Source organism: Cheilinus undulatus, linkage group 2, assembly GCF_018320785.1.
Source record: "Cheilinus undulatus linkage group 2, ASM1832078v1, whole genome shotgun sequence".
NCBI classification, from domain to species: Eukaryota; Metazoa; Chordata; class Actinopteri; order Labriformes; family Labridae; genus Cheilinus; species Cheilinus undulatus.
In genome coordinates, this window is record NC_054866.1 from 17,870,374 (window position 1) to 17,991,706 (window position 121,333).

The 121,333-nt window shown below is 38.3% G+C and overlaps 2 protein-coding genes across 2 annotated transcripts in view; one reads left to right on the forward strand and one right to left on the reverse strand.

The window, feature by feature from the left end:
* Positions 1–765: 765 nt before the first annotated feature.
* On the reverse strand, positions 766–60,008 carry LOC121522442 (alpha-2-macroglobulin-P-like). Its single transcript, XM_041806847.1, has 32 exons — positions 59,967–60,008; positions 57,904–57,924; positions 55,655–55,823; positions 55,482–55,566; positions 53,264–53,384; positions 53,048–53,162; positions 52,856–52,965; positions 49,791–50,018; positions 47,124–47,187; positions 46,526–46,671; positions 46,206–46,358; positions 40,887–41,081; positions 39,018–39,105; positions 33,975–34,110; positions 31,113–31,341; positions 29,924–30,050; positions 28,307–28,428; positions 25,990–26,041; positions 25,785–25,868; positions 25,503–25,679; positions 25,013–25,094; positions 22,591–22,747; positions 21,795–21,869; positions 21,461–21,626; positions 17,237–17,433; positions 16,529–16,744; positions 16,176–16,294; positions 11,785–11,875; positions 11,602–11,670; positions 7,582–7,687; positions 2,301–2,345; positions 766–1,346 (listed from the first exon to the last, which is right to left on the reverse strand). Exons 1-32 carry the CDS (start codon positions 60,006–60,008, stop codon positions 766–768), a joined length of 4,368 nt encoding a protein of 1,455 aa, XP_041662781.1.
* A 58,983-nt stretch (positions 60,009–118,991) lies between these two features.
* atf5b (activating transcription factor 5b) overlaps positions 118,992–121,333 on the forward strand; it is a 4,548-nt gene continuing 2,206 nt past the window's right edge. Inside the window, exons 1-3 of the mRNA XM_041809219.1 lie at positions 118,992–119,215; positions 119,908–120,117; positions 120,469–121,333. The exon at positions 120,469–121,333 is cut by the window's right edge and continues 324 nt beyond it. Of these exons, the coding sequence (XP_041665153.1) occupies positions 119,979–120,117; positions 120,469–121,333 (1,004 nt within the window). The 5' untranslated portion in view covers positions 118,992–119,215; positions 119,908–119,978. The remainder of the gene's footprint in view (positions 119,216–119,907; positions 120,118–120,468) is intronic.

Below are 121,333 nucleotides of genomic sequence, written 5' to 3' on the forward strand. Positions count from 1 at the left end.
TAAAATTGATAAAAAGTAGTTCATAATTTACCCATGAAGTAATGGTCAACACTAAGTTAGGCTCTTTCAAACAATTATGCCATTTTTTGTGTACCTTATTCTAAAGTGAACCCTCTAACATTTTTTTGTCTGGAAAGAAAAAAAACTTTCACTTTTTTTTTAAACCATTTTGTAAGTTTTTATTGTCAGCCAGTTACAAATTGTACAGAAGTCCTGTACCAAGTCACATCATTTTACTGGTACAGCAGAGCACACATTTACACACAGAATATTTCACACAGCACTCAACAAACTTAAGTTTTTTTCTAGAGAAAGACGCAAACACATTCACATCAATACCGGGACCATACTGTGTTATTGGTATCCTGTGTGTCTCATGTGTTACACAAATGAATGACTTAGATATTGTTGAATCTAGTAAAAATCAACTGTAACAAGATGTTGGCTGCTTTTTTCAATCTGCAGATTTTAGTTTGAAAGATCCAGAGTTAAGAAGAGAGACAGCAGTAATTCCTGAATGTTGACTGATTATTGGATGGATTAAAACAAGAACAATTAACAGCTGAAACCCCGTCCCAAAAGAAATTGTCATGTTAACGACCGGAGAGATGTCTTTAAGAAATAGCCATAAACCAAGTTTGACTGAGGAAAAATGATATAAGAGACAAATAATCATCTAGAAGTTTCTCTCTGTGACACAGTGGCTCTTCCAACTTAGGACTTCCTGTCAGGCAATTCTGCAGGATGTCCAGGTGTTGGTTGTTTTTACCCTCTCTTGCCACCATCTCCATAGCTGCGACCTCCATTACGTTTACTTTCATCTCTATTGCCACCACTTTTACTGCTGCTGTCCCCTTGTTTGCCCCCATTTTTACTGCCTTTGTTGCCCTCAACTTTACTCTTGCCACTATCCTTGGAGCGGCCATCCCCTTTACTGCTGTCTTCTTCACTGCTGCTTTCTTTACGGTCGCCAACTTCTTTATCGCTGCCCTCCTTATCTTTAGAGCTGGGACCTTTCTTTTCCTCATTTTTACTGCCTTTGTTGCCCTTATCTTTACTCTTGCCACTATCCTTGGAGCGGCCATCCCCTTTACTGCTGTCTTCTTCACTGCTGCTTTCTTTACGGTCGCCAACTTCTTTATCGCTGCCCTTCTTATCTTTGGGGCTGGGACTGTCCTTTTCTTTATTTTCTTTATCTTTTTTAGGATTGCGATTTCCTGGACCACCGTTAGGTGGGCGAACTTTCGTAGTGCGTTTTTTTTTAGTTGGAAGAACTCGAGTAGTGAGTTCTCTTGGAGAAGTGCGAACTCCTGGAGTAGGGCGAACAGTTGGAGTTGGACGAACACCTGCAGAGCAAACAATCAATTAATAACCTTTCATCAACCAACACACATTAGCTTTAACATACACTGTTTGAAGACATACTTCTGCCCTTAAGAGAAGAACAAAGAAGAAGAAGAGAAGAACAAAGGACACCACTGAGTTGTTTTCATTTCAAAACAACAAAAGTCATGTACTGACATGTCTACAGTTGCCATGGTTCGCATTATGCAGTTCCTCGGTAGCGGCTATATCACGTGTTTTGTTGCTCTAATTTGCCTATAAAGAAGTGACGGACAGAACGTTCTTCAAATCACCCTCCGAGTTTTTTTATATATTTATTTTTTAAAGCGCTGCCCTTTAACACTGTCTATGGGAGGTTTTCCAGATGGATGTGTGAAACACATCCATCTAGTGTGTCAGGTTAATATCCAAGCTAATCACAGCACTGAAGGCAGCCATTGCAAATGGCGTCCAGTATTAACTAAACCCATAACTACCGCCTTGCTCTCCTCAAATGATTCTGATTGGTCCAAACAGTGATCAGTTCAGCACTAACGGTGTGGATTGGAGCTTGTCAAGATGCCTGATAACAAACATGGAGTCTGGCAAATCCTTCTGCTTTGCAAGGTTACATTTTTTTTAACACTGGATCAACAGTTTCTCTAGCATTGTGACCTGGGAGCAAAGAAGTTAAAAGTGGCACCAAACTCTGCTGATCTGGTCTGTCTCGTTTTGTGTTTTAGCAAGTTCTGTGTAGTGAAGTGGCCATTTACAATTAAAAAAAAAAAAGGGGGGGGGGGTCTGAACCACATCAGGTCTTTGCAGTGTTTGATAGTAGCAGCTGCACACACTTACAGTAATGTTATCTCATGTCACAGCAACTTATGTAGCCTATACACCATGTTTTATAGTATTGCATGCTTCTGTTGCATTTTATGCAAAAGACTATAAATGCAGAATACAGAAATGTAACTTACCCTCCTTGCACTCCTTAGAGTTGTACTCAGTGGATGCCCTGTCAGCTGAAAACAAAATAACACATTTGTTACAGAAGAGACACGTCGGTGTTTGTCACTAAAGGGCCAACCACAATTTTAACAGACTGATAGCTAAAGAAAAGCACAGTGGCAAAAGTAACAATGTACAGAAGGCAATATTGTGTATTAGGTCAAACTAAGGTGGTTGGCATTAATGCATTAATAATGATTTATCAAGGTCCACAAATTGTGCATTTTTTTCACGTTTCATCTCCATTTTTACTGCACTTTGGATAAGTGACTGCAACTTCTCCCTTTAGGCACAGTCATATAAAATAAGTCCACCAATGCTTATTACTGTTTCATTTTACTAAAAAAAAACAAAACAAAACAAAAAACAAACAAACAAAAAAAAAAAACACATCCAGCAGCTCAGTGGACAGTCAAAATTCACCTTCATCTTTTGTTATTAAACATTTTCCTTTTTCAAACTGTTTCTTTCTATCGCTTTGGATCCATACCAAGTTCCTTTTCCTATGGTTAAGTTCATGTCATAATTTATATCAAAATATCCTTATTTTCTTTCAAAATAAAAGCCTGTTTGTATCCAAAAAGGAAGTGACTTTACCTGTTGTTCAAGACAGTGAAAAGAGGAGATTAATTATGATAAACAACCAGAATAAGTAGTTTAATCACAATTTAAAAATGTAAAGTTTGACAGCCCTAAACCAAAGAGCATATAACATATGGACAACACCGCCTTATAGGTGAAGCAATAACATTTAGAGCTGACTGGCTGCAGAATGGATCATAAAGCATGTCACCTTATGTCATAACATTAGACAATAGTTTCAATGAAAAATGAAACTAAACTTTAAAAAACCATTACTCAAAGATGACGTCTGTTGCTGGAGTACATTCTATGCCAGTGTGTTTAATTTACAGACTTTGTCAACTAAAACGCAGCAACTTCACCAGTCAATTACTGCTACACTGGCTACGCTATTGTGCGTAGAGAGGAAATGGAGATACAATCATCGGACTATTTATTAGGTACACCTGTTCAATTGCTTATTAATACAAATAGCTAATCAGCCAATCACATGGCAACAACTCAATGCCTTTGGGCATGTAGACATGGCCAAGACAACTTGCTGAAGTTCAAACATGGGAGCATGGGAAAGGAGGGGATTTAAGAGACTGAACGTGGCATGGTCATTGGTGCCAGATGGGCTGTTCTGAGTATTTCAGAAACAGCTGATCTACTGGGATTTTCATGCACAACCATCTCTAGGGTTCACAGAGAATGTTCAGAATAAGGGGAAAATATCCAGTGAGTAGTAGTTGTGTGGACAAAAAGGCTTTGTTGATGTCAAAGGAGAATGGGCAGAATAGTGTGAGGTGAAAGAAAGGCAACAGTAATGGGGCTACACCCATAGAAGACCACACCAGGTGCTACTTCTATCAGCTAAGAACAGCATACTAAGGCTACAGTTCACACAGGCTCACCAAAATTGGACAAAAGAGGATTGGAAAAATGTTTCCTGGTCTGCTGAGTCTTGAATGGTGTAAGGGGTAGTTTCTCTGCACACTTTGGGCCTCTTAATACCAATTGAGCATCAGTTGAATGCCTCAGCTGCTGACCATGTCAAACCCTTTTTGACCACAGTGTACCCATCTTCTGAAGGCTACTTCCAGCAGGATACTGCACCATATCACAAAGCTCAAACTGGTTTCTTGAATATGACAATGAGTTTACTGTACTCCAGTGGCCTCCACAGTCACCAGATCTCAATCCAGTAGAGCACCTTAAGAATGTGGTGGAACAGGAGATTCACATCATGGATGTGCAGCTGACAAATCTGCAGCAACTACATGATGCTATCATGCCAATATAGACCAAAATTTCTGAGGAATGGTTCCAACGCCTTGTTGAAACTATGCCACAAAGGATTAAGGCAGTTGGTGGATGGTATTTGTCAAGCAGAGACAACAGGCTTCTAAAAGTTATCCCAGAAGGATACCACTAAATCACAAGCAATAAATGGGTAAAGGGGAAAAACAAAAGCTCAAGAAAACTAGTCCACAACCAAGAACTCCCGTTTTTGACAATACTGAGAAAAGGGGAACCTAAACCACTGCTGCCATGCAGCTGAAATGAACACAAACTTCTAGGGAGACTGAGAAATTTATTTTCAGATTAAAAAAAACAAAGATCACCAGACTGGTGTGAAAAGAAGAACCAAAACACTGGTTAATGCTTCACAGCATAAATAATCTTTAATCCTAGGCAACTAGTTATTCTCATAAAATGTAATCGAGAAATATATTAGACAATGCTTATGTGACCTTTAACTCTCACACTCACAAGAAGAAACACAGAGAGATGCTCTCAATACCTCTGATGGTGAGATACAGAGTCAGCACAGAGTGCTGCAGCCCAGGAGTATATATATGAGTTTGCCACACCTGGCCCCAATCAATGGCAAACAGCCACACACACCTGGTGGTGCAGTGACTGACCCACACCTGGCACTGCACTGATCGACTCACACTCAGTGAGTTACCAGGCTGATCTTCCTTACAGGTATTGGTGAATACTGGATTCTGATAGGCTCTGAAATTCCTCTGGTGTCCATTAACTTCTGATATATGGACACCATTCGAACTTCACAAGTATTTCAGGTAAAAAAATTATTACACTGTTCCAAATTAATGCGCAGCAGCCGTTAGGTGGTAGGAGAAACTATAGCAACCTGAGACAGTAATATTTTCTGATAAGGGAGTACAGCGTCGCCAGCCTAAGGACCGGCATTAACCATCTCTTAACTCAGTGGTTCTCAAACTGGGGTCCACGAGCCACAGCTTCGGGGTCCGCAAAATAATTCAAAATAAATTATTAAAGCAATGCCATGTCATTAAAATGCAAATTAATACATATAGGGGCCACAGTGCCATAGAACAACCATACTAAACCAGTGACTCCCGCATAAGTCATAGCACCAATGAATAAATATTTAAGCATGTCCACTTCATCAAGTGATGCTAGGCCCAAACCAGCTAAACTGAGAAAATATGATGACAGCTATCTCAAGTCTGGTTTTATTGAGAGCAGTGATGGAAGACCAAAATGTGTTTTTTCTTGATGTATTTGCAAATGAAGCTATGAAGCCCACCAAGCTAAAGCGTCATCTGATAACTAAGCATGCAGGCTTTAAGGACAAAGCAAAAGATTTTTACCAATGAAAGGGCAAGGAATACATCTGCCAGAAAATATGACAGGTGAACCTGACCACAACCTCAGAAAAAGAGGTTTTCTTATTTGGCTGATCAAAGGATCACAAAAGTAAGACGCCATGCTCAATTGGACAAGAGCTTGAATTTAGATTTAAGTGTTTAAAATACAGCATCTAGGAGTACAAAAAGCAGTTAACATATGTTAAATCAGCATGAAGGTTATGTGGGGGTCCTTGGAAAATGTTCTGCCCTGTAAGGGGTCCCTCACCCAGAAAAATTTGAGAACCCCTGTCTTAACTGACATAAATATAATGACAGAGTCCAGATTTAACCCCTCAAAGCCTGTTGTATGTTGTATTTGTTACATACTTTTATGATACCTCTATCTAATCCAAATGATCATAAATGACTAAAAAACCCTTCTGAATACAATCTGAAAAATGATAAAAAAGCGTTCAAGTGAATTATTAGTTACCAAAAACACCTAATGTACGCAAAACTCACTTCCCTCCTGTTCTAATGTCTATAAAGGGTTGTCATAAGATTTGAATAACATAAACAAAAGAAAAAAAGACATTTTTTTCTTTGTAGAGCAAAAGGAAACGCTTCCGATAAACCAGTTTGAAAATATCTGATAAATATTGATGTGTCTTAATGGAGAATCAGCACCTGCAGGACGTGGACAGCTACATTTCACCTCTGTTACCTCATATTGCAGAAGGGGGCATTATTCTGTTTATTCAAACAGCTGGTCTTCTAAGGCCCCGTCCACATGGAGACAAAAACGATATGTTGCCATTTTGTTTTGAGAAAGTTTTCCATAAAGATGGTATCGTTTCAGGAAATATCCGTGTAAGCACAGAACCACTGAAAACGCTGTAGTGCATATGCTAAGCCTGTATGTGGCGCTGCAACGCTGCCACGAAATGCACCTAAAGAAAGAAGATCACAGAAAACTGACACAAGATTTTCACTAGTTGCCCTTCTGCTTGTTCTCTGTGTTGCAATTAAGAACATTTAAGGTGTGTGCATTTCGCGGTGGTGGTAAAGGAGCATCAGATTTTGCTGTAAAAGCCATAACAAGCTCAGTAGCTTCTGCAGCATGAACACAACCCTGTAATCCACCATTGTTGTTTTGGCTGGACCCGTACAGGTGTCTTAAGAGAGCTATGCTATGTGTGGTGTAGTCATTTCAAGAAAGATGCAGTTGGTGGTCCACACGGAGATGAAACAATAGTCATTTACGGATTTGTGAACTCTGAGACCCAGTTTCAAAAAGTATCATTTACAGTCACCCAAATGGCTGTTTCCGTTTTGATGAAACGCCAATATGACAAAAAACATTCGCCTATACTCCTGAATTCGTCCTGAATGTGGACGGGGCCTAAAACGAAGCTTTTTATAAGATGACTGTTCATGTTAACTTACAGATTTATAGTCTGATCACAGATGATTCTCCATTTCCCTCGTCTTTGTACTTCTTTTTTTATTGATAAACCCATTAAGAAAGTGTGCTGAGCGGACTACTTTTTTTATTCCGTTGTGACTTCGTATCTATGGCCCGTCCTATTTACTGGAGTACTGAATAACATTTACATTCCCTAAGAAATGTTATGGGATTAGAAAGTTTATTCCAGTTGATTAGTCAAGCCCTTAGCTGTTGCTCGGGAAAAGGAAATGTTGCTTTTTAGTGAAACTTTCTATTTTGATCACAAAAAACATATAAAATTATTACTTAGCGGTTTCATGTATTCTTTTCGTTGGCAAGTGACCATGGTATATTTGGGTTAATGCCTGACGAGGTGTCCAATTATCAGGGATTAACGGACTTTGCAGAGGCAACCGTCTGACGCTGCTCAGGCCTCCACGTTGTCCATTAATCCCTGATAATTGGACACCTCGTCAGGCATTAACCCTTACACATATTAGTATTATTTAACCATACCCCAGGTCACTGTTACAAATGCTTTCCATTTACCTGACATCAAATAAAGGCAGCTTAACATAAAACAAGACAAACAGCATCACAGGGACTGTCTCTTACCTGTGTCGTAATAATCGTAGGACTCAACCACAGCTGCTTTCCGGTCCTTAACATGCTCGTCTTCAAGCATTGTCATGCTGTAGCGCTGAACTTCACCCTTCTTCATCTATGATATGAAACCAAAGAGATTACTTCTTATTTACCCACACAGAAACAGAGGAAATACACAAAGGTCACAAAAATAATTATTTGTCTCACACATTACTACTTTTTTTGTGATACTGGAACAAGTCTGGAGTACTTTTCATCGCTGACCCAAACACTGCTATAGTTTGATTGATCTCAATCACGGACCAATATATTACACTGTTGCATTATCACATCTGTGTTCACATGGGGCAATTTCAAGTGGACCAAAATATGTGATGTGTGGAGAAGAATGCTCACAGATTGGTCATATTTTTATGCAGATCCTGAGTACATTTCAAAGTATTCAGGTGCTGAAATAAATAATTTTATGTCACAAATAAGTCTTAAATAAATAAATAAAATCATGAAGACAAACTTTATGTGTATTATGTCACATTTCAACACAATATGGATCAAAATAATGTAATATTACCATCATTCATGTACAATCAGCATAATCGCAAATAATCAAGATTAGCAAATTATGACAAAAATCTCATATCATAATTAAATGTTGTTTTAATGCCTTATGGCTTTTTTGATTTCGAACTTTGAAAAAGCATTTTAAAAATCGCCATATTAAAAATGCCCAGTATCGTTGTTGCATCTGTTTAATGTTGTGCTGCAAATAAGAACTGACCCCAAAACAATATCTTTCCTTAGCTGGAATGCTTACAGCATGATGCATGTTATTTCTGATGAAAGCTCTGTCTGAACCAGTGATTTTATCAGATTAATGTCTGTAGCATTTATTTAATATAGGAGTGCATGGTATCTGCATAGTAATATCAGTATCAGCACATATGAACATTTTACATATTGGCTATAATATTTTCTCTCATTAGTCTGTACTCAGTACCCCATAATGAGAGAGTGAAAACAGAATTTTAGATTTTTTTGCACATTTATCAAAACTCAAAAACTCAAATATCACATTGGCAAAAGTATTCAGACCCTTTGCAACAACAACTGCACCTTGAGTGGTAAATTTAACTGACTGGACATGATTTGGTAAGGCACACACCTTTCTATAGAAGGCCACACAGCTGACAGTTCACGTCAGAGCAAAAACCAAGCCATGAGGTCAAAGGAACTGCCTGCAGAGCTCAGAGACAAAATTATTGCAAGGCACAGATCTTGGGGAGGCTACAGAAATTCTGCTGCATTGAAGGTTCATGAGAGCACAGTGGGCTCCATAATTCTCAAATGGATAAAGTTTGGGACAACCAGGACTCATCAGAGAGCTGGTTACTTGGCCAAACTGAATAATTAGGGTGAATGACCTTAGTAAGAGAGGAGACTGAGAACCTGATGGTTATGCTGACTGAGCTCCAGAGATCCTGTGTGGAGACTGAGCAGTTCCAGAAGGACAACCATTACTGCAGCCCTTCACTGATCTGGGATTTATGGAAGAATGGCTAGATGGAAGCCTTAGCTCAGTGCAAAACGCATGAAAGCACAAATGGACTTTGCTAAAAAGCACCTGAAGGATTCTCAGACTGACAGAAACAAGATTCTTTGGTCTGATGAAACCAAGATGAAACTGTTTGGCCTCAATTCTAAATGTTATGTCTGGAGCAAACCAGGCATCGCTAAGTGCCTGCCCAATACCATCACAACAACAAAGCATGGGGGTGGCAGCATCATGCTGTGGGGGTGTTTTTCAGCAGCAGAGACTGGTCTGGGTTGAGAGAAAGCTGAATGAAACGAGATATCCTCAATGTAAATCTGTTCTGCAGAGCTGTTCTCTGTTCTCAGGATGTGGTAGGATATGAGATTTGTAAAAAGTGGAAGGAACCTTAGGGAAGGACAGCTATCACAACATTTTGCAATGCCATGCCATACCCTGTGGAAAGCACTTTCTTGGGGGCCAATTTCATCCTACAACAGGATAATGACCCAAAACACACCTCCTAACTGTCTACAAATATTTAAAGAATAAGCAGTCAGCCACAATTCTGACTGTAATGGAGTGGGCAGCACAGTCCTCAGATCTGAACCCTATTGAGCTGTTGTGGGAGCAGCTTAACCGTATGGTACGAAGGAAGCCACCATCAAGTTAATCCATCTTGCAGGAGATAGGCCAGGAGGCATGGGGATAAAATCTCAACAAATTACCTTGAAAAACTGAGAGCTAGAATGCCTAGGGTCTGTACGGCTGTAATTGCTGCAAAAAGTGTTTTTTTCCAATGAAGGCAAAGTTTAAAGAACATTTTTCATTAAAATCATTATTTCTAACTCTGACAATGTAAGCATGTCCGGTTCATTTGCTGTATTTACTATTCAGACTAATTTCACAAGTTTTTTCATGAAAAACAAGAAAATATCCAAGTGAATCAAACTTTTGAGCAGTAGCGTATAGCCAAGGTTTTTACCGTAGTGGAGCCAGCCATTACCGTGTGCTTTCAGAACAACTAAACTCTGCCCATAGTGAAAACCTGCATTTATGGCTCTGACAGTATAGTTAGTCAGTCATGTACAGATACATGTAGGGCTGACTTCAGCGGTCAGCCAAAAAGAGAAGGGGGTCTAGATACTTTTTGAATGCACTTTACGACTACATTTGTGAAGTTTTTGGCCAAGACCTACAGGCCTACGTCGGTTGAAGTCCTTTCCTTGCTTGTCCTCAACTTTGGTGTGGGCTCTAAGGAATGAAGTTTGTTTCTCTTTTCATTCTTAAGCTTCAAAGTATGTTTTAAGGGCTCAACGTTTAGATGTGAATTACATTTTTAAGTATTGGTATCGATGTCAGTGTTGGCTAAAATAAATCTCTTAATTTTGACTTCTGGATATTGTCAAAAATCCAGTATTGTGCATACCGAATTTAATATCCACAACTCATGCTAGAAATATAATTCACTCATCCTGTTTTGGTGTAATTAGGAGAAGGACTACACTCACTTCCAGTTCACTTGAAGTATTTTGTTTTCAGGTTTATTTTAAATTTGACATCACTGACATCTTGCTTCTAGCCTTCTCAGTCCTTTGTGCTTCCTGTGTTTGCACACAGCTCTGCAGTCCAATGCCCTGTTTTATGCCATATAAGGATATGGGCATAAGAAAGGATGTTTCTCTACACTAATTAGGAAAATGCTTGGTTAATCTTGTTTAGGTCACTGGCCTTGTAGTCTGAGCAGATAGCTGTTCACCAGTCAGCCAGGTATATATCAATGAAGAAAAGATTGATTGATGATATAAACATAGCACAAAAAGTAAAAAATAATGGTAGATTATTTCTTTGTTGTAACAATGCCTCTTTGCAATAAATTTTATACCTTCAGAAAGCCTGTTTATTTCCATTTAAATTGTGCCACATTTGTAAGGAACATGGATTTGTGGCAGTGTTAATTTTGACAACGATTTTTACATTTTAGTCTCATTTTTAGTCCTTTGAATAGATGCCATTTAGTTTTATACACATTTAGTCATTTCTACTCTATAGTTTTATTCTACTTCTTGATGACGAAAACTCAAAGACATTTTAGTCTAGTTTTAGTCTATAAAATGTCCTCACATTGGCAGAGAAGATTTGACCATTTTTTGTGTGCACAACCCACTCACTCAGCTCTGCTTCTCATCCCACAAATGCTTGTTCCTTACAAATGCAGCACCATTTAAAAGGGAAATAAACAGGCTTTGCAACGGTAAAACATTTACTTCCAAAATGCATTATAACAACAAAGATATAATCTACCACACACAATTTTTTTCTTACTTATTGTGCTAGGTTTACATTTTTAGAAAGACAATTGTTGCAAGTTTTTTGGGTGAAATAAGTTTAAGGTGACTTATGGCTTCACTATTAAACAATATTACTGTAAGTTCAGTATTGGAAATAAAGATTTAATGCATAACTAACACAATTTCTTAGTCATCAAAAACGCTTCCTACCCCATCCAAGTAGATGAAGATATGTCCATTCGTCAACTCCACATTCTTCACTAATGGCATTCTCTGAAGCTGCAAAAGCACAATCTTTAGTTAATAAACTGAAACAGGAGTAATCTTATGAGCTATATAAGACTAAAATTATCATCAGAAGATGTGAAAATATTGAAGTTCTGTGCAACTGACCTGCTGCAGAGAGTCCTCTTTCACTCTGAAACCTGACAGCACTTTGATGTTCAAGATAATCATGTTAGTTTCTTCTCTCTTGCCCTGGAACCTGCATAAACACACAATTACATCCAAACATCCTTTAAGTTGGACTGATTTTTATCTGATGTGATCAATGGCACAGGTCAAGTGGTGCAAATGAATGACATCTTCCTTTTTGCTAAATTTACAAAGTCTAAAAGCTTTAAGAACAGAAAATGTGGAAATTCCGGAAATGGATGCAGGTACTACTAAAAATTTTGCATCATTTGCTCCATCATCTCAGACTCAAATTGACGAAGCATATTGAAACCCACATTGTTGTTCAGGGCCATAAAATCTGCCCTTATTCTAAGACTGAATTGTATCAAGAAGGCAAGTTGAAACAGTAATAACTACCAGGGCAGGAGCCAATTGGTTGTATTCTTTTTTTATAAAGACAGTTACCTGGCACAATGACATCTCCTAAAGGCCCGTTTTTACCTCTACCCTCCTCTCTGTTCCAGTGTAGATGTATAGGTATGTGAATAATCATAAGATTAAAAAAAAAAATGCAGTCATTATGCCTGCTGTTCCTACAACAGTCAGTCTTATGCTGCATGCAGCTTAATGTTGAAGAGGAGGAAAGATGATGCAGAATAGAAGAGGCAGGTGTGTTACAGAAAAGCAGGGGTAGGTCACATCTTGAGCGTGAGGAGACAGAGTAGGTAAGCTCTGTTAAATATTGTAAATAATGTTTATAAACACAATTAGGTCCTCTCACTACACGGTGAAAGTTATCAAGTTCAGGTAAAGGTCCTGAATTATGACTTTTGCCAGTTTTTTCATGAATAGCTAACACCTTTAAGGTCATCACTGTGATTCATAATAATCAAACCAACACAAATGGGTGACATTTGGCTTGCTATCTAGCTTCTCTTTAGTGTCAGAGAGAAACATGCAGTTGGCTAAGCTGCTATCTGTCACACATCACTTTGTTATGCTAACAGCAGTATTTTTATGCCCTTGGTGTGCACAACAACACAACACAAGCATTTAAACTGGTCATTACTGTTGCAAAAATCCATACAATGAAAGAAATTTTACCAGTGATAGTGTTTAACCCAATTTATAGTCATTCTCTAAATTTACTGTAGTGCATTTACCACATATTCTGGTTGGTTATTTTTTTCCGCAACTGCACATGGCTGTTAGACACACTGAATTATTCCCATGTAGTGTGTGCATTTTTCTTCAGGGGGTCTACAACAAAATCCCAATTTGATGTTATGTACTGTATGTAAGGTATATCAAAAGATGTTACTAAACCGTAAGTTAGGTCATATTGATATGCCTTTTTACATCTGCATTTGTTTGGATGGTGAACAAATAGTATATATAATAATATAATGTTATATATAATATATAATTTAATATATAAGATGACTATAATAAGGGTCATCAGCAGCCACAAGCAACTAACTCTTGTCACAGTCAGCTTAAATTTTAAACTTATCACACATGATCACAAATCAACTCAATACATGACATGTTAAAGTGCTAATTGAATATTTATTGTAAATATGGACATTTACAAAAGACATAAGGTGCAAGTAGTCACTGCTTCAATAGTGACTGGTTGAGTAAAAAAAAAAAAAAATAAATGCCAGATCTGAATGCAGCAAAATGTTTAAACACACAAAACTATTATTTATTGATTTACTTACTTATTTTTTATTATTGGTCTAATGTGCAATCAGTGTACTCTCTCCCTCTGTCACAGCTTTGTTGCTTCATCCTGATATCTGGCGGGTCAGGTCCAAGCTCTTAAACTGTAAGTTTCTCCTCCAATGTCCTCCTCTCAAAAGACCTTATTCTTAAACACTCCACTGAGTTTCCTTATAGCATTTTGCTAACTGTCTTTCTAACATCTCTCCATGACATAGACAACGAACGCAGGTGCAGTTTCTGGCAGAAAGTATGACTTTCTCTGTGTCTCAAATAACAGAGCGTATTACTCTGCTGACACCTGTTGGCATCTGGCAAGTGGTTAGTGGTATTCCCTTCGGGCTCATGTTCTGGGGCGCTGTCGTGTTGCGCCCACAGAGCTCATATCTCTTGTACTGAAGAGGAGCGAATGCGCATGCATAGCTAATAAGCGTAGTCAATGGAAGGCTGTAGGCGCAGGAGATCAGCGCCCCAGGGAGGAAATGAGTGAACAGAAAGTAAAGCAAACGCTTAGAATGTGTGTGATCTACTGATTTATGGCACATTGCACATTTCAATCTCTTAATAAATCATATTTATACAGTGCGGAGTAGAGAGAGTTTATCTATAGTCGTATACATTTACTTATATTTAAAGCAAATGTTTAAAAAAATCTATTCAATGATCTTAAGATCTGTCCTCTCTTGGTGGAGAGAGTGATGGGGGGGTGGCGCCCTAGTGCCCCCTATTGACCAGCCGCCACTGTTCCCATGTGCATGCAAGGTGATGCAACTAGCACCAGCACTCAGAGATCATTACTGCGCTGCAGTGTTTAGAAGCAGAAGAACATGTTTTGTTAACTAGAGTGTGCCTTTTGTTTATCAATTCATAAAAGTGTAGGGCGTGCTAAAACTGCCCAATCCTTTGAGATTTAGGTCCAAACAGTGGTAAAATGAACATTCAAAGTCATGCATTTTTACAGCACCTATTAAAAGTATTCACCCCCTTGGATGTTTCACCCCTTTATTGATGTTATAAATCAATCTTTGTCATTATAATTTGGTAGTGTTGTACAAAAATGATCAAAACAACCACTGTAATGTCAAAGTGTGAACAGATTTCTACAAACTTGTGTCAATTGAACAAAATTATGTAAAGTAAAATAAGTGATTGCAAAAACATTCAGCCATTTAAAGCCACTGATCCAACTCAACAGAGGTCCAGCCATTAGGTGCTAATAGTCTCACAGTTAGTGAAATAGGGATCACCTAAGTGCAGTGAATGTGTCTCAAGTGATTGTAGTATAAAGACATCTGTGTCTGGAAGGTCCGGTCACTGGTTAATCAGTTTTCCTGGCTACTATCAAACCGTGAAGACAAAAGAACACTCCAAACAACTCAGAGAAAAGGTTATTTAGAAGTATAAGTCGGTGGATGGATACAAAAAAAAAATCCTAGACTCTGAACATCCCCGGGAGTTCGGTCAAATTCATCATCAAGAAATTGGAGGAGTATGGCACATGTGTAAATCTGCCTAGAGGCCAGGAAAGAACATTCTCAGTTTTACTCAGCAACTTCTCCTATTTTAGTATGGGCTGTCAGTGCCACAAGGGTCAGTTCTCGGTCCACTGTTATTCAGCCTTTAAATGCTCCCACCTGGTTTAGTCGTTCAGAAACACATCTCCTACCATTCATATGCCGATGATACACAGCTTTATGTTTCACATTCTCCTGGTAATCTTAAGCCCATAAATCACTTGGTCAAATGCACTGATGAAATAAACCACTGGATGTCCCAGAATTTCCTCTGCTTAACACAGATAAGAGGCCAGTCAGATTTCAGGGGGCCCTTGTTGGCCTTGGCAACCACTGGAACCGGTCCTGGAATGCTATTGGTGCTGCTATTTGCTTAATCAAGCAGGCCATTATAAATCAAGATATCGTTATAATTTTGGTTGCCAATTTGTTTACCATTTACAGTATAATCTTAGTTAAGTCACAAATTTAAACAAGCAGATCATTAAATTCTTCTTGTCAAAATGTTTGTTTACAGAATTAGCATGCTAGCAACTCGTGCTACCTAGTACCACCTTGTGCTGAAACTATGTACAGTGAGCAAGTTAGAAATCATGCATTTATTATCATTACATACTTAAACTTTCAACATCATATAACCATCATTACCAAAACAGCCTTCTACCACTTAAAAAAAACCTTTCCAAACTTAGATCCTTCATGTCTAGATCTGATTCAGAAAAACTGGTCCATGCATTCACATCCAACAGATTAGATTACTGTAACTTTCCCTATGCTGGATTTACAAAAAAGACAATAAATCCCTTTCAACTCATCCAAAACGCATCACACCCATTCTGAAAAATCTTCACTGGCTCCCTGTGAAATACAGAATTGATTTTAAAGTACTACTTCTTGTTTATAAATCGCTGAATGGTATGGCATCCCAATACATTTCTGACCTACTCACTCACTATCATCCAACCTTAAAGACAAAGTGAAGCTGTAGTAACTTTAAGTTTTGGGTTGTGATATCAATGCTAGCTGACTCAAACTGAAGTGCTTTCAGGACAGTGGGGGTTTCCAATTAAGTTCACTTGTTAATAACAAATAATATAAACTTGATTCATTTGTGTTTGACACGCACACACAAATAACCACAAAGAGTACCTGATTTGTACAAAGATGGTCAGCTCAGGCGGGTTCATTCTACAGTTGGTCTGGGCTCTGGTGGAGAGGTCAAAAGAGGAACGGTCGGGATCGGGGGGTGTGTTGAAAAATATTGAAATCTGAGGAGATGGAGAAAAATACAACTCAAACTCACAACAAAGCAATCTTGAATCATCAGATGCTCTACTGGAGCCTGAAAAGCTCAAATTGGACGTTTCTATCACCAAAGCACAAAGGATAACATTTTGTTTACTTCATTAAGTTCATTCACAAAAAAACACTCTTAGTGAAACCTTTTTTTGTTACACTTCCATCACACCTGTCCATGTTTCTTTTTAAGGTCTTTTTTTTACCTGTACCAGCACACAGCCCTTTCCCTCTGCCTTCACTGTGAACTTTCCAGGCACATCCCTCAGTGCTTTGTCCTGGTAGAGCAGCCTGTTGGTCTCATCCACTGTGAACTTGTTCTTGTTCCCTTTTGCGGATGTCACTGTCACTAAGACTGTGCCTTTCCCACTGTAGGTGGCAGAGCCATACTTAGCCAATGCCTGGAGGGCCACCACAGTGTCCTGAAGAGCAGAGAGGGGAAAAGTGTTACTAACAGTGTTAGCTTATGTCACATTTAGAAAAAAAACCTGTAAGATTCAGCAACTTAAAAACTAGCTTCCCTATCTATACGCCGTCTTTCTGTCTGAATCTCTTTCTACTGTTTTCCTGCATCTCCCTCCTTTGTCTGGATCTCCTCTCTTTCTTTTATCTGCACCACATTGTGATTTAAATTTCCAAAATCTGTCAGCCATGGTGGCCTATGGATAGATGAAAGTATCATTATACACAAAATTGTACCAGAAAACAGTAAATTTAACACATAAGCCTGTCATACAACAAACCTACAGATATCTTTTTATCAGTTTACAGGGACTTGAAAGAACTGATGTGTTTCAGCAAAAAATATTGCTAGCACATGTCATTAAAACATCTTTTGTCTTGCTTACTGAGACCCCACACCCACCAACACACTGATTAGCCAACTTTATATTGGTTCTCTGTGTCTGCTCTACCTGTGTGGAGGAGAAGCCGCCCCTTGGGTTCTGCTGCTTAACAAGCCAGCGAATGATTAAAGAGGCATAGCCAAGATTGAATTTTCCCTCAGGGGGACCAGTGAGCACAGCCATCAGAAAGTAAGAAGTCATCTCAACCTCCAAAGCATCTGGACGCTTGTGGGAAGCCCCATCTCTATGTAAGTGAATGGAGCCAGCTGAAGGACAGAACAAAAGTCCTATGAGTTTGGCAGAAACTAACTCTGAATACTTCAGTTAGAAGTAAAGTTAAAAGAGGAAGAGGACACAATGATGCATGTACATTGCTGACTATTATGCATATTAAAGCTCTGTATGTAAGACAACACCAGTCTGTCATTAGGCACAACAGGGGTCTTTACACTCTTATACAGGTAAGCAAATCATTTTGGGGCTGATACAGAATGACTGAATATCTTTGCCTACTTCTGGCTGAAAACCAAAACATCTCAATGTGCCAAACAAGCATTGTGCCTGCTCTACATAATGATGGAGTTGCTACACTGTGCAGGAGGCATAACTGATTTATAGACAAAAAATTGCATTATTTAATATTTCCATCATGCAGTGGTTCAGTGTTTGACAGAGAGAGGAGCTGATAACTTGATAGGTAGCTTAAACCTGTGGCTCTTCTCAGTGGCAAGCCTTATAAGAAATTAAACTAAACTGCAGTTGGCCTACCCTGGAATTGTTGAAAATCTCCATCAGCTGCTGAGTAGCTTAGCCTCGTCATGTTAGCTGCTGTTGCTGCTGTACACTAATCCTCCTCAGTCTTGGACAGAGTGGTAAAAACGCTTAAACCTTGTAGTGAGTCCCGTTAGTTAAAAATATTAATCCAATGTTAACATCAGTGAGGTAATGCTGGTTATGACTTTATGTTTTAACCATTTTTCAGAAATCCATCTGTCAGCCATTATTAGCAAACATGATGCATGTTAAACATTTATTTATCAGTCCATTTATGACAAAAACTGTTGGTTTCTATGTCAACTCTTGGCTTCAGGTGTTTTGGGAATGCAGTTCTCTTGCTTGGGTTTATCACATGCCACTACACGGCATATTAGCATCAAACCAAGTGATGGACAACATGACAGCCACTGAAGTATTCCGCTAAAATATCTCAATCCCCCTTGTGGCTTGCTGTGATATAGGGAATGATGTCACTGTTAGAGCCTAAAACTTACATAAATTCAAAGAAAATAAAAACTACTTCAACAAAGATATATTAATTACACCAATTAAAAAGTTCCTTTATTTTTATCAATAGTTCAGCCCCCAAAGTGCCAGTATAGGGAAAAACTGGCCCTTGGTCAAATGTAGTTGATGACCCCTGCTTTAGAGCATTCAAGGGGGATGGGGGATGGTTCAGACCTTTTTATGATCTGTTCAAATTTCACACAAAGAAAATTTGGATTTTCTGAATTTGAATAAATCTGTCCTTTTAAAGGAGAAATATCTACTTAATTAGCAGTCAAAGATAGATTTAAAACACGGGTTCAATTAAAAACATGTCGTCTCATTATTCTACCCTAAATACATGAATAACCTGGTAAATATAACTAATATTACTGATGAAGAGTGTGATTATTAAGGAGTATTAATAGCAGTATCAATATAAAAAAAAAAATCAATGACCCTTATCTGAAAAGTCTGTTATCCAATGAGGTTTGGTAACTCGACTACAACTCTGTCAGGGGGTAATTCACAAGTCATCAGTGTTTCACATATCCATTGCATGGGATATGTCTCACAACCATCAAGGAAACCGAGAATAAGTCTGTGTTTGAGTAGGGCAGAACCTTGGAAAAAATCTGGGAGGGTGAGCATTCTGTCTGTCACAGACTTTGCAATCAGAGCATCAAAACATATGACGTAGTGAGCACGAGCACGTCCACAGTGAACTGGCATCAGTAGCTGCTATTGTTGCTAACAATAACTAGTTGCTAACTAGTGGAGTCAGTTGGTAAAAAAAACTCATACTGAAACTTGCCAGGGTAAGTTCAAAAGAGTTAGTAAGCTTACAGTGTAATTCTTTGCTCTTCTTTTTAGTAGCTACACACATGGACTAAAATGTTGGTACGCTCCCATTAAATAAAGAAAAACCCACAATGGTCACTGAAATAACTTGAAACTGACAAAAATAATAATAAATGAAAATTTACAGAAAATTAACCAATGAAAATCAGACCTTGCTTTTGAATTGTAGTTCAGCAGAATTGTTTTATAAAACAAACCAATGAAACTGGCCTGGACAAAAAAGATGGTACTCTTAACTTAATATTTTGTTGAATAACATTTTGAGGCCATGACTGCAATTAACTCTCAATGAGGCTTCTGCTCCTGCCCCAAAGTATTTTGTCCCACTTCTTGTAAACAAACTGCTCCAGCTGTGTCAGGTTTAAAGGGTGCCATTCGGGTTCGATAGGATTTAGATCAGGGCTCATACAGTAGAAGGCCACTTCAGAACAGTCCAATGTTTTAATGTTTTGTTCTGAGCCATTCTTGGATGTTTTTACCTGGGTGTTTTGGGTCATTACCCTGTTGAAGGATCCATGACCTGCAACTGAGACCATCTTTCTGACACTGGGTAGCTCATTTCTCTCCAGAATACCTTGACAGTCTTGAGATTTCATTGTACCCTGCACAGATTCAAGACACCTTGTGCAAGGTGTAGCAAAGCAGCCCCAGAACATAACCAAGCCGCCTCCATGTTTCACAGCAGGTACATTGTTCATTTCTTTTTATGCTTCATTTTTGTGTCTGTGAACATACATTAGAGCTGATGTGACTTGCCATAAAGCTCCAGTTTTGTCTCATCTGTCCAAAGCACATTCTCCCAGAAGCTTTGTGGCTTGTCAATATGCATTCTTGCAAACTCCAGTCTGGCTTTTTTAGGATTTGCTTTCAAAAGTGGAGCCTTCCTCGGTAGTCTTCCATCAAGTCCACTTTGGCCTGAACAGGGACGAATAGTACGTTCTGACACTGATGCACCTTGACCTTGCAGTTCACCTCTAATCTCTTCGAAAATTGTTCTGGGCTCTTTGGCTACCATTCGTATCATCTAGCTCTTCAATTCTTCATCAATTTTCCTGTTGCAGTTGTTTACAGTCCCTAGGACAGCTGTCTCCTTAGCTTTCTGTGGTCCATGTTCAGTGTGGTACACACCATGATACCAAACAGCACAGTGAATACTTTTCACCCTTTGAATAGGCAGACTGACTGATTACAACTTTGAAGACACCTGTGATGCTACTTGCAGAATGCAGCTTAGTTTAACCTGTCTCTAAGGTCAAATTATTTTCAATCTTTTCAAGGAGTAACACCAATTTTGTCCAGGCCTATTCCAATTGTTTGTATTATAAAATGAGTCTGTTGAACCACAATTCAAAAGCAATGCCTAATTTTCATTGGTTAATTTTAGTATTTTTTAAATTTATTACTACTTTTGACTGTTTCAAATGTATTTTAGTGACCATTGCGGGTTTTTCTTTTTTTAATGAAGGGGTACCATCAATTTTGACCACATCCGTACATCTGAGCTTATTACCCCAGTGGCACCCATTGTATACCTGCTTGTAGTTCAACTAAATCATGCTGGTAACTATCGCAAATTCACGCTCAGGGCCAGTTGGGAGAAGATCAACAACATTTCTTGATTCTTTGCACTTCTTTAGTCCAGTTCTGACACAATCTGCCACCACAGCTAAATCCAATATGGTCACTACACTGGTTGCCATTATATACAGTTCTGTAGTACAACTAAACCCGAGCTTTGGGTACTGCCTTGTTCTACCCAAGTGATGCTAACTGGTCCACTTGTTTACAAGCAGGCACAGTTTTTGCAAGATGAATGTGCCTGATGACATACTTAGAATCTGGCCTGTCCATCTACTTTCCAATTTTATCAGAGGGCCAACAGGTTATACTAATCCCTTGCAAGAAACGCTTTTAACAGACACTTCAGCTTCATTATATATCATACCTAAATTGTTTTGTTACTTCTTTGTAGATATACACTAATACAAACCATTCATCCCCAACATATATTTCTGAAATGCCCATGCATGTCACTAAACAGAATATTTTCAGAAGACAGATTTTTTTTAACAAATCCTATTTTTAGTTTTCTTTTTTAATTCATGAAGCTTGGTTAAAGCAGAGATTTGTTTGGGTAAGAGGAGATTGTGCAGATAATTTCAGTCTAACCGTCTTTATCTGCTTTTTTGTCCAGTTCTTCCAGGAGTTTCTTCCTCATTGTTTTATCTTTAGCCAACGAGAAGGCGTAGGCAAGCAGGGCAATGGTATACTGGTTGTTGACTTTGCCTTTCAGCGCATCTTTCAGACAGCGGAGACCATTACGCACAACTGGGTCCTAAAACAACACAGACAGAAATTGAAATAAGAGAATACACAGGGAAATGTGCAGACATCTCTCCCTGCTGGCCATCTAAGAGCAACAACAAATCACTTTTAGCAGGCTTCATTTGAAAGAGTTTGTTCCGTATAGAGAGACTGGAGTCTGGGGTGACATCCCACTCACCGTGGCATCATCATTCATCTCTAGCATAGCAGCAACAATGTAAGCTGTCAAGGTCACTTCGTCTTTGACTCCACCCTGGTGGGAAAGGACATCTGTTACACTTAGTAATGACATCAGTGCTTGGTTTATATAGGCGTAAGTATCTGTAAAATTTTGTGTTTGCTGTTTCCATTTATTTAACAGTTTATCAAGCACAAAAGTCTTCATGGTGCTGCAACATGTTAAATATTCACACTTGACTTGAATTTGAAACACGAACCACTTTTAAACAGCTTCTCGCTCTATGCCATAATCATGCCTGCAGCAATACTCTATTTGCCAAGTGATAAGTAGATTTGCTCCTTGGCATCAGAAGGAGCCACTTTAGATGGTTTGGACATGTGATCCCTTTGGAAATTTTCTGGGCATGTCCAAGTGGGAGGAGACTTCACAGTAAATCCAGAGCTCACTGAAGGGTTTATGTACTCCATCTAGACCTGAAAATTCCCCAGGCAAAGCTGGAAAATGTTGCTCGCAGGAGGGGTATTCTGACCCCAAAGATTTGGAATAAGACTGATAGATGAATGGATGAACTAGTGAAAGCATTTTGCATAAATCTCATCTCTAAAGCACAGATCTGAACACTGTTAATAGCCATTGCTGTTCAGACTGACTTTTGTTACTAAGGAAAATGGGATGATTCCTTACTTCATATTCCTTAAAATTTTGTAGCCCTTTTAATGAGTCACAAAAAGCTGAAACTTGAAAATAATTATCATGTCTTCCAGAAAGTCCACATTTGAAGTGGTGTCATTACCTTCATGCCATTATGGAAGAGTTTCCCCACAGATTTGAAACAACCATCAGAACCCTGTAGTCCAGAAAGCCACTTCCTTGCTTGGTCAATGACCTTTGGGCTCACAAAGATGTGCTCTTTTGCCTCGACAAAAGACTTAAGAACAAATGCAGTCAGCCTAAAAGGTTAAACACAAAAGATACAAGACAATTTTAGCCATGGGCGCTCATGTTTATGACACTCAAACATCCCTAACTCTGTCCACAACAAAACAATCACCCAAACATCCCATGAACGGGTAATGCATTCTCCTAACTCTGATGTAAGGCGACTGAGAGATACAGGCATGTTATCTTCCATTACAAATGCTGCTACACTTAAATTAATATTGACCCTTCTGAGTAAATTTAAAGCTACAGTATATTTGTTCATAATTGTTGTATCTACTTGTAACTTTCAGTTGTATTTCAATTGCTTTAGACAATCGAATGTCTGAAATTTGAACACTTGAGAGTCCGGATTCCTCCTCCACACACACTCCCACACACACTCACCACCTGCCAAACTGCCCAGCACCCTTTTAAACAGGAAATCCCCCGAGGCTCTAAGCTTTAAGCCCATTAAATGCAAATATAAATATTTTTTTCTGGCAGGTTTTTTCCACAAAGTAAATTATTAGGATGCTGGCTGGTGCCAAACACCTCCCACTGTGTCTGTGTGTCAGTTTTAATTCTCTCATTGAATCAAATTTGAGATTTTAGCTGGAAATGTTTACAAAAAGATTTAGACAAATGTTTGAAATGTTTCCTGAATGCTGATGCAACTTAATTAATCCATGAGCTCTATAACTATGAACATTTATATTACCAATACTGTTTTGACACTGTTATACAAAACTTTAACCTTAACTTCTAGTGATAGCTGTGTAAATTGAGTGTGCAGACTGTGGGTGGTTGTTTTGTCAACATCTTAAGCTTTCTTGGCTTTTTAAGCTCCACAAACAATGTTAAACAGTTTCATAAAAAGTTGGTTTTACTTTAAACCTATGTAAATAGTGTTAAAAATATAAGGGAAGCAAGATATTATCAGCATGATATCGGCGGATATAAACCTATCTGCTGGTATTTACAAACAATATTTTGGCTATAAAAATATGGCTATATCAGTCGTAAATATTGGCCATACAAACTGATAAGTTTTAGTCAGGACCAACATGCCTTTTTTTATTCATCATCCTTCTTTACATATACATTACAGCTTAAAAAGTTGGGATCACTTGGACATTTTCTTGGATTGCATGGAAACACTCATGAAATAAGTCTAAATAGAAAATACAGCAAATGAACTGGACAGGCTGACATTGTCAGAGTTAGAAATAATGATTTTCATGAAAATGATGAACTTTGCCTTCATACAAAAACACCCTTTTCAGTAGTTACAGCCGTGCAGACCGTAACATTCCAGCTGTCAGTTTTTCAAGGTAATCTGATGAGATTTCACCCCCATGCTGCCTGGAGAATTTCCCACAGGTTGAAATAGCTTGATGAAGTCTTCCTTTGTACCATGCGGTTAAGTTGCTCCCAAACAGCTCAAAAGGGTTTAGATCTGAAGACTGTGCTGGCCACTCCATTACAGTCAAAATTCTGGTTGACTGCTTATTCTTTTAATATTTTGTAGACATTTTGAGGATGTGTTTTGGGTCATTGTCCTGTTAAGGATGAAATTCTCGCCAAGCAAGTTCTGTCTACAGGGTATGGCATGACATTACATAATTTTGTAAAAGCTTTCCTTCCTCAAGGTCCCTTCTACTCTTTACAAATCTCCTATTCTACCACCTCCAAAGCACTCCAGACCTTTACTTTGCCTCCACTTTGCTTGACTTATGATTTTAAACACTGTTCTTGCACCCTTTCATTTGTTCTGCATCTCAATATTCTTCTGTTTGATCCAAAGACCTCAAACTTGGACTCATCCATGCACAACACCTTCTTCCAGTCTTCAAGTGCCCAGTGTTTTTGCTCCCTTATTAGTAAGATGTTTTTTAGCTGTGCAACATGATTAACTTGGATTAGCAGGAGATTGATGCAGACGACTGACAGTTGCTGATAACTGTTTGTGAATTGCATAAAAATGTTTTTCTTTGGACAGCAATGAAAATTGCAAGGGATCCCAAACTTTTAAATGGTACTGCATATATATTCACCTTACACCGGGAATCTCCTCTGCTGGCATTTTTCTTCCATTGCTTCCACTGTTTTTTAGCAATCACTTTGCATGCATAACTGACAGAACGTACCTACTGCATATTGGTCCAAACCCTTTTCCATGTGAGTTCATTTGTGTGTGTGTGTGTGTGTGTGAGTGTGTGTAATTATTCATGTCATCATCAAAAGTTAGCGTCCACATATTACAGTCAGTACATCAAAGAGTAAAAAGTACTGACCAGGTGTTTCCTGACTTATCTCTTTTTCCAAAGGCACTGAAGGAACCATCTTTATGCTTGTAATTAAGCTGCCTCCCATATCCTGAAACAAGAACATCAGCTATAGATAACTCGACATCTCTGCAGACAAACAGGTTACAGCTCTACTTCTTAACAGTTCAAGAGGTGTTGTCATTTCAGATCTCAGTGACATGTTCAAAAAACAGAAATACATTTCCCTCAAAACTTTTATCCCCATGTGAAATTAAACTTGAGAGGGCTATTGTTTATGTCTCTATGGCAATATATTATTATGTGTGATGAATTTTAATTGTGTTTGATATTAAAGCAACACATGATTTTTATCTGTGACAGTTGAATAAGCATTTTGAGGTTAAAAGTAAACTGCAGACTGTTTTCTCACTCCAAACAGTTTTTTTTTAATTCAAGAAGCTTTACTTATGACACATCAAAACCTATTTATTATCACAGAGGGAGCAGAACAACTCACCTGCCCTCAAGAAACGCAACCCTGTGGCCTTAATGGCTTCAGTCAGTTGATTTGTGCTCTTCAGGTAATTGAGAATGTAGATGTTGGGAGCCAACACTATCATATTTTGCTCCCCACAGCCATACGGCATCCTCAGAAGGTCACCCAAATTCTTCATGGCAGAACCCATCAAGTCACCTATAGGAGACACAGGGAAGACTCTAAATGCAGTCACTGCTAAAGGGTTCCCTGCTTCACTGAATGTGTTTTCCAAATCTCTACTGTTAAGACTATGTCTCTTACCTACAACAGAGACAACACCCCTGACTGATCCCTGCACAAAATCCTTTGGCAACACAGCGGACAATTCCTCCTGCATAGGATTGCCTGGAAATACAGACAGTAGAGAAACATTAATGACAATGTCAGCCAGTGCTCCAGCTAAAGTTAGGACACTGTGTAAAATGTGAATAAAATACAACAACAGATGCTGAGTTTAAATGCTCACCTGAAGGACAGAGGAGGGTGTTGGAACTGGCCATCTGTGGCATTCCCTCAGCCTGATGAAGAGAGAAAGAGAGAGTTGTATCAACTAGGACCACAGGATAAAGCCTAAAATGTATAGCATGATAATTCTTTTGTCCTTTGTGGTAATAGTATTATACTGCAGTATTACAAAACTGAAAGCAATAATGCATATGTAGGTGTTTCAACCACCCTTCTCTCTCTAAAACTAGCCTATAAAGGCATACTTAACTCATGTTAACTCATCTCATAAGTCTCTCTGTGTTCACTTCCTTGTAGCTTCACCTGAAATTTTAAGTTACATGTCTCTCCTGCTGAGGTGTGTCAAGCTTCTACTATCAGCATTGCATTTCCTGATGTGGACATTCACAATAAAAGCTATTAAAGAAAATAAAAGCTGTCAAGAAATAGGAATGGATAGGACAGAATGCAACACTTCATTGACCCCTTGAGGAAATTTGTCTTGAACGCCACGTGCTGCACACATTCAGCTCCCCTCACAATAATAATGTAGTAAATGCACATGAGCTTGTATAGCGCTTCTCTAGTGGTCTGACTACTCAAAGTGCTTTACACTGCAGGTAACACCTACCTTTCACACCCATTCACTCCACATTCATACACTGACAGCAGAGGCTGCTATGGAGAATTGGCCATCAGTATTAGATAACCCCGTTCAAATAGGTCCATACATGCTTATACACAGCTAATGCAGCATTGGGAGCCAGTTGGGGTCATGGGTCTTTCCCAAGGACACATTAACATGTGAGTGTAGGAGTTAAACATTACTTAAGTAAAAGTACTGGTCTATAGATCTGCTCAAGTAAAAGTAAAAAGTATTCATACTTTAACCCTTCAAGCCCTAAGCTACACCTAACCATCTTGTCTCATCTGGACTTATTTTCTTGTATTTCAAAAAAGTTATGGGACTATAAAGACAAAAGAAAAAACAAACTGAAATAAAACTCAAAGATTTTTCTGTGTGACACACGGTAAACATTAAGACTTTTTTTTGCACAAACCAATGCTAAGTGTAAGCACATGCATTGTTTGTCACAGCCTATGTGATGTCTATTTTGAGAACTGGATATGATGGCTAATCCTAAGTTAGCGGGAGAAACAAGTGAAAAAATGGATTAAAAAAGAAATTCAATATTAGAGTTACAGGTGTGGATGTAAACTTTTAATGCAACGGAAAGTTGTCCAAGTTCCAGGCTACCAAGGTGTAGATAGCATCATTAGAATGGCAAAACAGAGGGCTTTCAAAGAAAAAAGTAAGCTGCTATTATTTATGGTTCAAACGTTACTTAACTTTTTCTAACCTGTGACTCTTTTTGTCATATACAATGTTGGTCTAAAAGGGTTAAGTACTGAGTACGGACTGAGGAGTTGTACAGTAAAATATGATCTATCCTTATGGCAAGAATAAGAGAAAAGATCTCAAAACCAGGTTGTTCCAGCATAGTCACATCGCAATAATACAATAAAAATACATACATAAAAATAACCAAACCCACAGCTAAATTAACAGTAAATTTGACTTTTAAAGTGTTTATATTTGTCCCTGCTACATATCGTTAAACTGCACTTTTTAAAAGTGTTAAACATTTTACAATATAACAGAGGTGCAGTAACTCTGGAAAAATCTGTGGTAAGGTGGATTCCTCTGGCAAGAAAAAGAGCAGAGAGTCAACATCAGAACAAGGCAATGCAAAGTGATGGAGAACATGCACTATGCACCCATCTGGACCAACTTAAGGCACAGGTGCAAGCTCTAACTCAGCGGAGGAATTCCCTCATGGTACAAATTCGTCTCACATCAAAAACAACAACAAAAAAACTCTGACATACCTTGAATGAAGGTCTTAAAAGACATACACATAAAAGTCAACACATAAACTTTTATGTGTACTGAAGTACTTTCCCAGCACGCATGGGATCATGAATTTCTAGTGATATTGATACCCTTATTGACACTCCTTAACAATCTGAGACTTTCTTGATGAAATGAATACCTTTGTGTTATTTGGTAAAAATGAGACAACAATCAGACTTTACCTGTTTAATTTTGCTGTGAAAATAATTGCAACTTTTCTCTAAACAACAGGATTTATTCGAGTTTCTTGCCAAAACATAAAAGAGTAACTAAACCCCAGAATTTCAACTGAGGTGCATCTTCTCTGTAATTTGAAAATATTTTGAAATTTCTTTTTTTTTTTAAATCATGTTCACACAATGATCTTTGGTCACACTGTACTCGTCTGCTCTGAAGTAGTGTTTTGTGTCTGGCCATCACTGACCTCTACGAGCAGCCCCCTGATCACCGTGTCGATTCGGCCCTTGTCTGGGACAGTGGTCAGTTTGTTCCCACACAGCTTTCCGCTCGTCAGGGCCTCTGCACTGACTCTGAATTTCACTTGACCTGTGAAAACATACATGTCCTTATTTTAGTGCAGAGCTGTGTATTGATCACCTCTACCTGTGACAGTTTGTATACCAAGGCCTCAACTCATTATCCTCCCCGCCCTCTTTCCTCCCTCTTGTTTCCGATCATATTCGTCCTCATTAATCCCGACGTGTTGCCCTGTTATCCCTCATTCTGCTCCATTTCCACCCCTCCTCTTCCTCCCTTCACAGCCCACAATCCTTCACTCTGAGGACAAGTACAGATCACCCCCCAAGGGAGAGCTTTCTGAGTGTTTCGTCAGAGATACTACCTGACTTGTTAGTACAAGTGATTGTCAGCATTCCTCTAAGGGGGAGTTAGATGAGCGTGATTTGACATTCATCAGAGCGTTGTCTCTATCCCTGCTGATGGAGGCTGATAGAAATCCTCTGCTTTCAGAGCCAGGCAGCAGTACAAACACAGCCTGCTGTCTTTGCTTCCAGCGGTGAAAACACAACAGCTGTCAGTGCCTTTAATGCAGATTAATTAGCTGCTTTTGTCTCATTTTTGTCACTGAGACTGTTTGTTTGTAATTGAACAGAACAAACGAATACAACATCAGGAATTAATTATGAAGATGTGAGGATTGCAATAGATCATTAGTGACAGTAATAACAGGCAGGCAGAGCAGACCTGTGACTGGTTAGTATTGTTTTAGAAAGTGGAACAGCAATTTTGTACAATACTGATCCTGTTTTCATACTGTGTACTATTGCAGTCTGCTGTACAATACCCAGCACATGTAGAACAACTGCTAGTTAATACAATTAAAATTCTGGACCATATGAGAAAAATATTCCTAAATAATCATCTTTTTCAAACATTTTATGGTGATAGCAAAAAATTATGTCACTGTAACTACAGAGCATTAGTTATTATCTTACTTTTCCTTCTATGATTAAAGCACAGAGCAAGTATGAAGATCTCAGATTGAACTTGCTTCAGTGGGTTACCAACTAGCAGTTAGGTCCCCATTTGTTTCCCAATAATTCAACAAAAAATGTCACTATTTTATTTGTAATTTTCCCCATCATTAATATCTTTCTTAAAAAAAAATCTTAAGTTTCTAAGTGATTCACAGCATGTTCTTAAACTCCTAAATTGGCCTCCGCTGTGTTCTTAATTTAATGAATGCTAGGTGCTTGTAAGCTTTAGAGCTCACAAAATTTTTTTCTACTGAGCTAAAAGAAATGCCCCTTCATGCCCATTTATAGGGATGTAACACTGCAGGGCTGTGTGCAAACACAGAAGGCACAGGGGAAGGAGGAAAGAAATAGCAAGACGTCAGTAATGCTCAAATTAAAATGAATGATTAAAATTGTACACTCGACTCAAGCTTAAGAAATGTTGCGATACCTTTTATGTAGAGGTAATGCTTTAAGCTCATATTATGTGTGTTGAAGGTGAAAGTTCATTGTGTAACTAAAAGAGATATGGTCAGTAACATTTCTTTTTAGTTGTGTATTGATACCTAAGACACTTGGAGTTACGATCCATTTGAAGGTCATGCTCTCTCCACTGCAAAGACATACGCTGTATTTACAGCCGACACAATTCTTGTAGGTGAACTGGTTTGAGTTACTCAGGGTGATTTTCATCTGCACACAGAAACACATAGAGAGTCTGGTCAATATAATTCGGCTCATTCAACAAAAAAACTAGCAAAAACAGCTCTTTAATGTCAAAGTGAAAACTGATTTTTACAAAAAAAGTTAACCAAATAAAATATGTAATGCAAGGTGAAAGATGTGACTGCATAAATATTCACCCCATTCATGTCAGTGTTTAGAGGATGCACTTTTGGCTGTAATCACAGCACTGAGTCTGTGCGGATTGGTCTAAATTAGACTTACACATCTGAACACTGCGATTTTACTCCATTCTTCTTTGCAAAACTCCTCAAGTTCTGTCAGGTTGCACTGCAATCAGGCATGAACAGTGCTTTTCAAGTCCAGCCACAAATTCTCTATTGTACTGAGGTCAGGGCTTTAACTCTGTCCCTCCAGAACAATCACCTAGTTGTCTTTACACCCTTTCTGTGTAGCTTGTGCTGTATGCTTCAGGTCATTGCCTTGCTTGAAGATAAATCTTCTCCCAGGCTATAATTCTCTTGCAGACTGATTAAGCTTGTCCTCCTGGATTTTCCTATGTTTTGCGGCATTTATATCATCTACTGCCTTTACAAGCCTTCCAGAGCATCTGCCGAGAAGCATTCCCACAACATAATGCTGCCACCACCATGTTTCACAGTGGGGATGGTGTGTTTGTGGTGATGTGCAGTGTTTGGTGTCTGCCAAAAATAGTGTCTTGTCTGATGGCCAAAATGGACCATTTTGGTCTCATTAGACTGAAAATACCTTCACCACTTTACCACAGAGTCTCCTACATGCTTTTTGGCAAACTCTTCAAGGCTTCATCTGGGTTATCTTCACCATTTTGGTCTCATCAGGCTCAAGAACTTTTTGTATTTTTTTTTTTTTTTGTCAAAACAGCCAAATTATAATGACCAAGATTGATTGAGAAAATGATAAACCATCCAAGGGGGGCAAATACTTTAAAAGGCACTGTTTACCCATGAAAACAGTAAACATATGACAAAATTACTGTTCATTATCATTCTGTTGAATCTGTTTCAATCAAATTCATTTGTGAATATTTACCCTGATGCATTTAGACTCATAGCTGAAGACCGTGGCTTTGAGTGTAAACGATTCCCCTCGGATGACGGAGTAAGGCAGCGTGAGACTAACGAAAAATGGCTTGAAGGTGGTCAGTCCAATGTTAGGTGACACGCCGAAGCCCACAGCCCGAGAGACACAGAAAGCTCCAGCCACCCATTTAGTGATGGTGTCAGGGACGGTCTTCTCCATAGTTAACATATCATCGCCTCTGTGCAAACATAAAAGCACGTCAAGATGTCAGTCAGCAAGGAAAGGTACAGTTTGGTTTTCAAAGCACTCAGAAAACCATAAAACCACTGAAACTATGCTGTATGTTGCAAAGTGCTGAGTTCAAGGTTGATAAATATGAGATCCATATAAATGAAACAACATGAATACAGTCTAGACCAAATCCAACGGGCCATATAGTTTCATATATCCTTTACATGGGTTGTGTCTCACATCTAGCAGGGCAACTGTTTATTGAAAGTGTTCGTGTGGAGCAGAGCCTTTCAAAATAAATCTCGGGAAGTGACTGTCTCGTTCACAACCAGTGTTGGGCAAATTACTGAAAAATAGTAACTAGAGGTACTAGTTACTGCTAACAAAAAGTAACTGAGTTAGTAACTGAGTTTCTGCATTGTAAAAGTAACTAGTTACTTTGACAAGTAAGTCAGGGGTTACTTTTCTTTTTTGCTTCAATCCTCATTATCATACACATCACATTAATTTGTGTTGCTGTGGCATTGTGAGAGGAAATAACTGTCATAAAACATTGTAGCGATTATCATTATTTTGGAAAGTGGTGAAACAATAGAACACAGTAGAAATGTTTGTCTATCTGCATGACAGTCCTCTCTCTCAACTTGTCCGTTTTTTCCCATTATTTATCTGAAGGCAGCGGACTCTACAGCTTGTATCAAGAGTGTGTCTGTAACATCATACCTTGCTTTTAGTCTGTTTAGTGCTTCCTTGGTGACACACTGCAGCTGGTGGTAATTTAAAATCCAGCCTTGATTGGTTGGATGGAGTGGCTCCTCCTTGGTCTGCTGTGCTAACATGAGCTGCCCCTGGGTTACCGGTGTTTGTAGCATCCAACTTTCTGGGAACTAGTTTAGCTTAAGCGTGTTGATTAACTCGATACTTTGTGAAGTTAAAATTACTGTTCTTGGCAGTGTAAATGCCTCCCTTCATGTTCTTTTTCGTCCTTAATGCTCGTATTTCCAAGGCAGAGAAATCACGCTCAAGTGCTCAGCCATGGTGTGTATGTGTGTGCGTTTCACTGGAGTGAAACTCCGCAGTGAACTCGCTACAGTGGGTTGCTAACACTTAGTGAAGCCAGTTGGTGAAACATCCTCATGCAGAAACCAGTCAAGAAAAGAACAAAAGCGTCTTGTCCCCCAAGAAAGGTTTTCAGTGTGATTCTTTGCTTTTCTTTTAAAAAGATACATTGCCACTGTAGCTACATCCACGCTGTTTGCTCCACTTTCAGCAAACAGTACAACTAAACCCTGCCCATAACTGTCACAAACTCATGCTGAAGCCATCTGGGAGAAGTGCAAAAACATCTTTTCAGCCAAAAAAGGCTTCAGTGCAGATCTTTTCTTGTAATAAAGAAATGTGGTCCAGTTCTAATAGGGCCATTATTCTATAGTTACATCTGAGCTTATAACTTCACTGACAGCAGCCATTGTTTACCGGCCAACAGTAAGGCCTTGTTCTTCTCAAATGGCACTGATTGGTCAGATCTGTTCTAAGACCAGGAACAATGGTTTCAGATTGAGCTTTGCATGATGGATCTACCTGATGACAGACACGGAATCTGGCCAATCCATTGGGTTGTATTGTGATAACTTGGGTTATTCATTGGCTTTAAGGCCCTGTAAAGCGAAATCCATGACTTGTGGCGTAACACTCTAGATATATATGGTTGCTGTAAACATGTGAAAACACTGAGATCTACATGTGACTGAATTCTGGATTTAGACTGTGGCAACATTTTTCACCTTTTTCCTGGCTTGGTTTAATCTGGGCAGGGCCAATATGTGGACTCATGATGTCACAAGCCCACAGTGGAGAATGACCCTGCCCCTCTAACACTACAATGTAAGTTACAGAGCAGTTCATCTCAGTACAGTCTGTTGTTAGCTGATGCCACTGCCTTTATTGAAAGTTAACAGTCCGTTAAATGCTGTTTTTCTGTTCATTGTGAGGTAAATTTACCAAATCTATCAGCCAGAGGGTCTATGGATCATTTAAAGCATCATAACAGAGATCTGAGCCAGAAAACGGACTATGTCTCTTCTTCCAAGGTCAACAAAAGGTCAAGGGAATGAGTGTAGCCTGAGTGCTTTCTTTAATTCAGATTGTAAAATTTTTTAAGTTTGATGGAGAGGATGAGAGGATGGTAGAAGATGGTATTTCTCCTGAGTGGGTGTGGCTTCAGCTCATTCAACAGACACACCCACACCATCCTGGAGCAGATTTTACTGCCTAATTTTTCATGATTTTAAAGCTTAATTTCATTAACTTCGAGATGTTTTACCTGACAGAAATTTGATTTAGGGGTTCACAACATAATGACTTTTCATATGACAAACCTAAATACAGATTTATTTTCACTTTACAGGGTCTTTACTTAAATCGATCAGTCAATCAATCAATCAATCAATCAAACATTTTTTATATAGCACTTTTCATACTAACTGACTGATTGATTTTTTTTAAACTGTAAGTTAAAACTGTTAAAAATCTATTGAAAACCCAATGTAACACAATTTTTAACAGTTCGGAATAGATGAAATATTATAAATCAATAATGAATCTTACAGTGATATTTAATAGTGAAGCTATAATTATTACCCCATTTCAACAAGGTCCCAGATCCAGGTCTCAACGAAGTTACTCCTGACATCTTCCTTAGACTTCTCCTTTGCACCTTTTGCCCGATTTTCCAGTGGCACGGCAGGGGCTATTTCAGGTTGAGCTTCTTGAACTTCTACAACAACACAAGGAAGAATCCAGTTTTAAGATTTATATTCAAATGAAATATACCAACTCCTAGGTCTGAGTCTTGGAACAGTTAAGGGGATAAAGTTTATGTTGTCTGCATTGTCCCTGTGAGAGGAATTAGCAGTAACATACATCCATCAGCTAACAATGAACACCATATTGTACTCAGATTACTTTCTGTTGTAATGACAACCAAACTATGTCAGATCTACAAGTCTACTAATTCGTTTTACAGTTACTTTTCCGTTAAAGTAGTAACCCTCAAGTATCTGCACTGTTTCTTTTTCTCTTCAACTCCTGTGCAGATGGCTGTCTACACACAGGTGTGTCTGTGGATCCAGCCTTTGAGATGAGAGTAGGACAGCATTGACTTTGTGGAAATATCTCCATTATATTCAAAAGGGAAAAGAACATCATCATGAAATGAAGTTTAATAGTATGTGTTGTATTGTTTTTATTAAAAAACACATTAGTGTCTGATACCATATGTCTCAGCAAGGTCTGTTTTCACACTGTAACCATATAAAGGGCTAGAAGGGTTATATCGCATCTGTTATTCCTGTTATTGGACTGCAGAGTAAGAATAAGTGGGCAGTTGATAAGAATCTGAAAAGACATAGGGCAGATCCACTGGAGGATACCATGGCTTTTTGCACAGCTTTAACTGTAAAAAGGGCACAAATATAGCATCTTATCCACAGAGCATGTGCAGAGGGGAAATTCAAATTAAGCGCACACATAAAGCACACAAATTGCTCAGTTAAGCAAACAGTGCCCTGTCTCATTTACATGTATGTAAACAAGGAGTAGGAGGGGGAGTATTCAACATTAGCGCAAAATTGGTCCAACGGCATGCAAATCTACCTCATTAGGGATAACACCTAATCCACAAAGGCCAATGCTAACTGCAACAGGAAGAAGAAGTAGTGCTATTTAACACCAAATTAAAGCAGGTATTTAAATCAGTGCTATTTCACTCTCACCATCTTGCTTTTCCTTTCTCCTCTCCCCACCTCAGTCAATCCTTACTGTGTATCCCAAAATAAACTTTTTGTAAGCAACAATGCAAGTAGAACTGGCAGGAACTCGGCATGAGCCACTTGAGAATAAAACATCTGCTCTGCTGTCTTGGAGCAGTTTGAGTCGATGCCTTTATCCACTCTCAAAAAAACCTGCCGGTTGTCCCACTGACGTTATCCCTCCTTGTTTTTTCAGAGGTGTGGGAAACCATGGTGTTACTGTGCTTGATTGGCCAGCAAACTGGCCTGACCTGAACCCCACAGAGAATCTATGGGGTATTGTGAAGAGGAAGATGAGAGACATCAGACACAAAAATGCAGGTGACCTGAAGGCAGCTATCAAAGCAACCTGGGCTTCTATTACACCTGATCAGTGCCACAGGCTGATCGCCTCCATGCCACACCGCATTGATGCAGTAATTAATGCAAAAGGAGGCTCAACCAAGTACTGAAGGCATAGAAATGAACTTACTTTCCAGAAGCCTGACATTTCTGTTGAAAATATCCTTTTTTAAATTGATCTTATGTAATATTCTAATTTTTTGAGACACTGAATTTTGGGTTTTCTTATCTGTAAGCCATAATCATCAACATTTCAAGAAATAAAGGCTTGAAATACTTCACTCTGTGTGTAATGAGTGTATATAATATATGGGTTTCACTTTCAGAAACAAGTGACAAAAAATATTGAACTTTTTCATGATATTCTAATTTTTTGAGATACACTAGTAAAAGACACAGTTCTTGGTTATTAAAATTATCATTTATTTTAATGATCATATTCCTTGTTGGATGATAAGGATATTTTAATTTCCTTCTGTTTAAAAAAAGTGGTCACAATGGGTAATTATTTTTATCATAACATTAATCCCACTTTATTAGCTATCTGTTTTATTGGGGTCTTCTCCCCAAAATAAAAATAATATAAAGCAGCTGATCTTGCCCCACACACACCCCTGCACATCTCCCCTTACCTCACACACAGCAGATCATCTGTTTTGCTTCTTTCTCTTCCTCTCTATGTTTCTGCTTCAGTGTTATCATCTTTTGTTAAATCCCCTGTCTTTACTTATTTTCACCTGCAATCTGGTTTTTAAAACTGCTGATCTGTGCGAGGAAGTTTGACAACGTCAATTAATATCTGATCAGAACCAGCGCGGGAACTTCATGGAGTCTTATCATAAATTCACAAACTAAACAATGGTAGAAGTTGACGTTTGACAAGAGAGGTTGCAGAATAACGGGTGAATTTATGGGACTGATGTGATGAAAGCTTCTGTGCAGCTAGTATCAGGAGAGAAAGAGAGAGGGAGAGCGGGCAGACACTGCGCACACTTTATTGATCATGGATGGCAATGATCTCCAAAAACATATGACTAATGTGTGACGTCCAGATAAATTTCATGTTTGGTCAACGCAGTATGTACATTACCAGGATTATATTTAACATACGATCACCGGACTGATGTGCAGAGAAAGACAGCAATGGACAATATGCTGCGTTATGTTCTCCAAAAGGAGGACAAATGAGCATCCGGCTTGAGGCTGCGTCGGACACCCGACAAGGCATTGAAATTCTGGACTGTCTGGCCTAAAGCCAGACATATGGCCACCCTAGTTGTAACTCGTAGACTTGTCCGCGACAGCATAGTTACCGGCTTATGATCGTTTAAAAAAAAAAAAAAAGTAAATGTTTCACTACAAAAAGGCAAATAATCCACAAAATAACATTAAACTAGGATGTTGGAGTGGTTTTTGGAATTTTTAGATCTCTATTATAAGAAATTTACATTTGGAACTCGATTTCTTCCCCACCGTCTTTCTTTGAGTGATAACCCTCAATACCAAGGGAGGTCCAGGAACATCTCAAAATTGAGGGAGATAACGCCCTCTATCTCACCCCTCAACTCTGGAGAATTAGGACAGCCCTCGCACTTCACACATTTTGAGACTGAGAGTTAAGATTGAGGGTTAAGGGGAGAAATGGGATTCAGTCTACACACAACACTGGTCCCAAAATACTTTTGTAGCAGAGAGGATCTGGGTTCAGAGGAAAGCTGTGCAGCCCCTCCAAAAGTAGGTCAACTCCTCCCTTTACCAACCCCCCTAAATTGGCAGAGCCTATTTAAGGCACCTGTGGCATGACCGCTGCCTTTCCCTTTGTCTGTGCCTGGTGACTGCCACATGGTCTGAACTCTGAGTCTCTTGCCTGTTTTTGCACTTGATTACCGTTGCCTTGGTGTTCGTTGATTGAGTGGTGTAATGTATGACCGAGGACATCTGGGTAAATGTGCCTGTGCAGACACAATCAGCTGCTGTTTTGTTCTGTTTTGGCCTTGTTAGCTTTGTTTCGCTTTGATAAGTTTAGCCCTTATCTGTTTAAGCTATGTCATCGTTTTATTGAGTTATTGTAATTCAAATGGTCCTTTTTTTAGCTCAAACCAACTGGTTTTATACAGTTTTAATCATTTCTTTTGTGTAACTGTCTTTTTGTCCCCCACAGTGCAGTAGTTGCTGGCTAGCGGTGGAGGCTAGGCACTCTGGGTGGTTTCCTGCACCTTTTTGCTGTAGTGGTAGGCGCACTGGGACACAGTAGTCTGCACCTGTTTGCCGTATTTGCAGTGAGTTCACGAGTGGTGGGTAAGTGCACTCCTGGGAAACTTCCTTTTGGTAGACTGCCTCCTCCTTGCTAGCTTCCACTCGCTCCCCCCATCCCTTTTGGTTAGTTTTAGTCATTTCACCTGGAAGTGTTTTATTAATAACAGACTAATTGTGAAAATGAATAAATTGTAATAAAATGTTGATACATTCTTTCCATAACCCTGACTTGAAATTCATTGCCAATCACTAATTCCTCTTTCTCGCCGTAGACACTTTCAGTTATATAAATATATTTTGCATATACAATTATAAATAAGAATTTTTGATTTGCTTTGAACCACGTCCATGTCTTATCTGTAGCATTTTGGACCTGTGTTTGTCTTTTATGTTTAGAACTTGGTAAAATTCCTTGAATGAAAGTCTCTAGGTGGCGTTGTTTGGCTTACATTAATGCAAACCTGTTATAGCCCCTTAGCCTACTTTGCCACACTTTGATTTACCTGTGAAAGAGCTTCAAGAAGACTGTGGTGTCAAATAACACTGGTTTAGTCTCATATCAACTGCTACGAAGTGTAGCGGTCAGTAATATCTGTCAGTGTCCTTAGCTTGCTTCTCTGTTAATTCAAATTAAAGACCATGTCTGTGTAGACATGCGGTGTGAAGTTTGTAGTTTGTTTCAGTTTGGGCTGCTGTTAGTTCTCACAGTAGATAAAAAGTCCTAAACATTCAAAAGAATTGATAAAATATTGATTCATGCAACAAGAAGTTCAACGCGATCAGAATGACTTCTCTCAGCTATAACTGACCATCGACTGATTTCCAAACCTACTAGTTTGTCTGATAACAATGTATGTAATGTGATTTAATAACAGCAGAGGTACAAGTGTAGGAGATATAAGCAAACAGCCACTGATGTGCCACTCGGCCTGTGGGAAAACTTGTGCAAAGTGTGCTGGGCTGGCCAAATTTGTGGGAAGTTTTACGAGTGCAATTCTCATGCTAAAGTCTGGCTATTTGCACAGCACAGAAAAAGTTAGTGGATCTACTTTGCACCAACTTTTTCTCATATCTTTGGGGCCAAAAAGTTAAAAAAAAAAAAAAAAAAAGTTAAGGGTTAAGTGGGATCTTATACTCAAACCACTACCTACAGAGAATCTTATTGCACTAAAAGCACAGTTTAATCTTCTCCTTATTTGAAAATCATTATGGACATTTTCTTGCTTCTTCTTGCATTGCAAAGGTCAACACAGTACGCAAAAACCATCAAACATACCGGGAACTTTCGGTAGAGGCACAGGGATGGGCTCGGTATCGCAAGGTTTTGTTAAAAGCAAGTTGCTCAGAGGTTTGACTCCAATGTCCTAGAAGAGGGAGAGAGAGAACTCGTGAAGAAAGACATTAAGATTTTCTCATCACAGATGCATACACAGTATGGATGGTATTAGGACAACAGCCTAAGTATATATGCGCCTACAACACCAAATGAGTCAAACTGGCACCCACTGCTGTTAATTTTCCTGTCCCTGTGTTCATTATCTGTCCCTCCTTTTGTTCTTTCATTCACACTGAATGTACTCAATGTATGCCTGCCACAATGTGGTTTGATGTGCAGCATAGGTGTCTTTCCTATTTTCCACCTCACGTAGCTGTCATGCTTTCGCTGTACACTCACGCCATTAAAGTAATAAAATTAACTTGTGCTCCCATAAGTGCTCATAGGCTTGTTTGTCTTAAAACGAGGAGTGGTTAGGTGCAAAGCTGGCTGGTTCCTATCTGAAAGCCTGTTACTGACTGGGAGCGTGTTTTGCTGCTTGCATGTGTGTGCGTGTCTGCTCCAGCTCCTGCCGGCTTTCACACAGGGTGCGATTTTGCTGCGTGTCAGCCGCCTCTTTCCGCTCTCAAAGACCTGTCCTTCAAACGTTTTACCTCAATAAACCCCCCTACAAGCTACTTGATTCAGTGTGTAGTGGACTTGTGTCGGGAACTATTCAAAACAAAAGCATTTTGTACAAGTAAAATGAGTTTCTCCACAGAAATACTAAACTGGGCTTTTAATTTGAAAAGCATAAACCAGAAAAGCACTTACTGTGTTTAACTTTCTGGTGACATATTCTACCAGTGTGAAGACAGAAAGCTTCACTAAGAGTAGATCTTTAGAGAACAACTTTTAACTTAAGCGCGTTTAAGCTTGTGGCCTTCCTCGGGGTTATCAAGAAACACAATTTAAACATACTCTATGTGCATATGTGCTACAACAAGGTAAATATGGCTCTCCATTTATCATTTTCCTGTCTAATATGGTCCACAGCTACGCGGGGCACGGAAAAATAGGTGAGACTTCGAATCTCTAAACTCTCCGTGCTCGAGCCACACATATCAGGCATGTGAGGTGTGACGCACATGCAGGTAGACTGAAAGCCCTGACTTGTTAACATGCAATCAAACTGAAAATGCAGGTGTGTCGCAGTCGAGACGCGTGTGCCACACTCCCAGTCTGAAATGGGCTTTAGGATACACAAAATGGCTGTCACCTATAGCCACCTATAACCTGGTCTAAAATCTGAAGCCTGTGGAGCAGTGAGTTTTTCAGTATTTAGAGGATGCATTGAAAGATGGGCATACATCCTATGGGTTAAAATATAGTGGTTTAGGCTGAGAAATTTGTGGAGCGAAAGAGGTACAGAAAGAGGTAACATATTTAGATAAAGATTAAAGGTCACTTATTATGCAAAATACACTTTTTCAGGCTTTCCTTACAAAAATATGTGCACCTGGCCTGCCCACAATGCCCCTCCTCTCAGCTGACAGCTGGGAGTAGGATCAGTAGAGCCACATCCATTTCCTGAGAGTCAGGGTGGAGTCAGACAGCTCATTAACATTTAATGCTACAGAGAAACAGCTTGTTCTGAGCAGGGCTGAAACAGAGGGATCTTTAGACATGCAAAAAGAGAGAGTTCTTTTCTGCAACAAACTTCACAGGCATGTTTTGGGGACCTCTGATACCAATATAAACTTGTCTTAAGAGGATAAAACATGTGACCTTTAATCTTTTTCTGATTAATTTACCTGATTGAATCTTATGCATAGCCTATATACCATGAAGGCTATTGAGAAATTGTCAGTAAAAGAAGACATTTCATACTTCAAAGCTGCCATGAGAGTCTGCCCGAATAGGGTAAATCCAGGGTGGTAAAATTGAAAGAGGTCGAGGCTCAGGTCTAGGCAGAGGTACAGGCACAGGCCCAGGCCCAGGCAAAGGGTTACAGGGATGCGACTCAGGGTCCACAACCTCAAACCTGTATCCCATTAGCTTCTGCAGCTTCAGCAAGCCAAAGATCTGCACACAAAAAACAAACAAACAAAAAAAACAAACAATTAATTTAGGTAAAAAAATGAGTATAGACAGGCACAGGTACAATTCTGTCTACCAACAACATTTTGGTAGACAGACGTTAGATTGAAAATACATCAGAGCCATTTTAGTCTTTCTAAGCCTTAAAATCAAAACAAGTGCTGTCGATTGATTACAAAATAATTTCATTAGTACAGGTTTTTTAATCAATTAATCCCAGTTAATAACATATATACCAGTTATGTGAGAAGAATAACATTACAGGTAGATTTACTATAAAATGTGATAAGCAGCACTTTAGGGGCATTTTAATGCCTATTTTTTTCAACAAAAAGTGGCTGTGGCTTATAAACCAGGGCAGCTTACATACACATAAATACTCATAAGTCACATAATGTCACTTTTGGGCAGCTGTTACTGTCACACTCTGTAAATGACCCCATGCGGCCGAAAATCTTCCCCATTTTATAAGGCGTATAATGAGTGGCTGCTTCACTGCTCAGAACATGCTGATCATGGTCCAGGCCGACAGGGTTTGGGTACTGTACAAGATAACCCAAAGAATGTTACCCAAAGTGGTATGGTTAACAGTGAGTACTGGTTTAACTGGAAACCTCCTCATTGAGGACAATTGACAAATGGAGATGGGCAGAGGGACTCGTGGGCTGTGAGTCTGTCTCAGAACAATCACTGGAGGCTGGGAGCTCAACTACTATTTTGTAGCTAGTAGATGTATAAACTTCATAAAGCAAAAAAAGGAAAAAAAAATAATAGTAAAGGATAAACTCAGCTATACAGACACTGCACATTGTGGACTTTGCTGCTTATATTCCAGACTTTGCAGTAATTATAATAGTAATGAAATAAACAGAAATAATGTGCATCTGACTGATGCTAGAAGGAAGGAATGAGGTACAGTGGTTATTTTCCAGGATTTTAAATTTGGATCATTTTTGGGGTCTAATTGACTTTAGCCTTTTCTACTGTGTGGAAGATGACCTCAGCCAACAGTGATACATTTAGCTGTAGTAGCTGCAGCATCTTTTAGGTTCCCATAAGTATGCCCAACTGATGATTTTGTTTTGCCACTAACAAGTGTCGATTATCATCAAAACTTTTGTGAAAAAATGACAGGCATAAAGCCTACAGACACAGACAGAAAAACCATTGAAACAAGAAACACATCAGTTTATTTAGAGAATTCTCACTTATATAGATTTTGGCCTCTTATTAACAACGTGTACCAATTTTGATCATTTTCTTTATTTGGAAAACATATGGATACAACCACATGCTTTCCATGATCTTGACTTTTTACAATTTGTTGCTCAGAGCAAGGTTATTTTAGTTAACTAAAACTAATTTAATAACTAAAACTAAAATTCCGAAATCATTTTAGCTAACTGAAACGAAATAAAAACTAAACTAAAACAAAGCATTTTGCAAAATAAAAACTAAACTAACAAACCAGCAGTCAAAACTAATAAAAACCAAACTGATTGGAACACAGAAAGTGAAATTGAAATAAAAATAAAAACTGAAAATGAAAAATCCCAAGCTATTATAACCTTGGCTCAGAGTCCCTGTAAAATGATATTTAAAATTGAGATGTATTTGTTGTTAAGTTGCTGCTGAAAACTCTCTTTTTTCTGAAGTTGCTTTTCGAAATTAAAGTCTCCAATGATGCTCAGCACTGGAGGCTCTTGTTTTGACAGACTTGGCAGGAATAGACCGTGTCTGTTATCATCAGATCAAACTGTTTTTACTTGTAGAGAGGCAGTCACTCTCTGCTTCTTTATTATCATGCAGGAATAAAGACAATGTATGTATTAAAACACACATTCAGCAGATAAGATGTTACAAAAGTAGACAAGCACTCAAGCAATAAGCCCAGCCCCTTACCTCATGGTGAATTCTGGCTAGAGCACAGCTGCCTGGCTTTGTATCAGAGCAGAGATTTACTGTTTAGTGGCCCATATGTCTCTGTCATGATACTTTAAATGATCCGTACTCCACTGCGGCTGAAAGATTTGGTAAATTTACCTCACAATGAATAAAAACACAGCATGTAGCTGGCTGTTATTTTTTAGTGAAAGCAGTGACATCAGCTGATAACAGACTGCCTAGAGTTGAACTGCTTGCTGATTTTATGTAGTGTTAGGAGGGTGGTGTAATTCCCCATGAGGTCTGGTGACATTCGGGTCCCTACATTTGCCCTTCCCAAATTAAACCAAGTTAGGGAAAAGGTTAATACTTTCTTAATGGCCTAAATCAGTCACATAAAGATCTCAGTGTTTCACATGATTAAAGCAACCTTATTTCTACATGTCTAGGGTGTTTTCACTTTACATGAGGGGACTTTAAATCAGTGCTGCACTGCTTCACCAGTGTGGTCTTAAACCATATCAAAACGCAGAAGACAGCTTAAAGTGAAAATCAAAATTTGTGTCTTAACACACTAGATATGTTGGAATATGGTTGCTGTAAATATGTGAAAACACTGAGATCTATGTGTGGCTGAATTTTGGATTTAGACCGTTACAAAGTTTTTCACCTCTTTCCTGGCTGGGTTTAATTTGGGCGGAGCAAAAATGTGGGCTGGTGATGTCACGAGCCCACAGTGGGGAATGACCCCGCCCCTCTAACTCTCAATATAAAATCACAGAGCAGTTCATCTCAGTACAGTCTGTTGTTAGCTGATGTCACTGCCTTTATTGAGGGCTAACAGTTAAATGCTGCTGTTGTATTCATTGTGAGGTAAATTTGCCAAATTTATCAGCCATGGTTGCCTATGGCTGTGTCCGAAAACACTCCCTATTCACTATATAGTGCACTATATAGTGAATACGCCATATTGTAGTGGTGTTTGAATTCTGAGTATTGTTATTCACTAGTGCACTCATTCTATCCCACAGTGCATTTTGAATAGTAGTAAACAGCCAATGGTCACCAGCCCAGCAATATTTGCCATCATGCATCGCAGTTGCTACTCTCAAACAGGACAGACGAACGAGAGGAGCCACATATAAAAACATTTTTTCATATACTATTTTGCTTGTTGGTTTTAACCAAAGCATATATTCTGTAACAAAATGTTAAGGATTCAAAACAGAGTAATTTTTTCCCCCTATGAGGGTAACAAGACACGAGACCACCATCTTTTTGCAAAAATAAGTTGTAATACACAGGGACTACAGATGGAAATTAGCTGGCAAGCTAAATCTGGTACAAAGCATCTTTTCTCTTTTGAGACTAATGTAATTTTGTACATTGTCCCTGACACAAATAAACTAAATAAATGAAACTAAACTACACATAAAATGTATATTATTTTGCCACTAAATACACAAACATATCTACAACTATTAGTATTTTTTAATTTTTTGGTGAAAATATTTTGTATCAGTTTTCAGTGAAATTCTACTGGTTACGTCGATCCCCAGCCTTTGTTATTGAAATCTACAAGCTGTTGTTGCTAAATGTTTTGTGAGACGGCGATGACGTCATTGCCTGTGTCCGGAGTAGTGTCCGAAACCATTTTGTGTATTTACAGTGAATCCACTATATAGACCACTATATGTGGCTCACTATATAGCAGACAGGGAGTGAGTGAGTGGTTTCGGACGCAGCCAGTGTAGCATTTTTTAAATCTGAGAGGATCACATTTCTTATGAGCCGACATGGCTTCATTTAACAGACACAACACAACATCCTCAAGCAGATTTTACTGCTTATTTCACATGAATTTGAACTAGGGGTTCATAACACAGTGACCTGTCATACAAACTTACATACAGATTTGTTTTCACTCTACAAGGTCTTTAAACTGTTTGCATTTGGAGCGCACAGATAGCATAGCGGTCTAAGGCATTACCCATGTGCGCGGGTGGCCCGGGTTTGAGTTTGGCCTGTGGCCATTTGCCGCATGTCTCTCCCTGCTCTCTCTCCTGTTTCCGACTCTATCCATTGCCCTCCTCTATATAATAAAGGCATGAAAAGCCCAAATATATATATAAACTAGAAAAGCACTCAGAGAGCGCAGACCTCCGCCATTAGCCCTATCTCCCAATAGTGAAGGATCCTTTAAAAACATTCCTAGATCCAGATGGTGATCCAGATCACTCCCAAAATCTAATTCGTGAATTACTCCCTCCCCGGTGGGGTGGAGACATGGTGAGGCAAAGCATTGGCTTCGCTATGTGTGGAAGTCATGGCAGAGGGTGAATATTCCTCTATTCCTCCCAGCATTGTGAGTATTCTCGTTACAATTTGCTGTCTTTCTCTCTGTTACGCTCCGACTTGTCTCTTCAACCGGGCGTGCGTCTTTCAAACTCTATAAACTCCAAAACTTTGAATAAGTTACTCATGTCCACCATCTCCTGGTGTCAAGTGGTAACAGCGCAGACCTCTGCCATTAGACCTATCTCCCAATAGTAAAAAATCCTTTAAAAAATTCCTGGATCCAGACGGTGATCTGGATCACTCCCAAAATCTAATCAGTTCTTCCTTATGGCATTTCTGACATTTCCTAAAAATTTCATCAAAATCCGTCCATGACTTTTTGAGTTATGTTGCTAACACATGAACAAACAAACAAACAAACAAACAAACCCACCCGATCACATAACCTCCTTGGCGTAGCTAAAAAAAGAAAAAACTTTTTGCACTTGTTGTGCTCCTTTCTATGGGTCCATAACCCAGTTAAGGTTAACCCTCCAGTGGAATTATATATATAAAAAAGTATAAATAGTAAAATACATGTGATTTGAGCCAGTTTTATAAAAGTATAACAGTTTAATTAAACCTAAATTGGATAAATCACATCTTACTTTTATTGTGAGCCTCACCGCTGCAAAAATGACCTTAGTTATTTAATATTTGTGATTATTGTAGGTGCCATGTCTGAATTATTGATCGTTACACCCCAAGTTCAAACCATCATAAAGTCACACACTAATGCTGACATTAATCTATTGCCATGTAAATGTACATAAGCATAGACATGTGCAAGCTTTTTGGTCTTGCAATTTCAAACAGTTTTTTGTTCAAATAGCCCAGTGTTTCCAAAATACTCAAAAAACAAAGCAGCACAGAAGATTGGAGTCTTACATATTGTGCATCAAGTTCTTGCTCTTCCTGCAGCAGGAGGAGGCTCTGATCGATGGCTCTAATGGAGCACAAAGAGTCTGACTCAGCCTTGAGATGGAGCGTTGTATTGTCTCCTGGAAGAACAGTCTTGATGGAGGGGAACTTCAGGGACACCTGGACAGTGGACATCCAAGTCATTACAGGCTGATGAGAGGACGGTGGATCAAAAATACCCCCCCTCTATTTCACCCAAAATTCACACCTTTTTATATGTTACAGAATATAAGATTAAAAATATGTACATAAGGTTTTCTCTTTTTCGTATGGCATCAATTCAGTACCTTATTATTGAAGCAGAGTTGAGTGGGGAAGGTCCTGCTATCGGCCACAACCTCACCGACAGGCATCACAGTGTAAACTACCACCTGAGCATATGGGGCCAGGTCTGTGACCTCAGTGAGTTTTATGGCAAACTTTCCTTTGTTGACTGAGAACACAAAACACAATGGAGACAAATGTGTAACATGAAGGAGCAAATTGAGCAAAAAAACACCAAATTAGGTTTGGGTAGTTTGTTTAAAAAGTCAATACATCTGAACACATGCAAATAAAAATCTGCTCAGTTAGTCTGAATCAAATTCAGTCATTTATGTTTTTCCTGAAAAGCAATGTTGTCTTGCATTTGTGTTTCTCTACTTGTTTGTGTGTTTATTTATTACATCCTATTGCTAACTGCGGTCCATGTTTGTAAGCCAAACAGCCACCTCAAACAGGTGGATTTTCATGTATTTTTGGTGGTCTTATCATGAAATTTGATGCCGCAGAGTAGTGCATCTAGGATGAAAAATATTACTAATGATTATAGCTTTAAATGAATTTTAAAAAAGTGATTCTAATGCATGTTAATCATTGCTACAATGACTTTTGGACATGTCTTACCTCTTGTACTGTCAACATCCACATAAGAATAGTCATGCTGCTTGAGTTCACCTTTAGAAAATACCTAAAAGCAACACAACACAGAGATATTCTGAGTGTCTTTTCCCATGCGGATGACTAAAGCTGCCTGGATTCCTGTCTACAGTGTAATTGTACACTTGTATATATTTATACAGCTCATTCTCTAGCTTTGTTCCATCCTCCTCTAGTGATCAAATTGATGAAAGGTACCAATCAGATCTAGACACAACCTCTGTAAACCAATCATCTTTCTGCAGCCAAATTGTCTCCCGTCTCTGCTTCAGTCAGCTTGTCTTCAGAGTGAATCTATGTGACTCCATCCTGGTCACCTACTGTCCAGATTACCAAAAAACTTTTCTTATTTTCTAAAATTGTACAATTACTAACAATTTACTAAAAATGTCTCTCCTGATCAAAAAGTACAATCCAACCTATTTTGAAACTCGATGGAACAGCTTCTAAAGTGTCTTCATGATGCCACTTTCATATAAGTTAACTAACAAATACAAACAAAAGGCATTTTGAGCAACACATCAGCATCTTAAAGGTCACATATTATACAAAATAAATTTTTCGGGTGTTTCTAGCAAAATATATGTGCCCCTGGCCTCTCCACAATCCTCCCCAAGAATCAAAAAATCCATTCTCCCCTCTCTATCTCCACCTTTCAGAAAATGTGTGCTGAAGCAATCCATTCTCAGATTTTCCCCTTGTGATGTCATGTGGGGAGTTAGCACCCCCCCAAGTTCGGTTGGCCCTCCCCGCTTGAAAGAAAGTTTTACATCTATTAAGCCAAATCCATTTCCTGAGAGGGGTGTAGTCAGACAGCTCATTAACATTTAAATCTACATAGAAATGCCTCGTTCTGAGCAGGGCTGAACCAGAGGGGTTTTTAGACATGCAAAAAATCCAATATTGGAGTGTTTTTTTCACCAACAAACTTCATAAGCATGTTTTGGGGACCTCTGAGACCAATATAAACCTGTCTTTAAGGGGTAAAAAATGTGACCTTTAAATACACCGCGTTCCACATTATTATGCAAATGACATTTTTCTCTTATTTCCCTAAATATTATTGCAAATGACAGTCAGAATATTTTTCAAGTCATCAGCAGTTAGAGCATAATTCTAATGTTTTGAACAAACTTCATAATGATAACATTTATTTTTAATATAAAAACCTCAAAATGCACTGTTCCACACTATTGAGCAGGCCACAGGTTTCAAGCAATATAGGAAAGAAAAAGGATCTCTCTGCTGCTGATAAGTGTCAAATAGTGCAATGCCTTGGACAAGTAATGAAAACATTCGATATTTCATGAAAAATTAATCGTGATCAACGTACTGTGAAGATTGTTTGATTCAGAGCACAGACAGGTTCATGCAGATGAAGGTATAATGAGGAAGGTTTCTGAAGAACAAATTTATCAGATTGAGAGAGCAGCTGCTCAAATGTCATTACAAAGCAGCAAACAGATATTTGAAGCTGCTGGCGCCTCTGGAGTCCCATGAACCTCAAGGTGTAGGATCCTCCAGAGACTTGCAGTCTTGCATAAACCTACTATTCGGCCACATCTAATCAATGCTCACAAGCAGAAACGGTTGCAGTGGGCCCAGAAATACATGAAGACTCATTTTCAAACAGTCTTGTTGACTGATGAGTGCAGTGCAACCCTGGATGGTCTAGATGGAGGAGTAGTGGATGGTTGGTGAATGGCCACAATGTCCCAACAAGGCTGTGACTTCAGCAAGGAAGTGCCGGAGTCATGTTCTTGGCCGGATTCGTGAGGAGAGCGCTGGTAGGCCCCTTAGAGTCCCTGAAGGTGTGAAAATGACCTCGGCAAAGTATACAGAGTTTCTGACTGACCACTTTCTTCCATGGTGCAAAAAGAAGAGCAGTGCCTTCTACAGCAAAATTTTCTTCATGCATGACCATGCTCCATCTCATGCTGCAAAGAACAGCTCTGTGTCATTGGCTGCTATGGGCATAAAAGGAGAGAAACTCATGGTGTGGCCCCCATCCTCCCCTGACCCTTACCCTATTGAGAACCTTTGGAGCATCCTCAAGCTAAAGATCTATGAGGGTGGGAGGCAGTTCACATCAAAACAGCAGCTCTGGGAGGATATTCTGACATCCTGCAAAAAAATTCAAGCAGAAACTCGCCCAAAACTCACAGTTTCAACGGATGCAAGAATTGTGAGGGTGATATCAAAGAAGGGCTCCTATGTTAACATGTAACTTGGCCTGATAAGATGTTTTTGATTGAAATAGCTTTTGATTTCAGTAAATATGACCTCCTAATGCTGCAAATTCAACAAATGACAATTTTTAATTCTTTACAACCAATAAAATGTTTTAAAACTGTCATGCATAATAATGTGGAACAGTGCCTTTTAAGGTGTTTATATTAAAAAAAAAAAAAATAACGGTTATCATTATGACGTTTGTTCAAAAACATTTGAATTATGCTCTAAGGGCGGATGACTTGAAAAATATTCTGACTATCATTTGCATTAATATTTAGGAAAATAAGATAAAAATGTCATTTGCTTAATAATGTGGATTGTGGTGTAGTAGATGTTCAAATATCTTCTAAAGCAGTAGCATAGTGACCCATTTTCTCACATGATTTTTATGAATCATACCATGTAGTAAAAGGTGAGTTTTTTTTGTTCCTGCTTTAATTCCCTTCCCTGGATGATGTATTGAACATCCACTGTCGCGTCTGTCCCACAGGGGATCCTCCCATTGATATGCATGATCCTCGCGTAGCTGTTGGTCTTGGAGTAAAATCTTAAGACTCTAAGGTAGCCTGAATGGTAGAGTACTCTGTAGAGGGGATTTGGGTGAACCTGTTCATTCTCCAGTTGAGCCTGTGGATATAAGAAATCAATTTTACTCAACAACCTAACCCTATCTTAAGATTTGATTCTTAATCGCATAACAATGCAAAACCGCTTTATAGTGATAGACTATAAATGTAAGTCAATGTTGTTCACACATCAAAAGGGAGAAATGTTTCTTTTATTTAATATCGATTGAACGATTCCAAAAACCAAACTGATAACTTATTTAAAAGCACAGCAAATGAGGGTTATCGAACAAACAAAGAGGGTTCTAACAAGATGAAACAAACCGTTAAAGTCACATCACCCTTCCAGAAGTCTGTAAGCAAGGAAATCGAAGCCTTGCCCCCCCGGTCTGTTTGAAGCTTTTCCTTTTTCAAGGGAGTTTTCAGGATTACATCAGCATTAGGGACAGGATTCCCATCCGAACCAGTTACTTGAATCTGCAAACAATTCAAGAAACAGAAGATGACCCAGAGCAAACTTTAAAGATGTATAAAGACTAAAAAGTTCAACAGCACATAAATAAAAGCTACCCAGATCATGTTACTCATACTGACATATGGATCTCATACCCCACGTTTCTGCCTGTCATGTTTTTTTTTTTTTTCTTGGCACAGCCAGCTTTAATCCTGCACACAATCTATGCCTATAAAACTATTCCTTCCTTTTGGTGGTTTACCCTTTATTGATTTTAGAAATCAATAATGATCAATATAATTTGGCTAAAAAACCTTTATGTCAAAGTGAAGACACATTTATACAAAGTAATGTCACTTAAACAAAAATATGTAAGGTAAAACAACTGACTGCTTAAATATTCATCCACTTTAAAGTGACTTACCTAACTCAAAAGAGGTCTAGGCAACATTATTAATCTCACAATTAGTGAAATGGGGTTCAGCTGAGTGCACTGAATGTTTCTCAAATGATTCTAGTATAAAGCAGAAGTCAGGGGATGGATACAAAATTAAATTTCAAGGCACTTAACATCCACCAGAGTTCAGTTAAATCTATCATAAAGAAATGGAAGGAATGTGGCATGTGTAAATCTGTCTTGATCAGGCCGTTCTTGCAAAGAGGAGAGACAATGCAAGAAGGCGAATAGTGAGAGAGGCCACCAAGACACTTATGACTACTCTGAAGGGGTTACAAGCTTCAGCAGCTGAGCTGGGAGAGACTCTGCCATTGTTGAAGAAAACTCATATTAAATATAGACTATAATTCACCAAAGGGCATGTGGGAGACTCCATTGGAAGAAAGTTCTTCAGCCTGATGTGACCAAAATGGGGCTTTTTGGCCGTCTATGCTATGTTTGGTGGACACCAACCACTGCATATCCCCAAAAACGCACCATCACCACTGTGAAGCATGATGGTGGCAGCATTATGCTGTGGTGAAGTTTTTCTGCAGTCGGCCTTGGAAGGCTTGTAATGGTAGAGGGCAAAACAAGTGTGGATAAACATAGGAAAATCCTGGAGGACAATCTTATTCAGTCTGCAAGAGAACTATGGCTTGGGAGAAGAGTTATTTTCCTGCAAGACAATGGCCCAAAATTGTTTAAAGACAACGAGGTGAATGCTCCAGAGTGGTCAAAGCCCAGTCCTCAACTCATTTGTGGCTGGACTTGAAAAGGGCTGAACACCCCTGATCCCTGTGAAGCCTGACAGAGCTTAAGTAGTTTGCAAAGAAGAATGGGGTAAAATTGTGTGTCCAGATGTGCAGGCCTAACTGAGACCTATCCAAACAGACTCAGTGTTTATTCCAGCCAAAGATGCACCTCCTTAATACTTACTTGAAGGGGCGGAATATTTATGCAATCACTTATTTTACATTATATATTTTTTAATGGTATTACTTTGTATAAATATTTTTTCACTTTGACAATAAAGAGGATTTTTTTCAAATATTCCAAATTATATTGATATCGGACCAATGATAGGTTTAGAAAACCCTCAGATTCAGCCATCTGACACTGTCATGCGCAATTCAGCTTGTAAAGTCACAGATACTCAGGACATTGCAGATACATGTGGAAAAGGGGAGTATAAATCATGCTTTTTCACCACTTTTCAGGGAATGGAAAAGAAGAAAAAAGTTCAACTAATAAAACTAATTTGACACTGAATGGTCATAGTCTTTTTCTTTTTGGCACTTTCATCACTTAAAAATAAGTTAAAACCCACAGACAGATGTAAAGGGTGACCAGTAACACTGATTTTGACCCAAAAATAAAATAATTAAAAATGGAGATAAAAGGTTGTTGCCCAATGCCAGCAATGTTAATTTGAGACCTTACTGATATCCTAATAACCCTGACAAATTAAGTGTTTAGCGTTAGATCAGGCAGGCCATGGAGTCAAGTGCTGCCATAATTGAGATGAGCTGATGTCACACAAGCCCTAATCAACTGAAGGCTAGCTGATTAACCCTCCTCCACCCCAGCTCCTCCGCTTCTTACTTAACCAATGTCATTCTGTTGTCACTGATGCCTGCTCTGCTCTGGGTTTTTGCTGCTTCTCTCCCTGCCTCAGGCTTTCCTTATTGGCATAGGAAGAGCAGAACCATTAGCTGTTCCTGCTTAATGTTTGCTAATGCTAGTAGTAATAGTTATTAATGCTAATTAATAACGACTAATACAGAAATATTTATAGCTGCAAATCATGTGTGTTTCTTGACAAAATGGCCCTGATTTAACTGTATTGTAGCTTAAAAGAAAACACCTGAATTTATTTGTTTTATATGAATTGTGTTGACTGTTAAAGCTTATTTGCTATTTACACAGTCCTGCCACAAGTCCTCTACATTCTGTATCATGATCATTAAAAAAAGGCCATTTTCAGATTATTCATGTGGCTGATTACCGTCACGTCATACGGGAGGCGAGGCTTGTAGCTTGTAGGTGAGTCGACAAAGCTAATGGTTGGGCCGGAAAAGTTCACTGTCATCGTTGCACTTCCCCTCTGAACAACCCCTGATTGTAGAAAATGAACAGATCACAGTTCAAACCATGAAGTATCTCTGATTACATCTGCACATCATGCTACCCAGCCTACCTGTTCCCTCCTCTGTCAGTTCAGCAGTTGCTTCAAAGCGGCTGATGTATATGGACTTGTTGATGAAAAACTCAGTCATGTTCACATTCTGTGTGGCACACCCATTTTTCTCTGTCTGAAAGAAAAACGCAAGTTAATTTACAACTTAAAATGTCCATCTGCAAAAAATGAATGTGCTGATAGAAAGTCACATAAATGGTGGTATGGAATTCTCACTTTCAATTTATAATTCTTGCAAGGATCAATTCTATCCACTGGCTTAACCCTCCATTGAAATAGGCCTTTTCCACAGAGTTGAACCACAATTGAACCACTGACTGGTCTGCCAAAGGTATATCTGGAGGAAGCACAAGTAGGAAGAAATGCATTAAAAGAAGTCATAGTTGACCTGATGATTGATTTAGTAAAGATTTATCATAGGAAATAATATCCTCTCACACACAGGAAACAGCACAACATCCTTTACATAACTAAGTCAAAAGTTAATTACACCCCATTTCACTCATCCATCTATTTTAAATTTAAACAAAACTGACCACCACAAAGAGCAGCATTTATCAGGTTTTTGACCATGTCACCAGGATAATCTAATATGTAAGGGTTAATGCCCGACAAGGTGTCTAATTATCACGGATTAATGGACGAGGTGGAGGCCTTAACTGTGGACACCTCATCGGGCATTAACCCGAATTTACCATGGTCACTTGCCAACGAAAATAATACATGAAACTACTAATTTATAATTTCATAGGTTTTGTGATCAAATAGAAAGTTTTACTAAAACAACAATTTCTTTCCCCTAGCAACACCTGAGGGCTTGACTAATAACTGGAAAAGTCATTCCAATCCCATAACGTTCTTAGGGAATGTAAACGTTATTCAGTATTCCAGTAAATAGGGTGGGCCATGGATACGAAGTCACAAAGGAACAAAAAACTAGTCTGCTCAGCGCACTTTCTGAACGGATTTATCAAGTGATCAGACTATAAACCTTTACGTTAACATGAACAGTCATCTGATAGAAAGCTTAGTTTTAGCAGACCAGCTGTTTGAATAAACAGAATAATTCCCCCCTCTGCACTACAAGGTCACAGGGCTGTCCAAGCCCTGCAAGTGCTGATTGTCCATCAGACACATCAATATTTATCAGATATATTATAATGCCGTTAATCAGAAGTGTTTCCTTAGGCTCTACAAAACTACTTGTGAAGTTCAAATGGTGGCCATATATCAGAAATTAATGGACATCAATGCAATTTCCGGAGCCAATCAGAATCCAGTATTCACCAAGACCATGGTATAATCAAATATATACTTTGAATAACTACATCTCGCCACAATGGCAGTTGTTTAAAAGCTTTTTCACTAAATACATGGTAAGAGTTGTTTGAATTCTCTAAAAGTGAGGAAAAGAGCATCCTCCTTTAGCATAGGATTCACTGGACCATCCTTTACAAAAGGAGAGACAAAAATACATCCCTTTAAACTTTGTGTTAACTCTGATTAAAGTGACAAACTTCTTTACTGTTTTGAACAAGCGATCAACATAACTGCAATGCTGGCTTCACTTGATTAATCAATACATTTAATTCAGTCAAATTAATGATTGATTGGATAAATGTGAATGAGGATGAGTAGCAAAATATTCATTTCTCCCTTATAATGAGAAATTTAATTTTGGTTATACCTTTTGTAAATACACCTTACCAAGTGCATTTTTATTTTAAGAGTCCTTTGTCTTTAAACCAGAAGTAGTGTTCAGAAATACCCGATGGAGAACTGCTGGTGTCAACTTCTGCATGGTGAGTTTCATGCTACAGACGTTGCAATCTATGGCAGCCTCCATAAAAAGACATGTCCCTTTACAGTTATAAAATTCAAGAATTTCTCTGTCTTTGAAAACTTTAGGAAGCATTTAAGATTTAGTGAAAATATTCAAAATATATAACACAGGAATGAACACTTTTCCAATTAATTTGGAAATTTCGGTGCATAAGTTCTGCTTATTGTTTAAATAAATCATCTGACGTTTCAAGATAGTACATTATGTTGCCACTATGAAATTAAGATTCCTTTGGCATTAGAAACATCTGAAATATTTGAAGTAATGTTAAAGAAACACCTAACTGATTTTGGTAATTACCAATGCTGTTAATTTAGGGCAGCTGTGACATAAACCTTACTTTGGTTAAGGTTAGGGTGGTCTAATAAATTTGTTAAGCACTGTATATATCATTGTTTTTTTTACCTGTCAATCAATTAAGACATTTCAAAGTGAAAAATCTATGTATTTTGCCTTCAGTTATTCATGTATGAAAGGGTTAAACATCAGCTGACTATTTTGAAACGAGTACTCAATGACTTCAGAGTTGAGGAAAAATGCTGTAACAGATGTCATTGTATTGAAAAGTCACTGTTCTGTCTGATCACTTACTTTCCACAGACCCTTAGTGTTACCTCCTCCTCCAGGATGCTAACCGAACTGGGCAGGTAAACTTTAACTTCGTATTTTGGCAGGACTAAGAAAAAAAAAATGATTTAAAAAATGTTACCGCTGAAAATAACACAGATCAAAAACATCATTGCTTTAGTACATTAGTATTTTACCGAATTTCTTGACGACAAAGGTTTTAATTATTGTTTCTCCTTTGCTTGTGACGGCCGTGATTATGTAGTTTCCAAGTTCCGCAAAAGGATTTAAGGCGTAAGAAAACTCTTGAATGGGTTCCTCATAAGTCAGATCCAACCACTGTTCAATGTTATTGGAATTGGGATCCTGAATGAAGACAAAGAAGATTAGAAAGGTAAAGAAAGACATCTTGTGTAGGAATCAGTGTTCTTTTGCCAGAACTGACAGAGCATCAGTGAGAGTCAGTACTGACTGCTATGCTTCTTACATGATTGACACTTCCTTATTCCAATCAGAGTGAGACCCCAATTTATAAAAAAAATCATCAGTCTGTATTAAACCAGACTCGATGATGATCACTTGTGCAGACAAGTCATGGGAGAAACTGAAGTTCACGAGCCATCACATGCGGTGGTGTCCGACCATAAGACTGTTATCAGGCAATATCTATGTGATAAACTAACCTGACATGCCAGATGGATTTGTTTTACACATCCATCGGGGAAAGCTGATATAGGAAACGTTTGAGAAAAGGCAGAGGCTTTGAAAAAAACTTGAAGTGTGACTGGATGAACGTTCTGTCTGTCACATCTCTACAGGCCAATCAGAGCAAGAAAACACATGACATAGCCGCTATCAAGCTGCGAGTGCACGGCTACCTAAGAATAATGCGAAGCATGGCCACTATAGACATGTAAGTATTCGATTTTTGTGGTTTTTGAAAAGAAAAGGCACTTTAGCAGCATCCACGCTAATCTCTGCCACCGTAAGGGTACCGGCCTCTTGCTGCTGGTCGTTTACGTCACGACTCTGCCAAGCCTGAAAGTAATCAGTTGCTGATTGTCCTGTCACTTTCTAACCGAGCCCAAACGGTTCAGATGGGGGCTTTGCAAGATGGATTCGCCAGTGAAAAACAAGGGAACGGTCGTATCCATCTGCTTTGCAAGGTTAGTGATAAACATTCATTTCAAAAACTCTATTTGTATGGGCTATTAGCCTGTAATGATTAAATGCAGCTGTTACATATTATCAAGCTACCTTCTTAGCAGTACAGCATTATGTTAAAAAAAAAACTTTATCACAAATTGTTGGTATATGGTCAAGTTTTTTCTTCTTTCATTTAACGTGGTTGTTGTTGTAAGGATGCCCAATAGATGACCCTTAAAGGAATATTTCAGTATTTCTGAAGATGGGCCATATGAAGTATAGCAGTAGAAGTGGCATTAGCCTTCAGTGACTTTAGTGAGCTTTGCTCCTCCAGGAAGAACTCGTTGGCTGAACCAGCCAGGAAACTAGGCAGCACAGCGTAACAGATGACTACAGTTAGTAAGTGTAGGTGCTGCCATCTTGTGATGGCCGTCATAACTGTGAAGGTATCACAGAGCTGCTGTCTGCTGACTGTAGCATAGATACTTGCATCAAAATTTTAGAGAGCTATCGCTACAGAGATATTTCAGTATTTTTGAAGTTGAGTCCTGTGAGGCATGTAGCAGTAGAAGTATTAGCCTCCAGTAATTTCAGGCCAGGAAGCTAGGCTGTGCAGTGGGGGTACATTTTAGCAAGTGTTTGGTAAAAATGTGCCACAAAACAATATTTGCTCAAATGTACGCACTATTGAAAACTTTTGAAGTGTTTTATTTTATACCTAGAAGCCTCTGTGTTTTTGTCACTATTTTGCAATGCAGCCTTTATCTACCAGTTACATGCTTTTGCATTGTTAAACAGAAACAAAAACACAGAGGCTGCTGGGTATAGAATAAAATGCTTTTAAATGTTTTGATAGTGCATACATTTGAGCCAATATATTGTTTTGTGGCACATTTTTACCCAAAAACTCCCTAAATTCCATGGAGAAATTGTATCTATTGTTACTGCCACAATAGATGGCCACTCATTATTAATCATTTGCCAAAGGTGGAGGGGCCTCATATTCTTCTTTGCCCTGGGCCTCCAAATTATTAAAACCACCCCTGCCACTCACATTGTTTAATCCCCCCCTTCTTCATCAGACACCTTTGGTAATATTGTGTTCAAAAGTTTCACCTGATTATCTATTATATGTCATGCAGGTGTGTGGAGGCTCATTGGTGTAACACATATAACATTAATCATCATAAAACATGATTAAAAGATTAATTTTTCCAAATAAGCCTTCAAAGAGCCACAGCTGGGCCGCAACTGAGCATCCAAGCCAGTCTTTTTTGTAATCTGTGTTAGTAAATCTTACCTGGATCACCACTGACTTGTACTGAAAAAGGAGAGAACAAGAAAAGAAAATGTAAAATATGAATAGACTTTTCACAAAACCAACATTTCCTAACACTTAACATAGTACATCTGTAATCTGAAAAATCTTAAACAATAATAACAAAGCTGGGCACATGACTGTAAACTAGTTATCACTGATTATTGGTATACTTCTTTTAAAATCAACTTAGACATTCATTAACGTGGATAATATGGAAAACAATTATGGAAACATTTAACAGTGTTCATTTTGTTAATTAACTTATTTGTTTTAACCTATTTATTTTTTCATTGGCCTAAGTGTAATATAATACTCAGCAGCAGCATATGTTTTGAAAACCAAACAGATTCAGGGCTGATGAGCAAATATCCAGGGTTTATGCTCTGTTAGCCACAACCTGGCTTTGGCCTTTGGCTTCCAGTATATTAGCACATTTTAAGAACGTAGGTGCAAACAATTTAGCGGGTTAAGAACAAGTCCTGAATCTGGCATGGGTTTCTCTTAGAAAACTTTGTGAAGAACACTTTAGGAAAAATCTCAAGATATTAGTGAGGAGACCCAATGTTATCGTCTGATCATTTTTAACAAAATTAATAGTAACTAGTATGGAGGTCAATCTCTTTATGAGGGATTAACACTTGATAGTGTTAAATTCTTAATCGACGGTGCCCACGTCTGCCAACAACTGATGTGTTCATTCAACCAGAAGGAAATTCCTTAATATTGTCATTTCATAAAATGTTTCTTTTTATTTGAGTCATGCATGAAACTTTTGTAGGATAAAAATGAAATATCATTAATAAATGTGATTGACGTTATGGATTCAATAGGCTCTATGCACGGCAGGGTATGACATATTTCTAGTGGAAAGTAAGGCTGCTTTACAACTTCTGCCCAATAAAACGTGCTATGCCAAAACGTAATCTAAACCGTCCGTGCATAGAGCCCATGACATTTAAGAGCTAAATCAGTGACTTTCAAACATTTTTGATCAAGGCACACTTAGAACTGAGCCAAAATCTCAAGGCACACCTTCTCTATATTCATGCAATATAATTTCTCTTAGCATGTCTTTATTTGAAGTGTATTTGCATTTATAATGCACAGCTAATAATAATAATAATAATAATAATAATAATGACAGTTGTTTAATAGCTGTTCAGATCCACAACATACCCCTAGACATTCCTGGTCTTCACCATTTGGGAGCAACTAGAGTACACAAATACACTCTAAAACAGTGTTTCCCAACCATTTTTCCTTGGAGCCCCCCAACACTATGACACACTGCCATAAAGAATCAACATAGATTTTAATTTTTTCACTGATATGCATGTATATCTTATAAAAGACCTTGTATAAACTTCTTAATAACTGTTTTATCATAGTTTTAGTCAATATTTACAAATCTAACTTTGGCAACCTCAGAGCAGACAAAGCCTCATGCCCCCCCTAAGATCTTTGGCAACCCCCCCCCCCCCCCGGAGTTGCAACACAATTTGAGAACCACTGAGCTAAATAATACTTTAAGATTTGCTAAAATTGACTTTACATTCAGTGAAATAAATGTATTGAAAGCAGCTACATGTAGCAGTGTCAATCAGACAGTCTGTGTAAGACTGTTAAAGATTACAGTACACTCACGAATATACACATAAGATCAGTAAAAGAACTCGAACAGCTGAAGGAGTACTTAAGCAAGATTCCCTCTATGTAGACCGAAATTCACATCTGATGCATGTTTTCCACCTCTTAACATAAAGTGAAAAGGTTTCGAGCCCATAATGATTCAGATGTTTGGGTCGGCCACAGTATGTACCAAATGAACTCTGACAGCATGTTTATCACACTACTCCACGCTGCACTTTACACCCACGCTGTCTTCAAATTTAACAAACAGCCCTACTTTCACCTCCCACTCTCTCAACCAAAATAGACCTCGCTCTTCACATTTATTGACTGAGAGAAATCACACTAGATTAGAAGTCTATGTTTGAGTGTATATCACAAGATTCTGAAGGGAAAACAGATAGTTAACCTACCTCTGCATCACAAGGTCTGAAGTCTGGATCCAATGCGACCATTCGGAACTTCACTTTAAGTAAAAGTGGAGAAAAAAAAACGTCAGTTTATCCTCTTACTATAATCCACTGACAGCTGTAAGAGTGCATAGACAGTGCAGGTATGTACACTTAGATTTCACAACAAGGATCCTACGATAGATGCACATGGGTGCTGTTTTGGAGAAGGGCAGCCACAGCTCAAAATGAATATAAGTCTGTGACAGCAGGAGTCCTGTCCTCAATCAAAAATGTTTTTATGACAAGAACATTAATCCATTTGTCCCAAAAGGCAAAAAATTTATTTATTATCATATCAATGGGTGCTGCTTTATTGTTGCATATTTGCTGTGTTTAAGTGTTATGACAATTTATATAAAGGTATATTTTAAGTTATTATTACAGATGGAAACCAGAGTTTTTAAGCAGGAGACATAGAAGTAGGATTTTCAAAAGATCAACATTTTTTGGTGGCTTATGCAAAGTGTTGACAGGGACAATAAAGCATGAGATTAACCACAATTCCAAAAAATGAATGCACTGGTTGTGGATCACAATCAATTGTGATTAAACTTGACAGACCTTCATAAAAGGGATCAGGTTCTTGTACATCTGCTAACTTCACCAAAGTATTGTGTTAAATCATTTTTAATTTCCCTTTTAACACCAGTAATACAGCTAAAACTTAAGTTAAAGCAGTTTTGCTTGTATTCCCATACGATCAAACATCACTTAGCTTCTTCTGAACTGTTCTTTTAATTGATTTAATACTCATCTCATGTTTTATCATATATTGTTAAGATGTTGTTGTCTGCTGTTTCATTATGATTTTAATGTGATAAATGTTTAATTTCTCTCTGTTCTGTTTGAGTGGTGCTCTACGGATACACTTACCTTGCCACTCCACTAACACCGTCAATGTTACAAATGAAATTAATTTCATTTTAGTAAATATGAAAACGGTTTATTAAAATGTTGATAGTTCAAAATGAAATAATCAAATTTTCAAAAAACAACTATTCCAAACAGGGCTGACCAAAGAATCTGAACTTTAGCAGTGGCCCTCATTAATCAAACGTGTACATAAGAAATTTGGGTATACGGTCACTTCCACCCACAGATCTGAAAGTTACGAGAGTGTATGATACACTAAAATACTATGCCAGAGTTCATGTACGCACATTTCAGGTCAGTGTGGACTTTCTTTGCAGTGTGAGTCTGGTATTGTTAGGATGTTTTTACACCTCTAGGTCCGTTGACCTGATCTAATCAGGGATCAGTTTGTTAAATCAAAAAATAACAATTCATGAGTAAATCTTAAACAAATATCGTCATTATAATATCATTATAATCATCTTAATCAACATGATAATGTTACATAGTTACATAGTTTGCACTGTTGCAGTAAACAACAGCAGAAGACGATATTTAACGAGAGATCCAGAACAATTTGTTCACTTAGGGTGCTTTCACATTGGGCTTGATTGATTCGAACTGTGCCCCGTGCTTTCACACTAGCAACACTGAGCCTGACCTGGGCCCACTTGTGTATGACCTCAGTTTAACGAAGCACATGTCGATATGCATGTAGCTGGTTTGCAAAACCTAAGATTTGAAGTAACTCTGCCAGAGTATCTCTTTTGAGTCATTTTTGCCTTTCCCTAGCCCAAATAAAGAAGAAGGGTTGGAATTGTAACGTTGTTAAAACAAGAATTGACAGAAGAAAGTTCATTTGTAATTCTAAAAATATCTAGGGTGTTTTTAACTTATTTTTTGTCACTCTCATGACATTATTCCTCTCTCCTACAGTGTCCACTACAATTAAATGTCTAAGGACAATTATGTGAATTCAGCAATGATCATTTAGTGACTTCAGGTGACTTTTAGGACAGCCAATAGCTACTCTCCTTGTTGGCAACACTGGTATCTACACATCTATGTGCAGCCTCGAGGATTGCCTGAGCTCATGCTTTACGTGGACTTTTGTGCCTTTGCATCTCATCTAACTGACTCCAATTTTTGTTGGAACCAAATTACCTCTTAAAGGTACAGTATGTACAATTTGGCTGCATTTCACCAAACAGATACGGTGTAAATGGGATATAATGTTTATATATTTAAGCTATGTGAAGTATGTTAAAATAAGTGCACAATCATCCCCTTTAAACTTTTGTTTTCTTTTCACAAAATTAGAAAAAAAGCTTTTTAAATTTACATTACCACGGGTCGCACTCACGGAGGCTGACATAACGAACTGCCAGGTTGTCTACGGCAACGTTTTGGGGACAGAAAGAGCGAAACGTGATTTTTAAATACAAACCTGCCCACCGGTCCTGAAAGCTACCTGGAAGGCAGGTGGAGAAGAAGACTGACCTATAATCTATAAAAATAATGGTTACAAAAATGAATGAATAAACCCTGACCTCGTCACTGCTGTAAATGATGTCCGGCTCACGATCCTTTTTGGTCTTCACAGGCTCTCGTCGCTTAGTGGTGTGATGTTTTGGTAACAGATCGGCTCATTCTAAAATCTGAACGCTAGATGTCGCTAAAATTCCAATTTCTACACACTGCACCTTTAAGTTAAAGAAGTTAAGTTTTTTTTTTGTTTTTTTTTTAAGGTAAAGAAGTTGATGTCATATAGCAGATGACTAACATGACACACCAGATGAATTTGTTTCGAGGAGTAAACTCCATTGGGAACTGCATAATGCAAACCATGGTGACTGTAGACTTGTCAGTACACTTTTGTTGTTTTTGAAAGTAAAACAACTCACTGCTGTTCTTTGTTCTTCTTTTAACGAAGAAATTTCATCAAGTTCTGATAAAACTGATGCTATAGCAGCATCCACGCTAATCTCTTTCGCCACCAGCCTCTTGTTGCTGCTTGCATACGTCATGACTCCTGGACTTTGGGCTCAGGTGAACTCAGATCCAAGATCAGGCCCTAGTGTAAAAGCCACCTTACAGAAGGACGGAATCAGCGAGCTCCAAATCACAGCATTGGTCTGTCACAGCAAGAGGAGGTTGTTTGATCATGTATTTTCTCCAATTCTACATTAATTATTCAAGTGTTCGTAGCCTTCATAGGAGTGATGCCTCAAAACACAGAAACATTTATCCCTCATAGCTATGACAGGATGAGACCCTCAGCTGTATGGATTAATTTCGAATTATGTTTATCGAAAAGTGAACCAATAAATATAAATGCAGGTGTTGCAAACGATTTGTGTTCATGACCTTTTTAATATCTCTCACAGGGCAAGCAGCCTGATGAGAGGAAGAAAAAAAAAACAGATGATGTGATTGCTTCTGAAGCTCCTTCAGGTCTGTCTGGGGGTTTTAATACATATTCCTCTGGCTTCTGATTAAATTCAATCAATCTATCATTGATCAAAAGACCAATGCTTCCTGAGTTAGACTAGATTGAGGTTGCCTGTGTTCTCAGCACAAATGGACTGGAGTGCGAGACCGAGACCCCAGGAGCTTTACATGTCTGATCACATCACCACCCTCCTCTAATCAGCCTGAAATGGTCATTTAAAGAGGAAATATTGATTTCCTTTTTAAAAGCATATTGTGGGGAAAGTAAATATGCATGTTTACATTATTATACTCTAGGACTTCAGTAGATTTTTTAGAAAAAAAAAATATTAATTGAAGTACTTTTGTCCTTATTTCCTGCCATTTTTTAAATATCTCTGCTAAACTGCATCTTGTTAAGAAATGTTTAGATTTTTTCTGTTAGTAATCTGACAACATTACTTTCTTTACAGGTTTAAAGTACAAAACATCAAAAGAGAAAAATAAACTTTTGATTAAAAGTATGAGCTTAAAATACATGTAAAATAGGTTCAAACAGTTTGTATTTGTGATTTGCTGTCTGTTAACAGTTGCATTTTAATCATTATTACCAAAACTTTTAAGCAGCCAGCCTGGGTATCAGCTGTATGTAGAGTCAGTCTGAAATAGTGCTTGTGCAGCAGAATTGAGAAGCAGGCTGAGCTGAATAATAATAATTTAGGACCATTACTGCCACATAGCAGAAGTCATTTTTTAAACACCTAAATGCTCTCCTAATGCGCTTGAATTGTTTTAAAGAAAAAAGAAGGACATTTCAAACTCACCTGTGTCTCCAGGTCTATAGATGGGTTGACTTACATAGATGAAATTGCTGCAAGTAACAGGAGTGATGAGGACTTTTGTTGACTTCTTCGACATTTCTTTCTTACCCTCAAGAAGCACAACAATTTCTGCCACTGTTTCTTTATCCACTGGAGGAACCTGTAACACCACAAAACACACATCAGGCAGGGGAGACAGAGACCATCTCATATCACAGGGAATTTCTAAAATCAATAATGATTAAAAAAAATGCAATGTTGTGCACATCATGTTTTGCAGGTGACAATTTCTGCATGTGTCCTATACATAACCAGAGTTCTACTGCACAAAATTTACTTAAGTGTTTGTTCCCTCCATACTTCTATTTTTAACATTTGTTAGATCTGTAGCAAGCTGTCCATGAGTAAAAAGCTAGTGAACTAAATCCTCTTACTCTCCCATTATAGATCATAGTTGGGCAAGTCACTTATGTGTATCTGCAGCTAATCAGACAGAAGAGGAGAGAGAAAGTCGAGCATCCCTCCCATTAATGTATGAGAAAGGGTGATGTCTAATGTTAAATATGAACCTCTCCTGTTACTTTTAACAGTTTTTTATGCAGTTGGTGCTATTGATGGTGTTCTGTGCTCTATAAATTTAGGATCATAACAACCCTACCCACACAGATCAGTCTAACCACTAAATGTTGGGTGACATTTCAAACTGTAAACTGTGTTTAGGAGAAACTGGAGTAAGAACAGCATTACATGTGCTCACATTTGGACAGCAGAGTTAAAATAAATAAGTTAAGTAAAAATTTTTAGGAAGAAATATGCTGAAAAAGAAGCATTGTTTATAACCTACAGTGGATACAAAAAGTCTACACACCCTTGTTAAAATGCTTGGTTTTTGTGATTTAAAAAATGAGAAATAATCTCAAAACTTTTTCCACCATTAATGTGACTCATAACCAGTACAACTCAATTGAAAAACAAACTGAAATGTTTACGGGGGAAGATGAAAAAAATGTTTCAGGTCTGGACTCTGGCTGGGCCATTCCAAAACTTAATCTTCTACTGGAGAAATCATTCTTTTGTTGATCTGGATGTGTGCTTTGGGTCATTGTCGTGCTGAAAGATGAAGATCCTCTTCATCCTCATCTTTCCAGCAGAAGCCTGTAGAATTTGCGCCATCACTGACTGGTATTTTGAACTGTTCATAATTCCCTCCACCTTTACTAAGGCCCCAGTTCCAGCTGAAGAAAAACAGCCCCAAAGCATGATGCTGCCATCACCATGCTTCACTGTAGGTGTGGTGTTCTTTTGGTGATGAGCAGTGTTGTGTTTGTGCCAAATATGCCTTTTGGAATTATGGCCAAAGAGTTCAACCTTGGTTTCATCAGACTATAACACATTTTCTCACATGCATTTGGAAAATTTTAAATGTGTTATTGCAAAATGTAGACAGGCTTGGATGTTTTTCTTTGTAAGATAAGGCTTCGGTTTTGCCACCCCACCCCATAGCCCAGACATATGAAGAAGACGGGAGCTTGTTGTCACGTACTAAACAGCCAGTACTTGTCAGAAATTCCTGCAGCTCTTCCAGTGTTGCTGTTGGCCTCTTGGAAGCCTCCCTAACCAGTTTTCTTCTTGTCTTTTCATCAATTTTGGAGGGACGTCCAGTTCAGAAAAAGGCGAATGAAAAGCCACACTGACCTTTAAAAAACATAATTACCACCCTAAACTACAGACATGCCAATTTGCACAGCATTACCTGTAGACCTGTATATGAGCTGAAATATGGTAGGTCATTTGCCCTGGAATGTCCGCTCTATGCGAAGTGGTCCCTGGCAGGGGTGTAGCTTGGGATTTTGGACCCCCAGAAAGAATATTACACAGGGCCCCCCTTTACTGGCTAGCCAAGCAACAAATGTTGAGTCATTTTTACAAGTATCTATGTATTTTAAAGTATTTTTGAACCATAATTTCCCCATTTATGAGCAATATTTAAAGGTTTAATGAAAGTGACTTGCATTATTTCGCAGGGCTGGATTTCACCATTTCGACATTTTTAAGGAAGGCAGTGTTATATTTTATTCTGTTTGATACAAATTTCAGTCTGTTGACTGATTCATTTAGTCCCTGTTGATTCAATAATGACACTAATTAATAAGAAAAAAATAAAACCCACTTTTCATTGCAGACTTCTCATGGGCCTAGGTAATCAGTGCTCTTTTTTCCCCATTGTGCTACACCCATGGTCCCTGGGCGGTCTTAATTTCGTTAACTAAATAAGGACTAAAACCATTAATCGAAAGCCCTTTTCCTTAAAGAAGCCTATACTAAGATTAGCCAAAAATAGACTTTTGATGACTAAACCTGCCTAAAAGTAAGTTTAGTTTTTGACAGATGACTTAAACGAGACTAAAATGTAATTTAGTTTACAACAGACATTCAAAATCCATAAAATTTCTCCACTGTTGGTAAATCTGTCAAAATACAATGCAATTGTACCTATTCTGCCTTTCAAATAAGAAGCAGGGATCTCTGGTTTGGCAGGGTGCGTAGAACTCACTACTATGACTTGGTTCATGGTTTAGGCAAGAGAGTAAATGCTTGGACCAGAAGTTAAGACTAAAATATGAGGACTTTCAAAGGACTAAACTGGACTAAAATGTTTTGGTGTTTTCTTAGATTAAAACTCGACTTAAACTTGACTTAAGCAATATGACCTGTGAGCTGATGCTGTATGAAGATCTCTGTCAGGATGGATTCAGCGTGTTTTTAAGGAGTCAAAGAGCCACAGAATCATCTTCATTTTCTTCTTGCTCTTGGCAGTACAAAACAATTGGCCACATTCTAAGAATTTCTGCAGTCTATACAAATAAAGAGTATCTAAACGATAACTTCTGACTCATTGTACAAGGTTCGATTGCGCAAGGTTTTTCAGATTTTGGATATTTTAAAAAAATGCACCTAGAGACTTTCAAAGTTTCCTTAACACTTTGTCCCAAGGTGTCTACTCTCATATCATTGATAGAATGCACAACAGAATCCAGAATGAGTAAAGTATTTGTAGACGTAAAAGACAAGCATGACCTTTGGAAAACTATTGTTGCTTATGGGCTTAGAGAGTGAAGGCTAGGATTATTTGAATGAGAGTAAACTGTGCATCCAGTAAGCACATAAACTTAAGTTCTACCCTAACTCTTTGCAAATGAAATGTAGGAGTAGACTCCACACAGTGATGTTTAATGTTCATGTTCATTTAAGTGTTTATGTGAATAGTATTCATACATTATGCTGAGTCAGACCTTAAAGGTAATGCAGTGGAAGAAGCCTCGTTCGACCCAATCCTCCTTTATGTGGATTCTTTTATGGTAAGGTATTTGAAGGAGGACACTCAGACAGACTTGGTGTTTGCGGTAGTGTGGAGGATCTGTGTCGATCTGCACACACAGGGTCTCGTCATGCCCTCCTTTGAGCTGAGAGCTCACGACCACTACAAAAGAACTTCAAGCAGAAAAAACAACATGACATTGGCTGGAAAAGATGATAATTAGGAACAAATCAGGACAAAATATGAGTGCATAAGTGCATCAGAATAAATCAGTCATCAAGCCAAAACCTTGGATCTCTAAAATCACCCATTTTCAGGGAATGAAAAAAAGCCTGCTGTGTTTTTCAAACAGTCTTGTTTACTGATGAGTGTCATGCAACCCTGGATGGTCCAGATGGAGGAGTAGTGGATGGTTGGTGGATGGCCACCATGTCCCAACAAGGCTGTGATGTCAGCAAGGAGGTGGCGAGGTCATGTTTTGGGCCAGAATCATGGAAAGAGAGCTGGTAGGTCCCTCAGGGTCCCTGAAGGTGTGAAAATGACCTTGGCAAAGTATATGGAGTTTCTGACTGACCACTTTCTTTCATGGCACAAAAAGAAGAACCATGCCTTCTGTAGCAAAATTTTCTTCATGCATGACCATGCACCATCTCATGCTGCAAAGAATACCTCTGTGTCATTGGCTGCTATAGGCATGAAAGGAGAGAAACTCATGGTGTGGCCCCCATCCTCCCCTGACCTCAACCCTATTGAGAACCTTGGGAGCATCCTCAAGCTAAAGATCTATAAGGGTGGGAGGCAGTTCACATCAAACAACAGCTCTGGGAGGATATTCTGACATCCTGCAAAGAAATTCAAGCAGAAACTCTTGAAAAAGTCATGAGTTCAATGGATGCAAGAATTGTGAAGGTGATATTAAAGAAGGGCTCCTATGTTAACATGGAACTTGGCCTGTTAAGATGTTTTTGATTGAAATAACTTTTGATTTAAGTAAATATGATCTCCTAATATGACCTGCAAATTCAACAAATGACCATTTTCAGTTCTTTACAACCTATAAATGTTTTGAAACTCTGTCATGCTAAATAATGTGGAACAGTGCATTTTGAGTTTTTTATTTTTGAAAAAAAAAGTGTTATCATTGGGAAGTTTGTTCAAAAACATTTGAATAATGCTCTAACGATGCTCTTAACCTGACACGTCAGATGGATTTCTTTCACACACCCATATGGAAAAACTTCCATAAACGGTGTTCAGAAAAGGACAGAGCCTTTGAAAAAAAACTTGGAGGATGACTGGATGAACGTTCTGTCACATCTTGAGCAACCAAATGCGACGTTGTAGCTGCTACCAAGGTGTCCCGCTACTGAGGCGTAAACTCCATAGAGAGCAGCATAACGAGAACCATGGCAACTGTAGACATGTCAGTACACGAATTTTGTCGTTTTTGAAAACAAAACAACTCACTGCTGTTCTTTGTTCTTCTTTTAACGAAGAAATGTCGGCAAGTTCTGATAAAACTTCACTTAGCAGCATCCACTCTAATCTCTTCCGCCATAATTGCACCTGCCTCTTGGTGCTGCCTGCATACGTCACACCTCCGCCATGCACTGAAAGTACTGCCCCTCCTCGCTGATTAGTACTGTCACGTTCTAACCAGGCCCAAATGGTTCCGACTGGAGCTTTGCAAGATGGATTCACCAGTGAGTAACACGGAAACGGGTGAATCTCTTTGCAAGGTTACAAAAACCTTGTATCTCTATATTTCATGATTTTTTTTTTCATAAATCAGCACTGTTGGTCACCTTTTACATCTGTCAGTGGGTGCAATAGAAAATGTTGAAAATATGCTATATTAGATTAATTGAAAAATCAAGGAGGCTTTTTCATCCCCTTAAAAGTGGAAATTTTTTGTAGATCCGAGGTTACACCAGCTGTATTTGCCCTAGGCATGTTTATTTAAGGTGCTGGTTTAATTGCACATAGCCCCATTGCATTTATTTGCATATACAGACATGTTCATGCATGTGTTATTGCACAGGGATAGCAAACAGAGATGTATTCATGCATGTGTTTTACACAAGAGATGCACATGTCTATGTTTGTTTGTATGAATGGTAATAAGATGATTAGTCATGGTCACAGTTCTAGTTTGCTGTCTCTCCATTTTTCAATGAATCATTCGCTTCTTTTTAACTTCTGCTTATCTGTGTGTTTATCAAATCTGTTTGATAGTATTTTCAACTTTTACAATGTACCTAGGTTTTTGTTTTTGAGCTAACTTGATTTGAATATCTGTTTATTTGTTGTCATCTCCTGTTTATTTTAAATGTAACACACAGTACAGCTCTCAACCTTTATATTGCCAGATATACAAACTGTTATGTGGGCAGATACTTTATGTAAAATGCAACTTAAGTTTTTTTTTTAATGGAAGTTAAGCTATTTACTTATACTTGCCACCTGAGCGATTTCTATTTATAAGTTTTCTTTTATTAAAGGTCTTAATTTTCCTTTAAGGTAAAACAAGAGGAGGTAGACGGAAGTAGGGTTCAGATTGATGACTTATCTATACATGTAGTATGTGCTAGCTACTGTGACAGCATAGCTACATTATATTGCTCCATTATACAAATCCAAAAATGTCTATAAACATTTTTTCTGCTGAACTAAAGCCATTTACTGCTATTGATTTCTGCCACAAGTACATGCTTTCTGGCACACAGTATGGGTATGCTTGAACGGTTAGTTGATGGCTGACAATGCATGTAGCCAAGCATTTGAAGGATTTTGGGGAGGTCAGTCAGGTTGCAGGGGACCTGGTCAGCCCTGGCTACCAATGGCTCTGCTCCTGGAACGCTGTTGGTACTGCTGTTTGCTGTCGTAAGCTATCAGGGCATTACAAATCAAGATAATGTTATTATTTTGGTCACCAGTATATCTGCAATATACAGTGTTGTTTTAATTTAATGACAAAAATCCCACATCAATGAATTCTACCACGGGGTGCATTTGGCCCCTGGGTGACAGTTTGGACGCCCCTGCTATAGTCTACTAATAGTCAAATGCACATAGAGTTTCAACAGCTGGACCATCAAAATAAAGTGTTACCAATAAACGTTGCTTTACTTACATGTCGTTGATGTCATGGGCTGATGTCACAGTCAGCAGGATCGTTGCTGTCATAATGACAGTGAGTATTTGAGTGAAAGATGCCATGTCTGCAGATGTGCAACAGGCAACTTTAGCAGAACGGGCTGCAGCACTTAAGCACTCTCAGCCTTCTGCTTTGCAGCCTTCAAATCTGCTCCAGTTGTGACAAAGGTGATGCTGGTTCTCTCTTTATATCCTCAAACCTCTGCCATCCCCACCCTCTACATTCACCCTCTCCAAGTTTGCTTAACATTTACAGTCTCCTCCCTGTCCCCAGAGGCCCTTCACCTCTCTAGGGTTCAACAACACAGCCCTGCCTGCTGCCACCTGAACTCCAGTTTCTACAGTTTGAGAAAAGTCCACACAGCGGCGAGTCTGGGGTGAAACAGTGAGGAGTGGGAGGCCATGGTAGAAAGAATACAGAATTAAGTTTGGTTCAGGTATGATAACAAACCGCATCATGCCTGAGTACAACAGAGACCCAAGTGTCCGGGGGGGCCGCCTCTTTTCAGACATTTTCAGTCATTCTGAACAGTCGTCATGGGGAATTTCTTCTCAACATATTCTGTACAAGTACATCGCTCAAAAACAACAGGTCTTTTTCCACTGTCCTCCATTCTCCACATACAGTACTTATACCAGGAGTTTCCAAAGTGTGGGAGAGTGAGCCGCCCCTGTAAGAGTAGGATTTAAAAAATATTCACATCTCTATTTTCAAATGTCTATTGCTGTTCTTTAAACATTAATATTAAATTTCTGATTCTTTGTTTCATATTTTTTTAAACAAACATCTTTCCAAGGTTATCAGTGTTTTCTGCAGTAAACTAGTTGTCTTTCTTGATGCTCACCTCTAATTTGGTAGGACCCGTGAGTCTTCGTGTATCTATGGGACAGGGTTTGGGCCAGAGGAGAAGAAAAATATAATGCAATGAACTTTGAGATAAGAGTCAAAATGACAAGTAAAAGTTAAAATGTTGAGAATAAAGCTGGAATTTCAGGAAAAAGGCTGAAATACAATAATGGACAAAAGTAAAAATGTTAAGGCTAAGTTAAATATTATCAGACAACAACAGCCATTGATACCCTTAAGAACCAAACTTCAGAATTGGTTTTAACAATAAAAGGATTCTTTCCCTTTTAGCTCATAAAACAGTGTAGTTGTCAAAGATCCACTCTTTGTTATACTCAAAAAAGTTTTTTTTTTTTATTTTTTTTTTTTTTTACTTTTTTCCTCTTGAAATTATTTTTCAGCTTTTTTCAGTAAACAGTATTTTAACTTCACACTGTATATTTTGAGTTGTACCCAACATTTCTTAAATCTTGACACTATGTTTTTATCCTTGTCACTTCGACCTTTAATCTTGACATTCTTACTTTGTTCTTGTCAATTTGACTTTTATCTTGACCTATTGACTTTCCTCTTGTTATTTCAACTTTAATCCTGACATTTAAACTTTTTACCTCAACCTTAATCTTAGTCTCATCATTTTGACTGTTCTCATCATTTTTTCTTTTTCTCATCATTTTGAGTTTAATCTCAACATTTTACTTTTATCTCGTCATTTCAACCCTAATCTAAACATTTTGAATTTCTCCTTATCATTTCAACTTAATCTCAACATTTCAAATTTTTCTTGTCATTTTAACTTTAATCTCAACATTTTATCTCTATTCTTGACTTTTTACTTTAATCTTGAAACAGTATTTTATATTTGTTCTCCAAGTTTCAATCTTTAACTCAATATTTCAACTTTTTCTTCATCATTTTGACATTAATGTTGAAATTTTTACTTTTTTTTAGTTATTCCAGTTTTAATCTCAACATTTTGTCTTCTTACCTCAACATTTCAACTTTCTCCTCATCGTTCCAACTTTGATCTCGACAATCTCATCATTTCAACTTGATCTCAACATCCCAGCTTTATTCTCCACATTTCACTTTATCTTGAAATATTATTTTAACTTTATTCTCAAAATTTCAACTTTGATCTCGATATTATATCTTACTCCTCGTCATTTTGACTTTAATCCTGATATTACAACGTTTTCCCTTTATTCCCTTTTTCTCTTAATCTTATTCACAATATTTTTACATTTATCTTAAAACAACATTTCAACTTTCTTCTGATCATTTTAACTAATCTTGTTGTTTTGTCTTTTTTCTCATCATTTTGAGTTTAATCTCAAAAAATTACTTTTATCTCGTCATTTCAACCCCAATCTCAACATTTTGAATTCTTCCTCATTTCAACTGCAAATTCAATATTTTTGACTATTTTTGTCATTTCTACTTTAATCTCCAAAATTCAACTGTTTTCATCATTTCAACTTTAATCTCAACATTTTGACTTATTCTCAACATTTTTACTTTAATCTCAACATGTCAACTCATTCTTGACATTTTAACTTTAAACACTTAGTACAACTTAGTACTTCAACTTTATCTTTAATTTCTGTCTTAAAATCTCAAGTTTATTTTTGACCTTTCAACTTCTTTCTTGTCATTTTGACTTACTGTTATTCTGTACTTTTGGATTCTAACACTCCAGCATCAGCCCTCATAGTGCAGATCAGTTGTAGCTTTAATAACATATATGTGTCTGTTGACAGTGTCCTAAGTAGCCTCTATTATTTTGTCAATCAGAAACAAGTGGAAAAATTCATAGGGACCATAAAATAAATACAAAATTACTGCCCTAAATTACTGAGATACCAATTAGCATGGGATTAGTATTACCTGTGAACCATTGTGTGTGCTACAAAATATGGTGGGTAATTTGCTTTGCAAATGACAGACATGGTAGATTTTCATGGGACTAAAAACAAAGACATCCTGAGTGATGACTACAAATCACCAGAGGTTTCTGATACCCTTTTCGAATAGGCATAAGAAGCATTTCGCCGTACTTGTCTTTGTTGTGCTAAATTGACAGAATTTTGAATAACCTCTGTTTTCCAGGATGTTATCATTTAACAGGACCTGGGTGTGCACATGGATGTTTTGCTTTGGCAAAGTCTGATGAACAAACTGTTCCATCTCAGAGGGTGTTTCCCTCTATGCAAGTTCATCTGGAAATGTATGAAAAAAGGAGCTGCCTATTATTTCTGTTACACAAATGTTTTGTGCAAATAGCAAAGGCAAATGTCAGAATTATTTATACAAACTAAGCACACCCATCAAACACATGGCAGGACAAAGTAGATAATATGTATTCACTAAACATTATCTGCCTGTACCAGATGTTTTCAGAGGGATAGTTTGGTATTATGGATATAAAATATGGATATGCAGACAGGGTAGTATGCACAATGTACCTCAGCTCATTTGCTGAAAAACCACAAAATAAAATCAGTAAGCAACGTAGAAAAATGGGCCTGACAGTGATTTTTCTGGCTTGTTCTACCTTTATTTAAAGTGGACAACAGTGGATAGTATCAGAAACAAGGGTTAGAGAGTGGGGTAGAGACATGCAGGAAAGGGGCCCCAGGCAGTGCTTTGTTCACTGCAGGTCAAACTTGCTGATTCAATCCACATTCACACACTCCTTCTGAGTAGTGTTGTGTTCAACTAATAATTTCATATAGTAGACCAGATGTAATGTCATGATTGACAGCTCTGTTAAGAAATTGCGCTCCTTGCACCATTCTTAGCTTGATTTGCTGAGTAGCAAAGAAAAGTTGACAAAATTTGATGAAAACTAACACAGGAGTCTCTGGCCTTCCAAAACCAGTGTATGCTTCAAACCAATAAAGTTTTATCTTGTACTGTATGGATCTTTAACTTTTTGACTGCAAGTTTGATATGTACTTCATGTGGGTAACCCAAAGATGCATGTCAGTGTGTGTCACAACTGTGGGAGTGTGGGAGTAACTGGGTGTAAGTAACCTGCACTGTGAGCTGCAGCAGAGTACAGAGAGCATGTCGATCCTCCTAGTACTGTTATTTCTCACGTAAAATGAGAAAAAAACAGGGATATAATCTGTTAAAGATGCTTCTGTTTTCTTACAGTAGGTGGCACATTAGCAAATACAGTACATGTAATACATATTTAAATATACATTTAAATATATAGCTGGGCAGACCTTAACCATGTGAGATTTGATGCAAATCAGAAGTGTCCAATACAGTGACTTCCTGTGAAAAAGTGAGATAATGAATTGCTCACCATTAAAGAAATGGCCCAATTATGTAACCTCCTTTTACCAGTAAGGGTAAGGGGCACTAAATCAAAATGATGAAATTAACCTTTTAATATAAAGAGGGACCCTGATCCTTCATGGGAAATTTGAAGGCAGTCACATTTGGTATGAGAGTTGCACATACTTCCTGTCAAATTGGCGAGATAATGAAATGCCTACCATCACCGCTGAGACATCCTCCAATGAAACTTATCTGAGTTGTGGCCGATTATTGAGGTCTTTCTTTCAAAATCAGAGATGTATTGGTTAAGTGCAATAGGAGGAATAAAGATTTTACCCATTTGTGTCACTTCCTGTTGCCAGTAAGGGATGCTATGATGAGATGTTTGCATGTGAGGGTGTTCAGTATGATACCATTGTCTTACAAGGAAGAGCAGAAGGTCACAGAATCTGTATACTAAACTTGTAGGTTTAAGTCATTTGGCACCATCAAAAATGTCTTATTTTGAAATTGAGATGAAGTCTATGGACTTCCTGTTGGAATTTGGGCATGCATCATAACACTTTTTTGTAGGTGTTATGATGACACATATGCAGATCAAAACCAAGCCCTGGCTGAATGGTGTGCAGCAGCAGAATAGTTCAAGGCAAATAAAAAAAAAAGAAAAAAGAAAAACCTGAGGCAGAAATGTTTTATTACTAGAAAGGGGTGCTGTGACAAAGTAATGGTACTGATGTATGAATGTTTTCAGAATCAATGTGAGATCATCCCTGTAAAGTTTGGTGATAATTGAAAAAAGCATTTAAACAGTTTTGAGATTACTGGTGCATTTTAATTGCAAAAAAATGTACCTAAAAGAAGTTTAAGGATGTCTCTGGTCACAGCCCTACCCCATGGTGAAAATGTATAGTTTGCACAACTTTAATTCTCCAGGTTGTTTAGTATGAGGAAAAAAATTCTGGAGTCAATCAGATGAAATTCCTTGAACTAGTTTGTTAAAAATATTAAACTTGGGAATCACCCCAAAAACAACAATATTTGACCTTTAAGTGTGCAGTGTTTAACAAATTTATTAGACCACCACCCAAAAGTAAGGTTTATGCCAAAGCTGCCCTAAATTAACAGCATTGGTAATTACTAAACTCATTTTTTATGTTTCTGCAATGGTTAATACACTAATATGTAGAAGCTCTTTAACCCAAAAAACAGAAAAAGTCGTTTTAGCGGTTGAATGTTATGCTTGATTCATTTCTGACTTCTCAGAGAAGCCCAGTAAGCTGGCTCATATTTAGGTATAAAAAGGTGAATTCAGTTTGAAATCCCTCATTCCTGTTCAAAATGGTAAAACATTGTGGGCTCACTGAAAATGAAAGAGTCGGCATTAAAGCACTTCATGATGCTGGATGGTCTCTGAAACAAATATGACAGATGGTCTAACGAATTTGTTAAGCACTGTATGTGGTGTGCTTCCTGTACATTTTAGAGGATGACTGCTGAGGTCAGCCCTACACATGGGTCTGTAGTGTATGACTGACTGACTGGCTGACTGGCTGACTGACTCTGCTTTTAGAGCCATACAAACAGAGTTGCGCTACAGGCAAGGTTTAGCTGTACTGAAAGATGTTGTTAAAGGCTGCCTTCACTGCGGTAAATACCTCAGATAAAGCTTAAGCATTGCGTCTGTTTTACTAGAACTGGACTATGTTTCTGTATGAAATAATGAATTAAAAACAACCCTAAGAGCTTTTCATGTTGTGAAAGGTACAACAAAAAAGGAGTTTTCGCTCTTCTGCTGACCTTCTTCGGCATGAGTTATAGTTACAGGCAGTGGCGGCTGGTGAAGAATTTCATTGGTGGGGCTGTCCTAAATCTGTTTAACTACAGGGCACATTGTCTCTTTTTATAGTCAAAAAGTATAAGTATAAAAACAACATTTCCTCTTTGCATTTTAACATACAACAGTAATTTTATTCAAACATGAAATTAAGTTAACACTTTTAAAATCTCTTCAGGATATATTATCAAGGGAAGATTCAGTAAGAGACATGCAGCATGTAAGTAAGCATGCGGTACAGTTACCAGTAATGACTTATAAACAGATAGTAGCATGTATCAACCAGCTCTGAGATGCAGAGATCCTGACCCCCAGTAATTTTCTGCTTCAGAAATGTTTCTCCTTTCTCAAAGACAATCTGCTGTCCTGTCCTGTAGCTTAATCAGCAGAATGTTCTATCAAAGCACCTAAATCTGTATACAATAGACAAGATGCATGAACCATACCAATTCCTTTTACAACACTGTATAAAATAAATAAAACTTTGTGTTAGTTAAAGCTGCTTTGAACAAATAAGTCTGGGTACAACTACTGACAACAACTGTCATGGTGAGAAACCCTGCATGCATTTCTATCAGCTGATTTGTGGTAGGATTCCTTTGTCTTTCTGAGAGGCAAAACTCTTATTAACTCTCTTATTTAGGTCAGAAATGTTGGTTTGTAGTGGGATCCTTCCTCCTTTTTGAGAGAAAAACGTCTCACTGACTCTCCTACTATAGTCAAACATCTTTTCCATGAAGAACAAAGCCTGAGCATTTAGAAAACTGTGTCTCTGTGACCACCTCTCAGATCCAGCTGTTTTCATCAGTATTGTGATGAAGAAGACTCACAGTTTCTGTCAGAGTGCCCTGAAGGTTATTGTCCATAAAAAAAGGGTTCAGCTTAAAGTTTGCCATGGTATAATATGGAGTGCACTGCTACAGGAGTTTTAGGTGCTGCAGCAACTGCTGGTATTAAAAGGAACTTTTCTCCGTACAGCAGAGGTGAGCTGATGAGGGGATGTGTAAGGGAGAACAGCTTCTTGGTATGGATGAAGATGATACCACATGCCTGTAAAAGGCACATCAGAATTATTATTTATCTTTAACTTAAGAGAAAGATGTTATGACTACACTGATCCTGATTAATCACTCCTCTTTTTCAGAATCAAGTATATTAGTATCAAAACAAACAGAAGAACTTGTAGCCAGCCTTTTATTTTGGGTGAAAATGAATGCAAACTGCAGATAACCTGCAAACAACTAGTCCCTGTTCACAAATGGATCTGATGGGCTATTCTTCTTAGGGTTTACCCAATTCTAATGTGACAATACAAAACATACTGATTATTATCAACATCTGATATCCTCTTTTCTATCATTAAAACTGTTATAAATGTGATGATCTCCTTTGATCAGCTTCACCCTAAATGACAGGACTCAGTAAAGCTTTAAGACACTGCCATAACTAACGTAGCTCATTTATCAAACAACGTTTTACTGTAAACATACGGATGAATATTCATTTACATGATCCAGACAGCTGCTTTGATGGAGACAGGCACGGCGTTTCTCTTTAGCAGCTGGCTTCACAGACCTATCTGTGTGTGTTCCGTTTCTTCACTTTCTTAGGAGTGCTTCGTATTCCCAGTCCTGTTTCTGACAGGCTGATATGACTGCACTGACTCAGCAAACATGAAAACATTAGCATTAGCCGCATTAGCCCGCTAGCCGAGCCTCGTTGCGGCTGAATCCACTACTGACGCCCTGCAGATAGCGCTCTCCTTTTCCGCCTGCCTCCTGTTCAATGACAACCAGGTTGATCCAGACCCAGCTCTGCTTTCTGTAGTTTCTCCATTAGGTCTCCATTCACAGCAATCTTGAAGAAGTTTCAGTCAACCACTACTGGAGAATGTATACGGTCGGGACTACCATCCAGTTCCCATTTAATTACATGATAAGAGACTAGTCATGACTTTAACCAATGACTGAGCGATGAAAGTAGCCCCTAACGGATTTAGTTTAAGTGCGCCGATTGGCTCATCTGTAAGTCACTCATTGGTGAAACCGCGCCTTAAACCTGCCTCCTCGGGGCTATTTGAAAATAGTCCCAGAGGAGCAAAGCATACAGAAAAGAGAAGAAAACACTGAATAAATGCAGATTTCTTTCTGTAGATGACTTGTATTACATTATAATCGCATATTGCTGGAGCTGTCTTCAACTCATACACATATCGATCTTTTTATGTAAAAGGATTTTATTTTCTAATTCATACTCTATTGTTTAATGTGTGTCTGGCTCAAGGGGGGCTGTGCCCTAGTGCCTTCTACTGGCCAGCCACCACTGGTTATGGGAAAAGAGTTAATTGTTGTGAGTGATTATATACAATTCCTTCTCGTGGAGTGATTATCTAGGACTCAGCAACAGTGGCAGTTTGGTCAGAACTGGACAATGTGCCTTAATTAAAACAAGGGCAGGGAGCAACAATGAAAGCTTTCCGTGACAGAAAAGATGGCTTTTTGCTCTATCCCTGCTCTGTTTCGGCTTGGCATGGATTGTTAGGGTGGGCTTTTCTGGTGTATCCAGGGGCTGCTGCTGCAGTAGTCATCAGCTCGGATGTAGCTGTGGGAAAGCGGCAGTTTAATCAGAACTAGACTACATTTCTTTTTAAAACAAGTGCAGAGTCACACCAAAAGCAGAGTGGACAGACGGACGGATGGACGGACGAACGGACAGAACGGGTATCCAGTTGCAGCTTACAAACACGACGAGACGTTTCCTACATTTAAGCACCCCTCCCCATTAACCAAAACATAATTTACACAAACTTCTATTCAGACGTGAAAAGATTAAACACAGTAACAATTATAGTTAAATCTAAAATTACAAATTTTACTACAACCAAAAGTTGAATATACAACTAAAGACCAAAAAATTACAAATCTTTGCCGATGAACACAAATGAGCCTGTATACAGTTTAAGGTGAACAGCCTACATTTTGAACTGTACAAAAACAAAACCTGTGCTAAACCTTACAGCTTCAAAGAACTGTTTAAAATAGCAGACATTGTTTGAATATAGACCAAACAAGCGTGTAACAACTTTGTGACTGTTTTTTAGTATATACAGGTCTGTGTGTATTGATAGTACATTTGCAAGATGTATGAAGAGTGCCAGAATGCTGACTAGACATGATCAGAAGTGTATGTAAGGTTGTCATTCACACAGTTGATTAGTGCACAATGTGCATATGAGGTGAGGGAGCCTTCTTACAGTATCTGAGTAACAGTGAAAATATTCGTTACTTCTACATCTGAGTACAGTACATACATTCACTTACTCATTTATATGGTAATAGGTTAATTGGTGCAAATATGCATATGAGATGAGGCATTTTACCACAGTAATTTAAGTTACAGTTAGTATAATCAATTAGTGCAAAGTGCGTGTGAGGTGAGGCATTTTACCACAGTAATTTAAGTTAGAGGTGGGAGATGAACTTGTGCAATTGTGCATGTGAGATGAGTGAGATGTATTGTCAGCGGGCATACTGAGGTATAGTCCTGGGGCCAGAGCAGGCTTGAAATCACAATCAGCTTTATTTGCCAAGTACACTTATACAACAAGGAATTTGACTCTGCTTAGTTTTCCTCTCAATGTACAGGATTTACATTAAATACAAAAATACATAAACTTGCCAAGTAATGAAATTAATTATGATTTAGATATGTAAAAGCTTTTTTCTATATTATTACTAGTTAGATTGATAAGTAACAACAAACTTCCTATACACACAAAATCCACATGATCCACAGATAAGCACATACCAACAAAAATAGCATGTATCAGTGAGAAATAAACAGCGCGTGTATATTGCACTTAGCCATATTGCAATGCATGTGTGCTGGAAGTGACACTATAGTGCATACGCATCCTAGCACTACCTCCAGTGCAAACACGCAAGTATCTTTTAACAGTAACATTTCTCTTTAGTAGTAAACATGTGTTTCATTGATCAGAATCCTCAATCCAAAACAAGGCATACAGTTGAATATGGAGGGAAGTCATGGAGGTGGGCTGCATTGAGCATCACAGGTCTTAACTTGGCGGAAATACTGAATGTGGGGGTCTTCATGTTACAGATGAGTTTTGGGAATTTAACTTGCAATCTATGACAGCCTCCAAGTCTAGAAATTAGGAATTTCTCTGTGTTTGAAAACCTAAAGAAATATTTGAAATACTGCAAGACCTCAAATAAAAAGTATAAGATTGGAATGGTCACTTTTTAAACTTTTATGGTTATTTCAGTGCCAAAATGTACATATTGTATCTTTTAGTAGTGCTTAAACAAAGCAGATTACTGGTGGTAAAGGAATGGACTGAAAAAAATCTAAATACAGTGCATACAGGTGTATCTCAACAAATTAGTATATTATCAAAGTTCATTTATTTCAGTAATTAGATTTTAAAAAGAACTCATTTATTATAAAGATACATTACACACGAACTATATTTCAAGTGTTTATTAGGTCCTGCACTCCTGAGGGTTGTACAATGATCCAGTTTAATCTGATAACAACTTAGTGGTGATGGCAAGCAATTCATTATCACGCCAGTTGGCAGGAAGTGACCTTAACTCTTACATGATACTTGTGATTTGATTCAAATTTCACACGCATGATCAAGGTCTGCCCCTCTACATATTCAAATGTTACTTTTATAGTTTTGCTGTAGCACCACCTATTGGCAAAATGAAGTCACATAATCTTTACCTGTTTCTGAGAACTAAAGCTCCGATGCCTTACTGCCAATGGCGACCATTTCTATATCTTGTTTCGTGGCACAGGAAGTTGATCTCATGCTAAAATGAAACGTCTGATTTTATTCAAATCTCATATGAATGATCAGAGTCTGCACCCTTACATATTTAAATGTTAATTTCATGGTTTTGCTTTAGTGCAAGATGCTAGTAGCACCTCTTACATAATGTGTCCAATCTCATTTGCATTTTACATAATAAATTGTCCTGCCATGATCATGTCTACATATCAGCACCTACTTTTGTTATACTGCCACCTGCTGTTGAGGGGGGGTACTGCCTCATATACAAAGTGCACTGTACTCATTTTTCCTAACTTATTAACAGAGGTTTGCTAACACCCAACTATTCCTACGTACCCACGGTTGCGACACACCCCGACATGTGCACGCCCTCCGGTGCTGCTTGCAGACTTGATTTCTTTTAATTTGATGATTATGGCTTACAGAATTACAGAATTCAGTGTCTCAGAAAAATAGAATATTACTTAAAATCAGTTTTAAAAAAGGGATTAGTAATGTTGTACTACTGAAAGGTATGAACATGTACAGCGCTCAATAGTTGGTAGGGGCTCATTTTGCATAAATTACTGCAGCAATGTGGTGTGGCATGGAGGCGATCAGTCTGTGGCACTGCTGAGGTGTTATGAAAGCCCAAGTTTCTCTGATAGTGGCCTTCAGCTCTTTTGAGTTGTTGGGTCTGGTGTCTTGCATCTTTCCATCAGTTCAACTTTGCATTAACGTGCTTGGATACAGCACTCTGTAGCGAGTCAAATCAGCATGATTGTGTAGGCTACTGATTCACACTGAGAGACCATTTAAAGGCTCAGGAAACCTCTGCAGGTGTTTTGAGATAATTAACTGGTTATAGTGTTGAGTCTCAAATTTTGAACATTTTCACAATATTATAATTTTTGTGAGAATTTGAGTTTTTTATTAGCTGTAAGCCATAATCATCAAAATTGAAAGAAATAGACACTTGACATACATCAGTCTGTGTGTAATTAATCTTTACATGAGTTTCACGTCTTGAATTGAGTTGCTGAAATAAATCAGCTCTATGATGATATTCTAATTTACTGAGATACACTTGTATATTGTCAAGCACAATCACATTCATGTTCTTGCCAAAGGACTTGTTTCTCCAAGAAGTGACGCAACATGACCTCATGAATTATCATGACCTAGCGGATGAAAACCTTCACAGAATGAAAATGCACATACATTGCTTCTAAATTATGCATGGAATATGAAAGTCCAATAAACCAACATGAGAAAAATCCGCCATCTCAATGAATTGCATCTGTTTATCTCTGCTAATGACATTTTTATCTTTAATTACTTGGGGTGTAATGGTATTTGTATTCGTCATGGCTTGGTGCACAACGTGACATGTCCAAACATGCAAGCAAACATGTGACAAGGATTTATTTCCCAGTAATGGAGGCAGTAATGTGTGCAAGTCTTAGCTATAGCTATCAAACAACCAAAGAAGAAGAGGAAGAAGCCAACAAAAACAAAACACACAAAGAAAGAAGAAAAGTTAGCACCAGCTGCAAGAAAAGCTGATAACAGAAACCTGCAAGCTTCTTCTCCCTCTCCTCATCTGCGGTTGTTTTTAAGAAGCCAGATGTGAAAGCAAGGAGGGTCAAGGACATTACCTATGCTAATCCATTTTAAAGACTATGCACAGACCTGTAGAAGCAGAGAACAGTGACCACAAGTATGTATTCAAGTGCTCTGCTTAGACTCTGTTGCAACAACACATCTCAAGTTTTTGAAAGCTAGTCAGGACTTTGCACGAGTAACCACTGCACCAGCTCTTTACCATCAATGATTTCACAGCACACATAAATCATAAATATGATATAATGCTCTAAAATGCACATATTTTGATTCACATTTAAGGTTGTATTTATTTTTATTCTATAAAATCAGGAGATTTATGACTTTTAATTTCTGTTTTGCTTTTATTTTGTATTTTTTTTCCCCCTTTTTGGTCTTATGTTTCATACATCACAGGTTGTAATCTAGAAATGTACTTCCCAGTTAAGTATTGCTGGTTATTCTACATGACACCAGATGGAACAAAGTAGAATGTTATGTTATGACCCTGGGTCATAGTTTTGTATTGTTCCCTGCAGTGTTGAGTGTGTGTGTGTGTCTGTGAGTGTGTCTAGGTGATTAGGTGCTGGTGGTTGTGACTGATTGAAGCATTTAGGGGGAAGGTGCTGCTGATTGGATCTGACCACTCCCCCAGCCTTTAAATGCCAGCTGCTGAAGTCTGCTCTCCCTTTCACCAGCCACTTCCAAAGAAGCCAACAGCTCTGTGATTTGTAGCTTAGCTTTTGTGAATTATAGACTTTGATTGTGTAGACTTTGAGATTAGTTTTGGCAAAGTGCTACTCTGATTTGTGAATGTTAGTTTTGTGATCATTTGTGTTAGACATTCAGCTCTTTGCAGCAGTTAGTAGCCTTTTGTAATGCTCTTTGTGTTACTCGAATTAAGACAATTAAAACTGCTGCTTTAACTTTGCTGAACTTGTACCTGGCTTCCTTTGGAGTGGGATGAGTGTGGCCACACACTGTGTAATGTCCAGGCTGGGACGTAACAGGTTAAAAATATAAAGAGAAAGTGAAATCTAGAAAAACAAATCTGGGACTTTTGCTGCATTGTTTTTATTGATGAACCAAACCTGTACTGAACCGTGAACCCAGAACCGGGATACAAACCAAACAGACCTCTTGGAAGCATTACACCCCTAATTATTACCCCTTTCCCCCAAGAAATTCCTTTTGTCTGTTGACATAAAATAATTATGGGTTTTATGTCAAAAACAGGGGGAAGAACTCACAACAGAAAATTTGAAAAAATTAGAAATAATAAAACATTGAGAAAAAATGGCACTGGGAGTAGTCAAGTCAGGGAAAGACGACTCAGAAAAACAAAAAATACCTCTATGAACCCAAGAAAAATTTTATTTAAAAAAATTGTATGCGAAGGCATTACGATTCTGTAGATATTAGTAGTCAACTGCAGCTAATTAGGGGAAAAAAACTAAGACTGTATGGTAGAATTAACCCCAATGTAGTAAAAGTTTACTTTCTTAGTTAAAGTAAGATAATCTAGAGATGTACTTCCCAGTTAACATTATACTTGCCAGGAGAAGGCTGAATGCTAATAGAAATTGTGTAACAGAGCTAATGGGCTATTGTAAATACGATGTCCTTATACTCAAAGTATCTAAAATTAATCCACCAGGAGGCCCTAACCCAAAACAATGATAATGTGATGAGTACAGTCCAGATGCCGGTTGAAGAATGGGATGCTATAATCTAAATAAATAATCTACCACACACAAATTTCCTTACTTTTTGTGCCAAGTTTAGATATTCTAGTGTTAAAATTCTGCTGATTGTATCTTCAAAGATTCCCTATCCCATATCTTGTTTGGTGCTACATAAGATGTCATTGGATTTACAAAAGAAGCGCAACATAAAAGCGTTCGAGCCTCTCACCCAGTTCACGATCTCTTAAGACAATAGCCACCTCACTAAAGCCAGTAGAGACATTCTGCAGTCTTGTCTAAATCTTTCCTGTTTATATATCGCTTCAACAAACAGCTATAATCAAACCCTGCATTTGGATTCAAAACATACATGCTGTAAGGGTGATGAGTTTCTTATTCTGTTCAGGTTTTTAGTTTTAAGTCCCAGTTTGCTAGAGGCGACGTGTTCAGGTGACAGTTTCCAGGATGTCTCTCCTCAAGCTCTTCTTTTATCTTTTGTCTCCTCCCGCCTTTGATCTCTGCTGCTGCAAAAATCAATCACTGATAGGACAGAGCACAGAATATTAACAATTGAAAGTGTTTTTATCTATCTTTGGTTGTGCTAAATGTGTGCTGCACACTCTTTCTTCTACTGTAGTATAGAATTCACTTAGAGTGCCTCAGTTTAGTTCTATCTGGAATCCTTTTTGTCCTAATCGAGGAGACTTTGATAAGTCTTTAACCTTGCAAAGCAGATGGATACGTTTCTGTGTTTCTCACTGGCAAATCCATCTTGCAAAGCTCCTGTCTGAACCGTTTGGGCCCGGTTAGAAAGTGACAGGACCAGTCAGTGACGAGGGGCAGTACTTGCGGGCATGGCGGAGTCGTGACATAAGCAAACAGCAACAAGAGGCCGGTGCACTTATGGCAGAGGGAAGACATTATTGTGGATGCTGCTAAAGCGCCTGTTTTATCAGAACTTGATGACATTTCTTCATTAAAAGAAGAGAAAAGAACAGCAGTGAGTTGTTTTCTTTTCAAAAACAACAAAAGTCGTGTACTGACATGTCTACAGTCGCCATGGTTCGCGTTATGCAGGTCTAATGGAGTTTACTCCTGCGGTAGGGGTGCTGCTCACTGGCGGCTATGTCATGTGTTTTGTTGTTTTGGTTGGCCCATAAAGATCTGACAGACAGACAGAACGCTCATCCAATCACCCACCCAATTTGTGGCTACCCACAAGTTTTTTTTCAAATGCTCTGCCCTTTCCCAAACGCTGTCTATGAGTGGTTTTCCAGATGGATGTGGGAAACAAATCCATTTAGCATGCTAGGTTACCTTTACTTTGGACTAAAGCAAGATATTCTCCCGTACACATGCAGTGAACTTACAGAGAGTAAAGGCCTTTGCACACTGTGTCTGTTTTTATCATCTGAAATAAGTGCAGGTTAAAAAGATGAATTACCGCCTGTTGTGCTTACATGTTTGCACACTCATGCCGAAATTTTCAGAACAGGTTCAATTTGCTGTTTTTTTTTGCATCAGTCCAAGTCATAGATGAACCTAGTGTCTTCTTTTCAAGGAGTAACAGAGCCACAGAATCATCTTTACTTTTTTCTTCACAATAAAAAAAAACCCAAAAAACATTAGTGATGAAAACTAACACAGGAGTCGCTGACCTTCACAACCATGATTGTCTGCTTCAAACCAGTAAGCAAAGTGTTCTGTACCTTCATGGATCTTTGACTTTAAGACAGCAAGTTTTTAATGTGTACTTAATGTTGTTAGCCAAAGGGGCGTAGTGCCACTTCTGTGGTTAGACCATAGGTTGCAAAAGCCTTGTGATGCTGAAGCTTACATTAGTTGAATTTCATTAGAAATAGCTAGTTTAAATTTGGTTTGTTTGTTTGTTTGTTTGTTTTTTGCCTTATACAAAATAGTATTACCTAGGAACTTCTGCTAATTTGTAATAATCTTACAGGACATCTGGGGCTTTTTAATCCCATGTAAATTGATCATATCTGTCATCTGTGGTGTAAAAATTCCAGGGCAAATTACATACCATATTTCAGCACACACTGAGGTCCACAGGGAATACCAATCCCATACGAAGCGGCATCTCTGTAATTTAGGGTGGCAGTTATGTTTCTTCTTATGGCCAGTGCGTCTTTTTCTGCTCCTTTTCCTGATCAAAAAAATAATAATTTGCAGGATATTGTAAGCAAAGTTTTGATCTACACAGGTAATAAATAGTGCTTCTCTTTCAGTTATTTTCAGCATAACAGACTTAGTGTGTAAGACCATTAGCTTTAAACAGAGGCAAAGAGCCTAACCCGGAATTTCCACATACGACTGCACTAGTGGTGGGAATATCGATACTACAGTGTCAGTATATCGATATTTATAAAGTACTCTTTTGGTATCGATCTCTCTAGCAAAGTGTCGACACCACAGCTTCTCCCTCGAGTGCCTCCCTGCCTCTCTCACCTCAGACTGTTTTGGCTTTACTGCTCGGCTGTGTCATGTGACTTTGGAGACCAATCATAAATGAGTAACAGATTTCAGATTTGATCGCCACTCGCTCGCATATGAATTCATTTTACAGTCTGTGATATAAACCTCACATGTTAGATGGATCTGTTTGACACATCCTTCTGGAAAACCTTCAATACTAAGCGATTGGGAAAGGGCAGAGGCTTTGAAAAAACTCAGTGTGATTTGATGAATGTTCTGTCTGTCACATCTTTACGGGACAATCAGAGCAACAAAACACATGACATAACCGTGACCAAGGTGCGTGTGAGCAACAACCGAGGAATAACGTGAACATGGGTGACGTAGAAATGCCAGTACACGACTTTTGTTGTTTTTGAAAAGAAAACGACTAATTCCTGTTCTTCGTTTTTCTTTTAACAAAGATATGTTGTCAAGTTCTGATAAAAAATGGCGCTTTAGCAGCATCCACGCCAATTTCTTCCGCCATTATTGCACCGGCCTCTTGTTGCTGCTTGCTTACGTCATGACTCTGCCTGAAAGTTCTGCTACTTAACGCCGAATGGTCCTGTCACTTTCTAACTGGGCCAAAATGGTTCAGACGGGAGCTTTGCAAGATGGGTTCGTCAGTGAGAAAAAACAAAACGGATGTATCCATCTCCTTTGCAAGGTTAGATTTTGTCAGCCTCCTGTTGCAAAATTAAACCCATCTGCTCACATGAGATTGCATTTGCTCCACATGCACATATGATGCCCTTTTTGATTTGGCAGATGTCTTTCTGATTCATTTGTACTGGTTTAGTGGGTACAAAACCCAGGCATATTACTTGTGAATAAGGCCAAGAATCTCTAGCAGGATCACCTGTAGTGATATTTTCCGATCATATTCTTGTTGGAAATAAAAAAATGGAGGAAATACCAGTACAGCTTTGAAAACCACTGTCCTTGTGTGTGCAGTGGTTTGTGTTATCAATGCTGATTTTGGCATTGCAAGCTGTAGGACTGACTTGGGAACACTTCACTCCTTCGTGGTTTCAAACATCACATGCTCACCAGAGTTATTCGCTGATGTGCCAAAACCATGTCATCGCATCTAATTGGAGCATTTACCTTAAATATTGGCACGATGACAGCTGTCCTCTCGTGAGTACAACCTATATTTACTTTGTCTGCAACCTTTTATTCAGGTGAGAGAGTTTACAAAGACAGAAGGCATTATGTTCAGTTCTACAAGGGGTGGTGGTCAAAAAACCTCAGCAGCTTTACTCTTTTGTGCGCTGTCTCTGTTGGTCGTCAGCAATGCTAGAAAAGCTATGACTGAAAATGCAAAATTTTGGGACATTTTTTCTCGTTTGATAGGACAGCTAAAGAGAGACAGGAAACATGAAGAGGGAGGGAAACATGCACCAAACCTGTGCCAAGACAGGAAATTGATCCCACTGCCAGTGCATTAAAGACTATAGCCTCTGTACACTGCATTCCAAATTATCATCCAAATTGGATTTTAGTGTCATAAACATTAAATTTTTGTTTTTCAGTTAAACTCAAGGATGGTATCGTGTCTCAGGGCTCTTTGGATCATGGAAATCAATCTCAAACACCTGTGATAATTAGTTTGCCAGGTGATCCCAATTAAAGGAAAACTACTTAAGAAGCATGTTCCACATTTTTAAGCAGGCCAAAGGTTTCAAGCAATATAGGAAAGAAAAGGGATCTCTCTGCTGTTGGAAAGCATCAAATAGTGCAATGCCTTGGACAAGGTATGAAATAATTAGATATTTCATGAAAACTAAAGCATGATCATTGTACTGTGAAGAAATTTGTGACTGTGACAGAGCACAGACGGGTTCATGCAGATAAGTTTGTCTGCCAGACAAATTTATCTGATTAAGTAAGCAGCTGCTAAAATGCCATTACAAAGCAGCACACAGCCTCTGTAGGATCCTCCAGAGGCTTGCAGTTGTACATAAACCTAATATTCAGCCACCCCTAACCAATGCTCACAAGAAGAAATGGTTGCAGTGGGCCCAGAAATACATAAAGACTCATTTTCAAGCAGTCTTGTTGACTGATGAGTGCCGTGCAACCCTGGATTGTCCAGATGGAGGAGTAGTGGATGGTTGGTGGATGGCCACCATGTCCCAACAAGGCTGTGATGTCAGCAAGGAGATGCCAGAGTCACGTTTAGGGCAGGAATCATGAGGAGAGAGCTGGTAGGCCCCTTTAGGTGTGAATATGACCTCAGCAAAGTATATAGAGTTTCTGACTGACCACTTTCTTCCATGGTACAAAAAGAAGAACCATGCCTTCCATAACAAAATGATCTTCCTGCATGACAATGCTCCACCTCATGCTGCAAAGAATACCTCTGTGACATTGGCTGCTATGGGCATAAAAGGAGAGAAACTCATGGTGTGGCCCCCATCCTCCCCTGACCTCAACCCTACTGAGAACCTTTGGAGCATCCTCAAGCTAAAGATCAATGAGGGTGGGAGGCAGTTCACATCAAACTGCAGCTCTGGGAGGATATTCTGACATCTTGCAAAGAAGTTCAAGCAGAAACTCTCCAAAAACTCACAAGTTCGATGAATTGTGAAGGTGACATTAAAGAAGGGGTCCTATGTTAATATGTAACTTTGCCTGCTAAGATGTTTTTGATTGAAATAGCTTTTGATTTCAGTAAATATGACCTCCTAATGCTGCAAATTCAACAAATTACGTTTTTTTTTTTTTTTTTTTTTTTTTAGTTCTTTACAACGTATAAAATGTTTTGAAACTCTGTTGGGTGCCTGTTCTACCAACTGAGCTAAACAGGCACCAGAAGACTTATATTAACAGGAAAGCATTAGATAAGCAGTTTCTTGTCAGACTTGCTTAATAACTTAACAAGAACTTACTTGGGAGAATTAAATCGTCCAAATTCAATTCTGCAGTCCGATAGCCTGACCCATCCGGTGGGAAAGTAGTTACTGAAGATAATGGAGCAAAGAATGGAGAGTGTTTGAAGCTTATGTAGCAGTAATTTAAAGTAATCAGGCCAACCATTAGCCTTTATAGGATACTAGCTAATAAAGCGGCATCAACACAGACCACTTACCACTTTATGGGCTACTGGTCAAATTAGGCTCTTTAGTATCTACTATTTTCTTTCTTGAGCACCCAAAAACTGTTAATCAAAGGACTTTCACACATTGAAAGAGCTTTGGGTTTTGTTTTGTGTTTGTTTTTTTTAAAGAAATTTCATCCATATATGTTAATTTTCTTTGGTAAAATACTGAATGCAGTTTCTTCTCCCTCTCTATCATCACCAGCCCAGATAATGGGCCCTAAGATTTGCCCCAGTTAGCCATTAAAAACAAACTGAATTACAAACATTGACATTTAAGACACACAAGGCTTTACTAAAAACATAACTGAAACAGTACTGTGTGTTCACAAAGAGAATAAACTTAAAGATAAAAGGTCTCTAGTTTTGGTCTTCAATACAAGCATGCTGAGGGACACATGGCCCAAAGTTGCAATTTATCTCAGGCATGCCAGGTTCAATTTTGGATGAGCTTGCTGATTGTAGAAATTCAAACTTTTGAACGTTTCCAACACCTTATTTTATTAGAGTTGTAAGAACCTGTATAGTATGGAAGAGAGCTGTATAAAATTTCAATGACCTACATTGGTTTACAGTCATCCAAAACCTAAAGCACTGAGATGGGGGCCAACTGTACCCAGGGACGGCAACTTTAAGGAACATCTGGTCAGGTGTAAGAGCAGTCTGTCAAAAGGTAGATATACAGAGCAGAGTACCAGGTTTTGAACACTTTAGCAGCAGGAATCAAAAACAGAAGATGTAAGGTAAACTCAGGGTGAAATCAGGAAGAAAATTAAGCCGTTCATTTTGCCTATAAAGGGAGAGAAATTCTAACGAGGTATGTTTTTAATGCGAGCATCTGCCAGCCCAAAGGGTGACAACGACTGTGAGATGCAGGTAAATTTTGAGGGGAAACTTGTCTTCCAGGGCCTATAAAAGTATTCATGCTTAACCCTTTTATTGATTTTAGATTGGCTTTTAAGTGCTAACGCATAAACGCATAAATACTAAAGTAACTGAACAGATTCAACAGAGGTCCAGCCAATTGGTGCCAGTAGTCCCACACTCAATGAAATGGGGAAAACCTGAGTGCAGTGAATGTGTCTCAAGCAATTGTAGTATAAAGATACTTATACCTGGCAGGTCCAGTGACTGATTAATCAGTATTAGTTAAGTATCAGTAGACCAAGAATTCCCTCATGTTAAGTGTATATGCAAAATTTTAAACTACATATCTATTTAGAACGTCTAAATGGCCTATGTCACACTAATAAATCCTTCAAAAATGTTTCAGAGTTCAGAGCGCTTATTTCTTGCCTTTCATTTGGAGAGGTAAGGCGTGGTAAGATTTGATAGAAAACTGTGCTTCTCTAATCTTAGTTTTAAATTAAGAAAAGTACTGTGTAGTTTTTCAACTGAATGTTTTTTTTCCTATTTATATAAATACAAAATGAAGGAACTAAAAAATAAATTGAAAAAAGGCCATAAATGGCAACAAATACTTTACCATACGTGGCATGCTGTGAGTTATGCCCATATTAAAGGTCAAAGATGGGGTATTTACCGTTGAACTTTTAATATGCAAATCATTAATTTGATCACACATACTCATTCTGTCTTTGTGAACCAGGAATATAATTATGCTGGCTGTTTGCTTTGCAGAGGCAATGCCTATCAGAGCAAACATCTCTGTTCTCACTGTTGGACGTCATTAAATACCTTATTGCAGATAAACAGGAGACACTTTGGCACTGCAGCTCTATGCATGGACCTGATGTGTGTGTGTTCAGGCAGGAGAGGGCAGCAGACGTTCAGGCTGAGAGCAGGCTGTTTGTTTCATGTCTCTCATCTCTAATTCCAGGGAGGGGCTCATTAAGTCTGGCTCCCCGTCTCTGCCTGATGAATTCTTTATCAAAACAGTATGTTCACCATGAGCCCCTACAAAGATATCATATTAAAGTTCAATTAACTGGAGCTTGATGATCTCAATGAGATGATCTTTTACAGCTTAAAGCTCCCTCTGCACGGTCAGCTGGAGCCTTTCCAGAGAGATGGCACACACAGAAACACAGGGAAGGAACATCCACCAGTGAATAACAAAGAAAAGTCAGACACTGCACGGGGATTTAGATGTTCAAAGGAGCAGCTTCCGCCTCTGGGCCATACAGGGCCCCTCTTGAGTCCGAGAATGAAATCTGTTGTTTGAAAAGCCTTTATTGAAATCCACACTTCTACCAAAATGTTGAAGATCAGGGACAAACAGTAATCCGCAGAGGTGGTTCAAGAGCCAGCGATGAGCTGTCAGCGAGGCCATACCAGACTGTAAGATTCCCACAGTGTGTGTGTTTGTGTGTGGATAGAGCTCAGGTGGGGATATGTTGAGCTGCAGGTGGTGGATTTAACAGAGCTGCTTATATTTGGTTCTCTCTTGGTTGATTTTGGTCTGTAGTTTCCAAAGATTTGTGTAGCTCTGCTGTCATTTGTTTGACGTCCCATAAGGCAGAGACCTGGATATAGCCTTCTTTAAAACTCATTCACACGTGCACAAAATTCCAGAAAATTGGTGGAACATTTCAGACTGAGCAGCAAATTTTTCACCCAGACTCTACCCTGACCTTTTCCTGCCAGCCCCCTATGAAACTTTATTTTGAAATGTAAAATGCAGCTAAAATAAATTGCCCAACATTTTGCTTACTCTTTTGCAAACCTCAAAAGTTTGGACATTGTGGTAAATTTAAATAAAAAAGGAAACAGTGATTTGAAAATCATTTACAACCTATTAAACTGAGTACAGCACAAAGGCAAGATATAATGTTCAAACTAATAAACTTTAAACTATTTTACTTTAAACTTTTGTCTCAAGTCTACACATCACTACACAAAAGTGGTTTGTACTATGTCTTAAAAAAAGGTCAGTTCTAAAGGGGGCTAATAATTTCGACCCACGCAGTTTTTGTTTTTTGTTTAATAATTTTGTTTCTGTGTGCAAGGTAACATGATGTAAGGATCCAAAATAAAAACTAGGGTGTGAGAGCTGTGTTAAAATACTTCTAATAAAATGACATTTTCATAGGGGGCTAATAATTTTGTCCTTATCTGTTCATGAAGCCCAGACCTGTTTACTCTTGAAAACGTATGGTGCATTTTAAAGCAAACATTAAAAAAATGAGAACCCTGCACTATTGAGCAACTTCAGATGTGCACTCCCCTCCAAAAGTATTGGAACAGTGAGGCAAATTCCTCAATTATTGCTGTAGACACAAAACATTTAGGTTTGACATCAAAAGATGAATATGAGAGATCAATACTTACTATCATTACTATAAAACTATCAATACTTTAATTCCAATACTTTTGGAAGGGAGTGTACATCAAGCAATAATGTAAAAAAAAAAAAAATAGAATTAAAAAAAAAAATCCACTTTCAATACTTCAACTATTACTGTGTTCAGTCCCCAGATGCTTTCAGAGTGTCATTAGAAGAAAAGGTGATGCAACACAGTGGTGAACATGCTCTTGTCCCAACTTTTTGGAGCACATTGCAGACATCAAATTCAGAATGTGTGTAAATTTCTATAAAACAATAAAGTTTATCAGTTTTAACATCAAATATCTTGTCTTTATGCCATATTCGACTGGACATTAGTTGATGAAAACTATATTATGCATTGATTCACATTCTGCACAGTGTCCCAACTTTTTTTGCAGTTGGCATTTGGAAAAGGCAGATTCCAACAATTACTGATATGAAACGTGAAATACTGACTCACTTTTCTTTAGTTCAGTTTTATTAAAATGAATAAAAATGAATGTACTGTTAATTTTATTCAGGAAATATACACCACTGTCTGAGCCAATGAAGTGCCCTTTTATTCTACTACAAAGCAGAGAGAACCACTGAGGAGGAGAACTATCCAGATTAGCACTTGACTTTCAAAGGTAAAACATGAATAGAATAAAGTTTGTTTTATGTAGAAAGCAATCTTTGATGGCCTTAGTCATATGCAATTCTTAAAAAGACTATTAGACAGTTTACTGCATTGGAATTAACATTTGCAAAATTAGAAGACATTCAGCCCTCAAACAAGTATATATACTCCCACACCACTCTAATATAGCCATTTATTTTAAAGCTCAATTCATACTTTATTGTCTTCAATACAAAATTGAACTTGTTACACATAATTCAGTAAATATACCAAAGCACAGAGCATACAAAAGAGAGGGGGAAATAGTTCAAATATGACACCAGTTTCACAGCACAGGCTGAGTTTGTCAGCTGTTTAGTGAAATCGATTGTTATATTTCTCTCCCCAGAATGCCTTTCTGACTGTTTAAAGTGTCGGTAAGTCACAGGAGGATGCATAAGCGTCACCCCAGGCTATGCTTAAATAAAGAAAGTACTAAAATGTTTTCTAACTAGAACAACATTGTGCTAATCATGTTGCAATTCTTGTTTATTGTTGCTCCTGCTTTCTCCTGATTGGCGCATTTGACTTGGATGATGACATGAGCATTCATGTGGAAACCCCAGTGGAGCAACGTCCTATAGAAACACCACAAGAGCTACTCTTGCACCATGAAGCATTAAAAAAAATCCCATTATGAAGTTGTTTAAACTATAGTAACCTTTCTATTCTAGTTTCTAGTTGACATTTCTTACTGCAAGGTGCATTCAGTCCTAGCGACCCATTAGGTTCCCCTAAACAACAGCTTAAGGAGCATCTTCAAAATAAAAGCCTTGTTTATTAACCCAACCATTTACTAAGTTCACACTGTAGGTAAAGGTGACTTGAATCTGTTTTTTTCACCCATGTTTAACTCAGATCTGTTCAATTTGTGACTGTACAGCACAAGCCACATTTAATCTGATCGTTTTTAATCATACATAGCCACGTAAGGTTAATAATAAACTTTGTCATTTCTCAGCACTGAGTTACACCCAGAAGAATTATTGTATTTTTTAAACTCACTTTGCCATGGATCACATTAACAATCCAAGCACTGAGCTATTATTATTATTATTATTATTATTATTATTTTTACCACTTTGTCTCGGCTGGACCTATTGCCTTAAAAAGCTTGTAAAATATCAACCCTGTGGTGCATGGTCAAGCTCTAAACAACCTTGTTCCCATAATAACATTTTCTTTAAGAATGTTTGCTGCAGAAATGCCACTTTAATTTATAAAAATGTTATGGGACTGTAAAGACAAGAGAAAAAACTAAACAGAAATTAAAACGTGAAAGATTCTTACGTGTGACACACAGTAAACCATAATGAATGAGACTTTGTTTTACACAAGCTTGTTCTCCCGTCTTTGCCAAAAGTTTCCAAAGTCTTAACATATTTACAAAAAAGTCCTCGTACTTTTTTGTTTTGGCTGTTTCTGTGCCATTATTCAAAGCACTTCCTGTCTGCAGTGACACATAGGGCTACATCACAGGCCCTCCGTCTCTCTATCAGAAGCTATTCAGGTCATCTCCTGCATTAGCTGCCCAGTTAGACATGCACATTTTACACGACAATTGAACAACCTGCCATTGGTAGTCACAGCCAGTCACAGAGCATTGTGGAGTACAATATGGCAGTTAGCATGCTTAGCTAGTGGCAGAAATGATTCAAAATTGATTAAAAATGGATAAAAAGATGTTCAATATTGGATTTACTGGTGTGGATTTAATCTTTAAATGTCCTGAAAAGTCACCCAAAGCGTCCATGAAGGCTACAAAGGCGTGGATCATAAGAACAGCACAAAGACGAGCTCCAATGGGAAACAAGTAATAAATAATTTCACTTTTTATAAGCTGCGTCTCTTCTTGTCATATACGATAAGGTCGGTCTCAGTTAAAACCAGTGATGCATGTTTAACAGTTTGACATAGGAGAGGTCCATAGTGCTGTTCTAAGCCATGGCATGGTGTGCGCACGTTTGCCAGATTTGCTCAACATCGTTAACATGAATTTGGCCGTCTTTAAAAACATCTTCACACACAGGCAGTGGTGCTGCAGAGTGAAGCAGACATCATAAATAATCACCAATTACACAGCAATATTTCCAGACCGTGATTAAAGCAATACCGTGGCTGTACCCAGGGATACAGTATTACTGCATTGCTGCCCTTTACTAGTCTACAGATATGACAACAAATCACAGCTGTTTTAAAAAAATATATTTCTTTGTACTGCTTTTTTCCTTTATATGAGAGAAAGGAAGAGTCAGAAACAGGGATGAGAGAGAGGGGAACAACATGAGGTGAAAGAGCCACAGGCCATCTGCATCCCAACACAGCTGGTTGCTGTTGATGAGGCTGCAACTGTTTATTCATGTAGTTTTTGTTTCAGTCTGACAGACTGGTGGGGGATAACATAGAGTTATAGCCTCATATGCTGAATATGGAAAACAATATCAATTTCCAAAATATTGATTTAAAAATGTGATTTTTTCCTCCACTCTTAATAGCTACGACATTAATTTGATGCTGCAACTGTAAATCAGGCTTAAGACTTTGTAACAGCTGTCAATGTGAGGTGTAAAAGAGAAAAATCTATCAAACAGAACACCAAGATTTGCCTTTCTTCTTTTTCCTTTTATCCTCAGTGAACAGGCTAAGGTTGAAAATATCTTCTTTTACTGATGTGATATGATAAATGTCAGAAGTGTGGTTTTATACAGAAATAACTAAATGCTGTAATGTACCAATCATTGAACAAAGCAGTGTAATAACATCAGAAAAGGCACTTTTTATGAAGAGATTTGTGTATAATAAAGCTGTTGTTCCATATTTTATCTCCTTCATGTGTATGTATGATCCTCTGGTCTCGGGTGGTCTCGCTTGCCTTGAATCCTCCCTTGGGGTATGAATAAAATATTCTCAGTTGCTCCATCTGAGCCTATTGTTATGTCTCCCCCATGGAACAAATCTCCTCCCGGTTAACCTCACATCGACTCCCACACCAGCGACAAAGCTTCATCTGTGCTTCTTTGTCACCTGCATTCAGCTGGAAAAAAAAAAACAAACCAGCCTCCGTCTCCCTCTCTCTCTCTCTCGTTGTGGGTTTGTGGCTCCTCAGCTTCTACGAGGCTCCTGTTGGTGGAGGTGCTGAGGGAGCAGTGAGAACATTGTTTGAACTACAGTAAAACACAGCTCCCTTCAGCTCCCACATCAAAGGCAGAGGATTACCAACAGCCTGCTGTAATGAGACCACGATGACTTGAAATCGCTGCGACGGCTCGGTGCGTTTTCTCTCCCCCACAACCACAACATCGTTACTGCGGTGGAACACCCTGAGAAAGACAACAGTAATCTAGTAATGTTGGTTTCTCTGGGTGTAAACTCATCTTTGTGTGTGGGAGCTGAGAAGCTAAGATTGAATAAATATCTGACTTTGTGATGATATAATCAGTATTCCTTCAGTGGAAGAAGTGCTGTGTAAATGTTGTTTGATATTCCAGTCCTGTGACACCTTTGGAAGGCCTGTCCCAGCTAATAAACCTCCACACCTGTCCATGAGCATTTGTCCAGAGCCATATAACCCACTAGGTTTGTATCACTATAAAAAAAAACAGTTTGTGTTTGAAGGTTTTGGTTCTTTTTTGAAGAAGAGGCAGGCTTTTCTTTTCTGCAATATGTTTTTGGCATTCTGACCGCTAGAAAAGACTGACAAGGGTGTTAGTTGCAACTTTCTAATCAAAAAAGAAAATAAAATAAAAAAAGGGAAGAAAATATTCCAATACAAGTCTGCTGTTCTTGTAAATGAAGGAAAACAACATTTTTTGTTACGTTTCACAGTGAGGTTATTTTAAAAACACTGATCCACGTGGGTTTCGAAACCTATTTATCATAATAATTCCCAATGAGGTCACATTACAGACTGATGCCTCTAACGTCACTCACTGAATAGAAATCCTGCAAAACATGCTCATGGCACCACAAGCCTAAAATATAAATAACAGGAATGATCCTGTGCAGAAAGCACACAGCAGTAATGAGGCCAAATTACCAGAAAAACAGAAATGTCATTCACAGCAGCCTGCTCATAGAAGTCTCAGCACTGAATATTCAGATGAAAATAAACTAACCTCAGACTCAGTAGATTTGAAAACATTGTTTCTCAGCTGGTCTAGCATCGGGACCCACAGTCATCTTCTTAAAAGGAAATTCTGACCCCAATTCTTTAAAAAAAATCTACAACCAAATGTTTTTAATAAAAAAATGGGGCAGTGAGGACTTGAGATAGAACAAAAGATCTGATGGCAAAAAGAAACAGAGATAGGTCCTTCAAAATAAAAGCATCAAAAACCTTAGACTTTAAAAAAAAAAAAAAAAAAAACATTCACGGCATACAATGCAACCCACTGTTCAGTCCCGACCCACCAGTTGAGAACCAAGGCTTTAAAAGACACATGCAACCAAAAAGGCGAATGGTGTTTTCATGGAATTTTTGTTGACTTTTATTCCTATCCAGTTTTTTTTCCTACCTCTATATGTTCAGTTTGAGTCCATGAGTTGCTTTATGCTTCACTTTTTTTCAGGATGGTGGTCACTTTGTCCCTCTCCATTTCCTTTTGAAAAATAAATCATTGCACTGGCACTCTTGTGCTGGACTGTGTTGTCTATTATGTATAAGATAATCTTTTTATTGGTTAATCATTTTGCTCTGTTTTTTCTAAATTCAAGAAGAAATATATATTGTAATTGTCAGGGCTGTTGGCATTAGGTGTTGTTTTATTTTATACATTTTCTTGTTGGCCCATTTTTTTTTTCTATACTTTTTGTTATACAGTATATTGCTGATTCCTTCGCCCTCTACTGATGAGCTGGTGTAATAACCAAATTTCTCCTGGTGGGGGATCAATCCCATCTTCTCAGTGGGATTGAGGTTTGAATTTTTGTTTTCATCATATAAATTAAATTTATCTGGCTTTTATAAGTCCTTTTAAATGTGCGTTACTCTAACAAAACAAGCATACTGTGGGTACTTATAAAAGCTAATCACTGCTCTCACAGTGATAGAAAATATGATAACAGACTGAACTTTGGTCTAATTTCACTTAAAAAAAGAAAACTTGTGGATGCCATTGTAGCTCAGTTGGTAGAGCAAGTTCCCATATACAGAGGTTTTAGTCTTCTCTCCGGCTGTCCTATCAAATAAAGGCCAAATGCTGTAAAATTCTTTGAAAAAAATGAAAACAAACCAAAAACCAAAGGTGTAAACAGCTCAATGGACAAGACAAAAGTAACATGCATCTGGTGCACCGTAACCTTTAGTAATTTTCATTTACTTTCCTATGTAGCAAGTTCTTTTTTCCTTTGCTAATGTTGTAACTTTCAACTGTTTATTCCTTGCTTTCTTTCAAAATAAAAGTTATTTTTATAGGAACAGGGAGGGAAGCTGCACTGTAAGACTGAACAGTTTGAAGGTTGTTAAAAAAAAGAGCTGTGTTGACTGAAAAATCCAAAATAGCTATTTCAGCTCTATTTTTCTGAGCTGATTGAAAACATTTTTAGTTTTGAATAAACATTATTCAGTCAAGTGTCTTTGTCATTGTACATTTGACATTGACATTTTTGCACCATGAGTGAAGTTGCTGACTCAGATTTAGAGCAAATAATGAGCAACCATAATTAATAGTGGGAGGAATAACAAACATGATGAAAAAGGACTTTCTGGTTCAGTGTATGCTTTTCACATTTGTGGTCCCTTCAATTGGACTACCTTGGGGGGCATTAATGTTCAAGATTAAAGTATGTGTTAGAAATAAGGAAAAACTAAAGTGAATTAAGAACAGATAGCTTTATGAAACAGTACTTAAATGTGTTTTTGAGTTGGAAGCAGTATTAATCAGTGTAGGAAAGTTTCCACAGTGCAGTTTAACCTAAAAAGTGAAGTGAAAACCAAACATAAAAGTACAGATATTAATCACTCAAAAAAGCTGTTTCCACAACTTCAAAACGTCGACATAATCAGTTTAAACATGTTCAGTTTTACAGTGTCATTCAGCACACTTTACACAATAAAACAAAGAAAAATCACTCAGCTTAATCGTTAACCCTAATTATGTTACTTACAAAATTTAACCAGAACTTCTGGAAAGAACACATGTACTGTAAAAAAACAAACATGTATCAAGTTTCACTGCTTTTTTGAGTAAAGGGGACTAACTCAAAACTTCATGTTGTCACTTAGGTGACATAACATGCTTATAGCTGAAAATGTTGAGTTGGCAGAAAATGTTTCCATTGAAAATATACATATAACTTGGCTCAATTAAATCTGTATGTTCACTTTTATACATCTTGAATAGTTAAATAAACTCAAAATAATGTGTGAACTAGTTCAGTTATCAAAAGTGCTACCAATAAATCATAATCATTTTACATTATCAGGTTGCATTAATGGAGGACTGCTGGTCAGTCGTCATTTTGTACATGCACTCCTGTGTTTCAGACACTGTCTTTCACAGAGCAAGCACTATAAAACTGCCTCGTTCCTCTGAGTCAAGGGTTCTCCTTTTAGCCTTTTAGCTGACAACCCCCCAAATAAAGATGCCAGGGACCCCTACTGTACCTGAGGGTGGTTGAAGCATAGTTAAACACAGCCATGTGCAGTAGTCATGTGCAGACTAGCATTTAACATAACTTTGATCAGAGTGTATATTTCACCAAAAGTCCATGTTTTTATTTTACAATTAACTAATTTTATGCAAATATTTCATAAAAATGGGTAAAATATAGCATTGAAATCATAAAAAATATTCTTGATTTTTTAGTAAGCACTCCTGACTCCTCTCTCAGCGTCTGGAACCGTTAAGGAGGCCCTGACCCCCAGGTTGAGAACCACTGCTCTAAGAAATCGTTTCAGACCACATAGGTGTAGCACTGCAGCACTCGTTCAAAAAATAAATCTCAAAATCACAAAATATGTCTTTCTGCATTCATTTGATTCCCCAGTGAAGAGGCTGGTAAGAATTGCTACACGTTGCAAAAAATAACAGACTTTTTTTTTTTAAATATAAAATGCAAAATAATTGAGTTCTAGAAGTTATTCAAAATGGTAAGAAGTCATGATTTACTTTAAATCTAGTTATTCATGTATGTTAATTTGAAAAGCAAATCAATATTTTTAATTGACAGCATAACAGAAACTGCAGAACGCATCATATGAATTAAATCAGTAATCAAACCCCTGAGTGTCTGCAGATGGAGGATTTAAAGTATCAAATAATGAGGGGAGAAATTCAACATTTCCTTTACCAGCATGAAACAGCTCATTTATCTGGAATGATTATTAAATTTGTAGTTGGAATTTGTTGTTTTTGCTGTAATGGTAGACCTTGTTGTGTCCCTTACACTGATAAATAAATATGGATGAGACAAAAGGGGCACTTCATTGTATCAGATTTTTGTTTGACACAATCGCTCCAATGCACCACTGCTTTAAACATCTCTCGCTTGTCTGTCGTCTTGTAGAGCGATCCCTCCTCTTCTGTTTTTTCCTTCATTGAGCCCGATCTGAAGCTGTTTCTTTTATTTTTTCTTCGTCTGAATCTAGGGCCGTGATTGCAAAACCTCTGAAGGCAAATCAGTGATTTTGGGCAATATATAACGCCTAAAATTGATTTCACTTGACTTTGCTGTGACCCCAACGTAGAAGCAGCCTGCAACTTCTCGTCACAGATTGCACATCTTTGAGTCGAAGAGAGATTCTTTTTCCTTATTAGATGTTTTCATTTTGACAATTTTCTTGAGGCCTGGAGATACGAAAGTGTGGCGTTTATTGAGAGGACAGAGATAATCTGGAAAATAAAAGCAAACATTATCCTATGGCATTGAATCCTTTTTTTTTTTTTTTTTTAATTTCCTCGCTCACAATCCGCTAAGAGAGGCTTACTCTAAGGGCCATAACAAATAAACTAACCATGGATTCCCAGCACAGATCTAACCTTTACCTTACATAATATAGATATCTTCATCTTTTTCATGTTTTACTTACACTTAAGCTGTATTTATGGTTTTTATGTTAACTTTTTATGTATCTGTTGCTTGTACACTCAGAATTATCTCAGGCTCTGAGAGAAAGCATTTAATAATGAGGAAACTTTAGGAGGAAATGTCATATTTCAATCATCTTCTATCATATAAAAATAAAACCAAAACTGTTGAAATGGTCTGTTTTGTCCTCTTTGTATAAGATATGCATAAACTGTGCAACTATATATCTACATACGTTTAAAATCAATCAAAATGTAGGTTGTCAAGATCAAAATCTAGCTGATGAAACATACAGTATTCCCCGTTTCATCATCTTAGATAGATTCAAGGCCGGAGTAACGGGTTAACTGATGTATGTTTATTTATGCTGCTGTTGTAATTTGCATGCGTGAACAGCAACATCAACATAATGATTAGATTTTCAGACTCCTTGTAAACAAATAGAGAAATTTATACTGTGTTGCAACTACTAAGAGCATCTGATAAAATCACAATGAGCAGTGATGAAAGCAGACGTGTCGAGGGGATTGAATTGAATTATCTACATTTCCCATTCTTCCTTGCTCCCTGAGCACAAGAATTATCATCCTTATCTCAGGGTCTAACATGTTAATTTAGGTTCCTGTTTAAAGCAAATTAATTAATTTGTGCTGTGCATGTGTGTGTTTATGTGCTGCAGTACTGTTGCATGAAGTCTGTAATTGCGGCTGGTTTTTGACGTTCCCCCGGTGCCTGGCTCCATATCGCAGAGATGAGAGCACAGAGTGACACCCTCCCTCACATGTTCTCCTCGGGGAACACTTATCAAAACAATACGCCGGCCGTCATTCAAAACGCAGCCCTGCATACTTTAACACTTTGAAGTCTCCCATCCTCTTGTTTTTTTAATCCTCTTCGCCTTTTCTTCCAATGTAATCCCACTGTAACTGCAGGGATTCGGCACAATTCACACCATTTGTTCTTACAAATACAACACTTCATCAACAAATAACAATATGTTGGGTGCAACTATTGAAAAGGAGGCTGAATTTAAACGGGTTCAAGCGCTGGCACTGCCATGCATCCCTGCCTCAGTGCTGCCAATCCCTGTAAAAAGTTAATGTAAGCAGGATTCTCAGGGAGCTGCTGGTGATGAAATTATGGTGTAACTGATACCAATGTGCCATGGTAAGAGGAGTGCATGGCCGCCTGTGTCTTTGAAGGAGGCTCTTCCCATCCCACGATGCACTGCTGGAGAGGGGCTCCTGTATGGTTTGTACAGTACAAACGGACAGATGGAGGGCAATACTGCACAAAAAGCAGGCAATCGTTTTGCCGCAGTACAGAAAACGGGCTGCAGGATCAGGAATTCATTGTAGATTCACTATTGCACAAAACACTGAAATCTGCGAACGCCACTGTAAATGCACACACAGAACCAACAGCATGGGAGGTTTGTCTTTTACCAACACCACGCAAATGTTTATATTGTATATCTTTGAGTCTGAAATTCACCTTAATTTCTCAATATGGAGTCAAACAAAAAAGAAAAATTATACTAAAGTGGCGTTTTTACTTGAAACATGATTCTTCCCCTATTTTTAATGAATAAATTTGCTAAATCTTAACATTTTATTTCAGTAGTCTTATTTATATATGCTGTATAAATTATCTTATCTCTCTCATGTGATTTTTTCTTAACTAATGATAGATGTCTGGGTATTTCTGCTTCAACTGCATTATAACTTAAATCTGTTATTCATATAAGATAATTGTAAAATTTGTGTCTTTGCTGTAATGTTTTCTATGCTTTTACAAGACGGAATTTATTAACATAAATATTAAAATTATAAAAATTGTACCACAGTGCCACTGATACGTTCATCTAATTTCTTTGAGTCTGTAAAACAGACTAACTGTTGAGCTGTTGCAGAGGCATTGCACATATCAACACAACTTTTCCTGATCCCCGCGACCGGGCATGATTACAAATTCATGCGCGACTAAAGAGGTGCATCATGCATAATAAAAAACTGCATCGTCTGCAAAAATAGCACGATGAAAATTGTAAACAATGGGGGTGTAGACGGGCTCAGAAGGGGGAGGCCGTAAAAACCCACGGCTTCAGAAATGCCAAAAACATGTTTTTAAAAGAAGGGTGAGCCGGTGTTGCCTATTACTATAGCAACAGGAAAACCTGGCTGCTTCAATCAGCCTTTTGGCTGGTAAGGTGGGGGCCGCGGATAGGCAGAGCGGCTCCAGCTGGGGAGCCTGCAGAGCCGCCCTGGTTTTACTAATGAGGGGCAGAGGGACACACTGGGTGTCAGCCAGCCTGTCGACCTCCACACATCCTACCTGTCAGTGTCACAACACCTGTCAGGAGATGTGCTCAAAGGCTGCAGGGAGGTCAGGAGCAGGAGGACACACAGGCAGAATGACAGCCTGCAGAGACACAAGAGATTTATTCTTACAAACATTGAGTGAAACCTGGAAAATCACTTAGGTTTCTGTAATTTAGACAAACAAAAAATCTGACATAAAAGAAAAATACTGGAAAACATAAAACAAAGAAGGAAAGGAAAGAAGACACAGGTAAGACTTGAACCACACATGCTCAGATGCGTGGGGCACATAAACTTAAACACTGGGCCACTGCACCCTTAAAAAGACATGGCACTCAATTATTTTTACAAAAAGAGCAGGAGTCTCATTTTGAATGCTGTGTCCTGAGACTGGCGTACGCTTATTCCCATGCAAATGATGTGATCTCTTAAAATAAACATGATGGTCAAATGTGTGCACAAGTATACAAACTGTGTGCACACGTACGTACATTATAGGAGCAGAAAGGACTGGTGTTGATGATGACACTGAGGTGATGAAATGAAACCAGGTTCTATTTTGATGCATCTGAAGCACTGAATTTGCCTACATATGCTTTTTTCCATGGCCAACATCACCATGAAAAGTGAACTGAATTTCATTTAGTCTGTATCCATCTTAAACATCTCCACAATAAAGGAATAATTCACAAAAAGTGCAATATAACCTTCACAGTTAAAGTATCATACTGTAAACAATTAGAAAAGCGTTGATGAGGTGTTTGAGAAGAGGCAGAATGAAGGAAAGCCTGTATAATCATGCCCCTTTCTTACAATATCAAATCACGTTAGGAGAATAATTTAATAATTATAAAATAATATTACAATAATATGAAAATACACTTAATATACACTACCTATATAAAGTATTCACCCCTTGGACATTTTTCCCTTTTATTGATTTTTTAAATTAATCATGGTCAATATAATTTGGATTTTATGGCAGAAAAAAAATTCAAAAAACCTTTTAAATGTAAAAGTGAAAAACAGATTTCTGCAATGTTATGTCAATTAAACATAAATATGTAATGTAAAATAAGTGATAGCATAAATATTCAACCCATTTAAAGTGACTGAATTAATTGGACAGAGGTCTAGCCAATTGGTGCCAGTAGTCTCACAATTAATGAAATGGTGATCATCTGAGTGTAGTGAATGTGTCTCAAATGATTGAAGTAAAAGACACCTGTGACTGGAAGGTCCAGTCACTTTTTAATCAGTATTCCTGGGTACCATATCACCATGAAGACAAATGAACGAAATATAAGTCTGGGGATGGATATTAAAAAAATTTACAAGGCACTGATTTCTGCCAGAGTTCAGTTAACTCTATTATCAAGAAATAGAAGGAACATGGCTCATGTGTAAAACTGTAAATTACAAACTCACTGACCGTGCAAGGAGACTAGTGAGAGATGCCACCAAGAAACCTCTGGCTACTCTGAAGGAGTTAAAGCTTCAGGAGCTGAGATGGGAGAGACTCTGCATACAACTATTGCCCAGGTTATTCACCAGTCAAAGCTTTATGGGTGAGTGGCAAAGAGAAAGCTGCTGTTGAAGAAAACTCAGATTAAATATGGACTAGAGTTCATCAAAAGGAATATGGGAGACTCCATGGTCAAGTGGAAGAAAGTTCTTTGGTCTGACAAGACTAAAATGGTGCTTTTGGCAATCAGACAAGACGCTACGTTTGGCGGGCACCAAGCACTGCGCATCACTACAAACACACTATCCCCACTGTGAAACTGGGTTGTGGCAGCATCGTGCTGTGGGGGTGCTTCTTGGCAGCCGACCCTGGAAGGCTTGTAAAGGTAGAGGGTAAAATGAATGCAGCAAAACTTGGGAAACTCATTGAGGACAGTCTTAGAGTGCAAAGGATCTATGGCTGGGGAGAAGATTTATGGCACAGAGAATGAAAGCTACACAGAAATGGTTTAAAGACTACAAGATGAATGCTCTGGAATGGCCGAGTCAAAACTCAGACCTCAGTTCAACAGAGAACTTGTGGCTGGACTTGAAAAAGGTTGTTCATGCCCCAACTCTGTGCAACCTGACAGAGATGAGCAGTTTTGCAAAGAAGAATTGAGTAAAATTGCAGTGTCCAGATGTGTGTCTGTACCTAAAACTGTGAAAAAGCTCTAGAATAATTCCTCATTATGATATTTTAATTTTCAGTTTAGATAAATATCACTGGACTGCACAGAGTATCCAGCCAGAGCAGTGTTTGCTCTACATATACTGCCAATTCTAATATGCTATTGCAGTGGTTCAAAACTTATTTTGCCTTTTGACACCTTAAATCAACCTCAAGTCCATACAAAATAGCCTCCTGAAAACATGATACAACATCTTTAGCTTTTGTTTAGTTGTAGCTACAAGATATGGTTGTGCAGATTCCCACAGCACATCTGGAGTTGCCTGAAGGAACAGTTTAATGATGTATTAACCAACCAAACTTCTCTCTAATGTTATCCTACAGATCCTATAGTGCAGGGGTGTCAAACTCAGTCACATCAGGGGCCGGATTCTGGATTCAGGACTAACCTGAGGGCCTAACAGGGTCACCTTTTAAACCATAAACTGTCAACCTTGTTTCACTGGTAATAAAATATGAAAAGAAAAAACCCTTCATTAAAAAGAGTTTAAAGGCTCACAAACTGAGGAAAGTAAATTTATTAGTTACAAGAGATCAAAACATGAAATTGAAATTGGAAAATAATGTTTTTTTAATGGCAAATATATTAGAAAAAAAAGTCAAAATCATGAGTTTTAAAGTTCAGAATATGAAATTAATTTTTTAAACATGAAATTAAAAGTCAAAATATGATTCAAAATTTTAAATTGTGAGTCCAAAAGGTCAAAGTATGGGATTATGAAGTCAAAGTTTGGAGTTGAAAATATAAGTTAAAATACAAAATAATTAGTTAAAAAGGTCAAAATATCTTTTAAAAAATAGAATTATGAATCTAATGCTCAAAATAACATATAAGTCAAAATTATAAGTTGAAATGCTCAAAGTATGAAATTAAAAGTCAAAATCCTAAGTTTGAGTCCTAACTGTGAGATGCTAAATTGAAAATGTGAAATTAAAACACGAATTAATTTCTTTTCCCATATTCCTGACTTTTTATCTAAATATTTTTACTCCTTGCCTTTTTCAGATTTTGCACTTAACAAGCATATCTTAAATCGTCAAGGATAAAATCACATTTTTATACATGAGGAACTCTGTTGACCTCATACTGATGGGTCAGTTATAATAAAAATATGAGATCATCTTGTGGGCCGGATGAAACTGTTCCACTGGCCAGATTTGGGCCTTGAGTTTGACACCTGTGCTATAGTGGAAGAGAGTAGTGATTGATGTGAGCACTCTAACATTATGTGAGGAAATCAGTATGGGTCCCATAAACAAATAAAAATTACAGTGAAACTGGTGCATATTGATGAATGGTGGATGTTTTTGAACTGCAGGAGGAACACATGAAAGCAGTGATGTCAGTCTGTTTCTTCTTTTGTTTATGACCATCCTTCCTGCAGTAGAGAATAAACACTGTGTTGGTGAACTGCAGTTTGATTCAAAAGCTCCTTAGTTTCAGTGTCAATCTATCATTGTATCATGAAAATGTTTGATCTACAGACTCATATTGATACATTTTTATTCATCAGTTATAATTATCTATTTATGGGAGGAAGACATACGTGTACAAATTCCAAGGTGTTTTGAGAACACTGAAAGTGTTCATGCAGACAATCTTCCATCTGTTGCATTCTAGATTTCAGGAATTCAGTGTTCCAAAGACTGTAGACCAGGTTTCAGGTGGTCTCAGGCAGTGGTTCCTGAACTTTTTTCCCTTTGGGCCCCCCCTACTCATATCTGAGAAAATTTGTTATTCATTTCTTTCCATTGTGAACACCCCATCACAATGGGCCCACATACACTTGTTCTTGTCAAAAGATTGATATGTAAACTATTCATTATGACCAAGGTGTATCAGGCTGTATGAGGAAAAAAAAGACTTTAAAAGTTGTAATTTTATGTGAACCAAACCTTTGAATTTTTGAGACTATCAGGTCAAAATTTGAAAATTAAACCACTATTTACTGTTTGGTTTCTTTGGTTTTTGTTTTTGTTTTGTTTTCGTTTTTGTATTTTTTTACTTTACTATGTTGTACGTTTATGAATAAAAAAATTCTAATGTCAAATCTTAAGTCATTTAAACGCAGGAATTTTGAGGTTTTTTTCTTGTAATTTTACAATTTTTTAGATTGTTTTACTCTTAAAATACAACTTTATAATCTAAAAAAAAGCATTCAATTTTCCCCAAACAGCTTTTACCCAGGTTGGAAAACTTTTATACCTGTGACCCCCATAATGACAGTGCCACAGACTGGGGGCCCCTACCAACCCTACAGATGTGTACAATGTTGCACAAAGCATCATGTACAGTACAACTAGCACAGTACAACCACTGCTGCCTTGAAAGTAGTTAGTGATTTTATTGAGTACTTAGATAGTAAGGAACACTGTGCTGCACTTTTTATTGATTTATCAAAGGCTTTCGATACTATGGACCATGTCCTTCTGAAAGACAGACTGCGCTGCATTGGTCTGTCTGAATAATCTGTTTGTTGGTTTGAAAATTATTTATCAAACAACACAAAATGCAGGCTGAGGGATTTACCTCCAAATATCTTGAAGTCAAAAATGGAGTGCTTCAGGGCTCAGTCTTGGGTCTGCTGTTATTTACACTTTATATCAACAGTATCGGGCTTAATGTTCCCAATCGAAATGTTCATTTATATGCTGATGACACTGTCATTTACTGCTCTGCTCCTACACGGCATCAGGCTCTCTGTCAATTACAAGAAGCTTTTGATATTGTACGGCACTTTGTGTGAGTTAAAATTTTGCTCTCTGTTCCCAAAGTCCGTCTGGGTAAAAGGAGTTTCAGATATGCAGGTCCTGCAGCCTGAAATCAGCTGCAGGACTACTAGTATGTCTTGGGGAGCTGGTCTCTTTAAATGTTTTTAAAAATAGATTGAAGGCATTGGAGGATGATGTTTCAAGTTGTAGATGTTTTGACCGATGACTTTCAGCTCTGTGACTCAGGATTTGTTTGATCTGTATTTTTTCAACTGTTGTATTTCGTGTCTGTAACTCTGTTCATTGTGCTGCTGCCTGTCTTGGCCAGGACACTCTTGTAAATGAGATTACTGATCTCAATGAGGTTTTCCTGGTTAAATAAAATTAAATAAATAAGATAAATAAATGTACAAATTTAAATTTTAGGTCACCTTAGTACACATTACTTACATTTAAGCAGATGTCTCACTTAATAACTACAGTTTTATTTTGAATTGAACTCATTTTAAGGATATTTTACAATATTGGCTACAATATTGGCTAAAATATGCCTCTTTCAATCTTTATTTATTTATTTTTGTACAGGCCCCTCCTTCATTGTCCTGACCCACACTTTGGGAACCACTGGTCAAAAGCACACTTGTTTTTCTGCTTCCTCAAGACAGGAATCTGCAAGAGTTGCATCTGACCACTCCTGATTTTAAGACAAACATACCCCTGGGCTCTAATTGGAGCTTAAGCTCATTAGTTGATTAAACAATGTGAGTGCACAACATACAAATGACAACTGCATCATGGAGTCATCAAGACACTATGCGATGCATACATGATAGGGGCCCAAAAAGTCTAATTGTTTGACATTTACATTTGACAGTGCATATCATACACCATTTGTTCCCAGCCTGGCATCCAGGCCCCTCTAACTGGGACACTAAAGATCTCAGATGGGTGCAGGCCCCTCTTCCCTCTAAGGCTGTTAAAATTGGATATGCACATACAGTATATTTTTAAATCATGATTAGAATCATAACAGATAGTTTATAAAAAGATCTTTTGGCAAGAACATTGTGTGATGGCCTTCTCTGTTGAGATTTTATCAATGAAAGCAATTAAAATTGATGTGTAATTTTTCCATTTGGGTCCTGTGTAGGCTTAGCTTTTCTTAGATATGAGCACTAATGAGAAGAGGTGGGGAGCCACTGACATCCATGAACACAAACACAACTGAGTGGTTTAGTCTGGTGACTGAACTACACTATATTGCCAAAAGTATTCACTCACCCATCCAAATAGTTGAAATCAGTTGTTCCAATCACTTCTATGGCCACAGGTGTATAAAATCAAGCACCTAGGCATGCAGACTGTTTCTACAAACATTTGTGAAAGAATGGGTCGCTCTCAGGAGCTCAGTGAATTCCAGCGTGGTACTGTGATAGGATGCCACCTGTGCAACAAGTCCAGTGGTGAAATTTCCTCGCTCCTAAATATTCCACAGTCAACTGTCAGTGGTATTATAACAAAGTGGAAGCGACTGGGAACGACAGCAACTCAGCCACAAAGTGGTAGGCCACGTAAAATGACAGAGTTGGGTCAGTGGATGCTGAGGCCATAGTGCACAGAGGTCGCCAACTTTCTGCAGTCAATTGCTACAGACCTCCAAACTTCATGTGGCCTTCAGATTAGCTCAAGAACAGTGCACAGAGAGCTTCATGGAATGGGCTTCCATGGCCGAGCAGCTGCATCCAAGCCATACATCACCAAGTGCAATGCAAAGCGTCGGATGCGGTAGTGTAAAGCACGCTGCCACTGGATTCTAAAGCAGTGGAGACGTGCTCTCTGGAGTGACGAATCGTGCTTCTCCATCTGGCAATCTGATGAACGAGTCTGGGTTTGCCAGCACACCAAGAGAGTTTGGACAATTCCATGCTCCCAACTTTGTGGGAACAGTTTGGGGATGATCCCTTCCTGTTCCAACATGACCGTGCACCAGTGCACAAAGCAAGGTCCATAAAGACATGGATGAGAGAGTTTGGTGTGGATGAACTTGACTGGCCTGCACAGAGTCCTGACCACAACCCCATAGAACACCTTTGGGATGAATTAGAGCAGAGACTGAGAGCCAGGCCTTCTCGTCCAACATCAGTGTGTGACCTCACAAATGCACTTCTGGTAAAATGGTCAAAAATTCCCATAAACACACTCCTAAACCTTGTGGAAAGCTTTCCCAGAAGACTTGAAGCTGTTATAGCTGCAAAGGGTGGAACAATGTCATATTAAACCCTATGGGTTAAGAATGGGATGTCACTTAAATTCATATGCAAGTCAAGGCAGGTGAACGAATACTTTTGACAATATAGTGTATCAGTGGCAACATCTAAGCCCAGATATACTAGAGCTTGCTGTTAACCACATCAACACATGACAGCTGCTACACGTCCCCTGCGTCAGCTGTCCTCAAAAACTGATGCGACATAGACATGAGATGTCCTATAGATGTGTGGTAGAGGCAGAATGGAGGCAGAGGAGGCGTGACAGTCAACACAGCAGAAGAGACAACAACAGGTAAAAGTTATAAAGACAAACTGATAAACCATGTCGATAATTATCCACATTGTTATGATGTGTTATGGACACTGCACAGAGATAACATGCCTGTCAAACTAGCAGGTGGCAGACAAGTTTACCTTCAAAAGTTGATATTCAAACCTGTAAAAATGAAAATGAGATTGATGTTACAGACCAACAAGTGGATGTTTAAACTGTTGATTTTAGCTGAGTGTGTCAGGGACTGTGTTTTCAATGCAGTCCACAGGAGATTTAATCATGGCTCTATCATTTTAGGATTGAGCCATTTATCTGATTTTAGGTGTTAACAGCGTACAAGGAAGTCTTCAGCCTTACATGTTTACTGATACAAGAAGTTTTCTGTGAGGTCAGCCCAGGGACACTGGAAGTCACTTTAATATGGGGCTGCTGACAGAAGTCTTTCTGTATATCTCTTTGATGATAATATTCAGGATTGTAAACATGCTGAGTCATCAACCTGGTACAACAGGCTGACTGTTTAACATATCCATGGCATGAGATCTATTTCACATCCATTTGGGTAACTGCCTTTAGATAGCGTTTGAGAAAAAAAAATCTTGAATGATGATTGGAAGAAAGTTGTTTGCCACGTTCATTATGGGGCAATCAGAGTGAGAAAACATGACATAGTGGGTGTTTGCCACCACTAAGGTGTAATACATGCAATCTAGACAAGCAGCTGTTGTCATTTCAGTAGATTCTTCACTGTCAGTGGAGCCACACAGCAAAACCTGCATACTCAAAATAACACTGTCAGAGTTAATACTAACAATTAAACAGTGTAAGGGTCCACACCACAGAGTGTTGATTTAACTCTTTTTGGAGAGCTGGTACCTTAACATTAATAAGGTGTCATTATTGACTCTTTTCAAAGTTAAAAATGAACTCTTCTTTACACTAGCCAGTGTTACTGTTTCTCAACACTTATTTTTAGTGTGAGAAATTTACTATCTCAGTGTAACATTTAACCCCCAGTTCCTGACCAGGGTTTAAAAGGCCATGTTGAACAGGTAGCAGGTCTTTAGTCAGGAGAATCTCAGGCAAATGAAACAAAAACACCTGAAGTATAACATAAAATTAAAGTCCCTAATATCAAATTAAATCACCTGACAGAATGTTAACTAAAAAATTTGCACACAAGTCAGAAAACAACTGTCATAAATTTAATTCAGTATGATTTATTTTAGCAAAAGTAATTGTGTTGGTCTGATTTACTTTAGAGGATACAAAATGGTGAAAACTCAACAAAAAGAAATACTTAAAGGAGGTGGCAGCAGCTGATACAGCCGCAGCAAAGGTTAAGCAACAGAGAACAACTCTGGCACTGAAAGTTCACTCAGACATGGAAGCTGAAGACTTTATAGTTGGTGATTTTCTGAAATAAGAGTAATATACTCCAACTACATCATCTACAGTAATGTGGTTATGTCAGACAAAATGATCAGATATCTTGGATTACTTTGATAAAAATCCCTCCCAAACATCCTGATGTGAGAACAAAGATGAAAAGCTCAGTCCTGGAGTGAGTTGGATCTCTCTCTGTGGTAAGTATTCGAAATGAGAAAAAGACAGCAAAGCACCAGAGTAAAACATCTTTATCCACTAAACAGGCAAGGAATAAACACTTACAAAGGTGGATTAGGCGGATGGGGTGCTGCAGCAAACACAGCATCTATTGTGTCCACATCAAATAAAACAAAACACCAACAGATCCACCCCAAAACCTGTATAAAAATGACACTTAGAATGATCAACACAGTGCTTTCCACATAAGGACTTAAACGCAGGTACATCACATATAAAGGGTCATCTTACACTGCTGTAAGGCACTGAATACAATCTAAGCTGGAACCATTAGTGTGCCAAAAGATAACACAGATGATCTTTACCAGACATAGAAAAGAAATCTCAACATTTCAGCACATGATATAAAAGACAATAAAATGAAAAGAGTGAAAGGAAGAGATGAAGTATAATAGAAATCTGAATGCTGATGGATGTTGTAAAATGGAGAGAAAAGAAGAAGCAATGTCTTATAGGGAACTTTAACTGTTACCTGTTGAATTACACAGAAAAAACTCTAGTCATAAAGATTTATCAGGCTAGACAGATAAACTAATCAAAGACAAAATATTTAATTAACAAAGATGTGGAACTGAACATGTTAGAGAATCTTTGTCGCTCGAGTGCCACAGGGAGCTGAGGCTGGTGATGTCATCTAAGGCTAATGATGTCATCTGAGGCTGTGTGATAAGCATAGACTGTAGAAAGAATTGGACAAACCCCGTGTGACGTCAGTCGTCTGCTTACAATAGGCGGACTCAAACGGCTCTTGAAGCCAATCTGTGGAGGCTTCCATATTGAAATCGCGTCTCAACTAAACATTGGATCAACCTAACGGCCCGCCCACTAAGCGCGACTTCCTGTCAGCCTGCTAGCTAGCATTCTGGTTGACAGAAATGGAGCCTCTGCCTGCCGAGCTATCTGTCAATCAAATGAGACGCGCCAATCAGCTTTCATCCTAAAAATAATCCAAACGATCGTGGTACCAAAAAATTCACCCCCCGTACAGTGGGAGCACAATAAGACACTAGCTAATGAGACACGTTTGGTGTTTTGAACCAGGCTGTAAACCAGTTTATTTCTAGTGTCAAAACCGGCTGTTTAACATGTGTCCAGATGGGACTTCCGATGTTCCTGCAGCCAGCCTCAAGTGGACACTCGCGGTATAGCAATTTTTTGCACTTCCGCATTAGCTTCATTTTTCAGGACCGGAGGCTGCCGCTTGGTGATGAAACTGCAGTTGGCAGTGATGAGAGGGTTGGGCTGAGGTTGAGAAGGCCATTTTTAAAATGACAGTAGCAATATGACAGCCCAGGGATGGGCAACTTTCACTGAAAGGGCCACATTTAATTTAAACTCACCGTCAGATGGCCACTTTTTAAACATTAACTGCCAGTGACTCTCAGAAACTTGATTCAATCAGCTTAAACTTAAGCCAATTTAAGCTGCTTTTAAATACACTGAACATACTTACTGGTTATTTTAGTATATTTTACTTGAATATCAACCTTTCATGTAAAAATGTATTTAATGATGCATGTAAACAAATTTTACAGCAATAATTACAGCCAAGTATTTCTCTAATTTTGTGTTGAAGACCTAACATAAATAAGTAATCAAAGATAATTACAGAATTGTTTCTACTTTTCGTGTGTTCATGGTAGATTTTAGCATGTTTTTCTTTATATTTACAGTTTCTTCTCTCCACACTGAGTGAGGGCAGAAATACAACATTTATCCAGGCTTATGTGATTTTGGCCTATAGTAAGTCTAATGAAATATTTTTTGTTTTACAAGAAATTAGACACTTGTGACTTTTTGCAGCATAACTTCTACCATGACTGGGGTACCTTAGAGTCTATTAAGACAAATATTGGAGCACTTTTGACTTTTAAACATCAGACTAGCGCTTTAACGCTGAGGTGCTGCAGAAATTTAGAACAGAAGTTTACAAACTCTTCCTCTTCTGAGCCAAAAAATAGCAGAGCCAGAGACCAAGGACCCCGACTGACTATAAAGATGGTTAAAACCAGGGGTGTCAAAACTGTGGCCTGTGGGCCAAATGTGGCCCATGGCCAGTTTTCTATTGGCCTGCATCAAACTTTTATAATTCAATGAAATATGGCCCTTATAAGAGCATGGAGCTTGTACTTGACTTTTTAGAGTAAACACCAGTAGGTACTGCTGTGTTAGTTCTATAAACAAACATTTTGACAAGAAGGATTTGTTGGCATAGTTATTTCTAAGTTGAGACAACAAGGTTAATGGTTAACATATATGCAAGCAAAACAAGGGAAACCTTGATTGATGAAATCCTGGTGAATGAAAACAAAAGTATTACAGCAGTCAGTAGCTGTGCTCCTTTGCTCTGTTATCTGCTCTGTCCCAAGGCCCAATCTATAAAGCATATTATCCTAATTATCCTCAATACCCAGTGTTTCTGACACGTTTGGCACCTTCGTGCAGTTTGCTCTTTTTTTTAGGTGAACTGTCAGTGTCCACCATCCCTGCTGCATGGAGCATCATTCTTCTCTTGACCAGAGGTGGAGCTAGTGGCAGCCACGGCCAACCAGGGTCACCTTGGAACCTGATTAGCAGGCCAAAATCCTTATTTATGATAAACTGTTTCTTTAGACAGCAACTAATGTGGCTATTACTGTTCTTCAATCCTGTTCAATTGCTGGGCACATCAGATTGGTTTTACTAAATTCAAAACACTACAGGTGAGCTGTATCAAAGTGGACTGGTCAGCCTAATATTTCTTTTTTTTTTTTCAGTGGAAAAAAGTTTGGACACCCCTGGTAAAAACATGTAACATTCACAGATGTGCACACTCACTAGGCTTTTCCCAACACTGGCATAAGAACAACAAAGAAGAACACAGAAGCCTACAAACCATAGCATTATTCCATACAGTAAAAGTTAAAGTTAGTCAAGTTTTTACATGACTTTCATTTCAGCATAAATCTCACCTTAAAGACTACAGCTTTTATTCTAAATTAAACACATCTGAATATTTGCTTTCACAATAAAGGATAGACTATACCATTTGAAATTACTTTAAATTTTTGCATGTTTTTGGAAGTCATCTCACAACCTCCCTATACTTGTGACCCCCAGGGCTCCTGACCCCACTCTAGTAACCTTTAATATGTAACACCTTAGAGCCACAGTATATAGAATAGATAAATAAGAGTTTCAACAGCCAAAATAATTCAAAACAATCAGAGCAACACATTCTTTGCCTTGCTTTTTTGCAGGCAAATTCATTGTAGTCATCCCCAGATAACAAATAGACTATCAGTACATGTTCATATTAGTATAATAAATAAAACAAATACGATTTGAAAATATTAGCTAATTTAATTGCAGCACTGCAGGGAAAAACACAGAGCATCTTCTCTGACAGGCGCCCCACAGCTCATGCTCTTCAGGTGGAGGATCTCTAAAGCCTGAGACCCTGCAAGCCTGAGAGGATCTCTACTCACTCAGCCAACTGCTGCAACATCTTTCAGCCCCAGCCAGTCTCATGTTCAGCAAATACTGCATTCATAGCACATATATTTGGCTAATTTGTGGTAAAAAAAAAAAAAAAAAAAAAAAAAAAAGGAATTACACTTCATGACATGACTTGAAAAATGAAGGCCTGAGTTGATGGTAATGGGAAACACAGCTGGTAATGCTGCAAGCAAAACTGACTTGTTTCGTCTTCAGATGGGATGAAGTCTTAAATTTGATGTAATGTGTGATTACGACAATCTTCACAAGACGGCTAACCCTGCACACCTGCACTGCCAGATAATTCTTAATAAGTGATGGCAAGCATTCTGGTTTGTGTCTGCATGAGCATATTTTATCTGTGTTTGTGTATTCTTTTAAAATATTGACTTTTAAAATACATGGAACATTAAATACTGCAAAATTTACCAAATAGAAATAAACATATACATGAATTAGTATTTATCATGGTATATTTAAGTGAGATTTTGTAAAAGGTTATTTATTTATTTATTGGTATATTTGCACATGGGATATACAATTATTTGTGACACTGATACGTCTTTCACAGGGAAAGATTTCAGTGAAGAATGTGCTGGTGAGGCAGGAGACCCAAAGGGGTTACAACTAAACTTCACTGTATTAGAATTAGACTCTGCAACAAAGAACATAATCAAAAACACATGGTGATGTACTCTACACATATACTGAGTATTATAAAATTCCTTGAAACTTCTTTTGATTTTCAGAGCAGTGCATTAAAGACAATAGAAATAGAAAAACTGTTACTTATCAATATGGACCTTCTAAGTGCAATTGAACTTGCATTTGGCTTCAATTTTAAAACTCAAGTATTACTCTCTACTGACCTGCCACTTCAGACAGTGTTGGTTTAAAAATAATAATCTTTTCATAATAAGAACCACCAATATTAGCTACTTAAAAAGATGTAGGCCTATTATTAATCAACCACACTAATGATGTTTTTAAGTTCTTTTATTTATGTTTAAAATATATACAAAAATAATGAAGGTGGTGTTAAGGTGTTGCAGCTAACCTAAATCAAACAAATCTCAAGGTCTAATTGATTTGAAGTGGCTGTTTGTGTCATCATTGCCTCAGCTGCACTTCATTCATGAGTTTATATCCAGCCCACGTCTCCGGTTAGACCATACAGTAAACCGGTCCCAGGTCGGTGATAATGTGTAATGATTAGTAATCAGTGTAAGAATGATAGCAGGCCAATAGAAATTTACAAAAGTTCCCCCAGATAAACCAATGGTGTGGCCACATTGTTACAGGGAGCAGCGAATCCCCTGCGGATCTGATGCAACAGGGCTGCAACTAAAGTTACACCTTCGAACTGCAACAGCGTATCCTTCCGCTACGACACTACGGAAACTAGTGCCAACTCGAGCGTCTGTTGAATCTGATCACTCCTCAATCCTCCACGCTTGTTTCTTTTTTAATAAAGTGGTCGTGTGCTTTATCAACAAGGATATCATTTTAAAAATTGTCTTTAATGTGTTTCCTCTCACTGCATCTTGAACATACTTTAGTTTAAGTTTAGATAATTTGTTTAATACTAAACAATTTCTGTAACATATCTAAGAAGCAGAGATGCTTCTCACATGTGAAAAGTTAGTTTATACGTTTTTCTTTTCTCATCTCTTATGTTTAAAATACATTATAAAGCAAACACATTTAACAGAGGGAAAGCCGTTAAAAAGCAGCGTTTTACGTGCACAGCCACTTTACGGTATTAAATGAAGTCATTGCAGTAAAGTAAATGAGAAGAGGACATGTTGAATGGGTATCTGCAGGCTGAACACACTCTCGGTGGTCTCTGGATAACGGGAAAGTCCCCAGGTTCATGACGTAACGGCCGGTTGAACTCTGTAAACCGCGGAGTGATCTCGTCTGCTGTGATCCGGCCGGGGCATTAGGAGTTGCAGAAGTAGCGGACTTAAAAAGTTTCTGTCTGCTAGTCTGTTCGTCGTGAAATAGCACTTCATGAAGAGTCCCTGACTGCCAAAAGGGGAAAATATGGCTTTTTAAATCTCTGACTGCCTCCGTCTTCACCGTAAAGCTTCGTGTGCTTTGCTTCAGCGGCGCACTTTTCCAAGACTATCCAGAAACTATGGGGTGAGTAGAGCTGCTGTGTACCGTTAGGTGAACTATGTGGGGACATGGGAAAGTTTAATGATTATTTTAACTTAAAACCAAACAGCTTAGACAATATTTAAATGGTCTTACGGTTTAATTATACTGCTTTAACTGCAAATTTACGTAAGTTGCGCTTCTGTGTTATCCATTACTGAACTCTATTTATAGAAACCATGTCATACATTACTTTTAATGCGTCATATACAGTTTGATTTACCACTTTCAGTTTCTAAACAAAGTTTTAAGTGCAGAAAAAATGTTTTTAACACTTTTGTTCTCTTTAATAACAGTTTTCCAAGTGTCTTTCATTGTTTTAAATTATGTTTAAAGTAATGCCTTCATTTTTTGAATGATGTGTTTTTTCCATGGTTTATTGCTTGAAAAAAACAGTTATTGTGTTCTTATTAATTTATGATGACATAAATCAATTGATGCCTCACTTTATGAAGTGACAAGTTATTAGAAATGTAATTTTTGAATTTGTTAAACTTTAAAATAAATTTTAAATTTTAATATATTTTGAAATGAAATATTTATGAAAGAGAATAGATAAATATAAATTTTACAGTCAAATTTGAAAAGAAAAAACATTGTTAAAGCATGTTAATAGAGTCAAGACTTTTAGGCCACTAAAAAAAAAAACATTATTTAAATATACTTTTTTTCCGCAGGTCTTCAACTCTTTCATCCAACCTGTGCACCATTTGTGCTTTTGAACAATTTAATCGGAGCAGACGACACGATGGCGGCATCGATCCTTCGCAGGAATATTCCTCCCATTTCCACAGGCGAGCTCGGCGCTCCCCTTCTCCGACAGGCTAGCAGCGGCCAATCACGGCCAAGGACAGGGGCGGAGCCAGCAGAGAGGCAGCACTTAATTGGTGAGTTTTGCCAAGACGCTTTTTTATTTTTCCACATCCCGAGGTCGGAGCCGCAGTGCAGCACGGGGCTAATGTCGTACAGTGAGTACAGCTAAGTGGATATTTATCGAATGCAGACGATGCTGTTCAATCATTTTCAGATGATCGGTTAGTTGTTCACTTGGATTTGTCGGATGTTTTGCTTGCTTTTTAGCGTTTTTTTTTTTTTTCAACATTTATCTTCTCTCTGACTTGCGTGATTTATTTTTTTCCTGAATTTCAAATTTTTATTTGTATTTTTTATAGGAAAAGCTGAATGAAAAAAAGGGATTGCTTAACTGAATATATGATGATTATTTTTAATTTTCTTAGGTGATGGTCATTCAGATTGGATGACGGAAAAAGTTGATTTGTCTTCATTTGTGTCGACGACCGAGTCCTCTCCCAGCTCATCCCTTCCACCCTCGCCGTTAGAACAAGATGTCAAGGTGCCCTCGGATCTGGAGGTCATGACCTCTCTACTGCAGGAGGAGCTGGCTCAGCTGGAGGACTACTTCCGCTCCGAGTCCACATCCGCCACAAACAAGTGCGAGAAATCCTCAAAATGTGACAAGGGTGCTCAAGGCATGGGCTCCCAGTCTTATTATCAGTTACCCTATGGCTCGTATGGGACCAGCCAATCAGAAACAAGCCCTGTGGTTGTTACCTTGGCAACAGGGGAACTGGACCTGGCCAGCTTCTGTGGCGGTCCCATCGGCAGATCCAAAATAGCGCGACCTGCTCCATACAACTACCACCACCGCTACCACCATCACAACAATGGGCGAAGAATCCTCAGCGAGGCGGTGAAAGTCAGTGAAGAAGTTGGACTGGATTCGTGGGGCTCCAGGGGAAGTTACTCAGGAAGCACAGAGCTGTCTGTGAACCACTACTCCACGCTGAAGACCGTGAGCAAGAGCAGCCTTGGCGGCGTCAAGAAGGTGAGAGAATGTGCTTTATCGTTGAAGGAAGAGGAGAGTTATTGTTTCTCAGAAGGAATGTTTTGCAGCGAAGAGATTGCTCGAGGTTTTTGTCTGGGTGGCTCGTACGACAGCCACCACAAGCGAGAGGGACAGTTGATGCACAACGTGAAGGTCAATGTAAGTTACGACAGCACGGGGCTGGAGGTCCTGCACTGCAGCAAAGATGGAGGACTTTCTGGGGGTATTCCCCAAGAGACAATGGTGGCCGGTGATGG

What these genes read in the sequence shown, in the direction of transcription:
- LOC121522442 (XM_041806847.1), bottom strand. Translation starts at nt 60,008, where the DNA reads ATGGTCGCATTGGATCCAGACTTCAGACCTTGTGATGCAGAG. An exon ending in GCCTCCCGTATGACGTGACG is followed by an intron (nt 50,019 to 52,855) that starts GTAATCAGCCAC and finishes TTATATCCACAG; the next exon opens with GCTCAACTGGAGAATGAACA. An exon ending in TCTTCCATAATGGCATGAAG is followed by an intron (nt 21,870 to 22,590) that starts GTAATGACACCA and finishes CTTTCCCACCAG; the next exon opens with GGTGGAGTCAAAGACGAAGT.